A 133,813-nucleotide genomic window follows, 5' to 3' on the forward strand; every position below is an offset into this window, starting at 1 on the left:
TTGTGAATACATCAGTATTTTTAAGTCTTTAAAAATACCTTTGATCTAGTTCTCAAATTAATGTGTTTATTTTACAGACTACATTTTTGTCTGTTCATTTTGTAGTACTTTTATTGGAACATTTTGTAGTACTTTTATTGGTCCCCATTTATTATAATTATTTGGAGAACATCAACCAGCATTATTCATGATGTATCTATTTGTATTTAACAGAAGGGGGAAATCCATTTGGGTTTGAAACAACCTAACAATAAGAAAATTTCTTTCAATTTTTATTTTTTTTATTTTTATATATTTAAAAGGTGAGATTTGTTTTGAGTTGCTTTCTTGTTTTTCTCTTTTTAGATACTCTAATTAAAGATGATTGTTTCCAGCACACTGCATGAGTGGGTTGTGTACTCAGAGCTAATAAAGAACAGATGGTAGACAAGAAGCCTCCTCACCCAGAAGTACATTCAATGCACAATTACACAATCAAATATATGGTATAATATATGGAAGCATACGGGTAGCAAAAAAAACAAAAACATTTTTTTCTCTCATGTGTCAGAATATTCCATCATAATATTTTTTACTTAAAAAAAATATTACAAATAAAATTACATACTTCACTTCTTCAGCAGTCCCACCTCAAAATCTGCTGTTTCATCCTTAGCTCGTTAATAGCGCACGTGCATATCCTACTAAAGTGAAGGTTTGACTCATAAATATTAATAAACCTACGTGACGTTGGTTCAAACTGGTAAATAAGCGGGCTACTGAGCGATGGGCTCCTGCATGTTAATTAGGACACTTGACGCAACACTCAAAGAGGGTTACCAAGCAACGTAACTATGCTCTAATTAATATTCATAAGACAGGTCTTCATCATAGTAGGATTCGTAATCATCTCGTCAGTTTGCTCTTAAGGTGCGCGTGAAGGATGTAAACGTCTTGCCTATTAGCCCCCGCTGAGCCAATCACGTGTGACCCAAAGGTTTGTCGAGCCAATGGGTGATCCGTCAGGGGCGGGGCTAACGTCTTATGCTCACAGTAGGAAATGAAGGGCTTACCTCCGCCTTTACTTGCCGACATGTGCATGTTAGAAAGTTACACAACTGTTTATAAGATAAATGTTCTCGCACTGATCGCAGGTTATGAGTGGGGTCCCAGTGTCCGGCTGAACTGCAGGGAGGAAGGCGATCGAAATGGAGCCGATAAAGAAAGATGCGAAGAGCAACCCTTCCGCCACAGCTAATCTCTTCTCACAGATATTTTTCTGGTAAGTTTTCATGCCTCTACGTTATACAGAAAGAGAGGAGAGGGACAGTTACATGACCAGCTTACGGTCTATTAATATGTTTTACCTTTTAAATTAAAAGGCTTTATTAAAGAATTTATGCTTTGGGATTATCGTTTCGTTATTTGTACAATGTGTGAAACTAAAGACATAAATTCAACCTCATTAAGAGGATTTTAAGTGTCTTTCCATCAGTTCTTTGAACATTCTTTTTGTATTCGTGTTAGTTTCATACATTTCTGAATTATTATTATTATTATTATTTATTAATTTTTTTTTTTTTTTTTACAAAAAGTCACCTTATTTGATATTATTTGAATTTAATCTTTATTTTAAACATCTTGAAAATAATTTAAGGGTTAGTTCACCCAAAAATCAAAATTATGACATTAATAATTTTCACCCTTCACCCTCATGTCGTTCCAAACCCCTGAGACCTCCGTTCATCTTCGGAAAACAGTTTAAGATATTTTAGATTTGGTCCCTCCATTGAAACCGTGTGTACGGTATACTGTCCATGTCCAGAAAGGTAAGAAAAACATCAAAGTAGTCCATGTGACATCAAAGGGTCAGTTAGAATTTTTTGAAGCATCGAAAATACATTTTGGTCCAAAAATAGCAAAAACTAAGACTTTATTCAGCATTGTCTTCTCTTCCGTGTCTGTTGTGAGCGCATTCACTGCAGTGTATGATATCCGGTTCGCGAACGAATCATTTGATGTAACTGGATCTTCTTGAACCAGTTCACCAAATCGAACTGAATTGTTTTAAACGGTTCGCGTCTCCAATACGCATTAATACACAAATGACTTAAGCTGTTAAAGCTGCTGTAGGTAACTTTTGTAAAAATATATTTTTTACATATTTGTGAAACCTATCATTACGTCCTGACAGTAGAATATGAGACAGATAATCTGTGAAAAAAATCAAGCTCCTCTGGCTCCTCCCAGTGGTCCTATTGCCATTTGTGGAAATTCATCCGCTCCCGGTAAGAAACAACCAATCAGAGCTGCGGTCACCATGAATCCATTTTCCAAACCGTGTTTTAGCTTGTCCTGAAACATTAGGGTGCACCTATAATAAGTGTTTATATTCGGAATATTTTAGATTGCTTCGGGGGTACTGCGGTGGAGTAACCCAGTACCTTTGTGATTCTTCATAGACCTAAACAGAAAGAAGTAGTTCCAGCTACGATGTTCTTCTGCAAGAGGCAAGCAGTTCTGTTTATTAACCGCTAGAGCGTCAAAAGTTACCTACCGCAGCTTTAACTTTTTTAATGTGGCTGACACTCCCTCAGAGTTAAAACAAACCAATATCCCGGAGTAATGAACACCGAGCCAAGCCAGATAATGAACAAAAGATTGACTCGTTCACGAGTCAAGAACCGTTTCTGTCAGACGTGTCCAATTTGAGAACCGAGGAGCTGATGATACTGCGCATGTGTGATTCAGCGTGAAGCAGACGGACACACAGAGCCTAACCGAACTGGTTCTTTTGGTGATTGATTCTGAACTGATTCTGTGCTAATGTTATGAGCCCAGGTAAACCGAAGGCTTGAATCAAAGTCAATGACGCCATTACGACGAGCGCAAAAAAACGGTGAACCATTTTCTTCAACCGGTTTATTGAATCGAACTGTCCAAAAGAACTACTGGTGATCCGAAAACCAATGCAACCGGTTCTTGACTTGTGAACGAGTCAATCTTTTGTTTGTTATCTGGCTCGGCTCGGTGTTCATCTTCACAGCAGTTCAGTCAGTGTACTGTTTGAGTACATGAATTACTCCGGGATATTGGTTTGTTTTAACTCACTTTAACTAAAAAAGTTAACACCTTAAGTCATTTGGAGATTAATGCGTATTGTAGACGCGAACCATTTAAAACAATTCAGTTCGATTTGGTGAACTGGTTCAAAAAGATCCGGTTACATCGAATGATTCGTTCGTGAACCGGATATCACTAAACTGCAGTGAATGCGCTCACAACCGACCCGGAAGAGAAGACAACGCTGAATAAAGTCGTAGTTTTTGCTATTTTTGGACAAAAAAGAGTTTTTTTTGATGCTTCAAAAAATTCTAACTGACCCTTTGATGTCACATGGACTACTTTGATGATGTTTTTCTTACCTTTCTGGACATGGAGAGTAGACCGTACACACACTTTCAATGGAGGGACTGAGGGCTCTCGGACTAAATCTAAAATATCTTAAACTGTTTTCCGAAGATGAACGGGGGTCTTACAGGTTTGGAAAGACATGAGGGTAAGTTATTAATTAAATAATTTTGATTTTTGGGAGAACTAAACCTTTAAGCTTAATATATTTTTATAAACTAATTAATAAATAAAAAAATAACTATAAAAAAATTACATTTTATTTATTTTTTAGAGGGCTACTTTGTTTGATCTAAAGTCATGTTTTCATAACCAAGTAAAATATTAGATATTTTTATGAAAATGTAATGACATTGTTTCCTTCTATTGATTTTGGTTCTACCACACTGACTTTGATTTGAAGGGTGAAACATTTAAAGCATTCTATTGACCAAATCCTCTTTTCTCTTCTCACTTGACATCAGCTGGCTGAACCCTCTTTTCCGTATCGGATCCAAGAGAAGACTTGAAGAAGATGACATGTATAAAGTGCTTCCAGAGGATGGATCCAAGAGACTCGGAGAGGAACTGCAGAGGTAAGTGAGCCGCTGGGAATAAACCGACTAATCAACAGGCTCAAACAAACCCTCAGAGTATTTATTCTGAAATATGAGAACGAAGGATAGTACCGTTCCCATTCACTGTTGGGAAGGAGATGGCCCACACCAGTTTGTGCATTATACAATGTTAAGTTCTTGTGAATATCTCTGTAATCATCCAGACGTTAACAATGTATGCATATAGAAATGAAGGAACGAGTTTAGGCTAGTTTAGTATTCCTAGAAGGAGTTGTAGTTGGGCACCAGAGACCGTTGATCCTGGTGGTGTGGATTAAGATCAGGCCCAGTAACCAAAGAAACTGTTCAAAATCCACAAGGGGTGTCTAATGAGCTACCACAACTCAAGAAGGTTTTTTTTTCTTCACCTTGAGGTTTTATTACATAGGAACAGATAAGCAGATAAATCATTCGCTGACCCTTTGTACAGAGGAGAAACCCGCTGATAATCAGCAGTCTCCTGCAAAGTTTTTATCTCCAGCCGTTAAAGCATGGAAATGAATGACAGTGAACACAATCCTGTCATTCATTAAAAAGGACCTCCACACACATCGTTTCTCCGGCCTCTAATCATGCACTTTAAAATGGATCAGTGCTGGTTTATTTAGCACAGAGCTCTGGGAAATGACCCTAATTAGTGAAGCTTTTATTGCGATTAGCTGCATGGAGTGCAGTGGGGCCGAGCGTAAACACAAATGTTCTGCCTTGAAGTAAACTGTTATTTGCAGATGTAGAATTTACTGCCGGACATTACTACTGGAAATCTGAAGAGGCTCAGTTTTGAAGATCCACCTTAGTTGTTTGCCTGATTTGGTTAAACGCTTTAGTTTTTGCTCAGGATTTGCTTATTATGTGCCTTGTATGCAGTACATTTATATATCACGTTGTTTACAAAATATATTCTTGTGACCTGTTCACCAGGTGGCCCTTGTGGTCCAGGACTGGACGTTATTTGATCCGCATTTTTTATCCTTTTAAGCTGTTATAATCAAGTTTTTTATCATTAAAAAAGCCAACACAAAATGTCTTCATAGAGAACTATTTTGTAGACTAAGTGTTAACAAGTTTTTCTGTATGTTGAAGTCGTCATAAGGTTAAGTTTTAGTTTAGTTAAGTTTGTCAGCATAATTTATTAAGCCTTACTCATCTTTTTCTTTTTCCCACACTCATAGCTACTGGGACCAAGAAATGGAAAAAGCAACCAAAGAACTCAGGACACCCAAACTCACCAAAGCCATTATCAGGTGCTACTGGAGATCATATTCGGTGCTGGGAGTGTTCACACTTATAGAGGTACGATGTTTTGTATGTGGTACACAAAGCAGTGAAGCTCCCCTTTAGTTAACTATAAGTCAGGTCTGTATTCACATTAAACTTTAAACTAAAACCATCGATGGCTGAATGACAAAGCACATTTTATATGTTCTGTTGATGATTCACCATCTTATCATGCATCACCTAAAGTGTTGTTTAAACAAAAACATCACATGGCACTCAATTTCAAGTGTGCTTATAGAAGATTTTATTAGGATGTAGTTGAAACACATCCAAGATCCAAGAGAAATGGTGATCAGAAACCAGCTGTTCCAGGGGTCTAGTAACAAATTTGTAGTTTGTGTGAATAATAATAGTTCACACACAAAAAAAAAAAAAAAAATATATATATATATATATATATATATATATATATATATATAAGACCATAGAGCTGCGGAAACAATTGAATGTGATTTTCATGTGCATCTTGTGAGTAAAGGCGCTCCTGTGATTAGTAGTATATATCCAGCACATGCGTTCAGATCAGGGTTGCCAGGTTTTCAAAACAAAACCTGCCCAATTGCTTCTCAAAACTAGTCCAATCGCTTTTCGTTCCAGGTGATAAAATACACGTTTTTTGACAGGGTTTCTTTAGTAAAATTCGAATTTTAGGGGCTAAATATCTCGCTATTGGGATTGACGTCGCTACAACCTGGGGACATGAAAAACAACTGGGGACTTGGCAACACTGGTTGGCCTTTACTACACAGAGCCGTAGTTCACTGACAATCGCAGGTGATTCATTGTCGGTTTTGAAAGCGATTTTGTGTAGCTTGTCAGTTCTGTATAGTAAAGGCCGCTCCACCAACAAAAAAAAGCAATTTTTTTCGGGGAACCCACAGAAATGCGATTGGGCTAGTTTTGGACTAGTTTTGAGAAGCAACTGGGCAGGTTTTGTTGTGAAAACCTGGCAACCCTGATCTGAACACAATTGATTTTTGCACAGCCCTAATCATAGACTGGTGTCCTTCTAGACCACTATCGGACGCTGTCTTTCATTAGATCGTCTGATGGAAAAGTGCTGCCAGGACATTGTGCAAAATATCTCCTCCTTTGTTTTACAGAATTACATGAGGGTGCCAAATTTCAAACTTTTTTTATAATCAGGCAATGCACATGAAAATGTGTTATACAATAGTGGTTGTCTGTGCACTGTTCACCTCACTCGAATGCAAACCTTTTGTTGCACTTTATTGTACAGCACAGACACTTACAGTGTACTTTCACAAGAAAGTACCAAGAAATATAAAGTAACTACTTGAAATTAAGGATTTCATTAGGTTCAGAATTAGTGCCTAGTTATCATAGAAAGTACATAGCGCCTATATATGCCACTTTGGAAAGAAAGGGACTTAATTTCTTAATTTCTTTTGATAAAACTATTGTTAGATACACTCTAAGGTTTGGCTTCACAACAACCAGCCAAAATAAAAGCTTGGTTTAACTTGAAGAAACTCTGACAGAATTATATCACTATTTTACAGAAGAATTCTTCTACTTCTAATAATAATAATACAGTTTATTTAAACATATTTTTATGGAATTTAACAAAATATTTTGTCAATGCAGGACTTTGTTTGCCCAAAAATCTAAAGATATTATTCAAATTTCATTTGATTGCATTTTAAGGTTAATTCAGTTGTTAAATGTTTATGCATCATCTTTAATAAATAGCCTAATACATTTGAATTAAACGAATAGTTTTTCCAAAAAAGTCATTTACAAACTGGGTAAGATTTTTTTTCTTCTGTTGAACACAAAGGAGGATATTTTGAAGAATGTTGGTAACTGAACAGCGGACGGGTTTATAGTATTTCATACTAAGGAAGTCAATTAATTTATTAAAATGTTAATAAATTACTATGTTTTTAAAGGTTTATTAATTCAGTTGATTTGATTTCCATTTTGCTTATCAGAATTGTATTCATCCATTAAAACAGCTTCCAGAAAATTTTTAACATGGATTTTGGAAAACATTAAAACTTGCCTACATGTAAAACAGGACTGTAAAATATGCTGCCACAGTTTCCTCCTATAATGAAGACGAGGGTGTGGATGTTTTTAGGAATGTGAACATCTAATCCGTTCAGCCTCGCATTGTTCTTACAAGTACAAAATATCATTTATTTCACAATGTTTTTATTGGATGTTTTTTCTTCCCCATTATAGGAGGTGATTAAAGTGATTCAACCCGTGTTTTTGGGAAAACTCATTCAGTATTTTGAGAGTTATGAGCCTGATAACATGGCAGCGTTGTATGAAGCTTATGGATATGCAGCAGGCATCTCTCTCTCCACTCTGGGTCTGGCTTTACTCCATCACCTCTACTTTTACCACGTCCAAAGAGCTGGAATGAAAATCCGCATTGCAATGTGTCATATGATCTACAGGAAGGTTAGATTTTCTTTAAAAAAGGTTTCAGTGATAGTAGCACCAGGATTATTAATAAATACCATATTTGTATAACATGATGTTTACATTGAAATTTGGGGTTCTGTCTTTTTTTTTTTCAAGTGTCCCCCTCCCCCATCTCTTTTTTGATAAAGTGCCTGTAGATATGAGCAATAAGAATGATTTATTTATTTTTGGGCTTGGCTGAGGGCAGTTCCTCAACATGGTTTCTGCAAATTGTTTCTTCTTTTAGGCGTTGTGCCTTAGTGCCACAGCCATGGGCCAGACAACCACGGGGCACATTGTTAACCTTTTGTCGAATGACGTCAACAAGTTCGATGAGGTAGGAAACTTCCAGAACTACTTCTCAAGGTTTATAGTCCCCGGATGTCAATTTCCTGTTTTTAAAGCAGCTTTTTTTTCTTTATTGGAATTAAATGTGTTACTTGTTTAGTCTGGGAATTGTTTTGTGTAGTTAATTTTCCAGTTAAAACAGCCCAAAGCAGCACAAATGATTTACCGTAAAGGGCTTGTGTTGTAACAGTTTGGCCAATGTTCGGAGTAGCAGGAGAGGTCACAAATAGGTTGTCTTAACCTCTTGTGCATTTACGATCTGACTTCAGTTTAATAGGAGATTAAAATGATTAGTTAAACATTTTAAACTGTTTTTATTAGCTGTGGTTTCTAACTCACCCATTAGTGTTCCTGTAGCTCAATTGGTAGAGCATCACATTATCAAGCGCAAGGTTGGGGGTTCGATTCCCCGGGAACACGTGATAGGTAAAAATTTATAGCCTGAATGGCACTGTAAGTCGCTTTGGATAAAAGCGTCTGCTAAATGCATAAATTTAATTTTAATTTAATCAGGCCAGTGGAGTATCCAGCAGTGGAGTTATCATCATTATGTGATATATGGCTGTGTTATGCAACATTACTTTAACACAGCTTGGTAAACATGTGACATGTTCATACTGTATGAGCAGTTATTCTGTGTATTTGTAGTAGGAAAGTCATTGTTCTACGTCTGTCCTTGGAGGCGTTTCTCTTACATGTACCAGCAGACATCAGAGGGGTTCTGTAAAGAATTGCAGGAAGTTCCGTTTTTGTTCTGTTCAAGTTACCCAAAATTTTAGAACTTTGAAGTTTAAGCTCCCTTTTGTAGATTCTAAAAATAATCTCTCTGTTTGTAATGTGGAATTACAAAAGCAGTACACCATGTCCTAAGTACTACACTAAATTGTTTCATGAACTATAACATGGTTTTGTGCTACTATGTAAGAGCTTATTAAATGATCCCCCTTTTTTTTCACAAAAGTTAGCATTTAATATCATCTAAAATTCAAACCTGATATACTATAAAGTAAAAACTACACAAATGTTGGAGGTTAATACTTTTGTACTTGTGTAGTCTATAGCATATATGGTACTCCATGGTTCATGTACTATCATATTTACATGGCAATCCAAGAACGTACATTAGTGTTCATCAAAAGTTTGGGGTCAGTAAAATTTGTTTTGAAAAAAATTAATACTTTTATCCAGTAATAATGCAAAAAGTGACCGTAAATACATTTTATAATGTTACAAATTATTCCTTATTAAAATGACTGCATTTCTTTTTAACTTACCTTTGCTTTATTTTTCAAAGAATCCCAATTACTTCTGATCTGAAGATTTCTAATCTAATCATTTTTATCAGTATATTGACAATTCAACATTGACAATAATTAGACATGTTTCTTGAGCAGCGTATTAGATTGATTTCTGAAGGATCATGTGACGCTAAAGACTGGAGTAATGATGCTGAAAATTCAGCTTTACAACACAACGTTAAATTACGTTTTTAAAATATTCAAATAGAAAATGGTTATTTGAAATTGTAACAAAATTTCACAATATTTGATCAAATAATTGCAGCTTTGGTGAGCATAAAAGATATTTAAAACATTAAAAAACGTTAAAAAAAAAAATTGGATCAACTCCAAACTTTGAATAGGTGTTTGTACTTTTCAAAAAATGAAATGTGGGGTTACTACAGTGCCACATCCAAACCAAATGTTAATAACATGGTATTTTTGGTTGGTGAATTAGTATGATGTAATTATCGGTTGTTTTGTTCCCACGTCTTTTCCCAGGTGACCATTTTTCTGCACTTCCTGTGGGTGGGGCCTCTGCAAGCCGCAGCTGTGATTGGTCTGCTTTGGCAAGAGATCGGAGCATCATGCCTTGCGGGCATGGCAGTTTTAATCTTTCTTATGCCACTTCAGACCATGTTTGGGAAACTGTTTTCAAAGTACAGGTACGATTTTAAGATTACTCTGATAGGAAACTTTTCAAATTGGATTAGGGAAAAAGATCACAAGATGCTCTCATGTCATGTTGAATAGTGTCAAGTAGGCTTCAAGCTTCAAGTAGGCTTTATTCTTACAGAAATTGCACGTGCGCAGTGTTACGTAATCTAGAAATAATTAATAGCTCAAAAGAACAGTTCAAGAGCTGAAGATGGTGTATTCTTCTATTATAGTTATTCTGTCTATGATGAGCTGTTAATCATCATCAAACAAGTCATTTATAACACTGAAAAAAAAACTAATTTAACCTGTTAAATGTCACCCCGTCCTGTATACGGGACGCCTACGTTGACTATACTATATTACAATCAAATCTAATCTAATCTTGACAAAATATGTATAGTTGGAAAGGTCTAAGACTCCCAAATATATATTTTACCAATATTTTTTGTTAAAAATTATGTAGGAAAAGTAATAGATGAATTTATGACAAGAGTGCACCCTCAGAAATCTACATTACAAAAGGAGCTTTGACCTTTGTTTAAAAAAAAGAATTCCTCGTTGCCTTTTTCCCTATCACATTTTAGAAATAATCAGAAGTTATATATCACTTGAAAACATAAAATCTCAAAATTCATCCTTCAAAACCCATTTTAAAATCAGACATTGCATTACCATGTAAATGGTACATCAAAATCATGTTACAAAATGTTTTCAGTCATGAATTATAAAAATTTAGGTTTGTATCATGCACATTCATGTCTATCTTCAAAAACATGAGTGACAGTTAACAGGTTAAAAAAACTAAATTAAGCAACCTATTGCAATCTAGTTAAGTTAAATCAGCTAGCAACCGAAAACTTGAAAACTTTAGTTAATCCAATTAAAACAGTTCAGTCTACTGAGTGTTAAAAGGTCTGTTAGAGCAACCAAAGATTTTTTTTAGCATTTACCAATGCTAATCTTTTTTAACAGTCCTCTTTCTTTAAGATTTACATTTATTTTCAAAGCCTTCTACATAATATGCCTCTTAAAATTAAAAGCAAACATTTATGCTAGTAGACAAATTCACCAAAATGATTCATTCACTGATTCGTTCAGTGACCATTTCTTCATATTAAACAAATACGCCAGCAGTTGGTGAAAAAAAGAGTGTCTTAAGTCAATGAACATATTTACTTGTGACAAAAACTGATTTTCATTTGAACTTCATTGAACGAGAAATGAGTCTTTTACAGTCTATGGTCAGTGGATTACGTAAAAGAGAACGATTTGTTCACCTAAAAGATTTGTTCACGAATGAACCATCATAGTGCAATTACTTAAGGTTACGATACGAAGGTCTAAGTAGCAGCGTAAATTCTGTGATGTCCGTGATGTGTGCATCACTACCGTGCACATATTCTCACTATTCTCATCCATGGTGAGGATCAGCACATTTTAAATCAGTAAAAATTTGAACTCTGATCCACATTAAAGCTAACTGACAGCAGCAGCTGCAGCGTAAATTAAGCCAGTAAAATTTAAAACAATTATACTATTTTAATAGTAATTACCATAACATTTTCAAGCTGCAGTGCATGCTGGGAACTTGTGCAATATTGTTGTGTAAAATAGTTTGTTCAGATGACTCAATTGAAGAAGTTGGGAGAACATTTGGATATGTTGTGAACAAATACTTGAGTGTCTAAGTGAGGTAAACAAAACAACTTTTGTAATCGACATGTTTAGAGTATTTTTGTTTAGTACACGCAAAAAAAAAATTACTCACTACTCCTACTAAATTTTTTTTGTTTAGGCTACTTTTTTGCATCGTTTAGATCTTTGCGAAAGATTAGATTTTTTTTTCAGTGAAGAAATTATTGTGGTGATCGGTCTTGCAGAAGTGCTCAAACACTATAAATCATAGTCACACGTTTAACCACATGCTCTTTCCTCTTTCTGCACAAAGTCTGAGATCAGGCTTCAGCTGAGGTTCAGAGACAACCTGAATATGATTCATCCATTAGAAATGTGTTTGTCAGATTATTTTAAAAAAAAAACTTTAAAGGAAAAGTAATATAAACAGAATGATTTTAAATTCAAATTCTTGAAAGGTGAAATATTCCAGGATTTCTTTAAAGTAATGTTAAAATCAGGACAATTTATTTTGCACTTTTACCTAAGAACTTATAAATACCAATAGATATCAGGTTTTTTCTTTCTTTTTTTTACTAACAAAGACGATACATTTTGCAAGTTAGATCATGATCTGATATCTGATTATTTAATTAAGTGATAATAATGTTTAAGTTAAGTGTCTGCAAGATAACTTGTGTCAGTAAATCTAAAGTATATCTGACTTGGGGTTAGGGTTAATACTTCATGTTTGATCAGGGCCATGTTAAAGGGATAGTTCACCTTTCATTGCAGGTCCCCATACTATTGAAAAAAAAAAACCTTTGCAAGTCAATGGGTCCTATTAACTGAAGGTGAACTATTCCTTTAAGATGTTAATTCTAGGACATGTTTAAACCAAGATGTGAATCCTGGTTTTTATTACAGGATTACTTTTATGTTTTAGAAAAGGCTATATGTCTCTGTAATCTTCTGTCTGTGTCTCACAGGAGTAAGACGGCAGCCTTCACTGACAATAGGATCCGCACTATGAATGAGGTGGTGTCTGGTATACGTATAATTAAGATGTATGCCTGGGAAAAACCATTCGCAGCACTGGTTAATGATGTACGAAGGTAAATGATATAGACTTATTTAATCTGTTTACACTCTGACATAGGTCAGCAGAATTATTGTCTGAAGATGAGAAATTGCCAAAGTTTTTTTTTTTTTTTTTTAAAGGACTTGTATTGATTTTTATTATAAAGATCTGTAAAACCTTGAGTTGGTCAAATGATATAATGATAGAAAACACCTGTGCCATTAAACTGTAAGCTGTGACTTATAAGTAAACACTTACTGTAGAAGACGACTAAAGCATTCCTTGAGGCAATGCTGAGAATGCAATGCAAGCACAATCCAATGCCATAAAATCACATGACTAGAACCAGTTGTGTTCACATTCTTTTGTACTGCTGTCCAGGACTTGGAGGAATGTTAGTATGTCAAAAAAATAAAGTTTTAATGATGTTTATCAAAGTAATCTCAGTTTTATCCTTGCGATGCCACAAACAATGCTTCTTTTAATCTTATCTGTGGTTTTGTTTGTAATGTCTTTTTGACTATGAAAAGACAGAATGAACTTTATTGTGCAGGCCAACCTTGTAAAGTGTTTCTGTGCAAGGCCATCCATCTCTTGGACATAATAATCTTTATGATTCTTGGGCATTAGTAGCTAAAATCTCTTTTTTGTTTGTTTGTTTCTTGTAGAAAGGAGATCTCAAAAATCATGAACAGCTCTTACCTCCGAGGACTGAACATGGCCTCGTTCTTTACGGCGAATAAAATCATCCTGTTTGTGACGTTCACTGTGTACGTTCTGGTGGGCAACAAAATCTCTGCCAGCCGTGTGTTTGTGACCGTGTCGCTGTACACCGCTGTCCGCCTCACCGTTACTCTGTTCTTCCCTGCTGCTATTGAGAAAGTGTCCGAGGCTGCCATCAGCATCCGAAGGATCAAGGTACGAACGCCATCATTAACCCTCATTTAAATATATATATATATGCATATACACGTATACATTAAAAAAAAAGATATATATATATATATATATATATATATATATATATATATATATATATATATATATATATATATATATATATATATATATATAGATATATAGATTTAGATATATAAAGATAGATACAGGTACACACAGTGCCATGCAAAAGTTTGGGATGATTACATATAGTCCACAAGACTATAAAAAAAATAGCTGACAGTATTAAAATAACCCCCTTCAAAAGTTGGTGAACCCTTGGTTACCTGGATTATTCATGACTCTTTTTATTTATATATATATATATATATGAGTCCCTTGTTTGTTCTGAACGATTCAACTGAGCACTGTTCTTCAGAAAAATCCAGATTCTTCAGCCTTCCAGCATACAGTCCAGCAATGGCTGTATGATTTTGAGATCCATCTTTTCACACTGAGGACAATTAACTCAAACATTAACTGATGCTTCAGAAGGAAACACAATGCATTAAGAGCCAGGATGTGAAAACATTACATATTAACTAGGGGTGTAACGGTTCACAAAATTCACGGTTCGGTTCGATACGATACACTGATGTCACGGTTCGGTTCGGTTCGGTTCGATACGTTTTAGATACAGCAAAATGTAAAAACATCTCAACTTTTCAGAATGCCGCAAGCGCACCGCGGGTCATGTGACAAGAACCAACCAATCAGCTTCATCCTTTCCCGTAACAACGTTGAGAGCTCAGCCAAGATGAAGGAACAGCTGATCATAGTTGTATATGGATTGCAATTTTGAAATAAATTCAGTAGCAGAGCTACTGCAAGCGATTTTTAGAGCTGCAAATCCATTTATCCTTCGCTGAAATTTCCGCGTCTCATGGAGAGAGCACGTCATTGTTGCTTAGCAAAGACAGACGCCTCAGGAGAAAGACGCGCTTAGCGTTTTCCATGCGTTTTTAGGCACGATATGTGAACGGCCCCTAAGGCGCTCGCTCACTCAGCACGCGCTGAAGGCTCGTTGCAAAATGTCTAATGCATTTAACAGACCAGAAATATAAGATCCTAAAATAACCAACAGGTCTGGTGTTTGGGTTGGATTCCCTGTAAGCTATAGTGTCTAAATGCTGCAGGGATAGTTTGCTGCGTGCATGTTTCTCCTTTTTTTCGTCTTTTCCCAGATAGTACTGACGCATATATCCCAGATATTCCCGCTGGTTTTTTTTTTTTTTTTTTTTGTAATCCCGCTGGTGTACCCTGTCATGTTGCAGATGCGACATACCGTTGTTTTTTTATCCACCACTCTCTTGCCATCACCATTATAGCTTAAAGGGAATCCAAAGTGCACCCAAACACCAGACCTGTTGGTTATTGGAGGATCTTCTCATTTCTAGTCTGTTAAACGCATTGGCTATTTTGCAACGAGCCTTCAGCACGTGCTGAGTGAGCGAGCGCCTGCTGAGTAGCCTAACATAAACATATAAGATGGTGTTTTTTTCTTCTTCGGGAGTGTCAGGGGCGTTGCCTGTTACGTTGTTTGGGTTATTGGGCTACCTTGTTGAACGCAAATCATTATATTTCTTTCTCTCTCTTTTTTTTTTTTTTTTCAAATATAATTAATTACTCCAACGAACCGTTCGGTATACATAATGCGTACCGCGTACCGAACCGAAAGCGTCGTACCGAACGGTTCAATACGAATACGCGTATCGTTACACCCCTAATATTAACCTAGCATACTTTTATTTAGAGCGTAGCATACTAACTACTAATACACTGCAGTTGTTTAGAATGTGTAGCTTTAATTTATAGCTAATAAAAATAATTAATTGAGATTTCAATAATAATTCTGTGTTGTATTTAAAATAGTTGCTTATATTTTATTATTATATAATTTTACAAACAAATCTAAAATTGACATTGAATGATTCTGATTTGATTACTTTGTGTAAACGGTGACTAATAACGGATAATGTATTGACAGTATCAAGGTCGCGTCAGCTGGGGCTCGTGCAGCCGTCTGACTCGCGGAAAAATCAACACTATAAGCGCAACAGCACACAAAGAAACAAACATGAATAAACATACTGTGGTAGAGAAAAATATAAACTATTTCATTTGAATAGTAACAACCATAGTGTCTTATTATTCTAACTTTTGATTATTGATCACATGTAAGAATTAGACGTAAATGGAGACATGTACATTTAATCAGTTTAGGAAAATATTGTCCTTCATAAAGTTAAAAAGTGTAACAGCAATCAATTAAAGGCAAATATAAAAAATATGCTGATAAAAGTAATACTTGATAGAGCACTGATGAGACTGCTTCAGAGTAAATTACATTTGTGCCAAAAAAGGACAACCTCATGTCAAAGCTGAATATCGAGCCCTGTATATAATATATTGTTATACTTGTATATTTATAATTAAGTTCTATTACACAAATGTATTAAATAAGCATTTAATACCAACAAATGAACTGAAAGCTGATTTGCCAAGACTACGGTAATAACGTCTAAATCTCTGGCTGCTCTGGATGTGCTGAAGGTGTCATTTTCAGGGTTAATTTTAGATCTACTGCAAAGTTCCCACTGACACAGCTAATGTTACGCAAGTCATGAACCTGCAGATTTTGTAATCATGGAGTGTCTGCTTAGAGAAGGGAGCCTTTATATACAAAGCAGATGATTCATTTCCGATTTGACCCCACATTGAACCCACTTCTACTAGTCGGACAGTCCTAATTTGTGTTAACCAAAGAAACTCCAAAGTGCTGCGGCTAGACTATCAGTGTTATTACAGCATATTTTTGTGTGTGATGGTCTTGTGTTCATGCATCATAAGTGTCTGGGTCTTTCTCTCACGTGCAGAAGTTCCTCTTGCTCGATGAGCTTGTGAAATCTCACGTTCCACTTACTCAGGAAGATAAGAAAGAGGCGTCTGTGGAGATACAGGATCTCATATGCTACTGGGACAAGGTGAGTGCAATGTGACAAGGCCCTTGAAAAGTACACACACCTTCAACCTGAGTTATCATTTTGAAAATGCAGAACTAGAAGCTGCTATAGTGTCCATCAAGTAGTGGAAGTTTTCTTGAAATTTCCTCAAAAAAACAAAGAAGTGTAGTCTGGATGCCGTTTCCATCCCAGAAGCATGTTATAGTGTTGTCGTTTTTTGTCAAAGTTAATAGATGTATTCATAAGTGTAGCATTTATATAAAATGTATCACTGCCCCCCCCCCCCCTTTTTTTGTTGTTGAAGTTATTTTATATTTTCTCCTGTCTACTTCTCAGTCTCTAGATGCGCCGACATTACAAAACCTATCTTTTACTTTGAGGCCCGGTCAACTTCTAGCTGTTATTGGTCCTGTGGGGGCTGGAAAGGTGAGTCACAATAACTTCATTCTCTCATTTCACTTTTACAACATTGCTTTTTAAGATAGAAGTGATTCTGGCAGTCATGAGTGTTATTAGTTATTAATCTTGACCTGTCTCCTGCAGTCTTCTCTCCTCAGCACTGTTCTGGGGGAGCTTCCACCTGAAAAGGGTGTGGTAAAGGTCAAAGGTGAGCTGACGTACGCCTCCCAGCAGCCTTGGGTTTTTCCAGGAACCATTCGGAGCAACATACTGTTTGGAAAGGAGCTGATGCCCCAGCGATATGAGAGCGTCCTCAGAGCCTGTGCACTCAAAAGGGTGAGATGCGTATTCGTTCATTCATGGTCAAGAACTTATTTTATTTATGCTCACAGCAGCTGCATTTAATTGAGCAAGCATGCCATAAAAACAATATTATTAGAATTTAAAATAACTTTTCTTTATTGTAATATATTTTAAAATGTAATGTATTCCTTTGGAGTAATGATGCTGAAATTCAGCGTTGCATCAGTCCTCAGTGTCACATGATCCTTCGGAAATCATTCTAATATTCTGATTTGCTGCTCAAGAATTTTTTTTTTGTTATTAATATTTGAAATGTTTAATATTGTTGTGGAAAGTAGATGCAAAAAATAAGTCCTTGTAAAAATATAAATGTATTTACTGTCCATTTTGGTCAATTTAATGCATCATTGCTAGTTTAAGTATTTAGTTTTTTCTCCAAAGTTAGAAAACTTTAACTGGACATCTTCACTGTAAAGTTCAGGTTATTGTAAGCTGTGGTGAACTAATGCTGTAGTTCTTTCTGTGTTGTATAGGACATGGAGCTGCTTCCTGACGGGGATTTGACTGTGATCGGAGACAGAGGAGCAACTCTCAGTGGAGGACAGAAAGCTAGAGTCAACCTGGCCAGGTATCCCAAACTGTCAATTTAAAAAAATATGTATTTTATTTTAATACAAATTCTGTAATACAATTTAACCTCAATGGATAAATTATAGTGTGTGTGTGTGTGTGTGTGTGTGTGTGTGTATATATAAATATACACGCACACAGGTTTTTCCAAGTTTCTCGTTCTCATAGGCTGTATTTATTTGACAAAAAATTTACATTTTTAGACACCAGAAAAAATACTTATTTTGTGAAATATTATTGCAATTTCAACCAACAGTTTCTGTTGTAATATACTTTCATATGTTTTTTAAAACTTTTTATTCATCAACGAATCACAGGTTCCCAAAAAAATATTAAGTAGCACAACAGTTTCAACACAGAGAATAAATCAGTATATTAGAATGATTTCTTAAGGATCATGTGACACTGAAGACTAGTTTAATGTAATGGCTGAAGAAAACGCAGCACTGCGTCACAGAAATAAAATATATATTAAAATAGGAAACCAATATTAGAAAAACATTCTTTATTTATGATAAAATAAATAGCCTTGATGAGCAGAAGAGACTCCATTAAAAACAAAAAATCTTACTGATCCCAAATTTGTGCATATGTGAATTCAGAGGACAGCATAATGGACATCCTGATGTTATATTTCATGTATATGATAATATTTTGTAATGTGTATAACATATGTAATGGAAATAATTTCTTAATATGTGAACTAGCACATACTTGCTAATAGGAAAGAATATTTAAGAGCTGTTTTGTTGGATTTTGCTACATAACTGTTTGTTTTATAGGGCTGTGTATCAGGATGCTGATATTTACCTGTTGGATGATCCATTGAGTGCAGTGGATGCAGAAGTGGGTAGACACCTATTTGAGCAGTAAGTCCATACTCTTCATCGATCCTGTTGTGTTTTACTGTTGCTATTCGTAAGGTTCTTTTTAGGTACATTGAAAGCTTTTAGTTTTCAGAGACAGTCATGCTCCAAAACGAGCAAAGTAAACCATGAACACAATGAGGCATTAAATTGATCAAAAGCAACCATAAATCATCAAAATAAATAAATAAATGCACACATGTTTTCAACAGAAATGTTACTTGAGCATCAAAGCAGCATATTAGAAAGATTTCTGAAAAATCACATGACACTGAAAACTGAAGTAATGATGCTGAAAATTCAGCTTTGCATCACAGGAATAAATAAAATTTCAAATATTAAAAAAATAGAAAACGTTTATAATTTTTATAATATTTCACATTATTGTTTTTCCCATATTTATGATCAAATAAATGGGGCCTTGGCGACTGAATTAATAAGAGACCTCTTTCAAAAACATGAAAAAAAACTTCCCAACCCCAGATTTTTGAACTAAGAGTGTTTCTTTGCAGTAAGTGCTAAGAGCTCTGATTGTTCTTGCAGGTGTATTTGTGGTATCCTGAAGGACAAGCCCAGGATCTTGGTTACTCACCAGCTGCAGTACCTGAAGGCCGCAAATCAGATCCTGGTTTTGAAGGAGGTGAGCTGGAACCGCACACACCAGTCAATCTGCATTCCACCTGTGAATAAATGAGCCAAAATGAACTCGTGTTGCTCTCTCAGGGTCACATGGTGGCACGTGGCACATACTCGGAGCTGCAGCGATCGGGAGTGGATTTCACCTCTCTGCTGAAGAAGGACGAGGAAGAAGAGGGTGAAAAGGGAGAGGCTCCTCGCTCCCCCCGCAGCCGCACGCTCTCCCAGAACTCGGTCCGGTCGCACACCTCATCTGTTCTGTCTGTTAAAGATGAATCTGATCAGCTGCCGGTACGTGGGACTTTTCTTTTATTTTTGGGTGAACTTTTCCTTTATCGTTCACATTTGCAGCTCAGATGGGTCAGTAGCTCCATCTAGTGGATGGGTGGGGTGTTACTTACTGCCTGATTATAAAGAAAGACATTTCCTCCAAGTGAAAATATCAAATAGTTTTTCGGTTGTGGCTAGAAATTATAGCTAAAACTGGAAGCTAAGAATAAATTTTTCTACCTATTAGATTGTGTTTTATTAATGTCTACTCCTACCCCTTACAATAATGCAAAAACAGTAATTATTGTTGAACAGTGTGACAAAATGTACACTATATTTACGTGTGCATGTTAAGTAGCCGTATCGCTGTACGATCTAGCCTTCACTCTGTTTTTCCTCATGGGTAGGTGGAGCATGTGCATACCATGGCCGAGGAGACACGCATTGAGGGGACCATCGGCTTCCACGTGTACTGGAAATATTTCAGAGCTGGAGCTAACGCCCTGATGCTGATTTTGCTTGTGCTCCTCAACTTGCTGGCACAGGTATGAGAGACAGCACTGTTCCTGCGGTTATACACTGAAAGAGCTCTCTCTCACAGTTAAGAGTTTCATGCCAATGTCTTCTTCTGCTCTGTAGACTTTTTATATTCTTCATGACTGGTGGCTTTCATACTGGTGAGTGATCTACAATATTAATATCTGTGCAGCTATGCTTTTATTTTTATGCATAAAATTTATACATAAAATATACATAATGCAGATTGGGTTCTGTAAGATGAATATATATAACTTCTTTCTTTCTTTCTTTTTATTTATTTATTTTGTATAAATTAATACAATGCATTAAATTGATCAGAAATGACAGTGGAGACAATTTATTTAATGTAAAAAAAAAAGAGAAATCTTGATATTTTGGGCTTTCTATTCAAAAGATCAAATAATCTAGAGAAAAATATCACAGCTTCCACAAAAATATTAAACCGCACAATTGTTTTCAACACTGATGATGATAAAAAATGTTTCTTGAGCAGTATATCAGAATGATTCCTGAAGGATCATGTGACACCGAAGACTGGAGTAATGATACTACAAATCCTTGATCACAGGAATAAATTACATGTTGAAATATATTGATGTAGAAAATAACCATTTTAAATTGGATTTTTGCTGTATTTGTGATTGGATAAATGCAGCCTTAACATAAGCCTTAATATAGATGTTATTATTTTATTATATTATATAATGTTATTATATTACACAGAGTGAAATGTAATTTATTCATTAAATTAAATGTTTTTATTTGCACATTGTTTCAGTTAAAATTATCCATACATTTTAAATGTGCTTAAAGAGTTAGTTCACCCAAAAAAGAAAGTTAGTCCATGTTTTACTCACCCTCAGAGCATCCTAGGTGTCTATGACTTTCTTCTTTCAGACGAATCCTATCAGAGGTGTGAAATGTTTTATATAATGTAAATCTTATGGATGATACTGAACCTTTTTGCCATGTAAATAGCCATGATGCTTACATGGCGTAAAAAACGTAATAAACAAACAAACAAACCAATCAGAATTGTATTAAAAACTATCCTGGCTCTTCCAAACGTTAGCCGGGGGCCGTGTGATGCACGTTTTAATATGGACGGATAAGCTTTATTTAACTACTTTTGGACTGTTGAACAAAAACACCCACCTACTCCCATTCTAACATTTGGAAAAGCCAGGACGATTTTTAATACACTTCCTATTGGATTAATCTGAAAGTAGAAACACATATACACCTGTAATGCTTTGAGGGTGAGTAAAACATGGGTTCATTTACATGTTTGGGTGAACTCACCCTTTAATACATTAGATGGACATGATGTTCTGGTGTTTAGCAGCTACCGTAATGTCATTATGTCATGACTGACAGGGCCACAGAGCAGGAGAAGCTGGACTTTTCTACCCTTAACATCAGTTCCACCACCGGCACAAATGGCACTTTCGGCACTAACACAACTCAAGAGCTCAACCTGGATTTCTATCTTGGCATCTATGCAGGTATGCTCATGATCAAATTCATCAGAAGTAGTAAAATACAAATATAGACATGTTGCATGTGTCTCCCATTGCTAATGGAGATTTGTGTGTCTCGTGTTCATCAGGTTTAACAGGAGCCACCATCATCTTTGGCTTCATGCGTGGTCTGATTATGTTCAACATTCTCGTGAGTTCAGCGGAGACATTACACAACCGCATGTTCAACAGCATCCTGAGAACCCCGGTCCACTTCTTTGACATCAACCCCATTGGTGAGTGCAAGAACACCAATGACTCTACTCTTATGATCCTGTGTCTATCCAGTTGACCAACAGAGGGCGCCACTTCCTGTGAAACATACTTTGGGTAACTTATCTGTCCTGTGCTGCTGTTCCTGGAAAACCTCTGTTGATGTTTAATTACTGCCAGAGGAGTTGCCAACAAACAAAAACCCTCATACATGAACTCTTTAAAGTTTGTCCGTCAACACAGGGCTTTTTCAAGAAGTACTGTTGTAGAGTGATGGTAGGGCCATGGAGCTTTGATAGAATAGATAGAGGTTCAGTATTATGATTTATTAATTGTTATTAAAGTAATCAGATCAAGCATGCCGACTGTAGGGCTGCACGATAAATCGCATGCGATATTTAATGTGCATCTTGTCAGTATACTTTCATTCAGTATGCTTAGAACATGGTTTTGATCATCCCTACTCCTAATAATATATGAATTATCCAGAGTTGTATTACATATAATTAATGAACAGGTTGCTTTCTCGGGGAAAAATGATATATATATATATATATATATATATATATATATATATATATATATATATATATATATATATATTATATTCCTAATAATGGGTGGTCATTATTTAAACGTGCAAGACAAAGTCATGCTGATATGGCCAGTATAATGCAGTTCTTTCTCACCTTCTAAAGAGCAAACAACAGAGCTAGGTTCTGTGTCATTGAGGGCTGCTTATCGGGGTGTTACTATTGATAACATGAGCAAAAGAGCATTTATAAGTCTCAAAAGTCTAATAGATAGTTTTATGGCCGCTGAAGAGTCAGTTGGAGCCCTTATTCATGATACTGTTATCAGCAGCGCACACACAAGGCACAATTACAGTGGGAGGCACTTACAGAAATCACATACTTTGGGGAAACTTTTATGGCTGGAAAAAGCTTGTGATGTGGATTAGTTGACACAACTACCGTATCCTGGGTCTCGGCGGCGCTCTGGCCTGTTTCACTAGTAATCTATGCTCTCTGGTGATGAAGAATGGGTAACACTTGTGGGGGTTTGTAATGTCTGCCTCTTCTTTGGTACTTGTAATTAAAGCATCATTAGCGGTAAACATTTCTGACAAATGACAAGCAGATATCCATCATGGTTGACTGAGTTCTCCTTTGTTTGCGTTATTTGTGTTTAATCTGCCATTTATTATCCTCCCAGTCACTATCATAGGTTAAAGGCCTTTATAGCCAGAGTTATCATAACCAGTTAGATAAGAAATGGCAATAAGGGATTGTTATTGATAAAATAATATAACAGAAAAGTTAGCACAGCGTGTCACTGTTAGCATTTCAGCCTGTTTTTGAATTCGTGATGATTTCGTCACTATTCCTGAATAAGATTGTCCAAGATCAAGAAAATGAGAGATATTACAACTAATTTGGTATCTTGTTAAAGGGTTAGTTCATCCAAAAATTTTAATGAATCCATAAATTACTTAATCTGAAGTCATCCTAGGTGTATATGACTTTCTTCTTTCAGACAAATTCAGTTGGAGTTATTTAAAAAGAATTGTCGTTGATCTTTCAAGCCGTTTGATGAAACTCAGTGGGTGTTGCACTGCATCGCTCCAAGAGAAGTTTAATAAAAAGCTCATCCATTAAAAAAAGTGTCTCACACGGCTCCGAGGGGTGAACAAAGGCCTCGTGTAGCAAATCAATGCATTTTTGTAAGAAAACTATCCATATTCAAAATGTAATAATCACTTTAATCTAGCTTGGGCTCACAGTTGTAAATTATGCAGTTCCGGGGGAATGATGTATGAGGTCAGCTTTTCGCCTCCACAGAAGGCCTTTGTTCACCCCTTGGAGCCGTGTGAGACACCTTTTTTTTTTTTTTTTTTTTTTTTTTTTTTTTTTTTAATGGATGAGCTTTTTATTAAACTTCTCTTGGAGCGATGCAGTGCAACACCCAGTGAGTTTCATCAAACAGTTTGAAAGATCAACGACAATTTTTTAAAACAACTCCAACTGAATTTGTCTGAAAGAAGAAAGTCATATACACCTAGGATGACTTAAGGGTGAGTCATTTATGGCTTAATTTTTTTTTTTTTGATGAACAATGTACTCTTTCTATTCATGTTGGTTTCATATGGTTATGAAAAACATTTTTCTTTTTCTTTACAGTTTTCAGATTTTTTTTCTATTTTATGCTATATTTAATGGTTATATAGCTTTTGGGAAAAAAAAGTAGTTTAATCATTATTTTTAATTAATTGTATATTTCAGATAGCTTGAAATATTAGTTCATTAAATATAATTTTATACTTTTTTAAATATCATAATCAAGAAGTTCAGTTTATTTTTCAGACTTGTTGACTGTATATTTGCACCACATGACCTTGATTTTACAAAGGCTTTTTAAATCTAAATTAACAGTGAATTGGTTCTTCATCATTTTGTTCACACTGTCCCGTCTAGTTAAATCCAGTTCAAATGTTTGGTATTTTTGGCAGTGTTCCGGTAGCAGTTTTGTTCTCTGAATGGCTTTTCTCTTAACATTTCAGGAAGAATCCTCAACCGGTTCTCCAAAGACATCGGCCAACTTGATTCCTTACTTCCGTGGACATTTGTGGATTTTATCCAGGTACTTTTTCCAGTGCAGTGTCTTTTAAACACCACATAATAATCACATGCTGACGTGGCTGGATCAGAACACCCATCACTTGTGGCCATATGCATTATTCACTCTGGTAAACCAAGTGTTGTAGACCAACAACATATTGTGGCTTTTTCCCTGGCAAATGACAATGTGGTCAGTACGTGGGTGACAGCCGTCACTTTATATTCTCAGAGCGCTATTGTCTGAAACTTGACAGACTGAGTGGAAGTACAATAGTCTTTCATTTCAGGAGCTTTTCATTGTATGGGGCAGCAGAATCCTCCTTGTTCTCTCTTAGGACGAGAAAACACTGCAGTCACTTAGTCTTTCCCACAATCCTCTCTCACTGTTGGTTCCCTTTAGTGTGACAGCAAAGTCAGCATGCATTGTTGAATACTTCCTAAAAAATAGCTTGCTACTATTCTGCTTGTACTATTTATACAGTATTGGTGCGTGTGGTTATATATCGTTTAAAGAATCATGGAGGAAGTTAATATCATGTGTGCTTCGATTTCTCACACTAGTGCCAATAAACTTCTTGTGTTTGTGTTTAATGAAAGTTGAGGTGTAGGAAACTCAGTGTTTCTACAGCTAACTCATCTAAAACACAATTTATTTTACTGTTTGTTTATTTTAATATACAATGCTTTCATCCACTAACAGGTGTTTCTGCAAATCATTGGAGTCATTGCGGTGGCATCTTCTGTCATCCCGTGGATCCTGATTCCTGTGATTCCTCTGTTGATCGCCTTCCTGTTTCTGCGCCGCTACTTCCTGCGGACATCACGAGACGTCAAGCGCATTGAATCCACTAGTAAGTGTCTCCTGTTAAATTTGAGAATACTATCGCTTCAGTATTGCTTCTTCAGAGCAGTCCTGTGAGTTTAGTCTGGTGTTGATGACTCTGTATTCATGTTTCTACAGCTCGAAGTCCTGTATTCTCCCATCTGTCATCCTCACTGCAAGGCCTCTGGACCATCCGTGCCTTTAAAGCTGAGGAAAGGTTTCAGCAAACGTTTGATGCCCATCAGGACCTGCACTCCGGTCAGTGAAGGACTAGGCCTCTTGTAGGACTCAGATTAGCTGTTGACTTTATTAATGTGTTTTTTGGTGTGCTCCTGCAGAGGCCTGGTTCCTGTTCTTGGTCACTTCCCGCTGGTTTGCAGTGCGCTTGGACGGAATGTGTTCGGTGTTTGTGACCATCACAGCCTTTGGATGCCTTCTTCTTAAAGACAGTGAGATATCCAAAGCATGCACACCACTAACCGAAACAGTGTTGAAGGGCTTTTTACACTGATAGTGCACTGAATCCTCTACTTGGAGGAGATCTGACAAAACTATCATTTCAAAATACAATATAAAAATGACATATACACCATTCAAAAGATTGAGGTATGTCTTTTTTTTTTTTTCTTTTTTTTTTAAGAAATTAATTATTTTATTCAGCAAAGATGTATTAGGCCTAAGTGACACTACAGACATTTGAAATGTTTCCAATAAAAAACTGTTTTTAAACTTCCTATTCATCAGAGAATCCTGAATAGTCGCAGTTTCTACAAAACTATTAAGCTATTAACTATTAACTGTTTTCAACATTGATAATAATAAGAATTGTTTCTGAAAATTCAGCTTTAACATCACAGGAATAAATTACATTTGTAAAATATATCAAAATAGGAAAGCATTATTGTACATTGTAATACTATTTCACAGTTCTGCTGTTTTTACTGTTTGTTTTATTAAATAAATTTCAACCTTAAGATATTTTTGATCCAAACTTTTGAATGGTGTTAAACAATGTTTAGTTTTTCTTAAGTGTGATACAGTATAATGTATTCAACATGAAGAATGAAGTGGCAATGCCATCATTTTGATCAAATTTATAAAGAGAAAATGGAATGACGGGGATGGTCTGGTGAACATCGGTTTCCTTTGAAATAGAAAATGTTTCAGGTCTCAGTAATCAATGGTCTTTAATTGTCAGTTTGCCAAAATTTGATTTAAGAGTAAGATTTTTCACTGTCAGTGGGAAAATCCTTAGAGGGTGTTTAAATAACCGTTGTTTCTTTTCAGTATTTTTGAGACCAGTATGTGAATGGACTGTGTCTGCTTCTCACAGGTATGAAGGCAGGAGATGTGGGACTGGCTTTGTCTTATGCAGTCACCCTAATGGGAATGTTCCAGTGGGGCGTTAGACAGAGTGCAGAGGTGGAGAACATGGTAAGAACCTAATTTCTGAATTTACTGAAATGTCCACCGCATTTCCACTACTCTGGGCTCTGTAAAATATATTTATGTTGAGTCTCTTTGGCTAATCAAGGCTGCATTTATTTCATGAAAACATTTAGTAAACTGATTTATGTTTTGAATATATTTTAAATTGAAATATATTCCTATGATGCAAAGCTGAATTTCCAGCAGGACTCTAGTTTTCAGAGTCACATGATCCTTCATAAATCATTCTAATATGCTTATTTGATGCTCAAGAAACATTCCTATTTACTATCAGTGTTGAAAACTGCTGCCAGAGCTAAATTGATTCATATTTAAAAGATAAACCCCTCACAAACTGATTTGCTTTCTGAAAAATGTGTCCGTCTAGATGACGTCAGTAGAGAGAGTTGTCGAATACACCGAGCTAGAAAGCGAAGCACCTTGGGAAACCCAGAAACGCCCCCCTCCCGACTGGCCTAGTCGTGGCCTGGTAACCTTCGACCGGGTCAACTTCTCCTACAGCTCTGATGGACCTGTTATCCTCAAGAACATCTCGGCCATGTTCAGACCCAGAGAGAAGGTGAGTCCGGCGCCGCAGCTCCAGAGCCTCGTGTCACAGTCTGTCAGAACGTGTGCGCTGATGTTTTCTGCTCTGCATTGATCAGGTTGGGATCGTTGGACGCACCGGTGCAGGGAAAAGCTCCCTGATTTCAGCGCTGTTTCGTCTGACGGAGCCAGAGGGTAAAATCTTAGTGGATGGAGTGCTGACCTCAGAGATCGGCCTGCACGACCTCCGCCAGAAGATGTCCATCATCCCGCAGGATCCCATGCTGTTCACAGGAACCATGAGGAAGAACCTGGACCCCTTCAGCCAGCACTCAGACCATGACTTATGGAACGCTCTGAAAGAGGTGAACACACACTCAGTGTAACAGAGGCCTGCAGGAATGTGCATTTTACAATTTTTCCTTCCACCGTTCAATACATCAGAGTCTTTCTACTTGTGTTAAAGCACAAAAAACATGCGCACTGTGTTGCTCATGTAACTTGCTTCTCCACATTTCAATCTCATCAAACATCTTAGTTTCGTGTAATCTGATTCTGATCAATAATATTTATTTAACACTATCCGCATGTGATGAACCATAACAAACTTGGGTAAACATTTTCTGATGTGAACTTTTCCCCAGTAGATCTACATGATGATTATAGCTGTACTACATTATTAAGTGGTCTTGGAGTGAATCTGAGATTTGTTTGCTCAAAGGTCCAGCTGAAGGCTGCTGTTGAGGAGTTGCCTGCTAAACTGGAGACCGAACTGGCCGAGTCTGGATCAAACTTCAGTGTGGGTCAGCGGCAGCTCGTCTGTCTCGCTCGGGCCATTCTGAGGAAGAACCGGATTCTCATCATTGATGAGGCCACTGCAAACGTGGACCCTCGGTGAGTCTTTGACCTGGCTCTGAGATTGTTTACACAAACCAATGTCAGAGCTGTTCAGAACTGTTTGTGTTCTACAGGACTGATGAGCTGATCCAGAAAACCATCCGGGACAAGTTCAAGGAGTGCACCGTCCTCACCATCGCACACCGACTCAACACCATCATAGACAGCGACCGCATCCTGGTGAGTGCAAAGAGAGAGCGCTCTTTATCATAATGCATTGTGGGAATGTGTAAAGTTTTAGTACAGCAGCCAATCTTCAAAATAGTCAACACGCCCTCATTTAATTTACATAATTTCATAACCATTTAAATTTTTAAAAAAGTTACATCTTTCAGATACAATTTAACCTAAGCATCAGTTTTTTAATTAAAAATGTAACATGGTTAAATATGGTTTTAATAAATTAAGATCAGATACAATATGGTTTTAATTGAAAGATTGTAAGTTATGAAATCACATGCAGATTTTGAATGCATTTTGAGAGTTTAAGGAATAGTGAGAATTTTTTTTTTTTTTCTTAACTTACATCACTTCTCAATCATATCATTCCAAACTTGCATGTTTCTTCAGAGAAATTTGAAAAGATGTTGTTTTGAAGTTTTACGTTTTCATGCTGATTTTTACCATACAAGAAAACTGTATATTAGGAACTATATACCAGGAGCATTCAAGCTCAAAGACAAAACGCATAATTAATTTAGCGCATTACATAGCGCAAAGTACTTTTAAGGTACTTTTTAACCTCTTCTGTATATTACATGAACAGCAAATCAGTAACTGCTATGGAAGCCCTTTTCCGCCACTGAAAAAAAAAAAAAAAAAAGGTAATTGCAACTTTCTATCTCGCAATTCAGACCTTTTTTCTCTGAATTGCATGATATAAACTCAAAATTGTGACATTTTTTTTTTCTTGCAATTCTGATTATTTAATTCTTAAAAAGTTAAAAAGTCTTTATAATTCTTTATTCAGTTCTTTATATCATGCAATTCTGACTTTCTATTTCTGCGTTTTTATGTTTCACAATTATGACTTAAACTCGCAATTGTAAGTTTATATCATGCAAATCTGAGAAAAAAAGTCAGAATTGTGAGATAAAAATTCATTTTTTAATTTTTATTCAATGGTGAAAACGAGCTTCCATAAACGACAAAAATGTTTAGGTCTCAAAAACCTTAAATGCATATATTAGAGCAGCAGTTTCTACATTTTGGGTTGAAAGTGATGAAAGTAATGACTATTACGAGTAAGTAAGTGAAAGTAAGTCAAAGTCAAAGCTGTAAGTGCCGAGTTTGACTGACTGAGTCTTTTTGATTGATTCATTAAAAAGAATCAATTCATACGAATCATTCATTTATGAATTTGCTGCAGATACCAGGTCCAAATATCACATTGTTTGGTTCTAATGTTTATTTCATGGAACCAGTTCTGGAAAAGATATCAAAAACAGATGTTTGGTGCTCTCTCAGGTTCTGGATGCTGGTCGAATCCACGAGTACGACGCCCCTCACGTTCTCCTACAGAACCAGAACGGGATCTTCTACAAGATGGTGCAGCAGACGGGAAAGGCAGAGGCGGCCTCTCTGCTGCAGACAGCCAAACAGGTGAGCAGAGCACCGCATATCGCTGTGAAGTCTCCCTGTCCGATCGCCAAATATCTGCCACATGTACCTGTGCCAGAAAGCCACAATAAGAGCCCAAGCCTTTGTGCTGTCAGTCAGTATTAGATTCCCCCTCCGCGGTGGCATGTTGTTCTCCCTTCGGATCGGGTTCCTCTCCGCCTCCTTCAGCCGGTGAGCTCATTCTCCTCGCTGGCCCCTCTGGAGCTGACCGCCGGGGCTTCAAGCACACATCCACCTGATATCAGACCTCTCCGCCATTGTGCGCTCTGAATGCCGGCTCAATTGAGAGTATATCTGATAGTGTGGCCAACTGTTTGTCGGCCATGCTTTGTGTTGTTGGGACTTTTCTCCGTGTATCTGCGGGGGGTGGGGCGAACACCAGGTGCTTTTTCTTCTTTTTTGTCTTTGCGCTCATTGTTAGCCATGAGTGCTTTTAAATACAATGAGAGGTTTTGATTACTGCATAATAATGATATTAAATAAGAGGGGATTTTTACTTCCATTCAGCCTGCTGTGTTTAGAAAAGCATTGTCGGAGAGGGTTTGGGAACAGAGTGACGCCTTTCATCCGTTTCCAGGTCTCATTAAAGGGTCACATACACTACTGGGCAAAAAGTTTGGATCAATGATTATGATTTTTAATGTCTCTTATGCTTACCAATGCTGCATGTATTTGTTTAAAATACAGTAATACTACAGTTTATTACTACAGTTTAATACTACAGTAATTACAGTTTAAAACAATAGTTTTCTATTTTATTATATTTTAAAATGTTTTGTATGTAAATGTTTTTGAATGTCTTTTATGGTTACTGCAATTGTTTGATCAAAAATACGATAAGTACAGTAATATTATGAAATATTATCAACATTTTAAAATAACTGTTTTCTATTTTAATAGATTTTAAGATGTAATTTATTCATGTGAAGCAAGGCTGAGTTTTCAGCATCATTACTTATTACATATCTTTCAGAAATTATTCTTATATTATGATTTGACGAACAAGAAACATTTCTTTTATTATAGTCTGGTGTTAAAAAAAAAGATTTTTTAATAGATAATTTTATTGTGGAAACTGTGACGCAGTACCATTCAATCAGATTAAAAAAATAAACGAAATTAATACTTTTATATGCATTCAATTAATCAATAGTGATAAAAAAAAATTTGTAATGTTGCAAATATGTATGTGTGTGTGTGTGTGTGTGTGTGTGTGTGTGTGTGTGTGTGTGTGTATATATATATATTTATTTATTTCCAAAGAAGTGCTGTTGTTTTGAACTGTCTATTAATCAAATAATCCTGAAAAATGCATCATAATTTATGGAAAAATATTAAGCAGCAAAAACTGTTATCCATTATTAATAACTGCGCAGCAGATCATCATATTAGACTGATTTCTGAAAGATCATGTGACACTGAAGACTGGAGTAATGATGCTGAAAGTTCAGCTTTGATCACAGGAATAAATTACTTTTTCAAATATGTTTTAATAGAAAACCTTTATTTTGCATTGTAATATTATTTCCTAATATTACAGATGTAATTGTATTTCTAATCAAATAAATGCTTCAGAATGCCTTAGTGTAAGCATATGAGATTTTAAAAAGCTGAATCATTCCAGTCTTTTGACCATTAGTGTACATCACACTAACCATGTTCTTCTCTCTTTCTTTTGGTTGGCAGGCTTACATGAACCGCAGTCCGGTCCACCAGCTCAACGGCTTCGCCACCACAGGAGATGGCAGCTTGGTTATCTACGAGACTGCTTTATAACGGCCCGCGAAGAGCCTGATGTACACAGTGCACAGCTACACCCAGCATCCTCCTCCTCCGGAGGGCAACGGACACAAGCTCCGCCTCCTCGCCCCCAACACCAGGCTGAGTGGAGCCGGAGACATGTGCATGCGCTCACACTGAACGCTCCGAGACCGCAGAGCCACAATCACACCAGCGTTCTGATTTCTCCAGTATGATAGGCTAGAGGTTGTACACCACTGTATGTTATGATTATTAATATGTGCCTTAATGTGTAAGTGTAGTACCAGGAGTGCTAGGGGCCAAAGAGATGGCCTGCCTTTGCTCTAGTCAAACACTATGTTGTGAACTAGACTCGTTTAGTTTTCTCGGTGCCTTTATATTACATGAACCACAATAACTCCTGATTCTGACAGCAACAGTCAGGACTTTAAACGTAATGAGAGGGCTCTATAAAGCAGTCGAAAAACAGCACTTATTTTTGTTTACTTATTATTATTATTATTATTATTATTATTATTATTATTTGTTGTTCTGACACTATCTGCCTTAATCAAAAACCATCAGTGATGGCTAACAGAAATCAAATGCTGGGTAACAATCATTTCTGTAATGCTGCATTGTTTATTGGGCAAAGAAACGTTCTTGTGCAATACAAACAATCCTGAACTTTTTTCTTTTGTGTTTAATGTAACCGTTAAATGTCATGCTGGTCGCGATTTCCTTGAACCTTTAGAAAAATAATTTTATTTTTATAATTTGTTTTGTGAGTCTAAGAATGAAAGGGATGTTGGGTGACTGCACACAGCAACACCGGCAGCTTTTCTCTGCTGCTCATTGTCTTGTCTTTCTTTCTTTCTTTTTTTTATGTTTTAGCTTTTTTATGGTTTTATGGAGAGGTAAAAGAAGAGAAAGTCGCAGTACCAGCCACAGAAGATTTTTCTGAAATGTATTTTAGCCCAACAGATTCGTTTAAATTAAACAACTTCTTGGTTATTTGTTAAGAATTAAGTTTTTAAGTTAATGTTTGTTGTCATATCTCATCTGGATTTGTTCTGTTGAATTAATCAGTGTTTTCTGTTCAAAAGTCAGAAGTACATTCTTTGCACTTATGTTAAATATGTATTTGCAATTGTTCTGTCATGTCAGATTCTTGTATTTGGATTAAACCACTTGTTATCTCTCAAAATATATATTGTGTGTGTGTGCTGTTTAATGCAGAATTTATTTTACAATTAATGAATGAATCATTTTTTTATTATTACAGAAAATTATCCAGTTATTTTATGGATATTTCAAATCTAAAATGAAGTGGAAAAATTCAAATTACTGGTAAAACACCTAAAAAAATAGCAATTATAAATACAGTATATTGTACCCTTATATATATATATATATATATATATATAATTACAGTATATAAGCATCTTTAGTTAAAATAATTGAAAACTTATTTTCAAGTCATTTGAGTTTAGTTTTTAAATTCAAGAATGTGTGCAAAATAAGTCACAAGTAACTTTTTTAGCTAAGGTGAATAATAATGCATTAAACATGGCTAAATATCGTAATATAATTGAATATTTTTGGTAATTTGCATGTAAAAAATTAATAAAATAAGACATATATATATATATATATATATATATTCAAATCCAATAATCTTTAACTTTGATTTTTTTTTATTAATTTTTTACAGCACAGGTGATGTACAGTATTTACAATATCTGCCAGCAAAAATATGAAGCTTGAACTGAAAGAAAAATAAAACGCTTTTTTAGGGAATCCAAGTGCTTTGTGCCTAATTCTTCCAGCATTATTTATTTACTGATTTTAAATAAATCACACTGGATGAATGTTAAATTGACAACACCAATCATGTCACAGGGCACAGTATGTTATCCTAAGCGTAATTTCCATATGGATTGATTACGGCTGGGAAACCCCCAGTATTCCAATAACCAGGAGAAGAAAAAATGTTGTCCCTTTACATCCCGCTCCATAATGGCTTTGAGATTTGGTGCCGGAGGTGACAGCAGGTATTTGTTTACAGTCTGTCATCCGTGTCCCATGGTGTTTTGAGACTATGTTATGTTAGTGCATAAAGGAATTAACCTGAAGGCAAAATCCTGGATTGACTGAGAACAAGAGGCGATGTGTAAGGCAAGCAGGCATCGAATCACAGCCTCTTGTCCTCAACATTTGTGGCTTTGTCTGTAATCGTAACCATCATCTCTGGAGTGTAAGCGATACTGTAGGCCTTTCTCCTCCTGGATGGACAAACAAAAGTGTGAGATCTTTGCAGTAGACGATCCTATTGTGTTCAGTTCAAAGGTGTGCACAAGAAGGAATGCTTGCCTTTACTTCTTCATTGAAAAAGCACTTTCAATACACTTTGGTAATGCGTAAAAACTGAGAGAAGATATGAAAGGATAGCCAGATCCATTATTATGAGAGATATGTGGTATGCTTCCCTTACAGCGATGATCTCATGGCAAAACTAAATACACACTTAACCATGTGAAGTAGGCCAGAGTTATCTTCATCCTGTGATTTGGATGCATGTTATTTTCATTTGTAAAGTGAAATATGCAATATCTTATTAAGATTATTACATTTCCTGACATTATTATGCACAGTGGCACCAAAAAAACACATCACTGATTGTGGAAACTTTACACTGGACCTCAAACAAACGTGGACTGTGTGCCTCTCCTCTCTTCCTCCAGACTCTGGGACCCTGATTTCCAAAGGAAATGCAAAATTGACTTTTATCAGAGAACATAACTTTTGACCACTCAGCAGGAGTCCAGTCCTTTTCGTCTGACGCTGTCTGTTGTACAAGAGTGGCTTGACACAAGGAATGCGACAGCTGAAACCCATGTCTTGCTTACATCTGTGTGTAGTGGTTCTTGAAGCACTGACTCCAGCTGCAGTCCACTCTTTGTGAATCTCCCACACATTTTTGAAAGGGTTTTGTTTCAAAATCCTCTCCAGGGTGCGGTTATCTTTATTGCTTGTACACTTTTTTTCTACCACATCTTTTCCTTCCCTTCACCTCTCTATTAATGTGCTTGGACACAGAGCTTTGTAAACAGCCAGCCTCTTTTGCAATGACCTTTTGTGTCTTGCCCTCCTTGTGCAAGGTGTCAATGGTCGTCTTTTGGACCACTGTAAAGTCAGCAGTCTTCCCCATGATTGTGTAGCCTACAGAACTAGACTGAGAGGCCATTTGAAGGCCTTTGCGAGTGTTTTGAGTTAATTAGCTGATTAGAGTGTGGCACCAGGTGTCTTCAATATTGAACCTTTTCATAATATTCACATTTTCTGAGATACTGATTTTGGGATTTTTCTTAGTTGTCAGTTATAAAGATCAAAATTAAAAGAAATAAACATATGAAATATATCAGTCTATGTGTAATGAATAAATATAATATACAAGTTTCACTTTTTGAATAGAATTAGTGAAATAAATCAACTTTTTGATGATATTTAATTATATGACCAGCACCTGTATTTGTAATTGCATGAAAACAGAGAAATATATAAAAAAGATGCAACTACCTGTGTGTGTAGACATTTTATTTATTTATTTTCTGTGGAAGAAGAAAACACATTTGCAAGAAATTAAATTCTGAATTCTGACTCAGGTCAGAATTGCAAGACATTTTTTTGTTTGTTTTTTTGTTTAGTTTTTTACATAAATATTATGCACATCGGCTCCAGAATACTGTTTTGATTTTGGATTTTTGAATTCTGATGTGATTAAATTCAGACAAAACAAAACAAAAACCTTCTGACAGAAATTGCTTTTCTGGAGCAAATCGCTTTAGAGGAGAGAAGCTTTTGTCATGCTACCACCCCCATTTTTTGCTTTATGGCATGGTCTTAATATCAGTTGCAAAGCTGCACAATGTTCTGATGAAGGTGACCGTGCCTTTAGAAATCAGTGTGACATAGAAAGCAGCTGTTTGTTTCTGCTTTGGACCGCTGCAGTCTGCGATCACAATGAAGACTGATAACTGATTGCACGCTTAAAGATTGTTCCCAGTTCAAAACAAGTTCTACTGACAGCATCTGTGATTTTCTGTTGTTTATTACCTAAAATATATTTTAGTCTCATTCTTCGACTTCGTAAAAAAGCATTTGTGTTAAAGTGCCAACCCTATGAAAGTCTTCATCTTTCTCACAATTCTGAATTTTTCTCTATAGAACTTGCGGGATATAAAGACAGAATTGCAAGATATAACATCAAAATTATGAGATGTAAACTCGGAATTGGGTCTTCTGAGTATATCTTGTTATTCTATTGATTATAGAATTGATTATTACATAATGCAATTATGAATTTTCATCTCAGAATTGCATGTTTTTTATCTCAGAATTTTGTTTATATCTTGCAATTTTAAGAAAAAAAGTCAGAAATGCATGTAAAAAGTCAGAATTCTGAGATATCTTATAACTCAAAATTCAGACCATTTGAAGTTTAAAATGTGACTACTTGAATTATTTTCTATTAAAAGAGACACTACCACAATTAAAACTCATTTTCTACGGATTCTTTGACAACTATGTATTGAAATGTACAATGTAGCAAATGATTGTACATAAAACAAATTATTGGATAATGTTTTTTTTTTTTTTTGCATTCTTTTGACTTTTTTTGTAAATACAATTTCTCAATGAAAGTTGTTTAAAAAAAAAAAGTTTTTCCAGTGTATTTACAAAGCAAATTATGAAACAGTTTGTCATCAGTTGTACAAACTTAACCTCCAAAAACTTTTTCAAGGTTTCATAGTCTCGTTAACAAAGAACTTCAACAACAATTTGTGATGGTCGAGCATGTCCGATGACTTTTTGAGAGAATAAACGTTGGCTTTTCTCTCCAATCCTCTCTATTCATCCCGTGTTTTCTTCGGACCCAAATCCCTGTCTTAAACTCCAGCTGTCATGGTGATAGATGAGGATTCTTCCCCTTTCTGTCCTTTTGTTCAAGGGCCCAAACTCTCAGCAGTTTCTCTTTCGAACAAAACCTTCAAATGACTCTGAGTGAATGTGATTAGGTTGAAGGACCTCAGACAAATTGAGTGGACAAAAACACTGCTCATTGTCCTGCCATTTGCTCCCATTGTTCCCATTCTCCGCAGTGAAAGCCTTCAGAACATTAGCCACACAGTGTGACCATCCTTCACTCTCACTGGAGCTGTCCTTTTATCTCCTTTCACATTCACTGGATTCATTACGGCCTACAAAGGACAGCCAACAAAACAGCTTGTGATGTCAGCTGGATTCTGGGTTCCTCATGGGAGGCCTGTGTGCTGGACGCTGGAGCGGGTCAAAAGACTCGGGACCCCTGTAATGGTACTGGGTGGCCGTACGTTGTGGTAGATACTGCATGTCATCCGTCTTGAAGGACACTGTATGTTTTAGACATTTCACGAGGAATTCATCAGAATGATAGACTTATTTCATGGGCAGTGGGACTTGTTTTAATGTTTCATGACCGGTTATTGGACCCTTACTGTTGTGCGCCATCCAGAATTCAGAATTCCAAGTCCATTCCTGACAGAATGCAGAAATGAAATTTGAATTTAAATGTAAAGAAGAATAAAAAAAAATTTAAGATATATAAGAATAAAAAAATGTGATTAAATTTTTACTAGAAAAGCATATTTTGTTACTACTAGGTTGACAAAGCCTTTATCTTTATCCACCCCCCCCCCCCCTTTTTTTTATTTTTTTTACATTTTTGAAGATTTATAGGCCTTATGGACAAAGAAAATTCATGAATGCATTACCTGTGTTGACTTATTAATATTGTGATGTTTTGTCAGTTAGGTTAAATGACTTCTGCTGCTGCATTTTTCAGATATGCAAAGTATTATATAAGTTTTATATGTAATTTCACACAAAATGTTCAAGTGTGTATGATGTGCCTGTCTGTATATGTGTCTTCCCCTTTAATTAATGTGTCAGTCTTTCTAATTTCCTGTTTTGGCTCATCCTATTCACAGTTAGCATTGTGTCTCTATCATAGAGATAAGTTTACTGAGCTCTTTTTAGTCAAATTTCATACCTGCTTTAAAAAGTTCATTTTAATTAATATCTATGATGGCATTATTCTCTTTAATTATTTGATTATTTCCATGTTTTCACTTCATTTAAGGTTGTTTCGTTTTCTGTCACCATCAAACACAAATGTAAAGCAGAACTGCAGACTGCTTTATCTTTTATCAGATTAGAAGAAGTGTCAAACTGTTACCTGCTGGAGGTGCACATCATCATCTTTGTTCAAAAGTTTACACCCCAGCTCTTAAAGGGATAGTTTACCCCAAAATGATATTCTGTCATCATTTACACACCCTCAAGTTGTTTCAAACCTGTATGAGTTTTCTTCAGCTGTTGAACACAAAAGACGATAGCCAAACATTGACTTCGATAATACAAAAAACAATACTATGGAAGTCTATGGGTGCCATTAGCCGTTCGGTTGCCAACTTTCTTCAAAATAGCTCATTTTGTGTTCAGCAGAGGAAAACCCCATTCAGGTTTGGAATGGCATGCGGGTGAGTAAACTGTAACAGAATTGTCGTTTTTTTTAATGGAATTATCAATTTAATGTATTGTATTATCTTGTTTTTTTTTCTCACCTTTTTAATAGTTGTGTATGAGTCCCTCATTTTGTTCTCGGTGTAAAATTGTCCTGGTTTGTCAATGTTGCAAAAGTTGCTAGAAAAGCAAAGAATGTGCATAACTGATTCCTTACACACACTTACTCTCTAGAACACAAATATTAAAAGCACTAAAAACTTTGGTGTTTCTGTCAAAGCGCAGTGGAGATAAAGTACTGAAGGCAGGGCAGAGCTGAACGTACAATGGCCCTTCTTCCAGCTGAAAATTAAAGGATTTCTCCTTTTAACGCATTGTTCTTTTCTTCCGCTCTCTCCAAAGGACTTTCTTTTCCTTTCTGCTAAATAAGCTTCTCTTTGAGAGATACCCGAGAGCACTCATGCAAATCCAAGATGCGTTGCGAGATGTTTTCAGGAGAATAAAGGGAAGGCTAAACACAGAGCCGGTTTTAAGAGTCATTTGTTCCTATAATTACTCCCGAGGACATTGTTCTGGTGTGGTCCTGACTCATGACTGACACCTTCCAGTTCTCAGGGTGGGACCGCTCCATAAAAGCAGTTACAAAAGAATCTTATCACTTCCTGTGAATGAAAACATGGTAGGAATTATTGTTCATTTATTGTCCCAATCAAGCAATGGTTTAAAGTATAAGAGTGAGCTAAACTTTGTTGGCAATACTTCATTCATTTGTCACACTGAAAATGGCAAGTCGAGTGCTTTGCACTGTGGGATACAGTAATGTTTGCAATGTGCTCTGTTGCATGCTGTTCATTATGGGAAATGTAGTACAGGTTGACTATTCATATACACTGTAAAAAAAATTATAATCCAGAATACTGTTCTTACAGTTGCATTTGGGCTTGGGTATAGAGCCTGACTGGCTAAAACATACATTTCCCGCAAATACTATGTCCATGGTTACAAGCTGATTATGGAGATTTAAGTTTATGCAAAGAGAAACCATTAAAAGAAACAAAAGAGTGTAGGATTTCTTAATAAGCACTTCCTTTCTCCAGCAACCCTCTTATATTGAAATCCATTCAAAAGATTGCATTTTAATCACATAGTAACAGAGAAACACACTGAACAGGTTAACTGAACTTGTCGGGGTGCCTTACAATGACAGTATCGGTGGGAAATGGAATGGAAGCGGCCTACTGCACTGAGTTACTAAAACAAAAGTGACAGCTTCTTCTCTGTTGAGTATTTATTAGATAGATAGATAGATAGATAGATAGATAGATAGATAGATAGATAGATAGATAGATAGATAGATAGATAGATAGATAGATAGATAGATAGATAGACAGATAGACAGATAGACAGATAGATAGATAGATAGACAGATAGATAGATAGATAGATAGATAGATAGATAGATAGATAGATAGATAGATAGATAGATAGATATATCTAGGTCTTTTCAAAGTTTAATGCCATAACAACCTGAATTTACATTTAATGAATTGTCTGTTAAAGATTTTAAAATGTAATATTGTCATTGAACTAGCCTTCTGTCAGTGAAAGAAATGCAAAACTGTCCTACGGTGCTGCTGCTCATAGTGTTTCTAGATTTCACAGGACACACCCACACTCACGTCATTGGTCTCAGAACGAAGGGACACGCCCACTTCATTCATAACTCTGCGCAGGCGGCACAAATACACGCAGTGATGAACATTTAACCCCAGATCACTACAGAGACTCACTCACACATCGCGCCTCCATGGATAACAACTCAAACCATTGGAACTTGTTTGAAGAGATAAATATCTGATTTTTGCAAGTTACACTGAAAAAGAGTCAAAACGTATTTCTAGGCGCAGATTCAGAATTGGTGCCATGTTACAAAGGTAGCCCGGCCAGGTCTGACTGAACTGTGCGTCAAAGGAACTTTGGGCTGCTTTTCGGCGGACTGAAGTTGAAAAGGAGCAGCAGAGGAAACTGCTTCAGAAATGGCAAAGCCTATGGACCATGTTAAACGCCCCATGAACGCTTTCATGGTGTGGTCGAGAGCCCAGAGACGGAAGATGGCACTGGACAACCCGAAGATGCACAACTCTGAGATCAGCAAACGCCTCGGAGGTGAATGGAAACTCCTGTCAGACTCCGAAAAAAGACCTTTTATTGACGAGGCCAAACGCCTCAGAGCCGTTCACATGAAAGAACACCCGGATTACAAATATAGACCGCGGCGAAAGCCCAAAAACATGATCAAAAAAGATAGGTATCATTTTAATGTGACGTACAATCCGGGTGACAGTGACCCGCTGAAAACAGACTCGCTGAGCGCGGAGAAGTCGTCTGTCGCCGCTGCTACCCGGGCGTTTTTTACTCACCAACTGTCCACAAATCCCTATCCGTTTCTCGACCTGACCTCCAAAATCTCGGAATTACCCCCTGCACCTTTCCCACATTACTCAATGCTCGGGTATCCCGGGGGATTCTCCGCGTTTCACGGGATTCCCGGACTTCTGGCAGGTGCGCCGCACGCTCACCCGTCTGCGGGTAACCCGGGCCACATGGTGCCCTATAACTGCCTGGGCTGGCCGGGATCTGGACCTGCTGTTCCTTCATCGTACGTGCTTTTACCAGGAATGACCAAAGCTCAGCATGAACCTTATCTGACGTACGCTGCGGCGATATGATCATGGAAATGAATGGACCACGGTGTTCATGTGCTATAAGGTCACGTGCACTTGTTTAAATCTCTGCATTTTGTAATAAATAAATAAATGTTTAAAGAGTTGAATCTTTAATCTTTTTTATTTTTATTTTATTTTTACATTGCACTTGTGTAGTTAGCAGAACTTTGCTGTAAAAACAATGATGTTACTAGCATAACTAAAAAGGCTACATATAACTAAATATGGCATTTTGTTGGCTGTATATAATGATTTATATATTTGATTGATATAATGTTAATATGCCAGCCTATTAGAGCTAATTCAAATGTTACTCTAAAACGTGATGATAATAACTATGATCACATGGTATGACCAGTAATAACATAAAGACAGAGCACAGTGTTATACACAAACAAAACATGAAATAACATTAAATAAACAACATAACATTCAAATATACATAACTGACGAGTAATTACAGAAAATGTTTAATACATAAAATGTTATGGTTCACAGAAGGATTTAATGTCTATCACCATAAATTATGAGGTCATTCATACATGAAGTCATACTTGGTACTGTCATGCTCACATACAAATTTCCTTTTTTTCTTCATTCCTTCTCTTTTCTTCCTTTTTTTAATTATACTTTTGCAATTCTACAATAAAACTGCAATTCTACAATAAAACTGACAACAAATTTATTTTATATAGCATCTTTTAAAGTGGTGTTCTTAAAGCGCTGTAAAATTGAGAATCGTGCATTTTAAGGTTATGGGTTTTTACTGTAGCATTTCACATTCCTTTTCCTGTTAAATTGACTTATTTCTTTATAATGAGGCATGGCATGTATGAGAGCTGATGCTATGACGTGCACATTTTTTTTTACCAAATGTGGAGGTATAATTATAGCCTAATAACCAAATGTGTAGAATCATTCCAATCACCTTCTAATATCGGTTTGTTGATGACAAAATAATGAAAAACCTGTTAAATCTGCAATATGACACAGAACAGAAGACAAGTGAGAGAATGGCACACGGTGAAACAGTCTGTTAAAAGGCCAGCCATCCAAGCAAGAGACAGCAGCTCTATAACATCAGCTAGCTTAAGCAGATAATAGCTCTCAACCAGGAACAGATTCTAAGCTTTGGTCAGGAGAAGCCCTTAAGAGGGACGGGAAGAAAAAGGAAAGAAAAATACATAACAAAGGCACCTAAGACACAACTAGATGGGAAGTTTCTTTTCATCAGTTCATGTGATCAATTAAATTGCACTTCTCATGCTTTTGTTGACTAAACACAAGACACAAAGAAGAAAGGAATAAATCTTTCCCCAGCTAAAATATTTAAAATACTAATCAATTAAGTGCTTATTTATATACCATAAGATCAATAATCTATAACTTAAAGCCACTAAAACTAAACTGACCTATTGAGAAATGTAACTTATATCCCAGACAGCAGCATAGTGTTGGCCCAGATCTGGCCCGCATGAAATCCGGGATGATGTGTGCTCTCACTCTCAGACAAAAGTCCATTTATTAGAACTCAACAGTTCAGAAACTGAACGCATCTGTAATCCTGGCAGTGCTTTTTAGCAGACAGCAAGAAAATGCAAAATTTTAAAAGCAAAACAACTGAAAAATCTAATTGTACCAGGAGGCCTATGGTGAGTTTTATGGTAAAAAAAAAAATAAAATAAAAAATGGCAGAAGTTGCCAAAACTATGTTAATCACATTAACATAAAATGCAGTTAGTTTAATGTGCTAGTCAAGTAGTAGAAATTGTTGTTATAACATATTTTGCATGTCAGTCAACTGACTAAAAGCAGTGGTCTATTTTTATCTATAATCTGCAGCGACAACAGGTTACAAAGATCATAGGTAATTACTGTAAGCTTGTGTTTTATGTAGGCTAAGTACAAAGATAACATACAGAATCACAAATAGCAGAATGATTCAGCTCCAGGAATGCAACTGTTTTATTAGGCTATGTATTTTTAATAACAAAACAACTTAATGTTAATTTACATAAACAGAAACCATTTTCAAGGGTAGCTTTTAAACATTCATAAAGACAAACAAGCACATACAGTAGCCTATTATTGCTGTAATTAAAGTTATTTAAAATATAACACTATGAACATCCGCACATTTAAAGCTATAGCTCCCTCTGCTGCTAACAGCTAGCATTACCTTTAGTTTGATATGAATGCCTTTATGCATGTATAACTAATAATCAATTAAAAATAATAATAATAAACATTTTCCACGTGAGCAAAACGACTTCATGAAAGGTTCATAATCGTCCAGGCTTTTAAAACTAATTATTAAACTAAATTAATTTCTGTGAAGTGAAACATGCACGCGCTCTACTGGATCGATTATGGCAGTGCAGTATCATTGGCGCAGAAGCCTTCATTTTGGTTGCTAGGAAACAGTCAACAGTCAGAGCAAGTGCGTGTGGACGTCGAAGGGTAAGACGATGTGAAATAACGCTAGCACTGCTAAAAATGCTATTTATCCATCTATTTTTATATATTTGGGGCACTGTTTGTTTCTCGACAAACATTCTCTCAGAGGAAAGGATACAAGTCCTCATTTGAAATCACTGTCTAATCCTAGTGAATTAAACTCAGACACAAACAAACGGATGGTTTGTATTAGATTATTAATACTTTACATGTTTTTGTGCCTATATGGCCAAACTGAGGAATATTATTGTGTAATCTTAAATTGTTGGTTTTGGCAAGTGTGTTTTTTGTGTAGTTATGCATCTTCTCTTTTTCATCTGTGATCCCCAGAAATACAGCAAGCATGCCTAAAAAAGCAGGGAAGAAAGGAGGCGGGAAACTAGTGGGGATGACAGAAGAGGAGAAGCTTCTGTACATGCAGCAGAAGGCTCAAGCTGAGGACGAGACGGCCAAGAGGAAAGAGGACATGCTCACACACTTCCTCAAGGTGACTAATAACATATAAAACATACACGGGATGACAAAATTAGTTTAGAAATGTACAAATTTTGTTTGTCGTAAAATCATTTTGTAAATTAAATTTTATGCATAACTTTATCTATGCATAAATATTTATGCATCATTTCAACAAAATGTATTTGAGTATTTATTTATTTTACTCTATATGTGTTCATTATTTCTGGTGTATCAAGAACTGTTATAGTGATTTCTGCACTGACATATGATTTGTTTTTTAGGATAAACTGCAGAAAGAGGAGAGAAACAGCGTACTGAATCTCCATAAGCTGCGGCAGCTATGGCGCTCTGTTTTAACACAGACCAAGACAGCAGAGCTACGCAATGACATGTCAGTGCTCAGCCAGAACTTTGAGAGAGTCCTGGACTACAAAGACAACATCATTAAGGTGACAACATCATTTAAGAAAATATCATGTGTTCACAAAGCTTTAATGTATGCAATATAGCCTAGACTGTCGCTTCTAACTTATAGGAAGATCAGAATGCTACAACTTTTACGAGAGGATATAAGCAGCAAGCTTGTGTGTGTGTTTTAAACAGAGTTTGGTGGTTGATCTGTCTGAGAGGGAGCAGCAGTCAGAGCTGGCACGCAGTTCTCATCTGCAGAACCTGGACTATCTGTTAGAGATCCATAGGAGTCGGCTGGCAGAACTACAGCTGAACTTCACCACAAATCTAGAAGAACTTGGTTCAGAGTATAATACTGAGAGGTACATATACACACACACAAACATTTTGAATATAATGTAGTCTGTTTTCCAGTTCCTGACAACATCGGTTGGGGAATTCTTTTTGTGCTGAACTGTAGAAAATGAACACATTTTTTGTTTTAATTTTGTTAATAAAAAATGTGGCATCAGAACAGATCTGGAGAAATTTGTGGATCAGATCTCCTCTGATCCAGTGGATCCTCTGCAGTGGATCCTCTGCAGTGAATGGGTGCCGTCAGAATGAGAGTCCAAACAGCTGATAAAAACATCAAAATAATCAACAAGCAATCCACACAACTCCAGTCCTTCAGTTAACGTATTGTGAAATGAAAAGATTAGTGTTCTTAAGAAATAAATCATTAAAGTTTTTACTTTTAAACCATTGCTTCTGGCTAAAATATAAGTCCATAATCTATAATAACACTTCTTCCAGGGAAAAGGTATGCATATTTCTCCACTGATTCAGACAAGCTGACTTTTTCACCGTTTTTTAAGTTAAAAACGTCTCGATGGCTTTGTTTCTTGCAAACAAACAGCTTGTGAAGTAACTTACTTGTGGATTATTGTGATGTTTTTTGTACTCTCATTCTGACGGCACCCATTCACTGCAGAGGATCCATTGGTGAGGAAGAGATGTAATGCTAAAAATCTGTTCTGATGAAATCTGTTCTGTTCTTGAGTGGCCTGAGGGGTACATTTTAAGCAAATTGTAAATTTTGGGTGAACTGTCCTTTTTTATATATATTTTTTTTAAAGAGTTTCATATATTATACATTAACTGTTTATGGGCATGAAAATGCCCCTCAAAGGAATGAACAAAGTTAGCATCATCTGTACTATATTTCTTATATTTCAGAGAGCAAATTGTTTCAGAGCACCAGCAGGAGAGTATGTATTTGGAGAAGGTGATGTTTTCCATGGAAAAGCATTATGCTGATCTTGACAATGAGGCTAGACGTGACTACGAGAGCACTCGCAATCAAATAAAAAAACAGGTACTGGTTTCATTATGTTTACGTTTATTAATTTGCCAGATGCTGTTATCCAAAGCAACTTAAATGAGGAACATTGCAAAAAAAAAATTGTCATAGTGCCAACAATATTCATAGGTTTAGTAAAAACTAGATTAGTAAACAAGCTGGAACAGAGGAGAAATACAGAAAAGAAGAAAAAGATATGTTTTATATATATATATATATATATATATATATATATATATATATATATATATATATATATATATATATATATATATAAAATAAGAGTTAAGTGCCTAATTGCATTAACCTAATGGATTATAAAAATGCAGATTACACAAATGTGTGTGTACCTATGTATATGTATATATATATATATATATATATATATATATATATATATATATATATATATATATATATATTTCTATACATTTATATGCCTTTAAAATTTTCAAATTAAGTCCTCAACAATACAAATATTATACAGAATCTGTATAATATTTGACAAACCAAGACACATTTTTATGGGTTTAATATAATACAGTGATGTTGGTTTTGTTTCTGCAGAACAAAGAGGATAAGCAATCAGTGAAAGATCAGATGGAAGGGGTGGTGGAAAAACTGTGGCGGGAACTTCAGCAGGTTTTACACCACTACAATGAGACCACTAAAGACAGATTCATCGCAACTGAGTCTCTGCAGATCAAGGATGGACAAAGTGCTAAAGAGATTGACACGCATAAAAAGCACATTCAGAAGCTGCAGGTCAGCAACAAAGTAGCTGACTACTTTGAAGAAGCATTTTCCCCTATACTTCCAATTGTGTTGTTTCACAGGTTTGATGATTTTATTTGCCATTTAAAATGTGAAACATTTGCAGGAGTCTATCTTTGCTCTGCGCTGTCAGCTGAGCTCCAGTCAAAGCGGAGTAACAGCTCAGCAGCTTCATTCAGGCCGTGAAGAGCTCGCCCAGAAAGTTCAACATTTCAGAGTCCACCTCGCTGAGGGCCAAGCCATCCGGAGAAAGCAGCTCACCAAACTTACCATTCAAAGCAGCGATGCTACTAAAAAACTGCAAGAGATTGTAGCCATGGTACATTTATGCATCCACGTTTTTACACAAAATATTTCCACAATCATCAACATCAAACTGTTCTTTATTTTCCATACATCTGCTTTGTCCCTTCAAGTAATGCCATACAGTAGGGAAGTAGAATGCTGTTTTATATTGCTAAAAAAAATTATGAATCTTTTCATTCATCTTATTTCTTGTACATGTTTCAAGTGAGGCATCAAAACCTCATAGAAAATTAGAATATAATTACATTTATTATTATTATTATTATTATCATTAATAATAATAATATCTATTTTATTTCAAAACAACAGAATTATAAAAAAAATTATAAAGCTACGTATTTAAAAATATTAATATACTGTAATTATATTATATTGATCATAAAATCATTTACAATTAATCCATTATCCTATGTAATATCATATCATATCATATCATATCATATTACATTTGACCCTAGACCACAGAACCAGTGAACCAGTGATGAGTGATAAGTTGAAATTGAGATTTATACATACTAAAATAACCTTAAATAAAAGCTTAAAGTGAAGTGACATTCAGCCAAGTATGGTTACCCATACTCAGAATTTGTGCTCTGCATTTAACCCATCCAAAATGCACACACACAGAGCAGTGAACACACACACACACACACTGTGAGCACCATGGATTTATGGTTTGTTAGGATAGGACAATATTTTAAAATCTGGAATCTGAGGGTGAAAAAAAAAAATGCCTTTAAAATTTTAAAATGAAGTCCTCAACAGTGCATATTATTAATCAGTAATTAAGTTTTGATATATTTTTGGTTAGAAATGTACAAAATATCTTGATGGAACATATCCTAATGATTTTTGGCAAAAAAAAAAAAATCAATGAATGTATTGTTGCCTATTGCTATAAATATAAAAGTGTGACTTGTCCATGGTCACATATAATATAATATAATATAATATAATATAATATAATATAATATAATATAATATAATATAATATAATATAATATAATTTTTCCAGAATTCTCAAGAGAAATATTATATCAGTTTAAAAAATTTCCTTCAAAAAGTCAAACATGAATAAAAGAGGGTTGTGCACAAAACATGATGAAGCATGAAATAAGACTTGTTGTCTAGGTAAATCCTTCAAGTCCTTAAACTGGGAGAAACTGCTTCTTGTATCATGAGAAGACAGGGATGCATTTTAAATATTTATTGGGAGTAGTGTTGGATCTGGAGTAGAGATCATATTTCTCTCTCTTTCATAGGGGGAAAGGTTGATTCGTCTCTCTGAGATGTGTAGTAAGATGGAGACGGAGTATGAGAAGGTTCTGCCCTTCTACACATCCTCACTGAGTGAAGAAGAGCTGAAGAAGGAGAGAGCCAATGCCATGGAGCCGCCGACTGAGAAACTTGCTCAGGTAATGCTCAAGCTCATACAAAACACACTCAGAACTTGCATTGTGGCTTTTCACAACCCCATGAATTTCAGATAGTTAAATTATACATAATTTTCTCAATTGATATCAAGTTTCACTTAGATATAAATGACACTGTGAACTATTAATGCCAGTTATTGACTTTTGACTTGTCCTGTTCTCTGTCCCCAGCTAACGCTTGACTATTTGCCTCTTGAGAAGTTCTGGCAACGGTACAATAAGGTTCAGCTTGAACATTTGTGTTTGAAGCGAGAGAAAACACTGCTGTTACAGGAAAATGAACGATTGAGGCTCTATCTGAAGCAGTATCTGGATGAAGTTTCAGTTTCTGATGAGAGTTTTCGCCAACAGAAGCTTCTGGTGGTGTTATCTCCTTCTCTTCAGGACACCGCTGCCACTGAGAGACGCGATCAGAAGCGCTACGTGGTCCAAGAAGCAGCAAATATTGTGCACAAACAGTTTTAGGGAATAAAATGCATTATGTAATGCAGAAGTGTTTCTGGTTGCAATTAAAATCAAAACATTTAGTCTGTTTAATGCAATGCAATGATTTAATGCAATGATCTCAGTGATTTAGATTTTAGCACACTTTCCTAACAGCTTATGTAGGTTACATCCAGTTGCAACAGTTCTAGAGAAAAAAGTAAGGTTTTTAATGTCCTTTCATTGCCTAAAGATGGCGCCAAATCATTGAAGATTCCAAAAAATTCCATAATTTATGTGGAGAGTTTTGTCCTCATTTTGTCCTGTTTTCCAATATTCTAAAGCAGAAATACTAATCAGCAAATTTCAGTATGTTAATGAACAACAATAGCAGTAATTCTGTGTTTTGAAATTCTAATATTGATTCTATAGATTTGCTGCAAGGTTTGTCTGCATTTTTGTCTGCAACTTCTTATCAGATACTGACCTGGAGTGAATGTTATCTTTCTTCTTTTACTCACATTGACATGACAAGATTGATAAAGACGCTAATCACAAATTTGCATGAGGGACTTTAAGCCGAGGCAGTATAAATGAATTCTCTCCACAAATGTCTTTTACATCAGGAATAAAGCAATTATACAATAAAAGCAATTCATCTCTAACTCTGGTTAATTATTAATCAAGGAGTAAAGACAAAAATGACTGATTGGGATGAGTTGCATTTCAGACTCAATGCTGCAGACATTTTAGCCCATAAACATTAATACACGTGGTTTAAATATTTAGCTGATTTCACTCAGAAATCAGTCTTTTAAATGGTAATAATATTTCACAGATTTATGATATATTTCAGCCTTGAGAAATATAAGGGAAAACTTTTTTAAAAAATCTTCCCAAATTTTAATTGTGGAGTATATTTAATTGAAACAGGTAATGAATAATATATGATTTCTGAGGCAGAATGTTTAGGCTAAACAGTGTGTGCATAAATTACAAAACCCCCAAATTATACATTCTTGAATGCTTTGAAATTCTTCTAAACATACCTATAGAAATACTTTTTGGGGTCACTGTACAAACTAAGGCACATATTGTAAGTGGATCCAGATAAATGTATCTGTTCAATGACTTACATAGGAGAATAAAAAAATAAAAAAAATGAAAGCACCAATCGAAGCATTTTTTATTTAAATATTTTATTCTTTTTGGCTTTAAAACTTATTTCTTCTTGCTCTTCTTGTCTTTGTTCTTCTTCTTGCCTTGAGGTTGTGCATGTGCTTTGTTGTAGAGGTAGAGACCCACTAAACCCAGTAAAGTGGGAACCAGCGCCAAGCACAAAAGAGGCAAGATGTCATTAACTATCTTCTGCCACGGCGTTTGCTGGGACAGAGAGATCACCTCCACCTCAAACTCAAGTGTGCTGTCCCCTGTGAGGAAACAACAGGATTAAGTCCCCCAGAACCTGTATGACTTTCTATCTTCTGTGGAGCATGAAAGGAGATATTCTGAGAGATACTGATAACCAAACAGTTTAAGCTCCCATTTCTGTCTATACAATGTAGGTCAATGGAAACAGAAACTGCTTGCCTACCACTGTTTTCATGTTCTATATAAGATAGAAAGTCGTACAGGTTCTGAACAACATGAATGTGAGCAAACGATGAAAGATTATTCATTTTGGGGTGAATTATCCATTTAACCATTCAGATAAATAATCATTATTACCAGCTTAAAGCCACTTTAAATGTATGGCTGTGCTACCTGGAATGGTTGGAGGGTATCCTCTCTTTCCATACGCGAGGTGAGCTGGAATCGTGGCTTTGATTTTTTGTCTGTGCAAAAACAGTGCCAGAAAAGACTGAAAACAGACTTTAAAGTGGGTGATTCAGACCTTTTCTTGAAGTGTTCTTCAACCTAATTCAATCGCTGTACTTTTACCGTCTCTGCCTACATGGATTGCCAAGTGACAAGCAGGCATTGACTTCAACTTACCCTTCACACAATCCGACCAGGGCTTGCTCTAGGCCTGCCAAGCAAAATAATGTGTTTTATAGATATGTGCAATTGTGGAAACAGCAAATCATTTCTGTTTATTCCATGGATTGCAAAAAAAAAAAAGCATGACCTTAGTTATCATAACAGTCTTTCTCTAAAAAAGTTCTGTTGTTATGAATATAACATATAATTTGGGGATGGACTGCAGAGGTGGAGCCTCATACCTATGATGACAGACCTCTTGCCCAACTCTACGACCAGAGGCTCACGAGACAGAGAGGTGTCAATCACCTTCCCGTCCATCAGTCGACCCTGTGCAGGACAGGAGAAATGGTGTTGAAGGTCAGTTGCATTCATTTATTTTCATAGATGCAGCAAATTATTTGTTGTAAATACATCTAGAACTTAATTAATAAAATGTAATGAAATCACTGCCAGGATGCTAGAATTGTGGATTGACTTTTAAAGGTTTTGGAAGCACTAATGTTATAAAAAAATATATATATATATAAAGGCGGCGTATTTTAATAATCGGGTTGGGGCATGTTGTCACCAGGTGTTTTACATGCTGAAATTTAAAACCATTTTATTATTTACAATTTCTGTTGACCAAAACAATATTTGTGTATATGTGTATGACATTTGAATGGTAGTATATATTTAATGGAATATTGAATTAATCATAAATTATTAATAAAAATGAAAAATGTTTGAGAGAGTATGCCTACAGTTTAAACATTATCTGCTATATATATATATATATATATATGTGTGTGTGTGTGTGTGTGTGTGTGTGTGTGTGTGTGTGTGTGTGAACTTACACTTGTGTGTATAGTGTTATTATAGTATCATTAATATACTGTTATAGATTTATTAAAATATTTCATTATACGTTTTTATATTCTGTAATGTTTAGTAAATTAGTTGTGTTTTTGTAATTTTACTGTTTTGTTTTTATATCTAACTTTTATTACAAGTTGTCAAAATATGTAATCATGTGTTAAATAAATTAAAAGTATGTTTAAAATTGTATTTTTTCTATTTTTAGAAAATACTTTGATGCAGTGACCTAATCTAAGAACTATTCAAGGCCTCCTCTTATATGTTCCTATAGAGTCAGAATGACCGCGCGCGCGCGCGCGCTCGCTCTGACTGACTCAACTGCTGACGTGTTGCTCCGCCTCCTCCACAACATTTGGTTCCGCTTAAAACTAAAATACTATTACAAAATAAATGCATTTCGAAACAAAAACATGTCTCCACGATTAGCTTCAGTTCTGTATGAACTAAAGAGGAATGAGTTATCTTTTTCATCTCTCTCACGTAATGCATTACAACTCGAGTTTCTGTCAGATATGGCGAGTCCAGATGTCAGCTTTAGTCTGCCACATCACTGAACGATTTAATGAGCAAATACCCCCCAAGAGTCCATTTTGACGCATTTTAATTCAATCATACCAAGAGATTTCTTTGGGAGGTGCCTCGTTTTACAGCATAATAGAGTCTAAAGGCGCAACTCGTTGTGTTTATTACCGTGTAATGGATTTGAAGCGTGTCTCCCATCTCGGATGTAATCGTGCATGTCTCTGGCTTCACCTAAAATGGTAAAAAACACAATATTGAGGAAATTATACAGAGTGGACGTCGTAAGGAAATGAAATGCACAGACCATCGACTGTATTAAAAACGACGCAACATAGAGAATATGCATTTAGAATTGATACATGTGCCTCTGTCATCAAAGCACGAATGCGGCGAGCCGCTTCGTGGACTCTTGTATCAATAGTCACTCTAGTCATTCATAAAAATAAAAAAAACTTGACCCAGCTTACCAACGTGTCCACAACCAACTGCTCGATCACGCTTTCTTTGCTATCTCCGTCTTCAGCTGCAACAAATGCAAAAGCTGCCAGAAAAATCAAGGCGATTCCTGTCCGAATTCGCATCGTGTCTCACGTTAAGAGAAAATCAGCACCAACAATAACCACAAAAAAGGATAGAAGCTACTCTAAGTGTCTGACTTCCGTCACAAGAGTCGCCCCACTGCAGCCTGCGGCGCGGAGAGAGCCAGTAAATACTCGGACAAGAAGAGATGCCAGTTAAAGCTGATGTGTTATTATAGTGAAGAGATAACGGCAGGCTTATAGACGACCCTCGAGCACTGGACCAATACCTGGGTCACTGGAATCCCCGCCTTATAATCCGCCAGCATCCCAGAAGTCTCTCCACATGGCTGCTGCAGTTAGAGAACTGCCCCGCTAGAGGGCGCGTGGTATTCCGCGGGTGAGAAAAGCAATAAAGCGCTACTGCATCCTTTTTTTCTTTATTTGTTTAAAGGTAACGTGTGTAATTTCTGCAAAACAAGCGTCAGCAACCGGAACTGCAAAAATAATAGCTGTTGTCAAACAGGTTTCTTGAAAACTCCCCGTCTCCCATTGTTCTTCCAAACAGATAGCCCCGCCCCCGCCACGTTGAACCAATAATGAGCAAATAAGCATGAAGTATTTCATGATCCGAAAAGTACGCACTATAGCTTTACGATTTTATATTTTTTTATAATGCAAATTATATAAATTATAATCTATAATCTATATAATGCTTTTGCACCATACTTCATAAACCTGCCCTCTAGTTTATAGTCTAAGCATAATTTTATTCTTTGAATTCACATCTTATTTTTATGTTGTTAAAGAGTTCATCCGTTTCTGTCATTAATTACTCACCCTCATGACGTTCCAAACCCGTGGTCCTTCGTTCATCTTCAGAACACAAATTATGGTGTTTTTTGTCAAATCTGAGAGCTCTCTGAGCCTCTGTAGACAACAATGCATTTTTGGGAGAACTATCCCTTTCAGTTATATTTGAGTTATCATGTTGACTTTGCAAGCTTTATTCTTTATTATTGTTATTTTATTATCATTAGTAAGTAACATTTATTTATATAGCACCTTAAGGAGTCACAAAGTCCTTTACAATACAATTAAAATCAAAACAAGTTAAATACCAGCTGCACAAATACCACCAAATAAAAAAATAAATAAACTGGTTTCAGACCATACTGTTAGTTAAAAGCTTGTCCTAAAATATGTATTTGGGTGTTTTCTTTTTATTATTAAATTTTCATAAATTAGTTAATATTATTTAAGTATCCCTACTATTATAATTTTTGTTAATATTTTGAATTATTCTTTTTATTTTTCTGTTTTCATTGAAATTTTAGGCCATTTTGTGTATTTTTTTATTTATCATTATTTAGTTTTTATTAAAATATATTTATGCAGGCTAGTTCATATTGGTAATTTTAATGCTTTAGCTTAAACTAAATGATAATGAGAAATGCCTTGCCTTGGCAACGAGCTGAAAAAAACATAAAAAAAAACTATTTTAGTAACTGTTTATTTAATTATTAGTAATTCTATTTTGTACTGGTTTTAGTTTTAGTATAGTTTAACGTTAACAAGTCTGAAGTAGAACACCATGTGATTTAAGTTACTAAACTATTTCATATTAAGCGTCAGTTTAATAGTTTATTTATTGTTTCATTTCAAGACTTACAGTGTCTTTTTATTTTCCATTTTGTTTTCCTCAGATAGTCCTAAATGGGTCAAAAATAAACGCACATTTTATGCTTAAAATACAAAAATACAAAGATATTTGCTAAGAATTTCCAGGGAAGTTGTAGTTTGAAGGACTGTCAAGCATTTCCTTGACATGTCATTTGTTTGGCTATGATACCTGACCTGACTGGAGGCAGTCTCAAGATGCAAAACCAAACATCGCGAGAAATCCCCATCCAAGCCTGTGCTTTCGGCGTAAACTCTCGTGAGATTTTCTCTCTGTCTCTCCGTGTCCAGAATCGGCTGGTGTCAGCTCGCAAGGTAATGCAGATACGTTCAACTGCTGTGTTTGCTTTAAAATGAAGCGTTTGGAGGTGGTTCTGACGGGTTGAAATGTTGTCTGTACGTTTGGTGAAATATGACAGCGCGTCTGATATTGCTGCTGGAGACAGAAAGGCCTTCCGCGAGGCAGGTATCGTCTCTCTTTCTCTCCAAATGAATGAAGATCTGTATCAGAGATGATGTGCTTGCTGTCTTACGCCTCTTCAGATATAATGACGGCTCGTATTGCGCTCGGGTTTTAATTGATTCTGGTTGGATTTGCATGAATTGTAGTGATCTTGCATAAGAACAATTTCATCCATCTGCTTCGTGCCAAACGCCTCTCTTCACGGAGAAGCTCCGATCTTTGTATCCTACGCCGACACTGTCAAAGGGTCGTAGGCCTTTATGAGCTCCAGCAGTAATCCATATTATTAATTTAGCGCCATATTCATGTTTTTAATTATTAGATATCACGTGGACCTCCGTCTAGCGCAGTTGTATTTCGATGTCTCGTGACTACATTGTTGGGGTCTCTTGCACGAGAGTCATTCAGAAACGAGGAAGCCTTTAAAAACGACGAGGTCTGTTACAAAAATAGTTGTAAATGATACTCGTGATGTGTTTTGTGGAAGGGGATTGCTGGAGGTGGGTCGAGCGTCAGCACCATGGACAGCTCAGCCGGAGTCAGACCCCCGCAGCGTCATGATCAGATTATTATTCATCACAAACACCTTCTCGTATCACTGTCTTAATGAACACATTTACATGTGCATTATGCAGCTTTAATATTGTTACCTTTTGTGTTGTTTTTAAAGGGGAGACCAAGGCTAACTGTCACACTTCTGTCATTATTACTACTTTAAAAGTCAGCTTCTTATTAGGTAAGATTTAGGAAACAAAATATATTTAACATTTTCACTGTGGCTTGGAAAGTAGAAAGATACAAATTAACACATTTTGATATTTGGTGATAACGTAACCCAGTTGCATTGTGGCATTATAAGCAGACACAATATGGACACACTGCTAGAGATAATATAGATTTGTTTATTTGGACATTTGTCTCAAAGCCTTACAGTTCCTTTGATAAAGCCACTGTGTGACTAACTTCAGTCTCCCTTAAACATGTTTAATTTCAAAATTTAAGCTTTATACAATGACAGTTCATGAATTAGGACAACTCGGTTATTGGGGAATGTGTTCTACATCTCGGATAACTCCATCTGGGAACGTTCAGGGATGACTAGTGGGGGTTCATGTGAAGGCGGGATATGAGAGGGATGAACAGATTGCTGGATGGCCTGAAGACATGGCAGGATCATAGTTTCTTCAGTTCAGTATGTAGCTTGTACACATAAAGCAGTCTGTTATATAGAAGAAATGTATACGCATCCAAAAGCATCATGTTCATTCAATCCGCTTGCAACTTCTAAATGTGTCTTTGATAATCAGCGAGTGAAAGAATGTTTGATTGAAATGATCAGATTGCACTCCTTATCATTTACATGTTAAATTCAGTCAGTCCAACTGAATCACACTTTATGTAGATCATTTGCTGCAATATGATGCATATTTGTTTTTTAAAGGGTCATATTTGTACATATTGGTATCTATTAAAAGTAAATGTTAGCACCTAAAAGGGAAAAAAAAGTAATTTTGAAAAGTGACAGCTTTCGTACCTTTATTTAATGTACATGCATACATACCTACACTACTGTTTACTGTTTTGGAATAAAGTCTCTCTTTCTTGTTTGTGACTCTGGACCACAAAACCATAGCCAAAACAACATTATATGGATCAGAATTATCAGTTTTTCTTTTATGCCAAAAATCATTAGGATAAAGGTAAAGATCATATTCCATGAAGATATTTTGTAAATTTCCTAACGTAAATATATCAAAATGTAATGTTTGATTAGTAATATGCATAGCTAAGAGTTCATTTGGACAACTTCAAACGCGATTTTCTCAGTATTTAGATTTTTTGCACCCTCAGATTTCAGATTTTCAAACAGTTGTATCTCGGCCAAACCATACATCAATGGAAAGCTTATTTATTCAGCTTTCAGATGATGTATAAATCTCAATTTAGAAAAATTGACACATATGACTTTTTGGTTTTGTGGTCCATGGTCACATTTGATTGAACAGTAAATGAAACAGTAATATTTAAATTTTAAATAACTGCTTTCTATTGAAATCATTTTTAAATTTAATTTATTCTAGGGATGACAAAGCTTCAGTCTTCAATGTGACAAGATTCTTGAAAAATCCTTTTAATATGCTGATTACATGAAACATTTTTTATGATTATCAAGGTTGAGAATGGTTCTTCTTCTTCTTAATATTTTGGTGGAATCCGCGATGCATTTTTTCAGGATTCTTTGATGAATAGAAAGTTCAAAAGAACAGCATTACTTTGAATTATAATTTTTTTGTAACATTATAAATGTCTTATACTATCACGTTGTATTAAGTCAAGAGACCCTTTCTGAATAAGAGTGCACATTTTATGAGAGTGAGAATAACATTTCCTTTCTCATTTCTTTTTCCCTTTCCAAGACTCTAGATTCTTTTTCTCAGCTAAATAACCTTGTTTCTCAAGGCTTTCAGTTTTTTTTTTTTTACCTCAGTGGATTGTTCCACACCAAGGACTCACCGCTTTCTGGATTGTGATTGGCTAGACGAAGCAAAACATTGAATCATGGGGAATATTTTTGGCAATCTGTTGAAGAGTCTGATAGGGAAGAAAGAGATGAGAATCCTGATGGTTGGATTAGATGCTGCTGGTAAAACCACCATCCTTTACAAACTGAAGCTGGGAGAGATCGTGACCACCATCCCAACCATTGGTAAAACTTTATTCTATCGTTGTGTTGACTTACAATACTATTATACAGGATTCTGTATATCCTTAGGCGGAATTCAAGGTGTGAAATGCAGTGTATAAATGTGTATGTATTACATCATATAATTAACTTTTGTGAAACAGCTAGTTGAAGAACATTTCCATTTCAGTTTTTTCGAAATTAAATAGAGAAGATTATTGAGTTGTGACTTACACTGTAACTTTTAGTTTCCATTTAGCTAAATATTTTAATGCTGCTATTACTTTTGAGATACATAAATGCTTTTTATAGCAGAAACTGCCAGGTATGCAGTATCTGTAGAAGTCTGTAAGTTAGGAATCATGTCAATTATTCTTAAGAAATTAAAATGTTACAGTTTCCCTAGTGTCCCTACATATACACTGTTTAGATCCTGTGATTCTGGGTCACACCGTGTAAGTTTGTGTTTGTGTCTTAAGGCTTTAACGTGGAGACCGTGGAGTACAAGAACATCAGCTTCACTGTGTGGGATGTGGGTGGTCAGGATAAAATCAGACCACTCTGGAGACACTACTTTCAAAATACACAGGGTGAGTTACACATACAATCCACTTCTCCCACTAAAACACAAGCTGGATTGAGTTGACTGTGCAAATGATTGTAATTTGATGCGTCTGTGTAGTTTGTGTTGTGTTCAGTGAGCACACACTGCATTTTCAGGGTTGGTCCTGCAGAGCCACCTTGTAAACATAATAAACAAAAAGGGAAAGAAAAGAAAATATGTATAAATAAATTATTTTTTAATTTAAAAAATAATTATTATTGGACTAGTTCCCCAGGTAACGTTATTCATTTTCATTTAGTTTAACTTTATTGTTTTAATATATAACTAAAACTGAAAAACAAAAAACTACAGAAAAATATCTATTCTTTATAAAACATATAAAGTATTTATAAATATTAATAACTATTGATTAAGAACTATAATAGTACATCTACATCTTAGTGTAAAATAGCTCAAAGAAACAATGTTCTTTTTAAACACAACATTTCATAGCTGAATTAAATCTGGGTATTTTTTGAGTTGTGCTAATGTTAGTTGCTTGTTGAATTAAATGAAGTCTTTTCTTCATCTCTGCTCATTTTTCTTTCCTTAGGTCTTATCTTTGTGGTTGACAGCAACGATCGGGAGAGAGTTAACGAGGCGCGGGAGGAGTTAATGAGGATGCTCGCAGAAGATGAACTGCGTGATGCTGTCCTTCTTGTCTTTGCAAACAAACAGGTACTGTGGTTTTTCTATTAAAGTATCCCTACTACCTGACAGATCACAAAATATATGTCCAGAAAAATCATTTAATATTTTAATATTTATACTACCATTTAAAAGATTGGGTTCATATTTATTCAGCAAGAATTAAATAATTAGAAGTGACAGTAAATACTTTTACATTGTCACAAAAATGTATATATAATAGCTGTTCTTTTGAACTTTCTTTTGAACTTTCTATTCATAGGTAAACCAGAAAACATGTATTTTCCAATAAAAATAAAAATAAAATAAAAAATAAGCATAACTACTGTTTTAACATAATAAAAAGAAATGTTTCTTGAGCAGCAAATCAGCACATTAGAATGATTTCTGAAGGATCATGTGACACTGAAGACTGGAGTAATGATGCTGAAAATACAGCTTTGCATCACAGAAAAAAATTACATTTTAAAATTGTAATGCTATTTAACAATATTACCATTTTAAGTGTATAAATGCAGTCCCAGAGAGCTTCTTTAAAAAAATATATATATTAAAAAGTCTTCCTCAAACTGTTCAATGTTAGTATATAGGTTACTAGCAAAACATTTTATATGAACAGAAACCATGTCCATCAATGGGCAGTCCATTATCTATCATCTGTTTTTCTGTGGCTAAATTGTATATTTATTTTAGAATAAAAATATCTGGTCCTGTCTAAGCAAATACTCAATTTCCCAATCTGCTCTCATGTTTTATTCCTCATTGACTGCAGGATCTGCCGAACGCTATGAATGCAGCTGAGATCACAGACAAACTCGGCCTCCATTCGCTCCGCCATCGCAACTGGTACATACAAGCGACCTGCGCGACCAGCGGCGACGGTCTGTACGAAGGGCTCGACTGGCTCGCCAATCAGCTCAAGAATAAGAAGTGAGGGGCGGGATTTTCATAACGTGGCTGTCTCTCGCTTTGGGAAAGGGGTGGGACTAATTTGGCCTTCGGAATCATTATGTTTGGTTTCTCTTTGTTTAATTTGTTTGTTATTTTTTGGTTGTATTCTGGAAAAACACAGTATGTGGTTTATGGAGCCTTCTACGTTCTGTGTAAATCATCTGTAGGTTTTTACGCACACACGCATTCACACGCAGATCAATATTTCCTCTGTGGACTTTTCCATTTCAATGTATGAAAAGTGTCTGTTTATAGCATCAACGTTTAGTCGATTTAATCGTCTCTCCCTCACTAACTCACTCGCTAACGTGTTTTCAATCAGTGATCAGTGTTGTCCTTGACTGCCACGAAAAAGATTGTTGGGTCTGAGCGCGCTCATGTATTATGTAATATGATTATGTATTTCCTCGTATTGTTGAAATGTTCCGTAGATGCAATTATAATGCAGTTTGCCTCCTCACGCACACAATATCCACAGTCTGTGATCCCGTCCGTTCGTGATTGCATTAGATACCCTGCTGTGTTTTGCATGGCTCTTTCTCTCGGTGTGGTGTTCAGCGTTGTGCTGTTGTAGAGGTTAGATCTGCATGTGTGTGTTAAGTCACACGAAGCTGGTTGGTGTTGCATGCTGCTTTGTGGCTGTGCTGTACAATGAATGTTGCTTATCACACATCCCTCGCCTAAACTGTGAGTCAAACGTGGTGCTGTCGGCTTGTCCACCATAATTCGCATTCAAGTGACGCTGTAAATAAAGCTTTTTCCAATCAAACGCCCCTTTGTTGTAGAATTGACTTGGCTAGTTGTTGCATGGATATTGTTTTGTATGAATCACTAGCATTGTCTGCATGGAATGCATGCTGTGCTGTTAGTCCAATAGATAGATAGATAGATAGATAGATAGATAGATAGATAGATAGATAGATAGATAGATAGATAGATAGATAGATAGATAGATAGATAGATAGATAGATAGATAGATAGATAGATAGATAGATAGATAGACAGATAGATAGATAGACAGATAGATAGATAGACAGATAGACAGATAGACAGATAGACAGATAGATAGATAGATAGATAGTGAAATGCTGTTTAAAAGTCCTTTATTAGTTGTTATACTAATTTGCCACTGACATGATTAGTAGATTGTAAACTGTTGCCTATTTTTTTGCTTTTACTTTCATATTAGTGAACAGCATAAAACAGCACACACACACACACGCATTAAACCTCGGTATGTCAGTGGTCTGTGGCAAACTGCATAATAACTCATCTGCTTATGTGTTTGTTTGCATGTTTCATGCTCATAATGCGTTTTGTGGGTTCAGACGAACATTTCGCCCCCCAACCAATGTGAATTTGTTCAATCAGTGCACACATTTGGACTTTATTCATGGTGTTTTGGATTATTATAGTTCAGAAATGAGAAAAATATCTAGAAATTTATATTTAAAGAAGGATGTCTTTTGTGTTTAACACTTCATATTCTATTTCATAATCTATATCTGTTACAGACCACAAGGAAAAATGAAAGATCAAATGCTAACCTATTTTACCGTGCTAGCAAGTGTAAATACAAACAAAGGTAAACAAACAAAACTGCTTATCCTGCATTGCGTATATGTCGGTAATCCATCCATCACACAGAAATCTAACACTAACGAAGTCTGTTTGTAATTGTGTGTGTTTCTAGCATTGTTTTCTAGTTTGTATTTTTGGCATTTTGCATTTAATACCCGGCACTTTTCCACTAAAACCAATTGTTATGACTGTATGAACATTATAAAAGGCAGGTTTTTTCGACCTAGGACATGATTTGAATGGAGTCTTGTATTATTTTGAGCGTTGTAGCGTGTGGGTGATGCAGGAACGTTACCAAAACAACTGTGCTATTTAGCAAGACACTTAACCTCAAATGATCCAGTTTGGCTATGGAACATAAGCTTAGTTAGCTTAACACTCTACAATAGTATTTCAGCATATAATGCAAACAGCGATATGTCTGCAAGGCCATTTCTACACAAGTCTGCAGTGTGAATCGTCCAGTCTGTTAGGTTTTGTGGCCTTATCTTCTTACTAAAGTGTGTTTTCACAAGGTTATTTATTAACTAAGTTATTGGGTTGCTTGTTTTGTTTTAGTTGATCTGGGAACAAAAGGGGTTCAAAAATTTCAAAGCATTTATTCTTTGCATTAAATAGTTTGTGTGCTTATTGAGTAGACCTTTTAGGATGGTTTAAAGTTTGATTGTATCTTCTTCGATATTCTATTTTTATTTATGTATTTATTTCGGTGAGTGTTTTGGTGAATGTGTTTTTACCTCTGTGTGCTTATGCATTTACTTTGTTGATTTTTTTTTACTGTGTTGGGTAAATCATTTTGATGGCTTATACAGTGTCAGTGAACATAATCATTGAAGGGGAAAATAATTTCTCAATAAATAAATAAATAGAACTTAGAAATCATGGATGAAATGTGTAATTATCTCTTAAAGTAGATTAAGAAAGATTATTGCTGATTATTATGATGTAGACACCAAAATCTTTCTCTCCCTCCGATTGCTGACTGTAACACCACACTCAAATAAAAACATGAAAATTATTTGCTGTGCCTTCTCTCTTTTGCGTTTGTTCCATTCTATTTTATTTTTTACTTAAGAACCTTATTAATGACCACACCTGCTGGAAGATTATAGTGGATACTGCTGAATAAACCTATCCTTCCTGCTCTGGAATATGCTTTAGTAAAGCCACCTAATGATTTCATCATATTGTATATTATGTGTAATGTCTTACATTGATCTCTGGTAGGCGCCAGAAGTGGATCATGTCTAATCCCAGATGTAATTACAGTTTTAATGGATTGCATTATTAATCATAAATGTCTCACAAAGATAAACTGTGCTTTGAAACTTCTAAGCTGGAGTCGTAGAGTAGGCCTGCATCCAGTCTCTTTCTGCACTGCAGTCCCTTATGTCCACCAGAAGAGAGCAGAACTATTGTGAAAACCACCAGTTTCAGACACATTTCAGTTTGGGAAAGGACGAATAGAACAAAAAAGCATTTGCATTATGACATATGCGCTTACCAATGTATAATATATATACAGTGCTAAACATTCACAAACCCACGAGATGTTCAAAGTAGGAAGTGTGTGAGAAAGCTCAATCAGAGTGTGTTCTGGCCTTTAATGCTGTTGGCTAGTAAAATATTAACGAACAAGGAATGTGTCCCAAAATCATAAAAGACCTTGTTTATGCGCTGCAGTTCCCTGTAAAAAGAAAAAAAAAATAGCATATGATGTATATAGAGAACAGTAAAGAATTCACTAAGGGTTGTTGTGTAAGTATGCCTGTCTGTCTGTGTACTTGATTGTTCAATCAGTGCCTCACACAGACCGGTAGTGCAGGAAGAGCTGGTCTTTAAAACCTGATTTACAACTGTGACTACAAGGGGGAAGTTAATTGTTCAAAAACAATTGCATGCTGTGAAAACAAAAACACTTTAAACATAATAAGTTGATTAATGTGTAGCATCCATTTATGCCGTGTGTGTCAAATTTGATGAACTACAGTATAAGGAATTTGCTTAATAATAAAGAAAATGTAAATAAAGTGTATTTTTTTCCCCAAAAAAAGAAAGAAATTGTAATAATTATTTTAGATTACAATTAAATGCATTATTGTGAGGCACGTTATGTGATAGTTTAGTGATTACTGTTGAGACATTTAGAATAAATTACAAAAAAAGACATTGGAATGGGGAAAAAAAACTATAAAAATATGCATAATAATTAAAATATACATTCTTATTTTGTCAGTTATTCAGTTGATATGATTTCTGTCTGAGAGTGAAGTCTCAAGTTAAATTTTTGTGAGTATTGTTGGGGAATTATGAGTAGCCTACAATCCAAAAATTGACAGTTACTGAACTGCTGCACAGCGATGTGTGATTTTACAGTTTAGAGTTTCCTTTTGAGGCATTTAGAATTCATAGAATTGCAGTGAATACATTACAAAAAAAAGCAAATCAAAATGTAAAAACATAAATAAAAATATTTATTTAAAATGTATTATTTTTGCAGTTAAACACGTTCTTGTCTCAGAGGTCTGAAGCCATCTGAACTGAGGCACAAAGTGCTCTTTGTGAGACCGTGTCCAGAGCCACCAAAGAAACACTGATAAACTAGAGGACGATACCGGGACACAATGCCAGCCTTGACTTACACACAATGAGACCCTCACTCCAACATGACATTATTATCGATACAGCAAACCCCGGATGTGTGTAGCTATATGTGTGTTTATTCAGAAGAGAGAGAGAGAGAGAGATAGAGAGAGCAATCTTGGCACATAAATCTATCACAATCTCATCGGTGTTTGTAGCTGTGAGGACTCTACTGACGGGAAAATACAGAACACTGTCTATTTCACAATCAAGGCTTTATGACTTGTTTACATGTTTGAAATAAATCAGTGCACGAGCTTTGGAACTGCAAGGTCGACGTCACCTTGATCAGACCCAATCAGCTTTCAGCATCGTTCACCTGTAGGCTACGTGTAAACAGGTAACAAACCTCGAGACAGCATTCCTGCGCGCTCAAGCCTTTTCATATTTACAAACGTCTGCATTCTGGGAGCTTCTTTTTTTCTTTTAACTAAAACTATTGAATGTATTACAATTTTTGTTTGAATGTTTGAACTGACGAAGCCTATACCGAAGGATTTATAGCCTAAGTCTATGAACTTTTCCGCAACAAACGGGAATTAACTACTTAATATTTTTTTGTTTGCTCTATACTGAATGCAATATTTGGAACTTTTCAGATTAAAAAGGAGAGCGAGAGAGAGAGAGAAAGAGAGAGAGAGAGAGAGAGAGAGAGAGAGACGTCTGTCAAATTTCTATCAAACTTGGACAAGCCGAGGAGAACGGAACATCTGCGCTTCTTTGGCCATGAATATGTAACTTTCTGCTCTGTCTGACGGACTGACCTCACATTGGGAATATTCTTAGGATGAGGATGATGAAGATGAATGCCGCTCTGCTGCAGATGCTCGCGCTGTGTCTCGCGCTCCGTTCACCTGCGCGCGCTCAGACGGAGGAAGGTAAACATGAAGGTAAATCTGTTTTTACTGCATGCACAATTCTCCTGTCTGCGACTAAAAAGATTTAAGAGAATAGCATAAACATTTGCATTTTAATAGTAAGGATGCTAATGATTTATGCATTTTTGCTTTGATTAAAGTGACACTTTGCATAAATGTCATGCAAGCCTAATAGTTTAATTTGCATAAAAATATTGTTAATGTATAAATATAATGTAATATAATTTAAAAGTAGTATTTATAAACAACTCCACAAATTTGTAACAGAATGTTTTGTGGAACCCATGTGCTTGCCTTACACATCCCAAAATAGTGTTGTTGCTGTCAGCTAATGCATTCAGAAAACCTGTTTCTGAACCATTGTCTAAGCGAGATATATTTGTTTATCTTAGACTGTGAGTGTAAAGGAGAGATTTGTTTCTGTACTAAATCAATGCTCAGTTCAAACGACAAGTGATTCAACCAGAAGATTTTGTTAAATCCTGACTCAACAGCTGTCTTCTGAAAATAAAGTATCACAGAGGAGTTTGAACTTGTGATGCCGACTTCTTGTACTGAATCTCTTTAATGTTCGCTAGAATATTGTGTAGTTGTCTTGTTTTTTTGGTTTTGTCTACACAGAAGATCAACTGTGGTCCTATTTAAAGATCATCCCAGTTTTCAAAATAGCAGTCAGTCGTAATGTGTGTTTTTATTGTTAATTCCACCCATATGTTGAATATTGGGTTGCATCAGTGGTTGAATAATGTACGTTCACATAATTTGTACTTGCTAATGAGGAATTATCAGATGCAGGAAGTATCCATGAAGAAAATACTAGACAACACAAGGAAAACAATCTGTTTTGGCTCATAAACAGAGACAGATTGAGATATGATCTGATGCACTAGTTGATCTTTGGCCTCTGCAGTAGTGTTGACTAAGAAGGGTGGAGCACGATGGCAGGAACAACAACAGGTGTGTAGTCCAGGTGATCTGGCAACAAGTGAAACTTCTGGACAGAGTCACAGAATCCCATGTCATCTCTCAGACCAGTCTGATTCGACTGCGTCCCCCTGAATAGAATCCCTTACAAATTGTACATTTCTTTATTTCTGTCATGACAGCTCCTGGAGAGTTTTAGCATGGTAATGTGCAAGGCAATATTAATGTGTTTGATCTTGGAGGAATAGATCTGCTACGCTGCTGCGTCAGAACCACTACCAAGATTTGCTTCTGCCAATCCATCCAGAGACATGCTGCTATGACCATATCAGAAATACTGCTGCTGCACATATAACACATATGATATAACCCCCATATATAGCGTACATAAAAGTACCCCATTGCAGATCTATACAGGTGGAGCTGGGGGAGGTGGAGAAGTCCAGAACATGAAACACACACATACACAGACAAATGAATGCTCAAATTGAAGAATTCTGTAGTTTCAGGTTTCTTGATTTTATGTTTATTATTATGTCATAAAACATTTTTGCTATCTGCTCTTTTTATGTGGATTTCAAGTATTTTAAGTTAATATAATAATACATTTATATCGGCCCCCTGATGAAAAAACAACAACAATAGAAACAACATCAATAGAATTTGTAATGCTTTTACTTGTAATAATGGAAATTGTATTGGTTTTAATGGAAATGGTAATAAACGCAATTGGTCTGTACTGGTAATTGGTTAACTGTTATTGTTGTTAAATATTATGTTTGTTAAAACCACTAAATCCTAATAGAACATGTCCCAAAACACACTACAGGAAACCATTATTTAATGGTTTTAATGATTAAAAGTTGATGTTTGTAATGTTTGTAATGGCATTTGTAGTGGGATGTTTTTTTAAGCAGGGTCACCATGGGCTTTGTGATGTTATTTGCCATAAATGCAATACATTGATTGCTTTAATATTGTAAGATAATAGCGGCTGTTTGTAGTTGTGGTGGGCCTATTTGGGAGAAAATCCAGAGCCATTTTTTACTCACAGTCCATCCCTGGAATGCAATTAAAATGACTTCAGTAATGATGTGACTCTTTCAGATGAGTTAGAACCTATCGGCCTAGAGTTTCATGGTAGAACTTTTTATTTATGTTGTAAATTATTAAAACACTGTGGGGGATTGCATCAAAATGAACATTTAATATACTGTAAATATATTTAAAAACAATCATAATTGATCTCATCTTGTATCACAGAAATCAAATGTTTAAAATCTGAAGTAGTCCTTTCTGATCAGTACTCTTTTCTCAGAATGTCAATTAAAGGGGTAGTTTATACAGTGAAAAATAAAAATTTTAACAGTTTAAGAATTTAACCTTTTTCCATGTAATCACAATAAATATTAACTGTGGTTTTCAAGATTAAAAAGGTTGTAAAACACCTTAGAAATATCATAAAAGTAGTCCATACAATGCACACACTACATTCAAATCACTAAAGCACATAAACTGAAATGTAATTTATTATTTAGTGAAATCTTAATGGAGTAGATCTATCCCAGCTCTTTTCGTGCGATCTTTAAAAGGTTGAGAAAAAAACAATGTCTAATTCATTAATTAATCACTCTTTTGAATCAGAGCATAACAGTGAATTGCTTAAATTCATTTCATAATTGGCAGAGATTGCACTTCATGAATCACAATGATATGATTCTTGTTCATTGTGATTCAGTGTTATTGTCTCAACCAGCAGCTTAACAGCTCAAGGAATGATTATCAGTGAATAACAACTGCAGCTATCACTTTGTGTTTCATGGAAGAGTTATTTAGAACGACATGAGGGCTAGTAAGGACTGAAAGGCACTATACAATATTTAAAATCAGTATAGACATCATCATGGCAATTTGTAAATTGTTATAGAGAATAATTGGACATCACAGAGTTAACAACAATCCAATCACATGTTAAATTCACACATAAACATGTGCTTCACTGCTGAATGACACATGATAGATGAAATATGTGTTCTAAACTTATTCAAACATATTTTATATCCATCAAATGAATGCAATGATAGTGTGATTCTGATGTGCAACAATCGCCAACTATAAGAAAAATCTAACCATATTCAAGCCATAAATAATTAAATAATTTTCTTTTTTTTGAGAACTGTTCCCTTATATGTATTTAAGTGTGACTTCTGCAGGCATCAGTATCTACATAATTGCAATGTCATTACTAATAACATTCATAATTTCTCTGCGAGGCATTTTTATGTTTGCCAATGTCATATTGAACATTGCAACATGTTAATCTAGATGTCATGTTATTTTGCAATGAGCTGTTTCGGCACATATATAGAAACCAGAAACATAGCATATTTTTTGAAAGATTGTATTAAAGACCTGTTCTAACCGAGATGGTTAGAAATGAATACAGTACATAAATATCTTATTTTAGATTGCAACATGTGAATGCATAGTTTTCAGTTGACCATTGCACTTGAGTCATACTGTACAAAAAGATATAAGTGAAATGTCCCGTGAAGATAATGGGGGTTGTTGACCTCTTGGCATTGTCGTAAAGCATTCCGAGTGGAGATTGAAGATGTCAGTATGAGTAGCAGAGTGTGTGTTAAAGGCTACCACACACATACTCCAGGAGAGCTGAATAGATTCATAAGCACAGTGTGTGTGTGTGTGTGTGTGTGTGTGTAGCCTCTCTGTTTCTGCTGTCGCCTCCACATCCATTGTACCTTCAGTTATGGAAATACTCAGTTTTGAGCACTGAAAAACTCTTGATATTTATGTCAAAGGATCATTTGAGTGAACAGTGAACATTTTGGCCCAAATGTAAAAAAAAAAAACCCCTTCAATCTAAGATAACAAACGGATGCCACAGTGTTTTAGTAAAACTATATACATTAAAATGCAATTGAAAAAATACTTTGAAGGTGAAATGTGTCATTTCAGTTCTGTGCCACCAAACGACGACAAAATAAAATCACTGTTTTCAAAAAGGTTGCTGTACCACATTTTAGTGTTATCTGTAATTGTTAAATGGGTAACACTTCAGAATAAGGTTCCATTAGTTAATGTTAGTTAATGTATTAATTAACATGAACAAACAATGAATAATACATTTATTACTGTATTTATTCATCTTCGTTAATGTTAGTTAATGAAAATACAGTTATTCATTGTTAGTTCATGGTAATTCACAGTGCATTAACTAATGTTAACAAGCACAACTTTTGATTTAAATAATGCATTAGTAAATGTTGAAATTAACATGAACTAAGACTTATAAATGCTGTAGAAGGATTGTTCTTGCTTAGTTCATGTTAACGAAAGTAGTTAACTAACATTAACTAATGGAACCTTATTCTAAAGTGTTACCGTTAAAGGATGTATATTTCTTCATGTAAATTTGTACATTTACTAATACATTGCATCTTTTAATATTAGTTAATACACTGTGAACAAACAATAAACAACTGTATTTTTATTACCTAACATTAACAAAGGTTAATAAATGATGTAAAAATATATATTGCTTACGTTTAGTTCATGTTAAACAATGCATTAACTATTTAACAATCAACTTATTGGAAAGTGTTACCCTATATTTTGATAGCACCATAATGTTTACAGTTTTCAGACTTTCTTATAGCATATTAAGATGATTAATATGTTTTAGAAATAAAATAGAATTGATAAATGATTTTTTTTTCATATTGCATGCTCACATACTCACATACACAAACATGTGTCTACTAAATCAAAAAGAATTCCTTCTTTTGCCCAGGGAACAGGAGTAACCTGTAACTTTTAATGTGCAAAACAAAGTCATTAAGCTAGGCATGGTTTCTCTCTGTGTGTGTGTGTGTGTGTGTGTGTGTGTGTGTGTGTGTGTGTGTGTGCATGCTTGTGTGCTGTGTGTTAGCTGACCCTTTAATGACAATAAATGATTCAGAAATGAATGTGTAGATTTATGTTTATTCGTGCCTGTGAGAACCAATCAGTCAGGTTTGAATAATCTCTTTGTGACTGTGGCCAAGTTTCTGTTTACAAGGCAGCTAAGCCATGTCTGTTGTGTGCCGCTTAAGACCTCCCCTGGCTTTTGTTTCTCATACCTGTGATGTGAAACTGATAGGTTAACCTAGCGTGTGTATTTTGTGAGCGTTTGTTTGAGTTTTGGCGGTTCCTACACTTGTTTTCGCGCTCTGGTTGAATGGGAGCATTGTATCATTGTCTGCACACTTGAGTGCACACATTTAGGGCTGTTCACATCAACAAATTTATGCTTTAGAACAGCAGAATATTCATTTTTCATACTTCTTTTAAAACGATTGCTCATTAAAAATTAACAATTCTGTCATCATTTACTCACCCTCATGTCGTTCTAAATATGTGACTAGACTTTCTTCTGTTGAGTATAAAAGAAGATATTTTGATGAATGTTGTGGCCCTCTATTTTATAAATGTTATATTTTTTCATGTACAGTTTTTAAACAAAAATTCTTATAGTATTTAAAGTAAGTACACATTCAATACAATAAGGTGCACTTCTTTTTCACAAGGAGAGTTATGAAATGAGACTTGTTGTTTGCTTTAGGGCTCCTTTTCTTAGAAACATTACAGGAGGAATGCAGTGTTGCTGCTTTCATTTAATCGCTTCTGTGAACTTGTTTATTACTTGTTTATGAAGCAGCTACTGATGCGATGCGATACGATTCACCCCTGTTACGATGCAGAACCCAATGCGATTTGATGCAATATGATGTAATGGAAAGAATATGATCAATTTAATGTCTCGATGCCTGTTTCATAAAAGAAGTTTACCAAATAAGCCAGGCTTATTTCAGTCAGTCTGACTTATTATCAAATGATTTGGTTCCATAAAGCAAATTTAATATAGGCTTAAGTCTCCAATTTTCAACATCAAAAGAGACATTTTGGCCCCTTTCCCACCAAATAAAATTCACGTGGAGCCACAAGATATTTGATCCCCAAATAAAGATAAATAAAGCCGTTTTTTTTTCTATACTGAAATCTCAGGCTTTTAATTGCATACTTTGTTGAGTTTGGTGATTATACTGGGGTCTTTTTCCTCAAAAGAATAATATAAGCAGGTAAAAGTTGAATACTTCAAGTCAAGTCAAGTCAAAGTTTATTTATAAAGCACTTTTTTAGAAATGTGAGTGCTTACCAAAGTGCTGTACAAGCATGAATAAGGCAATATGACAAATAGAATAACAAAGTTAAAAATATTATGAAATATTATAGAATAATGTAGAAATATAGAAAAATAGGTTTCTAAACTAGACTAGTGTTTGGGCCTTTCTAACATGTAAAGGCAATTTATTCCAAAGTCTAGGGGCCGCCACTGCAAACGCACGATCACCCCTGCTCTTTAGCCTTACACAAGGGACAACTAACAATGAATGGTCAAGGGACCTAAGTCAAAAAAGATTTCATCTTAGAAAGTTGCCTCAGCTGGAAAAACTGAATTTAATTACCAAATTAATCTGTTTATCCAGTTTAAAATAATTATCCATTAAAACACCCAAGTTTTTTTTAGAGGGCTTCACAAATGGTTTTAAAACACCTAAATCCAGGTCAGGAGGCCCACAAGCACTCCCTGGAGTAAACAATATAACTTCTGTCTTATCCTCATTAAATTGTAAAATATTGACTGCCATCCAGGGTTTAATTTCCTCAAGGCAACATAAAAGTGGCGCTATAGAATTTGAATGCTTTTGTTTCAGTGGGAGATATATTTGTGAATCATCATAACAGTGAAACAAAATATTATACTTCCTGAAAATTGATCCTGGAGGATGTATATATAAAGAAATTAGAATAGGTCCCAAAATGGAGCCCTAGGGGACCCCACATGAGAAACATGCAGAAAAGAATATGAAATCCCCAAGGCAAACAGAAAAGCTTCTGCCAGACAAATATGATCGAAATCCCTCCAACACAGTACCCTTAAGGCTGACACAATGCTCCATAGGTTGTGTGAATACAAGTTTCTCCAGTATCTTGGAAAGAAACAGGAGTTTTGAAATGGGCCTAAAATTTGCAGGACTGATGAATCCAAATTATGTTTTTTGATCACTGGTTCCACAATTGCATGTTTAAACGACTGAGGTAGACTACTATTTAAAATAGATTGAATTTTGGTTTCAAAAGCCTTTATTAGAATTTGAGGAGGAATAATGTCCAGGCTACTAGAAGATGGTTTCATCTTACTGATGATCTCTCGCAAAGATGCAAGGGATACAAACTCAAACTGATCAAAGACAGCAGGACACACAGTAGAAATAGATAGATCAACGGAAAGAAAAAAAATGTTTGTTCTAACAGCCTCAATCTTGTGAAAAAAAAATGGCCAATGGGAGTTACTATAGATCATATTTGAAAGATAATTAGACTTTTCAGATCTAATAGTTTTTTTATATTTATCCGAACGTTCTTTTAAGATGTTTAGAGAAATTCAGAATACTTCTGGTTTAACTGATGGTTTGAAGCCTTTTCTGACGTTACTAGCCTTACCTGTCCCATTGTGGACCATAACACCCTAAAGTTCAGCTCCAGATCTTATCAGTTCAGGTTCTAAGTACATGTATCTATAATAGGGAAACTGTGTATTTGTTAAGAGGCAAGACTGTATTTGTTCAGCATGTATTTTGTACCAAGTGGAAAGAGAATTTAAGAAAATATACCAATTATCTCACAGTTTTTTTTTTTTTTTTGATTTAGGGTTAATATTGTTAACTATAACTAAAACTAAAACTGAAACCATAATTACTTTAAGTGAACTTGTACCGAACACCTGCTTATATTTCACAAGAGACATTCAGGCCCATTTGTTGGACTTTGTAACACTGTTAACAGTTTACAGTATGCATGTGTTATCAGTAAGTGTCTGTGTGTTTTTCAGTTCTTTTGCATGAAATGAAGAGAAACATTATGAGAACAGAAACTCTTCTATACCTGCCATTATGAACGTGTGATTCTTTAATCTAATATGCTCTTTTTAACCTGCATTCTGATCCTAATGGGTCATAAATGGACCAGATTCTCAGAAGGACTCTGTTTCTTTGAGTTTTAATCTGTAAAGGCTCCTGCGGGCATTTCTGAGTACCTAAGTATTAATGGGAATATTTTTTCCTAGACTCCCACCCTCACCCTCAGTGATGGCTTGTTTTGACCGTGGCAGATTTAAACCAAGGGCAAAATTTGAAATGCAAAATAGCTTCACCTCAAGCTCCCCCTTAGTCCTCCATTACCTTTCATTTGGCCTTCCTGATGTCACTTCAAGAACAACAGTGAAAGAAAAACAACAACAGTTCTATCTGTGACATCATCAGCTGATGCTCAGTTGCAGATTTCTTTTGCATTAAACAGATCATAATGTGCAGTCAGTCGGTCATTATTGTAAAGAATGACACCTGTCAAGTTATTTTTGAGATAATACACAATGTCTGGTCATTATCATAGTAATTACAAAGCTTCTTATGGCATAAATATATAAATGGGCATGAAATATTAAATATTAGCTGAGATCATGCTATTATTCCTCTTAATTGCAAAGCTTAATACCACATTGATATATGCATGGGCATGAAATATTAAATATTTGCTGAGATTGTGATATAATCATATGATGTGTCTTTCTTGCTTTGATTATGGCAATTATTCATATTCATATTATTTTCAGTAATGACCCCTGTTTAATTATTGTTTTGCTAATATACCGTTGCTGGTCATTATCCTACTAATTTTAACCGCATGTAAATAGGCATGAAATATTAATATAGAGTAATATGAGAGATATAATATATTGTAGCAGTCATTATACAAAAAATATTTGCACATATTTTCTTTTCAGTAGAAATGTATTATTCACAATTGTTCAAAAGTTTGACTGAAGTTTTTTAATTTAATATTTAATATTCAATTTTAATTTAATAGTTTAATTCGGCAAGGCTGCATTAAATCTATGAAAAGTGATTGTAAAGACATTCATATTGTTAAAAAATATATATATTTCAAATCACGGTTTCCATAAAAATATGAAACAATATTTCTTGAGCAAATCAGCATATTAGAGTGATTTCTGAATGATCATGTGACTGGAAAAGACTGGGGTAATGAAGCTGAAAATTCAGTTTTGACATTTCAGAAATAAATTACATAAAAAAGTATAGTATATTAAAACCGAACACAGTTATTTAAAATTGTAACAATATTTCACAATTTTACTATATTCTTGATCAAATAAACTCTGCTTTGCATTCCAAATGGCCACGCATTTGTTTTTTTTCTACAATGAGTTCTCTTTTTCTCTCTCTCTTTAGTGTGCACAGGCACGCAGAACTCGCTGAGTGTGACAGGAAGCTCTGAGGTCCAGTACAAACTCATGAAAGAGATGTACACGGGCTGCAAGATTGTCATCGGAAACCTGGAGATCACACAGATGGAGCACAACCGCGATTTCTCATTCCTACAGGTGAGGAAAACAGACCAAGTTTGTAGGAACTAAAGGATGTTACAAGAGATCAGGCCACTTGTGAATAAAGCGTGCATGAGCTGTGCATGAGCTCACACCAGATTCATTTGTGTGGGATCATGTCTGCGTCTGTATGTCTATTACGTTTCATTTGATGAACGTGTAAACCCAACCCCTCTTCACAGTCTATCCGTGAGGTGACGGGCTACATCCTCATCGCCATAAACCAGTTCAGACGTTTACCACTGGAACAGCTGCGAGTCATCCGAGGGACGTCTCTGTATGAAGATCGCTTCGCTCTCGCCATCCTCGTCAACTATCAGAAAGACGGAGTGTATGGACTACACGAGCTGGGCCTCACACACTTGACAGGTGCGCTCACACATACGTGACAGGTGACATTCTCACCCACAGAAACACATACTGTCAAAACGCCCAGTGATTTTCTATGACAACAAAACTCTCTGGAGGGTTTGGAAGAGTGAGTCAACAGACACAAATATATTTTTTATGTTTGTGTGGTTTATTCAAGGAAATCACCCACAAATGAGCATTATCTCTTCATAAACACCAACACATAGTTGTGACTGCCTTACAGCTTGTAGAAAAATCCTATAGTTTAATGTTCATCATGATAAAATCCAGGAGATTGACGGTAGATGACTACAGTTAGGCTCGAACATGTCCCAACCTGCTTCAACAAACACCACACTTCTAATGTGAAATACAATCCATGTTTTCTTTCCATTGTGTGACTCTGAGTGTGTGAATCAATGAGCACAGGGGCGTAGATTACGCAGAGGACGTGGGAGATGGCCCCCCCCCTCACTTTTAATATCACGGAAATTCATCCCCCACACTTTCTCTGTCAAGTTTGTTCGCTTAGAGTTTTTCTAAAGCTGGTGTGAATAAATAAAAATTTTAAATCGAAGAGACAAGATAGTCTTCGCATGACCTGGTATTTTATTCGGACCTAGAAGGCGAGATGAACATCACGGAGCGCTAAACACTCCCGCAGTGTGCGTGCGTGCGTGTGTGTGTGTTATTATTATATTATTACAGTATAAAAACTATTGTGCCTTATTATGTGATAAAAAGTGTTTGTAGTATATAAACAGATCATTATTATTTGTTATTGTCCAGCAGTTATAGATTTCTAAGCCAATTAAAAGCTAGATATTAGAGAAAAATTTAAGTTGCCTGTAGTGTATACCAGTCAAAAGCTTGTTAATGTTAAAGTCTCTTCTGTTCACCAAGCCTTTTTTTTTTTTTTGATGATTATGGCTTTCAACTCATGAACGTCAATATTCTATTCATTTTTTTAGATGCACCTGTATGTATATATATAATTTTAGTTTATTTTATTTTTTTATAGAGGTTTTTTGAGGTCAGGTTTCGAGTTTCGAGTTCAACCATTATGTCTTTGATCTTATCTTATTATTTCCATATCTCTCATATTTATGGTTATGTGCAGAGATCCTGGAGGGTGGAGTGCAGATCATCCAGAATAAATTCTTGAGCTATGCACCGCAGATTAACTGGCTAGACATCGTGAAAGACAGCGGCGCTGAAATCATCATTGAAGACAATGGACCAGAACGTAAGGAGACATAAATCATTACAATATGTAATAAAGTATACATTTACATTACACTTAGTCATTTAGCAGACACTTTTATCCAAAGCATCTTACAAATGAGAAATGTTAATATACTGTTTAAATGTTTGAGATTGGTAACTGTTTGCTAATAAGATTTTTTGTACTTTTTTTGAAAGACGTTTCTAATGCTCAGCAAGGCTGCATTTATTTGATAAAAAAACAGTGAAGAGCAATAATATTGTAAAAAAAAAGAAATTGAATTTTAAATATGTTTTCTATTTTCATATATTATAAAATGTAATTTATTCATGTTATGGTATAAAGCTGATTTTTCAGCATCATTACTCCAGTCTTCAGAAATGATTCTAATATGCTGATTTGGAGCTGAAGAAGCATATAGGTGTAGAAAAGTAGTTTTTGCTGCTTAATATTTTTGTGGAAACCCTGATACATTTTATTGTTCAAGACGATTCCTTGACGAATAGAATGTTCAAAATGAAAGAACTCATTTGAATTTTATTTTTTTGTAACATTATACATTTCTTTGCTGCCACTATTGATCAGTTAAACTCAAGTAAATTAAAATGATTCATTTCTTTCAAAATCTTACTGACCACAAACCTTGGAATGGTAGTGTATAATGAACAAACTATTTTTATATAAATATTTATAATAAATAAATGTTATCAGAGGCTCAAATTTTGTTAGATTTTTGAGGCTTTTTATATTTTATATATGTAGTTCAAGATTTACTTATGATATTAAATTTGAATGATGATCTTACGGAAATGTATAAATTATAGTGCATTTTCTGTTTAGTTCCCTGTCATGGGTCTTGTGGTGGTCAGTGTTGGGGTCCAGGAAATGACTCTTGTCAAATCTGTAAGTCCTTGGAAACTCTCTCTCTCACACACACACACACACACACATGTTCTTCAACTTTCAGTATCTCTTACACACACTGCTCACTATGTTTGTCTCCTGTTCTCAGTGACTAAGACAGTGTGTGCACCGCAGTGCAATGGCCGCTGTTTCGGCCGCAGCCCGAGCGAGTGTTGTCACATGGAGTGTGCCGGGGGCTGCACCGGGCCGCTCGACACCAACTGCTTTGTATGTTCAGCAAACTTTCACCAGTTCTTGAACATGTGTTGCACTTACAGTACATACCAGATTCATGAATCAAACCATGCTCGTTTTGACTTGGGTGTCTGTGTGTTCACAGGCCTGCAGAAATTTTAACAACTCGGGGTCATGTGTGCCACAGTGTCCACAGGCTCTCATCTATAATAAAGTGACGTTCAAATTGGAACCAAATCCTAATGCCAAATACCAGTACGGCGCGATGTGTGTATCACATTGTCCTAGTAAGTGATTCCTTGGGCTACATGGAGTGCATTTACCTGTAACATAGCATTTTAGGTTATAATGCCAAAACTGAATACTCCACCCTCTTAATGGAACCCAAATAAAGTTTTTGTAGGATTTATGGTAAAAATGTGACAATTTTCATACAGTATATTCTTATTTGCTTTGTTCTCTTGTACTTCAGCTAACTTTGTTGTAGACGGCAGTTCGTGTGTAAGCAGCTGTCCAGCAGACAAGATGGAGGTGGATAAAATAGGGGTGAAAAGATGTGAGCCGTGTGGGGGTCTCTGTCCAAAAGGTAACATACACACTTGGTTTACTCAGTTCTCTAAATGGGTACATACCATAGACTTCTGGTGTTTTTACACTGCTGGTCAAAAGTCTGGCATAATTACGATAAAAAAAACAACATGGCCGCATTTATTTAATCAATAAATATAGTAACATAGAAATATTATTACAGTTTAAAACAGCTGTTTTTAGTATGTTTTAATATTAAATTTATTCCTGTGATGAAAAGCGACATTTTCAGCATCATTACTTGCATCATTACGTCCTCAGTATGTATCACGGTAAATGTATGAGTTTCCACAAAAATATTAAGCCTGAAAAAAACTATTTTCAATATTGGTAATAATAAGAACCATTATTAATAATGGAGCATCAGTAATAATGCACAAAACCTGAACAGCAAATCAGCATTTAAGTAAGATTTCTGATGGTTTACAAGACACCGAAGACTGGCGTAATGATGCTGAAAATTCAGCTTTGCAGCACAAGAATGAATAACATTTTAAAGAAATATGAAAATAGAAATTAAAATATTACTATACTATTAAAAACAATATTACTCTTTTTACAGTTTTTATCAAATAAATGCAACCTTGGTGAGCAAAAAAACACTTCATTTAAAACTTTTCAAGCAAAAAACTCTGACTATGAACGATTTACTGATCTTCCTGAATATAATACTTGAAATGGCATTGTTTATATTTACTGTTGTCTTTTTCTTAGTCCTCTTGAATATCCACTGAATGTGTCACCATTGTTCCCTGAAGGAAATGTTCTGTTTTTAACTATTGCCACAAAATGTGCTTAAAATTACAGTAAAGTTGTCTTTGATCTTTTGACCTCTGATGAGCAGTATGTCACTCCTGTATGTCTCCAAAGATGAGTTACATTGTTATTGCTTAAAAGGTGCTTCACTGTTGGTTGAGAAACAAGCACAATCTCCTTCATGTCCATCTTTGTGTGTTCTCAAGCATGTTCTCTCTGATTTGTCTCTTTGCGCAGCATGTGTTGGCACTGGTACACCTTCCAGATTGACCGTAGACTCGCAGAACATCGACAGCTTCATAAACTGCACTAAGATCCAGGGCAGCCTGCAATTCCTCATAACAGGAATTAAAGGGTGAGATTTGAGATCATCAGCATTTGAGACACTGCTGATTGAAATGTTCTCCTTTCTTACCCACTCTTGGACAAACTAAACTAATAAGAGCATGAAAGGGGGTTATATTGTAAAAGTCCACTAGCCCAAAAGTGACCCAAATATAGTTGTGTGTCAATATATAGTAATGGTGACTTTTCTGTTCCTTTCAATCCTCTACAGAGACAGTTACAATAATATAAGTGCTCTGGATCCAAAGAAACTGAAGATCTTCAACACTGTCAGAGAGATCACAGGTGTGTGTCTCTCTGTGTGTGTATCTCTGTCATTTCTCCTGCCCTCTCTGTACATCATCTAACTCAGTTTTCTGTTTGCTTGACAGATATTCTGAGTATTCAGTCTTGGCCGGAAGAACTGGAAGATCTTTCAGTCTTCTCAAATCTAGCAACCATACAGGGAAGAACTCTGTACCGGTGAGCAACCTGCCCATCAGTTGTTTGTTAGTCATTTACCCTTGTCCTCTGATTTCTTAACACTGCATCAGTGTTAAAGTATTCGTGTTATTAGCTGTGCTTTTACTGTTTGTGCTACATACATGAATGATACTCTAAATCATTCAACTTCTAGTGGAGAGCTGTGCTGTTAGTTTTCAAAGTGACTGGATTTATCTAGTTGTGTGGCATTCATTATTAATTTTTGTACTGCTTTCCTGTTCTCCCTCCAGAGGAATAAGCAGTAAGAGGTAGGACTGTGTTTAGCTTTAGCTTGTACTCCTTTTTCTCTCTTTGCTTGATTTTTTATATATATATATATATATATATATATATATATATATATATATATATATATATATATATATATATATATTCATAAATAAATCATTTGAATCCCTTATTTTGTATTTGTTATAAGTGCTTTACAATCCGCTCAGTGCTGTGGTATTTCTAAGCTTCAGACTGGTGGCTGGGAATCTTGCATGGAAGCATTTCTGTTGATCATGAATGACTGAATTGAATAATTATGATGATTTTGCTTGATGACCATGAATTTGGCTCTTGAGATGATATTTGAATTATATGGTCCTCATGAAAGTAAATGGAAAGGAAGTGTTTTTTTTTTATGTTGATTTTGTTGTTACTAACACATTGCAGCAGTTTTAGATTGGGTTTTCAAGAGTCTTAAAGTCAACATGAAATTATGTTCTCAAGCTATTTTAATTTCTTATCTGACATACACTTCTATTCAAAAGTCAGTAGGTAATGAGTTAAAAAAAAAATATTTAATACATTCAGTCAGCATGGATGCATTAAATTGATCAAAAGTGACAGTAAAGATATAATGTTACAAAGGATTTAAAAAAATATTGAAATTTAAACCCCCCCCCCAAAAAAAAACAAAATGCCACAAACCTTTAAAAGGTAAATCTAAATGTAATATTCATAATAAAAGGAATCAAGAATAAAATTAACTCATTAACTGATATATTTCTGAATAAAACATATTCAGTGGGAGTTGAATTGATCAAATGGGAATCTATAGATATTTGCATTTACCTTCACCTGCATCTATAAAACCTGCAACCCGAATAAACAATAAAAATAAAAATAATGAAATTATAAAATTATAATTATAAAAATGTTAATTTCATGTTGAATTGAAAGAATCATGTAATTTCATTAGTCTTTTATTTTTGAAATGACCTTTCCACATGTTCTCCTTCAGAGGTTACTCGCTTTTGGTGACGAAGATTCCTACGCTGAAGTCCCTGGGCCTTCGCTCACTGAAACGGATCGGTGACGGAGGCATCTACGTCACTGGAAACAAGCAGCTCTGTTATCAGCACACTGTGAACTGGACACGTCTGTTCGGGAGCGGCCCTCGGCGCCGCCAGAAACCCCTCGACATCAAAGACAACCACCCACAGGAGCAGTGCAGTGAGTACATGCTGAACTACTGAAATAATATGGGTTGTTTTTTAGGAAGTGCTTTTAAAGGCATAGTTCACCCAAAAACTTTAATTCTGTTATTTTTTTTTATCTCCCCCATCTAATTAATGTCTTTTTTTTTCATCTGTGTTACACAAAATACGATATTTAGTAGACTATTGGTAGCAAAATGGTTTAGTTTCAGTTCCCACTGACAAAAAATACAATCGAAGTCACTGAGAACTTTAACTGCTTGATGAGCTTCAAAATATCTGCTTTTGCAAATTTTCATTTTTGGGTGGACTATCCCTTTAATCGTGCCATGAATTTAAAGACACAACTTCTCTCTGAGAGGGTTCCCGCATAGACGTCCTTTTGAATTGTTACTTATTAAATGTTCTTTAAAATATTAAAGATAATAATATCATTATTCATTATTGCTAATTACTGATATATTCATCACTGCTGTGTGTTTGTAGTTGAAGAAGGGCATGTGTGTGATCCCCTGTGCTCATCTGAGGGCTGCTGGGGTCCGGGACCCAATCAATGTGTGTCTTGCAAGAACTACAGTAGGGGAGGGACATGTGTACCACAATGCAACTTCCTGTCAGGGTCAGTATAGGATATTATTTATTTATTTATTTATTTTACATGCATCATCATTGTAGTTACATTTGGTGCAACAGATTATGAAAAAAAAAACTAATTAAAATTATTATTATTATTAAGTGTGTGTGTGTGTGTGTGTGTGTGAATCTCCATTTTTAATTGAATCAGCGTTGAAACAAATCAGTTGAGTGAATGACTAAACGATTCACCCGCTTAGACCATGACCTGCTGCCACCTTCTTTTAGTTTTATAGCATATCATAAAAAACAAAATCATATTTCAACATTTATTATTATCTAATATTTATTTGAAAAACATTAAAATGCATTTAATATTATTATTTATGCTCTCTTTCCTACTTTTTGCAGTGTCTGTAAAATACTGTTCTCATCTAACACAATAATGACTATTATATGTAATTAATTGCCACATAATATAATTAATTAGATTGTAACTATTTGTAACATTTTATGTAGACTAAATGACTGGAAAAAATGTGATATTTCCAGTGTATTAATATACTAAGCAATCAGGAATGAAAATGTCAGTGCCCTGTAATTTTGACCCTGAAACAGTGCCAAGACAGTGAACTAGGGAGTGGATTGAGACACACCCAGTGAGTGCTGTTTTAATGTGTGTGTGAGCTGTGGATGAGAAAACAATGTATCGAATGATTTAGTACTGAGAGAACTACTATAGAAGAGATTTCCAGACCCCTGAAACATCTCTTTTGCTCTCTACAGTGAAAAACGGGAGTTTGCCGGACTTAGAAGAGAGTGTATGCCGTGTCACCAGGAGTGTGCGGTGCAGTATGGCAAAAACACCTGCACAGGGCCGGTGTGTAATCTATTGATCTCTGATAGAACGGCATTCACTGTTTGCACAGATTTTTTTATTTATTAAATAATCTGTGTTTTATTCTTCCTGCAGGGTGCTGATGAGTGTGTAGCCTGTGCACATTTGCAGGACGGGCCGTACTGTGTGTCCTCATGTCCAGAGGGGGTCCAGGGGGAGAATGGGCTCATCATTTATAAGTTCCCCAACAGCCAGCACAAATGCCAACCGTGCCATGCCAACTGCACCCTGGGGTGAGGAAGCTCAGGATGTCCAATAAAGTGCAATATATTATATCAAATAAAGTGTTAATATGCATAAACTGAACAAAACAATGTTTCTACAGAAATATTCAGTTTGCTTGATACGCGATAAAATAAAAAATCAGATTTACAGTAAATGAAAAACTCTGAGCTATGTTTTTGAAATCTGAGATATGAATTTTCAATTAGTATAATATGCAGTGGCCAGTTTATTCCTCATAAGCATAAATGTACACTACTATTCAGAGGTTTGGGGTTAACAATATTTTGATTTTTTTTTTTTTAAGTCTCTTGTGCTCTTCTTAATTTACAAAATAAATAAATAAAAGTACAAAAGAAATACAGTAAAATTTACATTAATTAATAAATTACATATATATATATATATATTTAAAATGTATTTAAATAAATACTAAATAATATGTTTTAAATAAACAAATAAAGTTAAAATAGAAAACATTTAAAGTTGCAGTTATATATCACATATTTTTCCTGTATAAATAATAAATAATAATAATAAATGAAGTTTAATAATACATTATTTCAATTAAATGTTTTCTATTTTAAATATTTGAAATTTAGCCTATATATTTAGAAAGAGCAGCATTTATTGGAAATAGAAATCTTTTGTTGATTGAAAATGCAAATGTCCCAACATATTTTGTAAAGTACTAATTTATTAAAAAATGCAAATTTTGAACAGTAATGTAAGTCTTTGCAATTATAATGCATTTTATTACTGAAATATTTCTGCAAATCAGTTTGAAAGATTCCTGTATATTTTCTGTGGCAGATGTTTGGGTCCCAGTCAGAATGATTGTGTGGATTTTTCCAGGTCAGATTCTGGGTAAGTGTCTCTCCCTGCTGGTGTGATGGATGGCCTGCAGACGCCTGTCAGTGTGTGTAATTGTGAGCTTTGTGTTTTAGGTTGCCTGTGACAGCAATAGTGCTGAGTGTTATATTCGGGGTGCTGTTCGCATTCTCAGTGTTTGTGCTGAGCGTTCTGTATCGCAGAAGTGTTTCCATCCGCAGAAAACGTGCCATGAGGAGATATCTGCATAGTGGGGAGGTGTGTGCACATATACATATGAACCAGCAAACTGAACTCTTGAAGTGTTGTGAAGTTTTCTAAGGTTTAAAAATGCGTTTTAGAGTTTTGAACCACTGGATCCTGGAGAAAAAGGCGTGAAAGTTCATACACGGATTCTGGGTGCGTCTGAGCTACGGAAGATCAAATCTCTCGGCACTGGAGTGTTCGGCACTGTGCACAAGGTACTGTACTCACACGCTCTGATCCCATTACATGACTCATATCACTTAATGAAGCATTTCCTCAGGGTGTCCTCCTAATATATTGTTTTCTCTTACTCTGTTATATAACTGTATTTCATTTGCTTCTTCACAGGGACTCTGGATACCAGAGGGAGACACTGTAAAGATTCCAGTGGCTATCAAGACTATTCAAGACTGTAAAGGACGACAGACCTTTGAGGAAATTACAGATGTAAGACACTGATATACTATATACACTGATAAATGTGTTTATTTGTTTGTTATATTGTATTGTTATTTTTGCATAAAATATCTTTTTTTTTTTTTACTTGTGGTAAACAATTATTTAAAAGTTTGCCTGGTGGGCAATAAAAAGAAAAATATTACAGATATACAGTAAACTGGGAACTTGATAAATATATTTTTAAATATTGTTTTAATTAATGCTTTTATTCTGCAAAGATCAGAAGTGACAGTAAAAGCATTTATAATGTTAAAATAATTATATTTTCAATAAATGATGTTTATTGTGTTCAATTAAGAATACAAAAATCTATGACAGATTCCATTAAAATATTAAGCTGCACAACTGTTTTCAGCATTAATAATAAGACAAAAATTTTCTTTAGCAGAAAATCTCCATATTATAATTTTTGTTTTGTTTTTGAACTCTGAATTTTGAATGTTCATTTTGAACCACAACATTGCATACAGTACAGTATTACAGCTACAGATAACATGTTAGTCCTTTATATTTCAGCTACATTGTCAGTAGTTCAGTCTCAATTATTTCAGACACATTATACAGAAAATGTACTGAACTGAATTTTATTTTATTTTATTTTATTATTGTTAATAGTGATTTTTGGACGTTTCAAATTATGAAGTGATGACTATTAATTTGTATTCATTAATATCTTTTACAAAACCACCAAGTAAAAACATTCAAATTCAACCCACATACTAAAAGGCATTGTAAATTATTTCTTTCTGTCCTGCAGCATATGTTGGCTATGGGGAGTCTGGACCACCCGTATATAGTGCGGCTCTTAGGCATCTGTCCCGGGCCCAGTCTGCAGCTGGTCACTCAGCTCAGCCCCCAGGGGTCTTTACTGGAGCACATCCGGAAGCACAGAGAGGGCCTCAACCCTCAGAGACTGCTCAACTGGTGTGTGCAGATCGCCAAGGTGAGAAGGGCACAAAATGTGTTTCAAGGTATTCAGATCATTTCAAGGTCACTTAAACAACTAAAGACTTTTCTCGACTTCCTCTCAGGGTATGTACTATCTAGAGGAGCAGCGAATGGTCCACAGGAACCTGGCTGCCCGCAACATCCTGCTCAAGAGCGACTTTATAGTTCAAATAGCTGATTATGGCATCGCTGACCTCCTCTACCCTGATGACAAGAAATACTGCTCCAATGAAATTAATGTAAAGCAGACTTAAAGAGTTTGAAATAATAAAGAATTTCCAATGTTTTTGAAAGATCTCTTATGCTCACTAAGGCTGCATGTATTTGAAGATAATAATTACATATGGTAAAAACTAATAAATAAATACAGTAAAAATCAATATTCTGAAATAATTTATTATTTTATTATTCTAATACGCTGAAAAATGAAGTGTGGGGTAAGAAATAACTGTATTCAGCAAGGACGCATTTAATTCATTGAAAGTGTCAGTAAAGTCATTTATAGATGTCTGCTTTCTGTTCATTAAATAATCCAGAAAAAAAATGTTTTTTTGAGCATAATAGAATGATTTCTGAAGGATCAGTGACATTTGAGACTGGAGTAATGATGCTGAAAATTCAGCTTTGATCACAGGAATAAACTACATAAAAATATATATATTCAAATAAAATTCAATTGTAATAGTATTTTCAATATTACTTATGTTTTAATCAAATGAAGCCTTGTTGAGCATAAGAGACTTATTTTTCCTAAACATTAAAACAATATGAATTATTCCAATCATTAGATTGTTGTTTATAAAGCAGTTCCTTGAGCAGTATCGCGTCAGTGTGCCTCTGACTCTTTCCCTAATGTTTGTCATTTTTAGATGCCAATTAAGTGGATGGCCCTGGAAAGCATCATGTTCCGCAGATACACACACCAGAGTGATGTATGGAGCTACGGTGAGTCCATGTGCCACACCATAAAATGGTCCTGTAAAACACTGCACTTTGGATCTGATGATTCAATGAGAGGTCACTCTCTCTCTAGGTGTGACAGTTTGGGAAATGATGTCATATGGGGCGGAGCCTTACTCTGCTATGCGACCACGAGAAGTACCTGATCTGTTGGAGAAAGGGGAACGACTCTCTCAACCTCAGATCTGCACCATCGATGTCTACATGGTCATGGTCAAATGTGAGTTGAGTCGTCTTATAACCCATAATGCAAAGGGGCAGTGATCTTGTGCTTCATCTAATTTTTCATCTTGACACTCTACATATTCCTACATTCTTGCAGATGTTAGCATGAAAAGTTTGTAAATGAAAATTAGCAAAGCACAATATACAGTATAAGTACCATATCAGATATAAGATTTATTATTATTATTATTATTATTAATTGCAGTGTTGTTTTAGTATTTAAAATAAAAGTTTATTAGCTATTTTTAGGTTAGTTTTAGTTAGTTTTAGCAATGTGTTTGCTTAATATATATATATTATATATATAAGATGTGTATGTATGTATGTAATGCTTAAACCATTTTAGTGCTTCTAATTATTTTATTTTATTTAGCATTATTTATTTATTTATTTACATATGATTTATTTGCTTTATTTATTTATTTTTAGTGTATTTGAAAAAATAAATATTTATTGGCTTACTTTAACAGGTTGGATGATTGATGAAAATATTCGGCCAACTTTTAAAGAGCTAGCCAATGAGTTCACCCGAATGGCCAGAGACCCCTCCCGATATCTCGTCATCAAAGTAAGTCAAACTGATGGAGTGCTTCATCATGCTTCGTTGAATGTCACATGTCAAGCTGGAACTGTTGTTGATTGGTGCTCCACCACTAGGAGGAGTACAGAGCTCCTGACGCGGCCTCAGAAGAGTCCCATCAGAGGGCCACTGAGATGGACTTTCTAGGGGTGGAGGACCAGGATGATGAAGTCTTGGAAGATACCACAGACATGCCACGCTACATAACGCCAGCGAGGAGTTTCTCTAGATTGCGGATAGATTCTCATCGGGTGTGTTTTATAATATTGATCAGAATTAATGCATGAAGGTTTGAAAATAGAGTAATGCACATCTAAAACTATCTGCTTCTTAATATTTTTCTGGACTCAAACTGAAGAATAGTATTTATCTAAAATTGAAATCTTTTGCAACAATTTAATTTCGTAAATGTAATGCATTCTAGTAGAATAAAATATTTATTTATTTAAAAAAAAAAAAAAAAACTTTTGAACATTAGCGTATTATTTCAGAGGATTTGTGGTGGCTCTAAAAATCATGAATTAATAAGCTACATATGTTTTGACACTTTTCTTTTTATTGTTACACCAGTCAAGTGTGTCTCCATCCAATGTTGCTGGATATCTACCAATGACACCTGGTCTGGAGACCTCAGCACAGGTGAGGTTTCAATCATACATCCACATTAAAACTACATTTGATCTGTTCGGAATGAATATTGGAGGTATAATGCACATATCAAAGAGCATACGGCTTAATATACAACTTCTAATCAATATATTGTCCACCTCATTTTGCTGTAGATGGGAAGGGCCTCTCGGTCCCGTCTTGACTCTGGATGCGCAGTTTCTGAGAGCTCGGAGGGACGGGGAACTGGGGTGGAGCTGGAAATGAACGAGGACTTCTCGTTTTTTGGCAGCATGAGGAGGGTCAAGCGTCGTGAGGACAGCGCTTACTTGTCACAGCGGGACAGCCTTTCAGGACCTCCCGAAACAACCTCCACAGGGACTCAAGGAGAAGAAAACCAAAGTGGATACGTGCTGCCTGGATTCGGTGAAAGTCCAGAGAAAGGTGAGCATAAGAAAATAAGAGCAGTGTGTATGTTTCTGCCTTTATGGTAAATCATAAAGGGTAATTATAAGATCATGTTTTGAATAGGAAATACATTTATGTTGTCAGATACAAAATCATATTTTGAGAAATAAATTTACAGTTGTGACGTGCACTATTGTTCAAACATGAAATAATTAAATATTTTTGAGAGGCGTCTTTTATGCTATTCATGACTGCATTTATTTGTTTAAAAATATACTTAAAACAGTAAATATTATGAAATATAATTATAATAAATATTAAATATTACAATAACTGTTATCTATTTAATTATATTATAAAATCTAATTCTATAATAACAATCTTTCTTTTTTGGGGGTGGGCAAAATACAACATAAATTTTTTTAGCATATCTTACTTTTTTTTTTATTATTGCAGCCTTTGTGAAAATAACAGACTTATTTCAAAAACTTTAAAAATCTCAAGAAAAAGTTCCAATTATATTAAATTTGCTATTATTTTTATATTTATTTTCTTTTATCAGAATAAATATGCGTACTTTCATGTTAACACATCTCTTGTATTTTTTCTATATTTTTTTAAGAAACTCTTCTATTCACATCGTCACGTGCAAAACGTTCCCAGAGGAGATTTTCAAGAGGCCACTCCGGTGACATTTTGGAGGCACACAGTGTTGCAGGTGAAGAATATGAGTATATGAACAACCAGACCCTCTCTCTCGGGCATTTACCAGGGCAGCTTAAAGATTACAACCAGCCACGCAACCGCAGCGCCTCCTTCAACCCTGCCGGCTTCTACAGCAATCACAAATCTCTAGCGTCCAGCAGACCCAGTAAGAGATCGTCGATCGGGGGCTCAGAAAGTAGCTTCGGTCTCTCCAAATCCTCGACTGACCAGAGGAATCACAGTGATGGTGATTTATTGTCCAGTGAAGCAGAGTACACAGACTGCAATCTGGATCTCAACAAGGTTCAGTACGAGTACATGGACATCCGTGGTGGTGCAGGACCACCAGCCAACATGCTAGACAAACTTCACCTCCCCAGAGCGGTTTCCCGTCCTCCTCTCAGAAGATCACCACAAGATGATGAAGACGAATACGTGGAGGAAGACTATCAGTACACTAACAGCCAGCCTCGGCTAAGGGATTCGCTCAGGGTTCAGGGGTTAAGTGAAGGAGAAGTGTATGAATATGAGGATATGGACTCATTGGCTGCAGGTGGAGCATCTGCAGCTGAATACCAGGATCTGAAGGGAGAAGATGAAGAGAGTTTTGGGCAGACGGATGAACCCCGGACCCCGGGGCCGGAAAAATTTTTAAAAGTTCATGCAGGGATGGAACATAAAGCTTTTGATAACCCTGACTATTGGCACAGCAGGTCGTTTCAGAAAGCCAATGCTGTCCGCACATAGACATGGAGAACGGCGTGAAGGAACTTGATGCAAATCAACAAATGCAAGTTGAACTGTCATCAGTGACCAATTCTCAGGAAGTTATTGAATAATGCACTTCTGAAAAGCTTTTGCAAGCTTGACAAAACACTGTAAATGTATTTTAATGTAAAATGTAAAAAAAAATGTTTTAAAGTAAAAAAAAAAAATGTGGCATTATGTTTAAAATGCATTTAAACAAGAACATCTTTGTTCTTTTAATATGGTGGAGGTGCCAGAATTACCAGATTCATGAGCTACACTGCACTGATATTTACATCTGGATGTAAGTGTGTGGTTTCTTCAAATGTTCTGTTTATGCCAAGTTTGTTGTACTCGTCAAATGAAGCCATAAGTTTGCTCTTTGTGCACTTGAGAAATGAGTGTCCGTCTTAAATAATCTATTATTTTGTGTATTTGTGAAGTGCCCAATTCAGTCAAACTGCTGTGCATCTGTTCAGATTGCACTTGAATTATTTAACAATTTAAGTGTAATTTTTCAAAATACGTATAATCTGAAGTATTTACATTTGGAATTTATGAAATGATGATGTCAGTTGAATAGCAGAGTGATTGACTTTGGGTAAAGCTGTTTTTCTATGAGGTGTTTGTTGTGCATGCCTTCTGAACAAATCATAATGAAGTACTTGTATTATGTTTCAAATGAAATGGCCAGTAATAAATCTATAGTTTTGTACACACATATCAAACTAAAGTATTTTCTCTACTTTGTGACTGTTTGAAAAGATTTTTTATTGTATTTGCTTTTATCTTACACTTTAATAAAGTACATTTAAAACCTTTACTCTCTTATACCCTTTTTTCAACTTTTTTGTTCAAATTTAGTTGTGTATTAATACATATTTAGCTAAGAACTATTGAGAAAATTCCCATGAAGATCAAGACAGATTTATCATCTGTGTGTGCCTGAATGATTATAGGTGGAAAACTGCTTAGTAGGTGAGTTATGAATTCATCCAAACTAATTTTGAGACATGCCACTTACTGCATGATATTGTATGACTAAAAATGTTTTACAATGGAACAAATCATTCTGGCAGCTATAAGCCTGTTTTATGACTTATTATGGCATATTATAATAGATTTCTTCTCAACTGAACAGAAAATCTGAATTCTTGTGCTTACCATTTAACCTTGATGTTTATAATATTTATTATGTGTTAATGTAATAATGTGATATTTAATAATTAAATATGTAATATTGTTTTTGTGGCATTTTAAAAACATGTGAAGTCATTTCAATCTTTTTAAGCAATTGAAAAAGAGAAGCGCCTAAAAACTTACTTGCAATTTACTGTGAACCTGGACCAGTCATAATTAGCACGGGTATTTATATGGGTCAACTTCGATTTTTCATTTACGCCAAAAATCATTTTCATTTAAGATATTTTGTAATTTTCCTACCGTAAATCTATCAAAACGTAATTTTTGATTAGTAATATGCATTGCTAAGAACTTCACTTGGCCAAGTTTAAAGGCGATTTTCTCAGTATTTAAACTGTTTTTTTTTTTTTTGCACCCTCAGATTTCAGATTGTCAAGTAGTTGTATCTCAGCCAAATATTGTCCTATCCCAACAAAGCATCAATCAATGCAAAGCTTATTTATTCAGCTTTTCCTTTAAAAAAAAGTTCCATTTGACTAGTTTTGTGGTCCAGGGTCACATACAACAAAATCCTGAACATAATTTGAGATAGATAATAACACTATATTCATTTGTAATTAAAGTTATTTTCCTGTGTATTACTAGTGAAGCTGCTTTGAAACGTTTGACTACTGTGTGCCCAGGTTTTGGCGCCATCGTATATGACGACATCTTTGATGCGGCCGCGTAGTGGGCGTGGCTACGTTGTGCGTGGAGTCCGTGGGCGGAGCTGGACGGTCGGCGAGCCGCCTGGTGGTAGCGTGACTGATTTCTGCTGTCCGCTCATCGTCATCATACACCCAGAGAGACGCTTCGGAAGCCGGTGCAACGATGTCCGACGACGAGCAGCAAGAGCAGACCATCGCCGAGGACTTGGTCGTGACCAAGTACAAGATGGGCGGTGACATCGCCAACCGTGAGTTTGACGTTTTAGTGCTGGAGGTGTAGAGTCAGTGACACGGGCCTCCACGCTGCTTTCTCGCGCATGCCATGTGTTAGGACGCGATGAGCGGCTCGGCACACGAGACCCCTGCGCTCCGACCTACATAGCATGCAGCAGATTGAGACCTCCTTCAAATGCATAGTTGTTCCTCTTGTACATGTTTATAAATCCTGTACACTTTTTTGCAGTTCTACAGAACCGAGGAGGGACTCATTCTAGAGCTAATGCTAGCTAGCATTAGCCCTCAGTGCATGTCAGTTGTACACTTGTGGCTCTTGCATTGCCAGCTGGTAGAGGTTAGTCCTCAAAGGCATGGGTTATTAGTGAGCTGTCTGGATGAATATGTCCACTACTGCCTTGCTGTGGCAGAACAGTGACTTGAGAGCTTACAAATCCCATTTATCAGCGTTGCTCTCACAGGTAGTGAACTTCAGTTGGTGAGGTGATGCTGACAGGGATTTTGACATTATCAGTCCAGATTCTTTATTTTTTTATTTTTTGCACCGTGAATTTGAATGGTCGTGCAATACTCTTTGAGCTCCAGTGATTCCAAGTTATGTACAAATGTTTCAGACTTCATTGTTGAGACTACATTGGTTTCAAATGAGAAGTTTCTTCCCTCATATAAGCTCAAGCATCTGTTATTTGTATATGTTATCTGATTCTCAACTGGTTCTCTTTCAGGACCCTAATTGAAAAAAAAATGCACCAAAGTTTGCACTAAAATTTGGTGTTAAGTGGTGTTTATATTACATCTTGAACCATTATGGTTTCTAACTGCGTCTCACTGCATTATTCACTCTCTTCGCTTCTGTTCAAATGTATGCGAATGCTGGAGGTGGTAAACACGTGATGTGAAGAAGTTTAGCATTTATCTCACTGTGTTCTGATTTCTGAACTTTTTATTTAGATGACTAGGACAAGGATTCGTTAGACTTTCATTTAGTGAGCATATGACTCCGTTCAGTTTTCTGAATAACATCTTGAAGGTGCCGCCACATTGCAGATTTTCACAGGCGAAGTCCAGTCATTTCAGTATCAATCCATGTGATCTGGAAGCTGGAAAGCAAGGGGTTACACATTCACCATTCTAACCAACAGAAAGCTGCTTGGTTTGAAAGTGACATCTTTGTGAGCCTAACATCAAACCCTATAGACAACAGACAGTTAAACATTTTTTTTTTTTTACCCATAAATATTCTTCTCGTTCTTTTCTTTTTAGAGGCGCTGAGGGTCGTCATCGATGCAGCCAAACCAGGAGTGTCAGTTCTCAGCCTCTGTGTGAAAGGAGATGCTTTCATCATGGCAGAGACTGGGAAGGTCTTTAAGAAAGAGAAAGACATGAAGAAAGGTGAGACAGAGATGGAGACGTGGCTAAATGCTTGTGGCTTTAAATTGAGCCCATTTAGAATAGATGAAATAGTAATAGATCCTCCAGAGAAATCTGCAGGCCTCGTTTGATATCACTGTCTCCTCACACTTTATGCAGAAGGTCTTTTTGTTGAGGATTGGTGGTTGTCCTTTCTTGCAGGCATTGCGTTCCCCACCAGTGTGTCAGTCAATAACTGTGTCTGCCACTTCTCTCCCCTGAAGAGCGACCCCGACTACACGCTGAAAGATGGAGATTTGGTCAAAATGTAGGCAAACTCCCCTCTCAGTTCGTCTGCGTCTGTCTGACCTCCCCATGTCTTTTCCTTCCTCTCCTTTTCCTCAAGTCACTCTCTTTCCTCTTCCTCAGCTCATCTTGTCTGCAGTGTTCTCTGCTCTTCCAATCGTGTCTTCCTGCTTGTTCACTTGTTTTTATGTGATCCACACATGCAACTTTGCATGTTAATATTACACTTAACACGTGTTTTTAATGTTGACTCTGCAATTAAAAAGTGTCCTGGAATCTCTTCTAGAACCTGTAATTGTCCATGTCAATGTATTTCCTATTATAGCAAGACATCTTTATGGTCTGGTACTTTTGATTCATTTTTATTGTATTTATTTGAAGGTGCTCGAAGTCTTGCTGTTTATTTGCCTTGTTCTCAGGTTACCCTCCTGAATTTCTCTTCTCTCTCAACAGTGATTTAGGGGTACATGTCGACGGCTTCATCTCCAACGTGGCCCATAGCTTTGTTATTGGAGCTACTAAGGTTTGTGTGCATATACTGTATATGCTTTTCTTCCCCACTGTTTCTGCGCTTCCTCTAGCATCACACTAATTGCAACAATAAACCCCGACACAAAACTAGTGACTTTCCGGCTGAATGTACATGTATTCTGTCATTTTGTGGTTTGAATTTCTTTCAGGAAGCACCTGTGACAGGAAGGAAGGCTGATGTCATCAAAGCAGCACACCTGTGTGCGGAAGCAGCTTTGCGTCTCGTCAAACCCGGCAACCAGGTTAGTACATACTTCATAATTAAAGAGGCTAATAGTTAAGGTTGACTATTTTAAACATCTATGAGAATATGAGTGGAAAGCACCTCAATACAAGATTGCACAGAAATCTAAAAAACTGTCTTATATCAAGGTGTTTTGTCTTTTTTTTTTCTGCCCTATTTACCTTTGAAGAACACTCAAGTAACAGAGGCCTGGAATAAGATTGCTCAGTCATTCAAGTGCCATCCGATTGAGGGTGAGTTATGGCTGTTATATCATTTGGGAAAGCCCGACCGCAATTAAAACATTATCCATCCAGAGAGTATTGTGGAGTTTGAAGGTGTGGTGGTTAGTAAACCCATTACTCAGCAAAACTGGGAATGAAAACTCATTATTTCTACAAAAATGGGACTAGCTTGATATCTGATATTTGCTTTAAAGGGACAGCTCATCCAAAAAAATCATCATGTGAATCATTGTGTATTTTTGAAGTACAAAAAAGTTATTTTTAATGAAACCTGAGAGATTTCTCTCCCTACTTTGAAAGTCCTTGGAACCAAAGCTTTCATGCATTAAGAAATTCATAGAGATTTTAAAGAGTAATCCATATGAATCAAGTGATTTCATCTGAGTGAACAGATTCGCACATAAACATTGATCAACTACACGCATACATGAAGAATATCAGATATGATAAACTGAAGCTCAAACGTGTTTCGTTTGAGTTATGAACCAACCCTTTAATTGTATTTCATCACATAAAACATCAAAGACAAACAACCCAAAGCACATGCAGGTGCCAACGGGCCATTATTGACAGTTCTTCTCTTTTGGTCTTGGACAGGTATGCTGTCCCATCAACTGAAGCAGCATGTTATTGATGGAGAAAAGACCATTATCCAGAACCCTACAGATCAACAAAGGTATAAAACAAACCTGAACATTGAATTTCTCAATGTTCTCAAACATCCCTATCCAAGCAAGCAAATTTTTATGACACCTCTGAGCCCAGGTACAATATTTGCAGTTAAAGTGGGATTTAGTATTTTAGTATTATTAAAAATGGCTTCTTTTCTCTAAGATTTGGGTGGATTCTTTTGACTTAAAGGGACACTAAGTAGGAATTACTCCCATCTAGTGGTGAAATTGTATTTTGCATTCAAACTAATTTTGCTCTCCAGCGCCTCGCTTTTTCAAATGCGCGTTGCATCTACGGTAGGCGATATGTACCAAAAAGCTTTGACAGGATGTCTTCTAATAGCACTTCGTCGAGTTTTCCTTCAGGTGAACAGGTGTGTTATTTCAAACAAACAGCAACATGACCATAAACAAACGAATGTTACAGTATGAATTACTGACTGTGGAAAACATGAAATATTGTAATTAGTAGTTATGTCTAATTTATTCGTTATATTTTCTGAATTATATGCATTGTTAGATATAAAAAAAATATTGTAATATAGATTGTAACACTGACTTACCTGTCGAGAAGAAAACTGGCCACTTCAGCGTCTCTTTTGAAATCTTTATCAAGCATTAGCTCTTTCCACCTAGAAAAAGCTTCCCCGACATTAACTCTTGTTTTCTGTAATCTACGGTCACGTTTCCTTTTACGTTCTATTTTTGACTGTTTTGGCGACGATGTTTTCTTCTCCTGTGGCGCGGCATATGTATGGTCCATAATAAGAATGCAATCCAGACTTTTAAACTTGCCGGTGCAGTTTCAAGCGCCTCTCACTGCTCTGCACCTGCGTTTCTGGCTCTGACCGAAAACGCGTTGTGGAAACGCGTTGGCTTAGTACTTTTTGTCCCTCTCTGCTATTATAGTTTTGCAAGATGGCGGAACTACATGGAAGCCTCCATCGACCTACCCGTCCCATGTATATAAAGATAATAAATTCTTCATTTACGATGATTAGTTTAAACATTGGCATAGGTATTTGTACACCATTGAGGGCATATTTATGAATAAAAATATTGATTTTAGATAATAAAATACCTAAAAAGTTACTTATTGTCCCTTTAAGGTGCAAGCAATCACAAACAGAATAACAATCAGGAGAGAGATTTTCAGGGGCAAGCACAACAATCTCCACTGTTTGTCTCATTACAGGAAGGACCACGAGAAGGCAGAGTTTGAAGTTCATGAAGTTTATGCCGTGGATGTGCTGATCAGCACAGGAGAGGGAAAGGCAAGTCATTTTAAATGTGTTCAGCATATTTGTAATTAAATAGATTTGATTGTATACTGTAGAGACACATGGACATTTAACCTGAATGATTTCACCAATAGGCAAGAGATGGCGGCCAGAGGACAACCATCTACAAACGGGACCCCAGTAAGCAGTATGGGCTGAAAATGAAGACCTCAAGAATGTTCTTCAGCGAGGTGGAGAGGCGCTTTGACGCTATGCCCTTCACTCTTAGGTGGGCAGCAGCACGATCCTCCAATTTGTTTGGTTTCTAATGGGCTAAATCAAGAAGTGCATCTGGACTATAAGTCGCATTTATTTAGAACCAAGAACCAAGAGAAAACATTACCGTCTACAGCCGCAAGAGGGCGCTCTATGCTGCTCAATGTAGGCTACAGGAGAACTGAGCAGCATCTCTGGCAACATAGAGCGCCCTCTTGCGGTTGTAGCTGGTAACGTTTTCTCTTGGTTAATTTCTCTAGGTTCATGTCAAATTAATTTTTATAAATAAGTCGCACCTGACTATAAGTCACAGGACCAGCCAAACTATGAAAAAAAAGAGCGACTTATAGTCCGGAAAATACGGTACCGTATTTTTCCGCACTATACGGTGCACTTAAAAGCCTTTAATTTTCTAAAAAAATGACAGTGCGCCTTATAATCTGGTGCGCCCTATATATGAAAACAGTTCTAAAATAGGCCATTCATTGAAGGTGCACCTTATAATCCAGTGCACCTTATAGTCTGGAAAATACGGTACATTTGGACCCAAAGGATGTGATTTTTTTTTTTTTTTTTTTGATGGATGTGTGAGAGATGAGAATGCTAGGACAATGACTTTGAAACTTGGTGGATAAATGTATGGTTTAGATTTCGGTAAACAGTAGACTTTGTGTCCTGCAGGGCGTTTGAGGATGAAGGAAAGGCTCGTTTGGGAGTGGTGGAGTGTGCCAAACATGAGCTCCTGCAGCCTTTTAGTGTGCTGAATGAGAAAGAAGGTCAGTTTCATTATCTTCGCGGCATTTCTTCCTGCTTTGACCTCTTTCTTTACCTGGGAAACCTCTCTTTCCACCTGTATCTGTCTTTAGGTGAATTTGTGGCTCAGTTTAAGTTCACAGTGCTGCTGATGGCCAATGGACCCTTGAAAATCACCAGTGGACCACTTGAGGCAGAACTTTACAAGTCTGAATATGATGTTCAAGATCCTGAACTAAAGGTATGTTAGACCCATCGATTCTATTAAAATGTACCATAAATGAGGGGTTTTCCTAGCATGATGTTTTGGGTTCTTCTGTCATTTTCAGTCTCTGATCCAGAGTTCTGCAAGTCGCAAGGCACAGAAGAAGAAGAAAAAGAAGGTGAGGCCTTTGCTTTAAGAAGGAACAATCCTCATGCTGTTCCCAAACAAAACACAAAATGAGAAGTTCATTAGAATGAAACAAGAAGAAAGAAGCTTTAAGCTCAATTTCTGGACACACCATTTGCACTCCTGTAAAAAACGAAAGAAATTTTCCCACATCACTATTATATGGCTTGAGATAATGGAATATGGCATGCAGGTTCTATGACAGCCATGCAGGTTTTAATGGGTGCATTTGAGCTTTTTAAACTGTCGAGGAAATCTGGTTATTTTGTTGAAATGAATACCATCAGTCAGGCATCTTCATTCATGTGTCTTTCTGATTCCTTTTGTTTTAGGCCTCCAAAACTGCAGAGACCGCTACAGGCCAACCAGCTGAGAATGAAGTTGCAGCTAAATAGAGAAGACTCCCCCGAAACGACAACATTTCACACTCGCCCTACTGTTTATCCTCATCAGATCTGATCAAGAGTCACTGTTAAAGCCTGTGTTTAAAGCCTCCCCGTCATGGAGAAATGTCATTTAGATTTGGACTTCTGAGCGAGTGCAACAAATTTGTACTTTCATAATGATTCTATTAACTCTTTTGAAGCACTCGATTTACATTTCAACTGGAACGCAATGCCTTTTCAAAATGTAATTAAAAAAAGCTTCGCAGTTCTTTTGTAGAGTTGCGTTTTTCACAACTTGTACTGGTGACTGTTTGAAATGCTTTATTCGGCCCAAAGCTTCATTTGAAACTGTGTTACATTAGATTAAGTGGAAACGAATTCGATTTGCAGCTATTTCTCAGGGTTCTAAAGTAAAATATCTCCCTTATATGAGAAGTAGTTTTGTACAATTAAGATTGAGAACACATTTGTGGAGAATTTCATGACTAGGATTGGAATTCAGTGTGTAGAATTCCTAAGCACTCCATTGCTGTGATGCTATAGCATTTCCAAAAAGGGAAAAATTAAGTCTCTTTCTTCAACTGCCATCCCTTTCACATGTCACATTTGAAGATGACATTAGGGAATGTATTGGTCATACTTTATTCCTGCCCATTTTTTTTCTCTCTCCACATTTTTATGTCCTGTTATCTTTTGTTGATGCAGGGAAATTTTCCAAACAAACTTTAAGTTGTAATAATTGAAGTTAATATTAGAAACTGATTTATTAGGGATTTGGTTAAAGTTCTGGTCCAAGATACACTAAAGCTACTTCAACCCAATAAAAAAAGGTTATAGCTTCCACTTGCCAAGAGCCAATATATTGTCACTTTATCTTCTATAAGCAATAGAGTGTCTGTTTGACTGAATCTACAGATCAAAATTAGGCTCAGACTGGATTGAGAAGCTTTCCCAGTGTCGTTTTACAATCCAGTCAGTGCAGTTATTTCAAGAGAGGTGATGGGAAGTGGCTCTAGAGCGTTTTTTGGACCAGTCCTATTACCTGAGACTGGTTTAATACATCTTTTGAAATGTTGGCTACTGTGACTTTTGTTCTGTTTCCAGACTGTAAAGGTTTTATGTGGCAAAGGAGCATGGAGGTTTGGACTTGACACAATTGTTTTTGTAGTACGAACCATCATATGGGACTATTTTACAACTAATGAAATAAAACATACGTTTGAATATATTTTCTTTAAGACTGTCATCATTAATTGTACAAATGCACACACTTTGTGCAAAGCTTTTGTATAGTTTGTGTACTAGGGTTGTTTAATTTGAGTTCTATGTTAGAAGCTCGAAGTATTTGTAATAGCTCTGAGAAAATGACAAACTTTTTGAACGTTTTGTGTCGATGTACTATTTATAAACCAGATAATTATATGTCTGCCGCTTTATTCCTATCTCCAGTAGGCAGAACTTTGAACCTTTGGATGGAAAAGTAGGGTTTCTTTTTATATATGACAACAGAGGGCGCTGTGCGGCCCAGACGATCAAAGTCATGTTGAAATTCATTCAGATGCGTGATCCAAGCTTTTCAGTTTCCTAGAGAGACTGAAATATGTTATTAAAATCGATAAAGTCCAAAGACCAGACACAAACATCCACAACAATACTTAAATCTAGCAATAGCTAAAATGTCTAATTCCACAACCACTTACCTGTGAAAAGACAGCTATCAATGAAATTTGTTAACAACACAATTTTAGTAGAGGATTTTTTTTTTATCCATTTAATAATTTACCTTAGGATTTTTTTTTCAACGAATCACAGGAGTCGGATCTTTTCAGTGATTCTGAACAAGTTCCGATTCCGGAACGACAACATGCGGAACAAGTTTCAATGTATTCGAAATATATCTAACGTTACAGCTTGATTTTCTTAGTTTAGTTTTATCCCCACACATACGAAACAGATACAGACTAAATAAAATAAATAACCTAAAAAAAGCGAGTATGTAAAATGGGATGCCAGGGTGACAGGTGAATACGTTTTTAATCAATCACGTAAATTGCTGAATCGTTTAAAATCAGTTCTCTGAAACGAACCGTTTAAAAGAATCGATTCGAAAATTAGGCTGTTAACGTCAAGATAAGTAGATTTTCTGTGGATCCAGAAGAAAGCTTGCATGAACAATCACTTTTTGTTTTGGGTGGGAATGTGGGGTGTAATGCTAACAAACCAATAGCTTGTGATCAAGGCCCGTTACAATCCAATCCCCGTTCCATAAGGGAGCCGGTGGGCGTGGTCGAAGGGCGATGGAGAGGCGGGCGCAGGGCGCGCGATGCTGAGTTCGGTTGAGGAGTTCAGGACCGCGGACAGACGGCTGCATCAGCGCGAAGAGGCGAAACAAGGGAATATTTGGCCGACTTTCAAAAGAACTGGATTATAAAAACGGGACGCGCTGGATAGCAACTCACTCATCTCTTCGTGCACGTAGGTCTCATCGCTGACAGCCCGTGGTAAGTTCCTGCGTCTTATCATTTTGGCCCGTTTCCCCCCCGTTGCCGTATAATGGATTATTTTTCGCATTACTTTTCAAGCAGCGAGGAGAGCTAGCGCTTAGCCCACGTTAGCGAATTTGTAACTGCGGTTCTCTTTCAAGCATACGTTTCGGTGTCTCACTATGGGATACGCCCCTTCCGCGTATTCCTCAGAAGCCCAATACCATTACGCCAGCCCCAATTGGCTGGCAGTCATGACGTTGCGTCAGGGAGTGGCTCCCTCCTCTTGGTATAAAACGAGCGACGCAACGTCATTACGACATTCAAAAACCTCTTCTCGCTTCACACCAGAAGCCTTCCTAAATCTGATAGCCATCAACTGGTCTCCACGCTGGTTGCTGGCTTATCATTCTGGTACTGTGCTTATAGTCGATCTGTTGGCCACCACGCCGCTTTCGCCTACCCCTCAATCGGCATTCCAGCTCATTGTTAGGGTCATTCAGTACCGCAACTATGGCTGCAGCAATGCAGACTAACGTAGCTAGCGAGGGAGAACCGCGGCTTTGCTCATGCGGGAACAAGATCTCATGCAAAGACACACACCAGGTCTGCTCTGCATGTCTTGGGCTGAAACATGCTCAAATGGCGGTCGATAGTCCCGGATCCTGTGAGCACTGCGCGCGTTTCACCATGAAGAGCCTCCGTCGCAGGTTAGCACGCCAAGCTAGCTTGTCTGGCCATGATCCCCTCATGTCAGCTAGTCCCGCTCCGGTTTCCGCCCCTCAGGTACCTATTCCTGTAGAGCTGCCCACCACGGCAACCCTATCGTGGGGTGAACAACTGGATGTATGCGCCCCTCTGGCCGGTGTCCTCAGCACGGACGAGGAGGAGGAGGAGGGCGCGTTTGAGTTTGAGGAAGAGGGGCAATCGGATTTCCTTCTCTCTGAAGAGGAGGAAGATTTCGAGGATTCCCCTTTTCTCCCCCCTGCGCAATCGGCACAATCCCTCGCTACGGCGGGATCCACGGAGGAGGCGGGCGGGGCACCATCCTCTCCGCTTCTTAGTGTGGATCTGCAAGACGTGTGCAAACGCGCTGCAGAGAAACTCAATATTCCGTGGCCGACCGTAATAGCTGAGACTGCAAAGTCGCGTTATGAGGGGAAGAGGCTGCCGAGAGCTAAACGGGCAGCGAGACAACTCCTTCCAGTCTTTCCAGAGCTTCTGGAAGAGGTTTCTGTCACCTGGAAGGACAACCCTTTTACTAGTAAAATGCCCGTGCAAGGGGGATCTGCGCTCGACGTGGAGGGTATGGAGAAGCAAGGCCTTCTTCGCATGCCCCCCATGGAGCCTTTAGTTGCAGCGCATCTGCATCCAAGGCGTACGGCGGCTGCAAACCCAACGTTGCCATCAAAAGCGGACCGCTTCCAGTCAAGCATGACGGAGCGCGCTTACAAAGCAGTCGCCCTCTCAGTCCGGGCCATGAACGCCATCTCTCTGCTCACCGCATACCAGGCGGAGCTACAAGACGAGGTGTCTGCCACGCCAAGTCAGACACAGTGGGAAGAAATCTGTGTTGTCACAGATCTCTCGCTCCGTCTTCAGAGATGTGCCGTTCAGGCTGCGGGCAAGGCCATGGCCACAATGGTCATTCAGGAGAGAGGACGCTGGCTTAATTTGGCGAATCTCTCCGACAGAGAAAAGGAAGCCATCTTAGATGCACCGGTCGTCGCAGAAGGCATTTTCGGTTCAGCGCTGACACGGATGCAGAAGAGATGCGAGGAGAAGAAAAGGGATGATGAGGCCTTGCAGCTCTGCATGCCCAGAAAGACGCAAACCGCGCCCCCACCACCTCCTCGGCAGACGTTTGCGCAGGCTACAGCTCGCCCACCCCCCAGCTTTCGCATTCCTAGGCGACAGAGACCGCGTGTGAATGCAACAACGGTTCAGAGCGGCGCACCAGAGCAGAAACCCGCCTGGCCCAGAAAAAATTATCCGCCCGCGACAGCTCAGACGGTCCAGCCGGCCCCTCACCCTACCCAGGTGATGAGGAGGAAGAAAAAGGCCGTTTGAGGGGGTCTTCCTGAGGGAAGGGGGCTCACAGCCCCCCCGTTCACTTGTCCCCGACCCTCAGTTGTTCAGCGTTCAACGGAAAACGAGTTCAGTTGTTTACAGATGTTCTGTGGGGAAACCAGAGCCAAGTTGGTCCAGGGGATGCAGAGCAGTGAAGAGAACGAGAGACGATGCAGTGGTGTACACCCACCCACTAGTCACAAGCACTTTACATGCTCAAAGTTCAATAAAGTTTTCACTGTTTCCCCCACAAATGTTGCAAAACATAATGCCCCAAAAAATGTTGCAAAACACTTTGTCAGAACACAGCGTAACACCACCTCGTGGAGTCATCGCTCCGCTGAAGGTGGTGAGCCACATAAACTCTGTCCAAGCGATAAGTGTTCGCGCATGCGCAGTACAGACCACAAACCCGTTTTCAACTCGGCCATACGATGGCGCCGGAACGCTGCAAATAAACTATTGGCGAGAATGCACGCAGTCTCGTTGGGTGCTGAGAACAGTACAAAACGGTTACAGACTGCAGTTTGCAACTTCTCCCCCGCAGTTCAAGGGAATCATTTATTCTCAGGTGCGGGGAGCATTAGTACATGTTCTTCAGGAAGAGATTACCTCACTGCTGAACAAAAAGGCAATAAGAGTGGTCCCACCCGAGGAAAGTCACAATGGGTTTTACTCGAGATACTTCCTAGTCCCGAAAAAAGGGACTCGAGCTCTCCGCCCCATATTAGATCTTCGCACACTGAACAAATACCTAAGGAAGTACAAGTTCAGAATGCTCACCCATTCTACACTTCTGAAACTGGTGCGCCCAGGCGATTGGTTTACATCAATCGACCTGAAAGATGCATATTTTCACATAAAAATATATCCACCCCACAGGAAATTTCTGAGGTTTGCATTCCTTGGCGTGGCATACGAATATCTAGTCCTTCCCTTCGGCTTATCTCTCAGTCCGAGGGTATTTGTGAAATGTACAGAAGCGGCCCTAGCTCCGCTCAGGGAAAAAGGCATTCGTCTCGCTACTTACATAGACGACTGGCTGGTGACGGCTCAATCAGAGCACAAAGCGAGAGATCACACAGCCATGCTCCTAGTACATCTACAGAAACTGGGATTAAAATTAAACACCGAAAAGAGTGTTTTAGTTCCCAGACAGTCAATAACGTATCTGGGGTTGTTACTGGACTCAGTGACATTCAGAGCGCGACTGTCAGAGGGGAGAGTAATAAAATTTACGAAATGCCTGGCCGAATTTCGGAAGGGGAACAATGTTTCTTTTCGCATCTGCCTCAGACTATTAGGTCTGATGGCCTCAGCTCTAATAGTCATTCCCTTAGGCAGACTATTTATGAGAGAGTTTCAACGCTGGGTAGCTTCTCTGAGACTAGACCCGTTACGGCACTCCCGGAGGAGAGTGAGAGTGACGTCCGCCGCAGTCTTGGCACTGCGTCACTGGCGGCGCCCGTGCTTTCTGGTACAAGGGGCACCGATGGGCGTTGTCCAGACCAGGAAGGTCATAACGACGGACGCGTCGTTGTCCGGTTGGGGGGGCATTCACGAGGGCAGGGCAGTGAACGGGAGATGGGGTCCCCATCTGAGCCACTGTCACATAAACTACTTGGAAATGCTGGCCGTCTTTCTGACGTTGAAGCATTTTCTTCCTTTTCTGAAAGGACATCATGTTCTCGTGAGAACGGACAACACTACAGTTGTGGCATACATAAACAGACAGGGAGGTCTCAGATCACTCCCTTTACACATGTTGGCACGCAAACTGATTTTGTGGAGCAATGCCAGTCTTTTATCCCTGAGAGCTACACACGTACAAGGCATAATGAACCGGGGTGCGGATATGCTGTCCAGGGGAAATCCCCTTTATGGAGAGTGGAAGCTGAACACGGAAGTGGTTGGCCAAATTTGGAGCATTTTCGGCAGAGCGACAGTGGATCTGTTCGCGTCACAGGACAATGCTCAGTGCCCTCTGTTCTTCTCTCTGAAGGATCAGAGCGCGCCTCTAGGAATAGACGCACTAGCGCACGAGTGGCCTCGCGTTCTCCTGTACGCGTTCCCACCGATTGCGTTGATATCTCCAGCCCTTCACAGAGTGAGGGAGGAGGGGCTGAGAATGATACTGGTGGCTCCGCGGTGGCCGGGGAAATTTTGGCTGGCGGAGATCATACATATGCTTTACGCAGAGCCGTGGTCCCTGCCACTGCGCAGGGATCTGCTGTCACAGGCGGGGGGGGAGATATTTCATCCTCATCCAGAACGCCTGGCACTGTGGGCCTGGCCAGTGAATGGCTAAATATGAATGCAGCTGGTCTGCCAGACAGTGTCATCAGAACCATACAGAATTCCAGGGCCCTGTCCACTCGGTCACTCTACGAATGTAAATGGGGCGTGTTTGAGCGTTGGTGCGCGGCTAGACACGTAATCCCTTTTCAGTGTTCAGTGGCAGTTATCCTATCGTTTCTGCAGGATATGATAGATCAGGGTAAGGCATTCTCAACAGTAAAGGTGTTTCTTGCCGCAATATCTGCCTGTCATGTAGGTTTTGATAACAAAACTGTGGGGCAGCACCCTTTGGTATGCCGGTTTATGAAGGGTGCGCGTCGCGCTTTGCCAGTTTCGAAACCGATCTCTCCGTCATGGGATTTGGTTCTGGTGCTTGATGCGCTTTCTGTGTCTCCATTTGAGCCATTGGACAAAGCTGACCTGAAATTATTGTCGTTTAAGACGGCGCTGCTGTTAGCTTTGGCTTCAGCGAAGCGCGTAAGTGAAATTCACGCACTTTCTGTGAATTCAGCGTGTACGCAATTTATGCCAGGGGACGCAGGGGTGCTTTTGAAACCTAATCCTGTTTTTATGCCCAAAGTGGTCAATTCTATTGTTCCTCTCAAGTTAAGAGCCTTTAACCCACCGCCTTTTGCTTCAGCAGAACAGCAAAGGCTGAATACGTTGTGTCCGGTGCGTGCTCTGCGCATTTACACTGAGAGGACTAAAGTGTTCAGAGAGAGTGATCAGCTGTTTGTGTCTTGGGCGAAGCCGCGTACGGGGAAGCCGATTACTAAACAGCGTTTATCCCACTGGATAGTGGAGGCAATTTCTCTTGCATATTCCAGTAAGGGTCTTACGCCTCCGTCTGGTTTACGTGCTCATTCAACAAGAGGAATGTCAACGACATGGGCCCTCTTTAAGGGGGTCACGTTACAAGATATCTGTGAAGCGGCGAGTTGGTCCTCACCGCACACATTTGCGAGGTTCTATAAACTGGATGTTACAGCTCAAACGTTTGCACATGCCGTTTTGAGCGTTGGATCTTAAGTGTTGACCAGCCCTATATTAGTGTTTTTGGGTGGCAGGAGACTTCGAGACAGGCTATCTGGCAATACGGGAGTTAGGATATCCCATAGTGAGACACCGAAACGTATGCTTGAAAGAGAACAATAGGTTACTTGCGTAACCCCGGTTCTCTGATAGCATTAAGTGAGGTGTCTCACCAGATCACCCTCCTTGCTGTGTGAAGCGAGGAAGAGGTATGCTTGTTTTGAATGTCGTAATGACGTTGCGTCGCTCGTTTTATACCAAGAGGAGGGAGCCACTCCCTGACGCAACGTCATGACTGCCAGCCAATTGGGGCTGGCGTAATGGTATTGGGCTTCTGAGGAATACGCGGAAGGGGCGTATCCCATAGTGAGACACCTCACTTAATGCTATCAGAGAACCGGGGTTACGCAAGTAACCTATTGTTCTTTTAAGAAGATAAATACATTTCCAAATTGAACAATCCTTTGCTTCTGGGCAGCCCCGAGCACCATATGTCGGCAAATACACCTAATAAAACGTTTGGCCGCCTCGCCACGGGCCATATAACGGGAGATGGGGATGAGGAGGAGTCGCGTGCAGCTCCCGGTTTGCAGGCGCGAACTTCAGCTCCTGTTTTCTCAGTTAACGGTCAACTTGTCGCTTTATTCGTATTCGTTTATTGGTTTATTTCGTACTAATGTGGTATATTTGTCGGTAATTCTAAATTATTGTTTTGAGACCATGACCGTTAGAAGGGTGTTTTTGAAATGGTTTATCATTGAATGAATTTTTGAAGGACTATCCGGCCCTGGAGTCGAGGAGTCCCGCTTACGTTACCAGGGATTCATCACATGTATAATGGCTCTCATCTGTGAAATAACAGACATGACCCATTTTTTGCCCTCCTTGCCTTATTTTAGCCTTATTTCTTTCTTTTTTTTTGTCTCCGTGAGAATTACAGTAACTCTTAGTCCAGTTGTAGGCCAGAGCAGACCGAGACCATCTGGTCCTTGCTGTTATTGGGTTGTTGTTGTTGTTTTTTTGTTAATGGGACTGTGAAAGGACACTGGAGGTGGTGATCCATATTAAACTTACATTAACTAGTATATGTAAACGTTTCAGACAATGTTTTATATGCAGCTGATTCAAGACTATGAATGTTGTTCAGCTGCATGCTACAAAATTGCAGTATTTGACGAATATTTATTAATAGTGGAGTAACCATTTAATATAGATGAAGTCAATTCTGCATAGTATTTGTAAATTGAATGTTCTTGGCTATATCCATGTAAAACCAATGAAATATTTTACCCTTATATATGTGTATGCCACGGCTGTGTCATATCGCGTAAATTCAATGTGAATCTCTCTGCTCTTCCATCACTAACATAACTCCCTCTAACTCTTTTTCCAGGTGGCCTATTTTTTAGTTCCTCATGCCGGAAATGGCGCAGCGGAGCGGGCAAGAGGACCCTGAGAGGTACCTCTTTGTGGATCGGGCCATGGTCTACAACCCTGCTTCCCAGGCAGACTGGACAGCCAAGAAGCTGGTTTGGGTTCCTTCTGAACGGCATGGGTTCGAGGCGGCCAGCATCCGTGAGGAACGTGGAGAGGAGGTGCTCGTTGAGCTGGCTGAAAATGGCAAGAAGGCCCTGGTGAACAAAGATGACATCCAGAAGATGAACCCGCCCAAGTTCAGCAAAGTGGAGGATATGGCAGAACTCACCTGCCTGAATGAAGCGTCTGTTTTACACAACTTGAAAGATCGCTACTACTCTGGGCTCATATATGTAAGTGTGATGATAATACGTTTGCTTTCAAATTGGAGACTTTTCTACCTTGGTTTTTGCAGGTTTGCGTTGGTGGTAGAGCAGCAAATAATGGTTATTTTGATCATTGATTGATCTGATGATGAAAAGTCAACTTTTATTTTCTGCATTTTTTCCCCCCAAACAAATATAGTGAAATTATATGCTTAAAAGTATGTTTAAAGGGTATAATATTAAGCGTTCTCATGTTGGGGTATCACTTAGTTTGTATGTTTTGCCCATAGTCTGTGCATAATGTTTTATATATACTTAAAGATCGTATATTCTGTACATAGTTCGTACATTTTTTTTTTGCTCAGTCATTTTATAGCTTGTACTCCGAGAGAGAAACCGGGGGACTTTTATTATTCAAGAGAGAAAGAAAGAGCGTGTGAAGCAAGCTGTTTGGAGGTGTAGCCCCCATCATTTTCTCAATTCCCCAAGTGTGAAGGAGCTGTTATGAGGTCATTGTGAAATCTCAATGAGAGCGGTCACTTATCTTCAAACTTCTGTTGATATTTACCACCCAGTTACATCCTTTAAAACACTGGATGGAATTCATCCACTTTAACTTTTAATTTCCCAACACTGAAAGCTTTTCTAGGTTGTCGGTAACAGAGATCATCTCGATTGGCTGCACTTCAGGCATTATGAAAGCAGGCGCTGTTGTCATTTTACACAATGATGAGAGAGTGCAGAGCAGACCACTCTCCCATACCCACTTAGTGGAAAACCGATTGTAAGGGTAGTTCCCTGCATTTTTTTTGGTATTTAAGCCTCTGTTCCATGTGGTTGCTGTGCTCCCATCTTATAGGCTACAGTAATTAGCTGTAGAGGCCCATGCTTGGCCTAGTAAAACCTGAAGTTTTATAACAGGACCTTTGTGTTTTCATTGAGCTACAGCTGGCTTGTAATATCTGTGAGATGTTAAGATGTCAGACTGATTGTTGATAGCACCTGCGTTCCTCAAATTTCTCTGCTTCCTTATTATTGTCAGCTAATGTTTATGTTTGAAGAAATATAGCCCACAAAATGAAAGCATAATGTTATATATCGACTGAAAGGTTGTGTATTCTTTCCTGTGAGTGTGGCTGGTGTGTGGTATGTGCTCTTATATCTGCTGTGTGGGCAGAGCCGTGGAGTTACTGCGTTCATCTCTGTCTTCCCACGCCCCTCTGTTCTTGAATAGCATGATGGGCGATGACACGTTAGACTTGATTTCTCTTTATGGGAATGTTTAAACAAATATTTTCCAGTTCTATACAGGTATATCATAAAGTGATTTTTTTTTTCTTTGGTTTTAAAACTTTTTTTAAAACGTTTTTGTTTTTTTTATCAAAGGTGATACCACACTAGCATTATATCGTCAGCCCGTGAGATTGACGATACACAGTATTATGGTGCATGGGTGGAGCAAGAGAGGCTACATGTTTAATCCTCATTTGTACGCAAGTGGTGCTAAAGTGAAATAGCTGGGCGGTTTGATAGCCAAATTATAATAGGCCGCCCAATAAAAATTATAATTATTATTGTTATAACTTAATACATTAATAGGAGAATGAGTCTAATATCGCCTTGACTATCAACAGAGACATCTGCTATCTTCGATACACGATACTGTCGTCTATCGGCACAACCATATACCACACCTTTATCTTTTAGCCAAATGTCAGACTTCTTTCTCTTTGGTGTTGTATATTGAACTTATTCATTAATTTCTTCTGCTTAAACCCAGCTCCTATCGCAAACTTTCATTCAGATCCAATCAACAACTGCTGAATTGAAGTCCTCACCTTACGTTTGTTTTTCTTTTTAAATAATTAGCTTAACTTGGATGTATGTCACAAACAGAAGAAATGATCTGCCGCTATTTCCATTGCATTGGGACATTAAATGTACTGGAATATATAGTTGTTGCTTGCTTTGCTCCGTTATCAGAATTCAAAACATAAGAGTGATACGACCATGGTAGTATCCTCAGATATTATAAAGTTGTGATGAGAGGCTTCTTGCATAATATGAGAGATGCAGAACGATCAGTTGACTAACAGGGACACTCAAAATCAACTCGTGTGTGTGTGTGTGTGTGTGTGGGTTAGGTTGCCTGAACAAGAAGTCAATCTTAAGAAGCTCTATCAAATTATGCTGGTTTAAGGTCATGACTGTTCAAATGGATTTCAGATATATGGAATTTCATAAGGTGATGAATACTCCACAAATAAACAACAAATAAATAAGATAAATAACCATAAACTGGCAAATTATTTATTGGATAGTCTTTGGGATTTCATCACAGAGCACTAACTCATAACTGGCGCAGTGCTTTATAGTTATTCAGTGTAGCATGTTACATTTTTCATTATTGCCTTTGTTCATTGGTCAGATGGGAAGCTGTTTTCTTCCATATGTAGCCTGACAAACACTGAGAATGATACTGAAGAGAAACAACTTTCCAGCCACAAGTCTCCTGAGTCCTTCGTCTATTGTTCTTGCCTGAGATCTTTAGTTTGGCAGGATGGCTTTATTTAGTGGGGAGTTGGGAGTGGGATGTAGATCAATCAGTCCTCAGTGCACCCACTCCTCCACATCCATACATATGTGTGACCCTGGACCACAAAACCAGTCTTAAAGGGTTTGTTCACCCAAATATAAAAAATTATGTCATTAATGACTCGCCCTCATGTCGTTCCAAACCCGTAAGACCTCTCTTTACAGCAGTTCAGTCAGTGTACTGTTTGAGTAAATGAATTACTCCGGGATATTGGTTTGTTTTAACTCTTAGGGAGTGTCAGCCACGTTAAAAAAGTTAACAGCTTAAGTCATTTGTGGATTAATGCGTATTGGAGTCGCGAACTGTTTAAAACAATTCAGTTCAATTTGGTGAACATGCATGTGACATCACTTACATGTGATTCGTTCGCGAACCGGATATCACTAAACGGCAGTGAACGCGCTCACAACAGAAACGGAAGAGAGGACAATGCTGAATATAAAGTCATAGTTTTTGCTATTTTTGGACCAAAATGTATTTTCAAAATGTCAACAAATTCTAACTGACCCCCTGATGTCACTTTGTCTACTTTGATGATGATTTTATTTCCTTTCTGGACATGGACAGTATACCGTTCACACAGCTTCAATGGAGGGACAGAAAGCTCTCAGACTGAGGCCCAATCCCAATTCTATTTTATACCCCTTCCCCTCCGCCTACCCCTTCCCCTTGTCCCTTAAAACAGAGTCCCAAGGGGTAGGGGAGAAGAAATTCCCCTAAGGATTGGGACAACACTACCATGCCATCACACGCCATCAGCGTTCGTCGTCTAGCTCTTACAATTCACACATATACTGGTGTGCAGTGTGTATTAGAGCGTTTAATTATCGTTCTGTATTAATGAGCTGCTTACTGACACACACACATATAGGGAAATCCTGCAGCTCACACATCCAGGAGAAAATAAACTTGTCAACGCTGCCCCATGACTTTTATTAAATACGGTTTACTCTCTCTCTTTCGCTCTCGAATAGGCAATATTTGAAAATAGGGTTTAACGATTTCTAATTATAGGGAGGATAAGCCCGCATCAATGTCTACGGCAGTTATCGCCCTGATCAGACATATGCTGTGGCACTATCATGCAGTCTGTAATGACATGACGTTAGCAAATATTAGCAATTTTTTGAAAACATTTCTTTGAGCAACATGACCATTAATATGAACTCACAATTGAATGTAACATAAAACAAATGATAACTTTTCATTAAGATCTTTATTTATGCCAAAAAAGCTTACATTTGTGTCTTTTTGTTCACTGTAGCAGCCATGTTGCCGAGATAATTCATACCCCTTCGTCTGAAGTGTGGTCCCGAAAAATCTTTGTTTGAAGGGCTATCTGGCCCTTCCCCTTACCCCTACCCCTCCAACCAAAAGAGAATCGAGACACCCTACCCCTTCACGTGAATGCGGGGGGCTAAGGGGCTAAGGGGTAAAATTGGGATTGCGACAAAATCTAAAATATCTTAAACTGTGTCCCGAAGATGAACGTAGGTCTCACGGGTTTGGGACGACATGAGGGTGAGTCATTAATGACATAATTGTAATATTTGGGTGAACTAACCCTTCAAGTCGCTGGGGTATATATTTATCAATAGCCAAAAAAACATTGTATGGGTCAAAATTATACATTTTTCTTTTATGCCAAAATTCATTAGGATATTAAGTAAAGATCATGTTCCATGAAGATGTTTTGTAAATTTCCTACTGTAAATATATCAAAACTTAATTTCTGATTAGTAATATGCATTGCTAATAATTCATTTGGACAACTTTAAAAGTGATTTTTTTTTTTTGTCTTTTTTCTCCAGTATTTGGATTTTTTTGCACCCTCAGATTCCAGATTTTCAAATAGTTGTATCTCGGCCAAATATTTTCCAGTCCTAATAAACCATACATCAATGGAACGTTTATTTATAGAGCTTGTATAAATAATGTATAAATCTCAATTTAAAAAAAATTATACTTAAGACAGGTTTTGTGGTCCATATGTTTATTCATAGAAGGACCTTTCAGCAGACAGACAGGGATTAGCTCTCTCCTGACTTGGCCCCCTCACCATGTGTCTGGATCACCCAGCAGTGGTGGAACATTCAAACAAACATAGGTAGCTCTCAGTTATAGCCTCGTATATGAAACTGCTTGAAGGACAGGGTTAATATCTTGTAAATGTCTTCTGTAATTAAGTGCAGACTCACTGCAGGACAGCTGCACTCGCAGTGAAAGCACGCCAGCATTTCTCAGGAGAAACACCTTAATTCCGTTTCGTTCTATACGCTCAATGTGACAAGTTTTTCTTTTAATTGTCCCTTCTTGAAAAAATACCAACAGTTTTATCTTATTACATTATTTGTAGCAGTCCACCGATACATTACCATGGCCAATAATATTACTGGCTGAAATGTAACATTTTCTAATGATCTGTGTCAGCTGATCCAGTTTTCTAATATTTCTATATAGGTTGGCATTCAACTAGTCTTTGAATATGCAATGTGTTTTTGTTTTTTTTGCTTGTTTTTTTGCCACAAACTTCGGCTGTTCGATCTTGTATGCATAGCTTACACAAAAATGCTTTTTCTGTTCAGATTTTATTTTTCAAATCAATAAAGTTTCAGATTATTTCAGATTATTTGAGTAAATATAAAAACAAACGTTATTGCAGAAATAATGCATGTGTTATCTAGTATAGGCCACCCTGGTCTCTAAAGGCTGATTTATACTTTTGCGTCAGACCTACTCCATAGCCATAGACCTTACACCATAGGCTATGCATCGCTTTCTATGTCAACGTTACACACGTAAACCACTAGTCTGCAGTTTCCATGGGCATGTTGCTGGTGTAACCCACAGTGTCAGGCAAAAGCCCAAGAATAAAAAGCTTATCAGAGAAGCATCAGTCGTAACAGTGGTAAATAAATTAAAGAAGAGATCATTTATTTAAATTTTTATTTACAAGAACGCTAAAAAAGGGATCGGGCTGATGTGCATGTTTATATGTCACAAGCTTCAAATCAGAATTTTTTCCCCCTCTTTTTTGACATGCGCCCACTGCACAAATATAGAGTTTCTCACTGTTTGAACATAATAAACACTCTCCTACATGGTTTCTTTATTTGTTTTTAACAGCATAATTTTGGGCATTTATGGATTACTATACATAAACTGCTGTGCCGTGCTGCTCCTATTCATCAGGCAGTAAAAATGCCCCTCCCTTTGACCAAAACAGGTTGCCTGTGAATGAGAATCCAAAAGAAACCAAGAACTGGTGGGAGGTTGTCCTTCTCCACTTCACAGTTGCTGAGTGAAAGGAGAGTTTTATAATGACAGGACACGCATTTATTCAACACTTTATTCAAAAGGAAGAGCCACTCGCTTTGCATGTCATTACACTATTTCTGCGTCATTGCACATGCGCAGTACTTTCAGTTTCGGATTCATTCCGATCGAGTGTTTACATGCACTCTCAATTTTATTAGAAAAGGAATAAACCACCCTCTTCAATCTGATCAAAATGTTAATTCCAATCGAGCACAATCAGATAAATTAAGGTGTTTACATGAAGGATTTTCAGTCCAAATGAGCCATAAATCCGATAACAAATGGATTATTTGGTTGCAGGTAAACCTAGCCATTTTTTGTCACAGAAAACGTGGTTTGTCACGGAAAAAGTGGTAGGATGGGAAAATAAATCGATGTCACGAATCGAGAAATGATTCCGCATCAATTCTGAGATTTTCAGAATGCATCGCGATTATTTCTGGAGTTGATTCTGAGCGTAGTTTTTAACAGTAGATGGTGCTGCATGCTTTAGAAACAGCCATACTCTGCATGTTTCCAAATCCATACACACACTTTAAGCCTAAAATAATCATTCATAAAATTTTAAAAGGTGTTGACAAGTGGGCTGTTTACATTTAATCTGGCATCATAAATGAATTCTGAGCAGAGGTAAAATTACAGACTCAGCCGACACACAAGCACTGTTCTTCATGAGCATTTGAGTGTTCAGATTATAACTAGAGTAGAGCGCCATCTGCTGTTAAAATCTAAGCTCAGAATCGATTTCAGAGAGAATCGCGACCCATTCGGAAGAGCTCAGGATCCATCCACAAACTAATTCTGCATCGATTTATCATCACAGCCCTACTAAGTGATGTATATTCTATGTTGTATTATAAATAAGACTTGTTCTTTGCTTTGTTTTGTTTTAAATAAGAAGGTGTAAGTGTAACATTTAAAATATATTTAAGTAGAAAAAAGAGAGGAGATGGGTTCTAGCAGACCAATCACAGCGCTGTGACATTATGGAGAGGTGCATGTCAGGCTATGCTGTAGGTTTGACGCAGAAGTATAAATCAGCCTTAAGATCTCAGCATCGGCCATCAAAACAATCATAATGGTTAAACACGATGATTTATGATTTGTGAGAATTTTCTTGAAAATTAAAGATAGAATTTTAGACACATTAAACATATCTTTATTTTTAGATTTACTGTTCTACAGTGTGACACTCTGAATTATTCTATTTTAAGAGATCACTCATATCTAAAAACATCTGAAATGGAATACCTTAATCGTTTAATTTATTAATTTTAATTGTATAACTCTTGATAAGTTCTTGTCATTGTCTGTTTGTCCACCTGTTGTCTTTTATTTTGTAAAGCTAACAGCAGCTGATGATGCAGTTGATGTTGCTGTGCAGTGAATTCTAATTGTAGTGCCCAGTGTAATCAACCACGTCTCAGCTGGAGATGGAGTGATGGAGTTATAATGCTGGCAGTCTGAACCATGTCAGTCTGTGCAAGAATGAAAAAGATTAACTGTATGAATGGGGGGTGGGGGGGGGGGACTATAATTCTAGGATATTTCACAAGTTACTACAGAGTATTCTGTTTCAAAAATCCCTGAATGATTATACAAACTGTAGATTTACTGTTGAACCATTAAACTAGTAAAACAGAGATAGAAGCATGGCTTCACAAGAAATAAGACAGAGTTACAATTATATGTTTAATCGCATTTGTGGTTCTTTTATTTGAAAATGTTGGAATTTATGTCAAGATGCAGGGTTTGGTTATGAACACACTTGTTCAATGTTTTTAAAGTTTTGTTTGCATAATTGAATGTTATTAAATGTATGTGTATATTCTATATTTTGTTTGTCCAGCTTCTTTTGAAAACCCATACAGGTTGACCGCTAGTTAAGTGTTAATTTTCTTTCCTTCTTTTGTTTGTTCTTGTCTGTGCAGACATACTCAGGACTCTTCTGTGTGGTCATAAACCCATACAAAAACCTCCCCATATACTCAGAGAACATCATCGAGATGTACAGGGGCAAGAAGAGGCATGAAATGCCACCTCATATCTACGCCATTTCTGAATCTGCCTACAGATGCATGCTTCAAGGTAAGACCATAACAAATATTCCTTCTAATGAATGGTCTCAGTGTCTCCATGTGTTACAGAAATAACATTTTTGAATCCTGCATTTCTGCTGAGAATTTTTATAGGGTGTGTTGTGTTTTCTCAATCTTTGTTCAGCACTAGCAATGCAAGATGAGACCACCACATGGTTCAAATAAGCAGGCAAATGCTCCACCTTTTGCCATTTTTAGCAGTTCAAGATTTCCTAAACGCTAAAGCAGAATTCGGACTTACTAGTAGTTTCAGCGAACCTTTAATGTTATTGGCTGTACTTTGTGTTTCATAGTATCATGTGATGTAGAGCGGCAGAATTGGAATGGAAACGGTATCTATTATATTTCAGTTTGTTTTTCCACTCTGAGAGATAAATTAATTTTCTCTGCCACATCTGGTGCTTTCAGATAAGCCCCAAGAATGGAAAGAAAAAAGGGCTGCATATTTTCATATTTCACTGTGGTGGGCTTGAGTTTATCTTGCCCCAGCTGTTGATCTGTCTCTATTAAAGTGAGAAACGAAAGATAATACATCCATCAGACGCTGTGTTCTTCAGCTACTACTAAACTGCAAGGTTACTCCAGAAGTAATTTAGATGTGTTGAAAGAGTTAGTGAGTCAGGCTTTTGAATACAGTGCTCTGTTTTTTTTTTATCATATATCATTGACTGTGAATACTGAGCTTCTGTCCATCACAGCAGGAGATCATACAAAGTAAGCCCTATCACTCTTCTTTTTGAGCAGATGGAGGTTTATCAAATAGTTTTTGTTTTCTTACTAGTTCTCTTCTCTATGAAGTGGATTGGGTATGGTTGATTGCGAGGCAAAATCAGGAGATGTCTTTTTTTTTTTTTTTTTTCTACCACTGTCATAAACTTTAAGTCATCTCTAAGTAAATCAGGGGCAGTTGGATATTGTACAGAGTTTTTCCTGGGTCAAAGTTGGTCTTCGGTGGTGGCTGACCGACATGGTCATCCACACACAGCAAAGAGTACCCTAGAACACACATGATCCGCAAGTCCAATATTGACTGTAAATGTTAAATTTAAAACAAATACAAAGAAACTGTTTTTTTTTTATCCTATTCATGAAAAAACGATCACTGTCATCTTTTCTTTCCCTTCTTTGCAAAAAAGCTGTGATTTTTCCACGACTGGCTTTCATAGTTAAGAAAGATAAAATCCTGTTTTGATAGAACTGATAATTATTTTAGTATAATCATATCAATTAAAAACGTAACATTAAAAAGTGTAATAGTGTATTTTTTTACCATATAAAATTAGCAGCTAGCTATAGCAACAGATCTAGTTTCATATCACTCCGGTTTTACTTTAAACTAAATAATTTTATAGGTAATTTACTACACATTGTCATAGGCCTATACATACTGTGGATTATTAAGGCTAAATTTTACTTAACACTCTTGCTAAATGGGGTAAGCACACTTACTTTCTCATTTCAGATGTGTATGTTCTTCTAAGAAGTAATGATTTGTTCTACACACACTGACGGGCAGACCAATTGCTTTAACCATTCATTATAATGAATCGGCTCAAAGGAGTCATTAGGTCACAAATCAGACTGTGTATGTGGGAGAGAAAGCGACGGCGAGTCGTGCACCTTAAACTTATACTTAGACTCCAACTCACACGCTGGCGAGTAAAATCTGAGAATTTATTAACCATTGGCTAATACTACTCATCATCAATTAGTCGCCCAGAGTGAAGATTTAGTCGCATATGCGATTGATTTATTCGCAATGTAGAGGGCTGTCAATAGAAAGTTCAAATACAGAGCATTTATTTGAAATGTTTTGTAATAATGTGAAAGTCTTTAATGACACTTTATTTTTTGATTAGTTTTATGTGTCATTGCTGAATAAAAGTATTTATTTATAAAAAATAAAAAAACTTGCTGACCTCAAACTTTTGAACATTATGTGATTTTATGCAATACATATTAGTACTTTTTGCATTTGTAAATGGCATGTACATAAAAATGTATACATTTCATGAAATCCTATGTTGGTAAATTTTTGGTAGTAGTGAACAATCATACAAACTTGGAGTCACAGAAGTCTGTCCAGGAAATGGCGAAGCATTTGGCATCAATGCAATGCTGAAATCCTTACCCAAGCTGTCTCTCTCACATAGAAGGACAGGCCAGTTGTCCAGATCTGTCAGAGGCCAGTGAACAAGAGCCGTCCCAGGCTGGGAAGGAGAGGCTGGCCTGCATTGTGGGGTACAATGTCGCCTTTGTGTGTCAGTGGTTGGGGGATGGGGGGCAGTACATACTCTGACGTGCTGGGTCAAGTGTGGCCGGGACACATGGATCCTGGCGTCTGCCTCTGGAGGAAACATCCCTAACTATGCTGCACGCGCCAGGGCATCATTACAGCTACAGGGATTACGCCAGTAGAACCAAGTTGTTTACTTTTCCTCTTGAGATGTTTCCTCCGTTATGGCTTTGTTCCAGTTATTGTTTAAGCACACTTGTGGTTTCAATCACATTAAAGTGGAAACCACTCTATTACACTCTTGATCAGAGCACCAAAACTGGCCAAAGTTTAATCAAAGAATCTGATATGGTATGCTAAGATTAAGTCTAAAGCATAATAGTAACAAGCCAGAAAATTTTCTTTTTGTTGGTGTTTTCCTGATTAGTTTTTGTTGTATCGTGATTGTTCAAATGGCCAAATTTTATCAGCATCAGCTAATATCAGTCCAGCATATATTTGTGTGTGAGAGAGTTGAGTAAATTCTGTGTAAAATAACTCTCATTGCTAGATATCCACACTTAAATTAGCCTTTTGAAAGACTCAAATTAGTCAACTATTACCAAAGACTTTAGATACACAAAGATGGTGCTTTTTTTAAAATGCTATTTGAGTGTAAAAGGCAACACTTAAGGGTCTATTTGTGTCAGATTTCTTTGATTTGAAATGCAGTTTAATTGTGTGTGTGTGTGTCAAAGCAGTTTTTGAGTGTTCATGACTTTCGTCATTCAAACCGATAGATTTGGTGCAAATATGGCTGCCGACTGAATACACTTTCCTTCAAAGGGTCATTGCTATTACCGTATTTTCCGGACTATAAGACGTACTTTTTTTCATAGTTTGGCTGGTCCTGCGAATTATAGTCAGGTGCGACTTATCAAAATTAATTTGACATGAACCGAGAGTCATGAACTAAGAAGAAACATTACAATCTACAGCCGCGAGAGGGCGCTCTATGCTGCTCAGTGCTCCTGTAGTCTACACCGAGCAGCATAGAGCGCCCTCTCGCGGCTGTAGACGGTAATGTTTTCTCTTGGTGCTTGGTTCTAAATAAATGCGACTTATAGTCCAGTGCGACTTATATGTTTTTTTTCCTCATCATGACGTATTTTTGGACTGATGCGACTTATACTCGGGTGCGACTTATAGTCCGAAAAATACGGTACTCTTTATTTCAACAAACTTCATGGTGTCCTGTCTATTGATAATAAGAGTAAAGTGATCAGTTAGAGGTTTGTTTGCTTATGAATTATTATAACAAACTTAATAGGTCAGATAATTTACTGCTTTGTATTGGTCTATTAAAATAAAGTATTTGTTTAATGTCATGTCTAACATGCCGCTTTAAATGTTGAATGAGACTTAGCTCATACGAAGGTAAATTTTATAATGCCTCTGGACACACTGACTTACACAACAACCACACATCAATTCACATCTGTCTTTGATTAGACTGCCAGAAACCAGCCAAAATCCCCCTCTCTGGCTTGTGAATGAACTTGGTTACAAAGGGCTAATTCTAACTTTGGAAGTGCTGATCTTCACTTCAACTGTAAAATTTTTGGAAAAGGCCCAGTCAGTATAGCCACTGTAACGCAGGAATGTCTCTCTTCGAGGCATATGGAAGCTATGAAATCTAAACACGGTTACTGACTGGAAAGTTGTGTCTGAAACATAATCACAGCCTTTAAAACGGCAATCTCAAAACCACATTTACCCAGTGTACAGGTACACTTAAATTTCGATTATGCTAAGAAATTTCGAGCCCAACAACTTCTCAGTTAGACATGGAAAGGGATGGAAAATGTTGTTGTGTGCTAAAACAGTTAATGTTCTGTGGAGTTTTTGACCCACCTGTTACCAATACATGTGTAATGAGCATTAATGTGTTTCATGGCTTTGTCCTTTTGAACTTGGCCCAGGTTGTTGCAGAGAGATCTCATCTGGTTCTGAGCCCACTGGGACATAGAGATCTTGTGTAGATTACAGGGACCCTATATTTCAAAGACATTCCAAGGGGAGCTCAAAAACATTCTTGTACCTGTTTCAAATCAGCTCTGCTTTCCTCAGTACTTGACTGAGCAGTACTGAAGATAATACATATTACTTTACCTTCTCATTCAGAATCGTAATTTTGTACTGCTTAAACCTTGCTTGCTGCTTGAGTTAACCATCTAGTTATATTCAGACTGCCCAGAAAATATGGCCATATATCAATATTACCAATTATAACTCTACTTAGCAAGTTTGTGAGCATGCTATTATAAATGTTGGTCTGTGAAATAATACAGTAATACACCTGACAATTATAGACATATATTTGTGCCAAAATCATTGTAACTTTATCAAAGTGCTAAAAAACAAAATTCTGATAAATTTAATCAGAAAAAAAGTTAATGGGAAGAAAATTAGTATTGGAGAAGTCTTTTTTTTTTTCTTGTTGATACATATTTGGTTGATTGGAGTTATTAGTTCTGTACAATACTTTTGGCTCCTATCTAATCCCATACAGAAGACCACACTGTGTTTGAGTATGTGTAAATATGTCATGTATAAATAATTCTTGAGTTAAGTGTTTATTTTGTTTGTACATCCACATAGCATGAAGGGTCCAGGGTTTACCAGGGTTGTTTGTGTCAGACAGCCTTGACCTTTGAGGTGTTTGTTTTTGCAGTAGACTGAGGCCAGCTGCCCACATTGCCAAACACACCCCTTGAGCACAACAGGATCAGGAAACAACTGTCCTCCCACACTACATGGTTACAGTATCCCATGATGCCTCTGACAAAAGCAGATGATATATTCTTAGCTTGCTAAACATCAGCTGATATCATGATATACTTTTATTATTTGATTCCAGCGAGGACGACATGTCTCTGAATTAATCCTCTGGTAGACTGAATGGATCCTCATAGTGGGAATATATTAAGGACGTAATAAGATTGTGCAGCATTTCTTATGAGAGTGTGTATAATGAAGGTCTCTAGATATGTAGTTTGTAATTTGATAAAGATGAATGACATGCAGTCATAATGGTGTTCTGTGTAATAGAGATGCAGTCTCCGGTAGTTTGTGTCACGTCTGATCAGGCCATATCTGGCTCGGCTCACTAGTAGCTAGTGAGTCATATTTCTCAGTGTGTGACTGACAGCCTCGTCACTTCAAACAGCTACATGTTAAATTCCTGCAGACAGCAGTTGCAGCAGATGGGATGGTTATTCTGTTGCGGATGCTTGTCGTTGCCCTCTTGTTGTTTGGTGTTTCTGCACTGCGGTTCATATGAATGATTCACCCAGGCTGATTATTTTAATGTCTGAGCTCATGCATCTTTTGCAATTGTCATTTGCTTCATATGAAAATGTTCTGTTGGAAGTACAAATGTTTTATCAGACATCATTCTTTCATACTTTAAAACAGGAAATTGTTTTCTGTGGTCAAATAATATCGGAGTAAATACGCATGCCATAATCTTTCGGTCAGAAAAGTCAGAATAGTTCACCCAAAAATGAAAGTTTCTGAAAATGGACTCACCCTTATGCCTTCCAAGATGTACATTTTCAAGATTACTTATTTTATTGATTAGAAGAAATCTAACAGGTAGGTTAGCCACCTTATAATAGCTCAGTCAAATACTTGATGCTCATGAAATCCAGTCATTAGAAAAGGAATTAGACGTTTTGCAGGAGGGGCAAAATCTGTATATTTCTGCTCCTGTTCAAGTTGGTCTCGCAAATGTGCTGCACTGCCTGACAAGAAAACTGCTTGCTTAAATTTTTTTTTTTTTTGGAAAATTAGGCATATCTGAATTTAAAAGAGAGCCCTACCCACATACATTGGAGTAAATTGATAAAAATGGTCTCATTTTATAGAAAATCCTAAACATTTAAATACACTAGTAGAATATTTACATTTTACATTTGTGCCAAAAAAACAAACAAAAGTTTTTTCCCCCGGACAAGTTAACATTTTTTTTACTCTGACATGTGAGTGATTGATTTACTTGTCTGGAAGACAAGCACATGTCAAAGCTTAATGTCGAGGCCTGCCATATGTCTAGTTTTGTGCTCCACAGCTTATAGATTTTTGAACATAATTATGATACAACATTGGACCCACGCGTGGGTCAAACTGAGGCCGCAGATCTGAAGTGGTTAAAAAGTGGCTTCTGTGTGAACAGTTCTTCATACAGTGCATTTGAGGTGATATTTCACTATAGTGGGACCAAACTGTAACGTAAAATTTATGCAGCCCTGTGTCAAACAGATATTTCAACGAGAAGCACAACAGAATACAAGTTTAAAAAGAAAGAAAAAAGAAAGAAAGGATTCACCACCCTTGGTGCAGTACACCACAGTATAGTTTTAACAAAGCATCTGAATATGCTGTGTTAGAGGAAAACAAAGCATCAGTTGACAATTGGAGTGACTCCAAACTCATCAGAAATAATATTTACCAAAATGTGCATTTTTAAATATTGCTAGACTTCAGATCTATCTTGAAATATATTTATTTTAAGAACATTATGGCTAACTGTTCTGAGTTTATAGTAAAGAATCCTTAACATTTTTATTGTTTGACATATGACCTGCCCTTAGTTGATGATGGATTGTTTATTATAAGAATACTTTTCTTTGCACTAGGCTAGATACACTTTAAGCCATTCAGTGCTAGAGTGCCAGACCTTCTGTCTTCTGTTATCGTTCAGTATTGTATCATCTTCCTGAGAAGTCATTCTGACAGGCTTTGTTTACTTTGCACTTCACTGCACTTCCATGAGTGCTGATTGTCTGATCAGTATGTAAACACGGACTCAAATTTAGACCCATCATCACCATATATTATAAATTGATGCATTATTAAAATATTTTCCTACACTTATGCTGCTCTAGATGAAATTATTGGCAGCCCTTTTGGCATCCAGTATTACAGTCATTTCTTTCAGCTGTGGTAGATGTTGTATATGGTTTTATGAGGCACAATTTTTTTATTATTATTATTATTATTTTCTTTTTAATGGATCAAATCTTAGCATCAGAAGTGGTTTCTGATGTGTTTACCTCATTCCTGCTTAAGCAGACACAGTCATAAATTATTTTGTTTGTTTGAATTGCCTTTTGTTATGTCAACTGCAGTTGTTCCTGTGCATGAGACATTTTCCATACTTTGTGCAGTTTCCAAAAACAGTTCAGCAATGATATTTTGCAATAAAATGTATTTGTTAGAAACTGTTGCAAAGCAAGGAGCTGTAGTGTTTTGAGTCCAGCAGCACAGAGTTTTACTAGTCCTGGCACATGCACATAAGAAAGTGTAATGAATGTTTGTGTATCCCATGTGACTGAGGTGAAAGTGGCTATAGCCCTAGCCCTAGCAGTGGAAGGTTTTTCCTTTGTGTCTGTGTCCAGCCTCCTCTCTCTGGCGTCTGGCAGCGATGTGGTTTGGTATGTGAGGAATGCGTCCTGTTGTAGGTTAATCCAGTGGAGGGGGTTGGGGTAGGGTGGGCCAGCTGAGGGGTACGGACTGAGAACTTAGAGTTGAAGCTCACAGTGGTCCTCCAGACTAGCCTGGTAATACCAGACTCTGCTACTTCACTTTGTTTCGTAGACAGAGTCTGGAATGGCATAATAGAGAAGTGTTTTCTCTCTCGCTAGGGTGCGCTTGTCTGAAGTTTAAAATCATTGGTTACCCGTAAGCCAATCAGATACGTTTAGTTATGACGTATGTTATGCGCCTGTACAGCCGCATCGAAGCGCAGACATCATGCACATAAAAGTGTGCTTTTCGTGGCTTATTAAGTTCTCTAAACTCAATAAGTATGGCCCAATCCCAATTCTACCCCTTAGCCCTTCCCTTGTCTCGATTCTCTTTTGGTTGGAGGGGTAGGGGTAAGGGGAAGGGCCAGATAGCCCTTCAAACGAAGATTTTTCGGGACCACACTTCAAACGAAGGTGTATGAATTATCTCGGCAACATGGCTGCTGCAGCGGACAAAAAGTTTTTTTAAAGGAAAGTAATGTAAAAGTAATTTGTTTTATGTTACATTCAATTGTGAGTTCACATTAACCGTCATGTTACCCAAAGAAATGCAAAAAATCGCTAATATTTGCTAACGTCATATCATTACAGACTGCGTGATAGTGCCACAGCATATGTCTGATCAGGGCGATAACTGCCGTAGACTAATCCCCCCAATAATTAGAAATCGCTAAACCAATTTCTCAAATATTGCCTATTTGAGAGAAAGAGAGAGAGAGAGAAACGGAGGTTGGGTGTATTTGCCTCTGTTCCTTAATCTTTTTCGAGTGAGTTTACTTAAAAACAGCGATTGTATCCTCTCGTCGCTGGAAAATATAATGTAGCGATGCAGTATTTAAACTGTATTTAATAAAAGTCGTGGGGCAGCGTTGACAAGTTTATTTTCTCCTGGATGTGTGAGCTGCCCGATTTCCGATATGTGTGTGTGTGTGTGTCAGTAAGCAGCTCATTAATACAGAACGATAACGTGTATTGTAAGAGTTAGACGACGAACGCTGGTGACGTGTGACGTCATGGTAGTGTTGTCCCAATCCTTAGAGGAATATCTTCTCCCCTACCCCTTGACACTCTGTTTTAAGGGACAAGGGGAAGGGGTAGGCGGAGGGAAAGGGGTATAAAATAGAATTGGGATTGGGCCTTTGTCTCTTCTTTTTTGTGTGTTTGCATCACATACTTAAATTATTAGGGCTCAAGCCCGAAGGGGCGAAGAGCCCTATTGTTCTTCTAAGGATTATTCTTCTTCTTATTAGGGCTCAAGCCTGGAGGGCGAGAGCCCTATTGTTTTCCTTAGGATTATTTGTTATTATTAGGGCTCAAGCCTGGAGGGCGAGAGCCCTATTGTTTTCCTTAGGATTATTATTTTTTTTTTTTTTTTTTTTTTATTCTTCTAATTTTTTTCTAAGGTTTCGGGGGCTTTTGGGGTCCTTAACATGCTCAAAAACTCTTGAAAATTGGCACACACCTTGGAACCTGCGGCCATTAGGGCCGGGCAGAGTCTGATACACGGGCGTGGCACAGGGGCTCTACAGCGCCCCCTGTAGTACCGAGGGCCATATATCATTCATACTTGCACGTATACATATGAAACTTGGTACATATATATAACTCATCAAACCAAACAACTTTCACACTGCATGTCATAAGCTCCGCCCAACAGGAAGTTGGCTATTTAGGGTTTTATGAAAAACACATGCTCTGGAATTTGATATACTTCTCTGAGGAACTCCACCCGTTCACCACAAAACTCGGTGAACACGATCTCAAGACATAGGGGATGCTAAATTGCGAAGAGATTTTTGATATCTCGAACGGTTTGCCCGTGGCGAGGCGTTGAAATTATGGCGAGAAATGAGAAACAGGAAATGTCTAATAACATCCACATACATTTGCTGAATTTGATCAAACTTAATTGGTTTGTTCGTTGTATGATACCGATCGTATATATGTGACTTTTAGGAGTCAAAGTTATAGCGCCACCAACTGGCAGCAGGAAGTGAATCATTTTCAGAACGCTTTGAATTCAGCATCTTATTTTTACTTGATTTGCTTCAAACTTCATCAGAATAATGACAAAACACGGCCGAAGACAATCTGTCGTGGGGATATTTATATCTAATATAGTGTTGCCATGGCAACATGTCAAACTTGAATGTTCTGTTCTGGTGATTTTTAGGCAGATAACTAGCTCAGATTTACATGAAACTCGAAACAGATATCAGTATTAAAGATAGCTAGACCATGGCAAAAGCTTTTAAAAGGGCGTGGAAGAGGCACTCTATAGCGCCACCTTTTGTCAAAAGTGGGGGGATTAGTTTTAGCTACAGACACCAAACTTGGTACATAAATTGTTCTTATCAAGACGGACAACTTTCTAATTCGTTTCTAAGTCATAAGCTACGAACAACAGGAAGTTGGCTATTTTGACTTGAATATGGATTTTTGGGAATTTTCTTTTGTGAATTAATGCATACTCCTCCAGGGGAAGTACACTATACACACCAAACCTTGTCTACATTAAGAAAAACCATTGAGGAACTTAAATTGCGAACGGATTTTGGTTAGCTTGAACGGTTTTGTCGTGGTGAATTTTTGAAATGACAGTAAAAAGGGAAACATTAATTGTCTTGTATGTTTAAATTGCAGCTTCCAAACACTTCAAAGCATTTTTTCATACAAAGATCAAATCATTCTGAGGAAATATGCATAGTTTCACGACTTTACGACACTGTATGGATAAATGAAAATTAAAAAACTGTCAGACTTCTCAACTGACATGATCTCACTCTGGCCACCCTGTCTGTGTGAGGGAAGGGAGGGTGAGAGGGAGGGGGAGTGTGAGGGGGTTGGTGACGGTGACAGTGTGTGTGGACTGTAGGGAGGGGCTGTCTGGCAAAGAGAGAGAGAGACCTAATCATCCCTTTAATAATCAGGGAAAAAAAAATCTGTATTTTAAATTGTTATTGTTTTTTGTTGTTGCTAATGGTGGTGTTTTTTCCTTTCATTACAGGTTAAGAAATCTCTTAGGCCTTATCCTTTTCTGACAGTTTTAGGGATTTAAAAACATCCTAAGAACCCTAATTTGTGCTGCAAATAATAATTTCAAACTCATTTGATACTGACATATGACAACCTGTGACGTGACATGACATTTATTAATCTCATGGATGTAACAGTAAAACTCTTCAACTGACAGATAAAGCTGCAATGCAAGCAAAACTATTTCACAAATGCTTATAGGTCATTAAAATCATTACAAAACACTAATACATTATTTAAGGATTTGGTAACACTGTAAAATAATGTCTAATTTGTTAACATTAGTATATGCAATGGTAACACTTTATAATAATTGCACTCATTAGCTAAGCATTAGTAAATAGTTCATGATTATAAAGCCTTTTCCCTTAATAATAGTCATTATTAAGCAGTAATACATCTATAAATAAATTGTTCTTGGTTTAAAAGCACATATATTGCAAAGGAGATTAAAGTCTCAGTTGTCTTATAAAATAAATAAATAAACACAACCCAGTTTGATTCAGAATTCAGAAATATTTATTTCAAGATGCAATAAAAGGAAACTGTACACTTGAATAGCTTTTATGCGATTCTTGAAGGATTAGCATCACCTCCTCTTGTAAGATGGTTTGATGAATATATCCTCGAGATTGTACTGCCGCTCCCTATATGCATAGTATGCAGTCTTCTTAGGGCACCAACTCCCAGAGGGGGCACCATCCCAGTTGCTCAAAAAAAAACAAAAAAAACATGCGCCATTCTCCCATCCGCGCTCGCGACCGCTCACACCTCATGTTTGTGGCTGAATGTTCGTAATTGATGGATGGACATCTATGCCTGGGTATAGGACATCAGCAATCCGGCACAGAGAAAAGAAAACTAAAGAAAATAAAACAGGCATAAAGTTGTCTTGACATTGGACTTTCTAGAGTCTCAAATTTAGGGCCAGTCTCTAAAGTTACATGTGCTATTGTTATACACTTTTCTAACGTCAGTAGCATTTGAAGAGAATGACTTACAGTCAAAAAAACAACTGTAATTGTTCATCTAGGTGACAGCTATAATGCACAATTAAATTGAATGTTTGATATTTATTACAACAAACTGTAAGTCATATGTAAATTATGCTACTTTTTCACATGGGCTCAAATGCAATTTTGAAGCTCAATAGCATTTGAGAAGAAAGACTTGCAGTCATAAAACAATTGTAATGTGTTCATATAGGTGTCAGCTACAATGCACACCTTATACATTTTTTATAAATATTAAAATAAAGTGTTACTTAAGTTATATATATTGTTCTGTGTATGTGATTTCAAAGTCTAGATTGGTCGGATTAACCCTTTAACTGCCGCATCCCTTAAAACTTGATTGTCAGAGGGTTACTGTAAATGCTTATGCCCGCTGGGCACAGTTATCCTGATGCCACCGGGGTGGCGTTGCACTGATGGCTTGAGCCCGACATCGCTGCTTGCAGCTATATTTAGGGCTCAAGCCCGAAGGGGCGAAGAGCCCTATTGTTCTTCTAAGGATTATTCTTGTTAGGGCTCAAGCCCGAAGGGGCGAAGAGCCCTATTGTTCTTCTAAGGATTATTCTTGTTAGGGCTCAAGCCTGGAGGGCGAGAGCCCTATTGTTTTCCTTAGGATTATTTTTTTTTTTTTTTTTTTTTATTCTTCTAATTTTTTTCTAAGGTTTCGGGGGCTTTTGGGGTCCTTAACATGCTCAAAAACTCTTGAAAATTGGCACACACCTTGGAACCTGCGGCCATTAGGGCCGGGCAGAGTCTGATACACGGGCGTGGCACAGGGGCTCTACAGCGCCCCCTGTAGTACCGAGGGCCATATATCATGCATACTTGCACGTATACATATGAAACTTGGTACATATATATAACTCATCAAACCAAACAACTTTCACACTGCATGTCATAAGCTCCGCCCAACAGGAAGTTGGTTATTTAGGGTTTTATGAAAAACACATGCTCTGGAATTTGATATACTCCTCTGAGGAACTCCACCCGTTCACCACAAAACTCGGTGAACACGATCTCAAGACATTGGGGATGCGAAATTGCGAAGAGATTTTTGATATCTCGAACGGTTTGCCCGTGGCGAGGCGTTGAAATTATGGCGAGAAATGAGAAACAGGAAATGTATAATAACATCTACATACATTTGCTGAATTTGATCAAACTTAATTGGTTTGTTCATTGTATGATACCGATCGTATATATGTGCCTTTTAGGAGTCAAAGTTATAGCGCCACCAACTGGCAGCAGGAAGTGAATTATTTTCAGAACGCTTTGAATTCAGCATCTTATTTTTACTTGATTTGCTTCAAACTTCATCAGAATAATGACAAAACACGGCCGAAGACAATCTGTCATGGGGATATTTATATCTAATATAGTGTTGCCATGGCAACGTGTCAAACTTGAATGTTCTGTTCTGGTGATTTTTAGGCAGATAACTAGCTCAGATTTACATGAAACTCGAAACAGGTATCAGTATTAAAGATAGTTAGACCATGGCAAAAGCTTTTAAAAGGGCGTGGAAGAGGCACTCTATAGCGCCACCTTTTGTCAAAAGTGGGGGGATTAGTTTTAGCTACAGACACCAAACTTGGTACATAAATTGTTCTTATCAAGACGGACAACTTTCTAATTCACAGTCATAAGCTACGACCAACAGGAAGTTGGCTATTTTGACTTGAATATGGATTTTTGGGAATTTTCTTTTGGGAATTAATGCATACTCCTCCCAGGGGAAGTACACTATACACACCAAACTTTGTCTACATTAAGAAAAACCATTGAGGAACTTAAATTGCGAACGGATTTTGGTTAGCTTGAACGGTTTTGTCGTGGTGAATTTTTGAAATGACAGTAAAAAGGGAAACATTAATTGTCTTGTATGTTTAAATTGCAGCTTCCAAACACTTCAAAGCATTTTTTCATACAAAGATCAAATCATTCTGAGGAAATATGCATAGTTTCACGACTTTACAACACTGTATGGATAAAAGAAAATTAAAAAACTGTCAGACTTCTCAACTGACATGATCTCACTCTGGCCACCCTGTCTGTGTGAGGGAAGGGAGGGGGAGAGGGAGGGGGAGTGTGAGGGGGTTGGTGACTGTGACAGTGTGTGTGGACTGTAGGGAGGGGCTGTCTGGCAGAGAGAGAGAGAGAGAGACCTAATCATCCCTTTAATAATCAGGAAAAAAAAAACCCTGTATTTTAAATTGTTATTGTTTTTGTTGTTGCTAATGGTGGTGTTTTTTCTTTTCATTACAGGTTAAGAAATCTCTTAGGCCTTATCCTTTTCTGAAAGTTTTAGGGATTTAAAAACATCCTAAGAACCCTAATTTGTGCTGCAAATAATAATTTCAAACTCATTTGATACTGACCTATGACAACCTGTGACGTGACATGACATTTATTAATCTCATGGATGTAACAGTAAAACTCTTCAACTGACAGATAAAGCTGCAATGCAAGCAAAACTATTTCACAAATGCTTATAGGTCATTAAAATCATTACAAAACACTAATACATTATTTAAGGATTTGGTAACACTGTAAAATAATGTCTAATTTGTTAACATTAGTATATGCATTGGTAACACTTTATAATAATTGCACTCATTAGCTAAGCATTAGTAAATAGTTCATGATTATAAAGCCTTTTCCCTTAATAATAGTCATTATTAAGCAGTAATACATCTATAAATAAATTGTTCTTGGTTTAAAAGCACATATATTACAAAGGAGATTAAAGTCTCAGTTGTCTTATAAAATAAATAAATAAACACAACCCAGTTTGATTCAGAATTCAGAATCCAACTGTACACTGTATATTCTTGAAGGATTAGCATCACCTCCTCTTGTAAGATGGTTTGAGGAATATATCTTCGAGATTTTACCGCCGCTCCCTATATGCATAGTATGCAGTCTTCGTAGGGCACCAACTCCCAGAGGGGGCACCATCCCAGTTGCTCAAAAAAACAAAAAAAAAACATGCGCCATTCTCCCATCTGCGCTCGCGACCGCTCACACCTCATGTTTGCGGCTGAATGTTCGTAATTGATGGATGGACATCTATGCCTGGGTATAGGACATCAGCAATCCGGCACAGAGAAAAGAAAACTAAAGAAAATAAAACAGGCATAAAGTTGTCTTGACATTGGACTTTCTAGAGTCTCAAATTTAGGGCCGGTCTCTAAAGTTACATGTGATATTGTTATACACTTTTCTAACGTCAGTAGCATTTGAAGAGAATGACTTACAGTCATAAAAACAACTGTAATTGTTCATCTAGGTGACAGCTATAATGCACAATTAAATTGAATGTTTGATATTTATTACAACAAACTGTAAGTCATATGTAAATTATGCTACTTTTTCACATGGGCTCAAATGCAAATTTGAAGCTCAATAGCATTTGAGAAGAAAGACTTGCAGTCATAAAACAATTGTAATGTGTTCATATAGGTGTCAGCTACAATGCACACCTTATACATTTTTTATAAATATTAAAATAAAGTGTTACTAAAGTTATATATATTGTCCTGTGTATGTGATTTCAAAGTCTAGATTGGTCGGATTAACCCTTTAACTGCCGCATCCCTTAAAGCTTGATTGTCAGAGGGTTACTGTAAATGCTTATGCCCGCTGGGCACAGTTATCCTGATGCCACCGGGGTGGCGTTGCACTGATGGCTTGAGCCCGACATCGCTGCTTGCAGCTATATTTATTATTATTATTATTATTATTATTATTATTTTTTTCCAACGTCTCGGGGGCTTTTGGGGCCCTTAACGTGCTTAAAAAGTCTTGAAAATTGGCACACAGATTGGAACCTGCGGCCATTAGGGCCGGGCTGAGACTGATACACGGGCGTGGCACAGGGGCTCTACAGCGCCCCCTGGAATATGGAGGGCCATATATCATACATTCTTGCTCGTAGACGAATGAAACTCGGTACACATATAAATCTCATCAATCCAAACAACTTTTGTATTGCATATCATAGGCTCCGCCCAACAGGAAGTTGGCTATTTAGGGTTTAGTATTCAAATTTTTCGTCAAAGTTGTGGGGGCTTTTGGGGTCCTTAACATACTCAAAAACTCTTGAAAATTTGCGCACACTTTGGAATCTGTGGCCTTTAGGAGCCTGCAGAGGCTGGGACCCGGGCGTGGCACAGGGGCTCTACGGCGCCCCCTGGAACACAGTCAGAAATGTTGATGTATAGCTCACACATACTTGCACATATTCATATGAAACTCAGTACACATATAGATCTCATCGTGCTGAACAACTTTCGTATTGCATGTCATAGGCTCCACCCAACAGGAAGTCAGCTATTTAGAGTTATGTAAAAAGCGCACGCTCTGGAATTTGAAATACTTGTCATAGGTTTTTTTCTCGATTGCCGCCAAACTCGGTCAACATGATCTCAAGACACTGGGGATGAAAAATTGCCAGGGGATTTTTGATATCTCGAACGGTTTGCTCGTGGCGAGGCGTTGAAATTATGGCGAGAAATGAGAAACAGGAAGTGTCTAATACCGTCCACATACATTTCCTGATTTTAATCAAACTTCATCAGATTATTCGTTGTATGATGTCGATCGCATATATGTGACTATTAGGAGTCAAAGTTATAGCGCCACCAACTGGCAGAAGGAAGTGTGTCATTTTCAAAATGATTTGAATTCAGCATCTTATTATTACTCGATTTGCTTCAAACTTCATCAGAATAATGTTAAAACACAGCCGATATAAATCTGCAAGGGGATATTGATATCTAAAAAATTGTTGGCGTGGCAACATGTCAAACTGGAATACTTCTCAGGTGATTTTGAGGCAAATAACATACTTAGAATTTCACAAAACTCTGAACACACATCAGTATTTCTGATAGGAACTTAAATTGTGAATGGATTTTGTATAGCTTGAATGGTTTTGCCGTGGTGATTTTTTTAAATGACCTTACAAAGGGAATCATTATTGTATTTTTAAATTGCAGCTTCCAAACACGTCAAAGAATTTTTTCATACAGATGAAAAAGTCATTCTGAGGAAATATGCATAGTTTCACGACTTTACAACACTGTATGGATAACAGAAAATTAAAAAACTGTCAGACATCTCATCTCACGCTGTCCCTCTGTTTGAGTATATGTGCTTCAGACTTCCATTGTCTGAGAGAAATAGCGCCCCTACAGGTGCAATTACCGGAGTTTTACTTTCACTTTTAAATCGGTTAAAAATACAAACAAATACTTAGATTTAATTCACACTGACAAGCTAAACCAACATATCTGATTATTACCGGTTCAGGGCTCATGGATAAATTATTTCTGGCCAGAGATACGTGAGAAATAGGAGAGATGAATCACCGCTGTGATCACGAGCGTCTGGAGTAAAGAGCTCAGAGAAAACGAATTTATTCCTGTTTTAAAGCTTTTAAAAATAAATTATTACAGCGATATCACACAATCAACCAATTAGAACACACCAAGAGCTAAATTCAGATGTTTTTGAACTGTTTGTGTGAAAATGAAATATTTGCGCTGCCTATCTGAAATCACGCCTCCGATCAGCGCGTACAGTGTCCAGCTCAAAACAAACGAATTTATTCTTGTTTAAGAGCTTTTTTAAATAAAATATTACCACAAATGCACACAATAAACCCATTGTAACACTACAAGAGCTAAATGCAGGTGTTTGTGACCTGTTTAAGTGTGCAAGACTATTTGAAAGCGCGACTGGCAGAATAACATATCTCTCGAGCTGCAGGTTTCTGTCTTTCGTCGTACGAACGAACACATAACGGACAAGATTATTTCAAAACACATAATAGCTTGGCGAATATAAACGAAAACAGCCACGTGAACATAAACTGGATCTACTGGATTTGAATATTAAAGTGACCACATTTACCACTTGCTTCTGTCTTCAATTTTAATCTATATAAAAAAAGGAAACTCATTCGACTTGGCTGCTTTTTTAATGTGTGCGTATTTATTTATTTACCTTTTTATACATTTTGTATAATTTCATAGTTTGTGTATTACAATTATGAAAACAAAAATAAATTTAGCCACTCACATAGAAATAGCTTAGGCCTTAACCTTTTTCTGTCAGTTTTTAGGGATTTTTTAAAAATCCTAAAAAAAACTTATTTGTGCTGCAAATAATAATTTCAAACTCATTTGATACTGACCTATGACATCCTGTGACATTATATTTATTTTAATTTACATAATCTCATGGATGTAACAGTAAATCTGTTCAGCTCACAGATCAATACTAAGCTGTAATACAAGCAGAACTTTCACAAATGCTTATGAGTCATTTAAGGATTTGATAACACTGTTAAAATAATGTCTAATTTGTTAACATTAGCAAATTCATTGATAACACTTTATAATAACTGCACTCATTATTAAATAGTCAGTTCATGCTTTATAAAGCCTTGTCCCAATATTAATAGTCAGTAGTAAGCAGTTTATAAATACAAGCTATAAATAGCTTGTCCTTGGTTAAGCACATTTATTAAAATGAGAGTAAAGTATCTTCCTATGGAAAAAATAAAAGATAAAAATAAACAAACAACGAACACAGATTGATACAGAACTTCAGAAATTTTATGTGTGGAATTTATGATTAAAGCTGGCAAATGAATTTCCATACTCCTACTCATACTACTCCATACTCCTTTTGCAACATGATGCCAAATATACTTGAGATGTTAAGATTGTTGAATGGGTTTTAGGATAGCTTTAAAATGGTGTTTGCCATGTGGTAGAAATTTATTAACAGTAACATAAAAAAAACAATAGTTATTTACTATATCTTTACAATTTTTCATTTCTAAATCTTCATAATTTGTTTATTATTAAGTAGAAGTCCTCATTTGAAGAGAAGCAACAGTAAGTTTCATAGCTTTATCACTGTCAAGAGCCAGCATAAAGTTTAAAACTATGCATAACTGTATAAAGTCAAGCTTGCAATTCTTAGTACCTATATGGGCACCAGAGGGAGCTATAGGAATTACTTTTAAATAATTATTGTAGAACCAGTATGATTTAAATCATTTATAGAAATCTTTCAAAAAAAATGAATTGTATATATTTTACTGATAAAATGACCCTCACTTAATTAGAATAACAAGCTGAAGTATTTTGAACTGCATATTAAGGAATAATTCTTTATAGGCTTTATGGACAGATACGTTTT

General features: G+C 36.9%; 8 protein-coding genes across 11 annotated transcripts in view; 7 read left to right on the forward strand and 1 right to left on the reverse strand.

The window, feature by feature from the left end:
* Positions 1-1,047: 1,047 nt before the first annotated feature.
* abcc4 (ATP binding cassette subfamily C member 4 (PEL blood group)) lies at positions 1,048-32,843 on the forward strand. The gene is made up of 30 exons (XM_026257203.1): positions 1,048-1,261; positions 3,855-3,965; positions 5,159-5,279; positions 7,473-7,697; positions 7,948-8,037; positions 9,830-9,993; positions 12,592-12,717; positions 13,352-13,601; positions 16,499-16,606; positions 16,922-17,011; positions 17,129-17,320; positions 17,821-17,915; positions 18,700-18,786; positions 19,327-19,423; positions 19,507-19,710; positions 20,097-20,234; positions 20,329-20,366; positions 21,607-21,734; positions 21,839-21,985; positions 24,523-24,602; positions 25,281-25,431; positions 25,542-25,661; positions 25,742-25,852; positions 26,737-26,837; positions 27,220-27,411; positions 27,497-27,742; positions 28,099-28,271; positions 28,349-28,454; positions 29,742-29,876; positions 31,581-32,843. Exons 1-30 carry the CDS (start codon positions 1,188-1,190, stop codon positions 31,668-31,670), a joined length of 3,990 nt encoding a protein of 1,329 aa, XP_026112988.1. The 5' UTR covers positions 1,048-1,187; the 3' UTR covers positions 31,671-32,843.
* Positions 32,844-39,953: 7,110 nt separating this feature from the next.
* LOC113091646 (transcription factor Sox-21-A-like) lies at positions 39,954-41,037 on the forward strand. The gene has a single exon (XM_026257233.1). The coding sequence runs from the start codon at positions 40,234-40,236 to the stop codon at positions 40,924-40,926; it is 693 nt and encodes a 230-aa protein (XP_026113018.1). The 5' UTR covers positions 39,954-40,233; the 3' UTR covers positions 40,927-41,037.
* A 735-nt stretch (positions 41,038-41,772) lies between these two features.
* Positions 41,773-49,590, forward strand: drc2 (dynein regulatory complex subunit 2). 2 transcript variants are annotated; one of them, XM_026257214.1, is made up of 9 exons: positions 41,773-43,383; positions 43,711-43,867; positions 44,118-44,285; positions 44,440-44,609; positions 45,466-45,604; positions 46,157-46,354; positions 46,470-46,682; positions 47,932-48,084; positions 48,274-49,590. In XM_026257214.1, exons 1-9 carry the CDS (start codon positions 43,268-43,270, stop codon positions 48,565-48,567), a joined length of 1,608 nt encoding a protein of 535 aa, XP_026112999.1. In that variant the 5' UTR covers positions 41,773-43,267; the 3' UTR covers positions 48,568-49,590. The 2 variants fall into 2 exon arrangements, with proteins under 2 accessions (XP_026112999.1, XP_026113006.1); XM_026257221.1 differs by lacking the exon at positions 41,773-43,383 and adding an exon at positions 43,390-43,562.
* A 117-nt stretch (positions 49,591-49,707) lies between these two features.
* Positions 49,708-52,766, reverse strand: fkbp11 (FKBP prolyl isomerase 11). Its single transcript, XM_026257247.1, has 6 exons — positions 52,356-52,766; positions 52,057-52,119; positions 50,748-50,835; positions 50,521-50,554; positions 50,290-50,360; positions 49,708-49,955 (listed from the first exon to the last, which is right to left on the reverse strand). Exons 1-6 carry the CDS (start codon positions 52,467-52,469, stop codon positions 49,747-49,749), a joined length of 579 nt encoding a protein of 192 aa, XP_026113032.1. The 5' UTR covers positions 52,470-52,766; the 3' UTR covers positions 49,708-49,746.
* Positions 52,767-54,297: 1,531 nt separating this feature from the next.
* LOC113091654 (ADP-ribosylation factor 3) lies at positions 54,298-62,034 on the forward strand. The gene is made up of 5 exons (XM_026257260.1): positions 54,298-54,401; positions 56,967-57,256; positions 57,712-57,822; positions 58,390-58,514; positions 59,257-62,034. Exons 2-5 carry the CDS (start codon positions 57,109-57,111, stop codon positions 59,416-59,418), a joined length of 546 nt encoding a protein of 181 aa, XP_026113045.1. The 5' UTR covers positions 54,298-54,401; positions 56,967-57,108; the 3' UTR covers positions 59,419-62,034.
* A 1,795-nt stretch (positions 62,035-63,829) lies between these two features.
* On the forward strand, positions 63,830-89,469 carry LOC113091666 (receptor tyrosine-protein kinase erbB-3-like). Its single transcript, XM_026257270.1, has 29 exons — positions 63,830-64,549; positions 73,837-73,988; positions 74,174-74,360; positions 75,463-75,588; positions 76,408-76,470; positions 76,580-76,698; positions 76,811-76,952; positions 77,138-77,251; positions 78,247-78,364; positions 78,566-78,639; positions 78,726-78,816; positions 79,068-79,085; positions 80,066-80,277; positions 80,748-80,880; positions 81,621-81,714; positions 81,808-81,965; positions 82,768-82,821; positions 82,902-83,043; positions 83,127-83,246; positions 83,380-83,478; positions 84,248-84,433; positions 84,522-84,677; positions 85,308-85,383; positions 85,472-85,618; positions 86,094-86,191; positions 86,281-86,454; positions 86,774-86,842; positions 86,986-87,253; positions 87,840-89,469. Exons 1-29 carry the CDS (start codon positions 64,447-64,449, stop codon positions 88,667-88,669), a joined length of 4,323 nt encoding a protein of 1,440 aa, XP_026113055.1. The 5' UTR covers positions 63,830-64,446; the 3' UTR covers positions 88,670-89,469.
* A 1,076-nt stretch (positions 89,470-90,545) lies between these two features.
* LOC113091673 (proliferation-associated protein 2G4-like) lies at positions 90,546-98,333 on the forward strand. Its single transcript, XM_026257277.1, has 13 exons — positions 90,546-90,767; positions 92,017-92,145; positions 92,326-92,431; positions 92,863-92,932; positions 93,090-93,182; positions 93,354-93,417; positions 94,006-94,084; positions 95,275-95,353; positions 95,455-95,588; positions 96,257-96,351; positions 96,442-96,569; positions 96,658-96,711; positions 97,052-98,333. Exons 1-13 carry the CDS (start codon positions 90,683-90,685, stop codon positions 97,112-97,114), a joined length of 1,179 nt encoding a protein of 392 aa, XP_026113062.1. The 5' UTR covers positions 90,546-90,682; the 3' UTR covers positions 97,115-98,333.
* Positions 98,334-99,413: 1,080 nt separating this feature from the next.
* Positions 99,414-133,813, forward strand: part of myh10 (myosin, heavy chain 10, non-muscle) — a 77,677-nt gene continuing 43,277 nt past the window's right edge. For all 3 annotated transcript variants that reach the window (XM_026257278.1, XM_026257279.1, XM_026257282.1), the window contains exons 1-3: positions 99,414-99,606; positions 106,382-106,757; positions 114,576-114,732. In XM_026257278.1, the coding sequence (XP_026113063.1) occupies positions 106,404-106,757; positions 114,576-114,732 (511 nt within the window). In that variant the 5' untranslated portion in view covers positions 99,414-99,606; positions 106,382-106,403. The remainder of the gene's footprint in view (positions 99,607-106,381; positions 106,758-114,575; positions 114,733-133,813) is intronic.

Source organism: Carassius auratus, chromosome 6, assembly GCF_003368295.1.
Source record: "Carassius auratus strain Wakin chromosome 6, ASM336829v1, whole genome shotgun sequence".
NCBI classification, from domain to species: Eukaryota; Metazoa; Chordata; class Actinopteri; order Cypriniformes; family Cyprinidae; genus Carassius; species Carassius auratus.

Excerpts from the sequence above, each read along its gene's own strand:
- abcc4 (XM_026257203.1), top strand. The coding sequence starts at position 1,188 with ATGGAGCCGATAAAGAAAGATGCGAAGAGCAACCCTTCCGCCACAGCT. Across the intron at positions 3,966-5,158 it reads CTCGGAGAGGAACTGCAGAG|CTACTGGGACCAAGAAATGG; the intron begins GTAAGTGAGCCG and ends CCACACTCATAG. Across the intron at positions 25,853-26,736 it reads ATGCCTTCTTCTTAAAGACA|GTATGAAGGCAGGAGATGTG; the intron begins GTGAGATATCCA and ends TGCTTCTCACAG.
- LOC113091646 (XM_026257233.1), top strand. The coding sequence starts at position 40,234 with ATGGCAAAGCCTATGGACCATGTTAAACGCCCCATGAACGCTTTCATG.
- drc2 (XM_026257214.1), top strand. The coding sequence starts at position 43,268 with ATGCACGCGCTCTACTGGATCGATTATGGCAGTGCAGTATCATTGGCG. Across the intron at positions 44,286-44,439 it reads ACAAAGACAACATCATTAAG|AGTTTGGTGGTTGATCTGTC; the intron begins GTGACAACATCA and ends TGTTTTAAACAG. Across the intron at positions 48,085-48,273 it reads CGACTGAGAAACTTGCTCAG|CTAACGCTTGACTATTTGCC; the intron begins GTAATGCTCAAG and ends CTCTGTCCCCAG.
- fkbp11 (XM_026257247.1), bottom strand. The coding sequence starts at position 52,469 with ATGCGAATTCGGACAGGAATCGCCTTGATTTTTCTGGCAGCTTTTGCA. Across the intron at positions 50,836-52,056 it reads CGCTTCAAATCCATTACACG|GGTCGACTGATGGACGGGAA; the intron begins GTAATAAACACA and ends TGTCCTGCACAG. Across the intron at positions 50,555-50,747 it reads CAAGAGGTCTGTCATCATAG|GCCTAGAGCAAGCCCTGGTC; the intron begins GTATGAGGCTCC and ends TTTGCTTGGCAG.
- LOC113091654 (XM_026257260.1), top strand. The coding sequence starts at position 57,109 with ATGGGGAATATTTTTGGCAATCTGTTGAAGAGTCTGATAGGGAAGAAA. Across the intron at positions 57,257-57,711 it reads GACCACCATCCCAACCATTG|GCTTTAACGTGGAGACCGTG; the intron begins GTAAAACTTTAT and ends TTGTGTCTTAAG. Across the intron at positions 58,515-59,256 it reads TTGTCTTTGCAAACAAACAG|GATCTGCCGAACGCTATGAA; the intron begins GTACTGTGGTTT and ends CATTGACTGCAG.
- LOC113091666 (XM_026257270.1), top strand. The coding sequence starts at position 64,447 with ATGAGGATGATGAAGATGAATGCCGCTCTGCTGCAGATGCTCGCGCTG. Across the intron at positions 76,699-76,810 it reads CGCTCGACACCAACTGCTTT|GCCTGCAGAAATTTTAACAA; the intron begins GTATGTTCAGCA and ends GTGTGTTCACAG. Across the intron at positions 76,953-77,137 it reads GTGTGTATCACATTGTCCTA|CTAACTTTGTTGTAGACGGC; the intron begins GTAAGTGATTCC and ends CTTGTACTTCAG.
- LOC113091673 (XM_026257277.1), top strand. The coding sequence starts at position 90,683 with ATGTCCGACGACGAGCAGCAAGAGCAGACCATCGCCGAGGACTTGGTC. Across the intron at positions 94,085-95,274 it reads AACCCTACAGATCAACAAAG|GAAGGACCACGAGAAGGCAG; the intron begins GTATAAAACAAA and ends GTCTCATTACAG. Across the intron at positions 96,352-96,441 it reads TGTGCTGAATGAGAAAGAAG|GTGAATTTGTGGCTCAGTTT; the intron begins GTCAGTTTCATT and ends ATCTGTCTTTAG.